Source organism: Papio anubis, chromosome 7 (assembly GCF_008728515.1).
Source record: "Papio anubis isolate 15944 chromosome 7, Panubis1.0, whole genome shotgun sequence".
Taxonomy (NCBI): domain Eukaryota; kingdom Metazoa; phylum Chordata; class Mammalia; order Primates; family Cercopithecidae; genus Papio; species Papio anubis.
This window is the reverse complement of record NC_044982.1, coordinates 29,768,050-29,910,137: the sequence shown is the minus strand read 5'-3', so window position 1 is coordinate 29,910,137 and position 142,088 is coordinate 29,768,050. Positions and strand designations below refer to the sequence as shown.

General features: G+C 48.1%; 3 protein-coding genes and 1 pseudogene across 21 annotated transcripts in view; 2 read left to right on the top strand and 2 right to left on the bottom strand.

The window, feature by feature from the left end:
- VASH1 (vasohibin 1) overlaps positions 1-19,109 on the top strand; it is a 22,403-nt gene extending 3,294 nt beyond the window's left edge. Inside the window, exons 2-7 of one of the 3 annotated variants that reach the window (XM_003902092.5) lie at positions 5,754-5,842; positions 6,994-7,050; positions 9,256-9,330; positions 12,026-12,407; positions 14,050-14,162; positions 15,037-19,109. In XM_003902092.5, coding sequence (XP_003902141.1) covers positions 5,754-5,842; positions 6,994-7,050; positions 9,256-9,330; positions 12,026-12,407; positions 14,050-14,162; positions 15,037-15,109 — 789 coding nt within the window. In that variant the 3' untranslated portion in view covers positions 15,110-19,109. Of the gene's footprint in view, positions 1-5,753; positions 5,916-6,993; positions 7,051-9,255; positions 9,331-12,025; positions 12,408-14,049; positions 14,163-15,036 lie in introns of those variants that run through there. The other 2 variants (XM_009211997.4, XM_009211998.4) reach the window with 2 other exon arrangements.
- Positions 19,110-23,337: 4,228 nt separating this feature from the next.
- LOC103886374 lies at positions 23,338-24,498 on the bottom strand (annotated as a pseudogene). The gene has a single exon (XR_004184851.1). The product of XR_004184851.1 is annotated as an uncharacterized LOC103886374 (transcript).
- ANGEL1 (angel homolog 1) lies at positions 23,338-73,527 on the bottom strand. 9 transcript variants are annotated; one of them, XM_021941420.2, is made up of 12 exons: positions 73,509-73,527; positions 64,079-64,198; positions 50,725-50,839; positions 45,473-46,048; positions 44,320-44,546; positions 43,833-43,902; positions 42,811-43,244; positions 40,209-40,335; positions 39,798-39,908; positions 27,716-27,785; positions 27,028-27,191; positions 23,338-25,481 (listed from the first exon to the last, which is right to left on the bottom strand). In XM_021941420.2, exons 2-12 carry the CDS (start codon positions 64,103-64,105, stop codon positions 25,321-25,323), a joined length of 2,082 nt encoding a protein of 693 aa, XP_021797112.2. In that variant the 5' UTR covers positions 64,106-64,198; positions 73,509-73,527; the 3' UTR covers positions 23,338-25,320. The 9 variants fall into 9 exon arrangements, with proteins under 9 accessions (XP_021797112.2, XP_009210272.2, XP_031523801.1 ...); XM_009212008.4 differs by lacking the exon at positions 73,509-73,527 and adding an exon at positions 64,631-65,323; XM_031667941.1 differs by lacking the exons at positions 64,079-64,198; positions 73,509-73,527 and adding an exon at positions 61,238-61,759.
- LRRC74A (leucine rich repeat containing 74A) lies at positions 61,872-105,228 on the top strand. 8 transcript variants are annotated; one of them, XM_003902093.5, is made up of 14 exons: positions 61,872-62,219; positions 63,963-64,091; positions 66,860-67,032; positions 71,843-71,950; positions 73,491-73,587; positions 79,602-79,651; positions 79,992-80,073; positions 86,967-87,052; positions 87,827-88,021; positions 92,492-92,587; positions 95,803-95,949; positions 100,886-100,993; positions 101,971-102,053; positions 104,628-105,228. In XM_003902093.5, exons 1-14 carry the CDS (start codon positions 62,183-62,185, stop codon positions 104,650-104,652), a joined length of 1,416 nt encoding a protein of 471 aa, XP_003902142.1. In that variant the 5' UTR covers positions 61,872-62,182; the 3' UTR covers positions 104,653-105,228. The 8 variants fall into 8 exon arrangements, with proteins under 8 accessions (XP_003902142.1, XP_017816883.1, XP_017816882.1 ...); XM_017961394.3 differs by lacking the exon at positions 104,628-105,228 and adding an exon at positions 103,373-104,095 and having other exon boundaries at positions 87,848-88,021; XM_017961393.3 differs by lacking the exon at positions 104,628-105,228 and adding an exon at positions 103,373-104,094.
- The last annotated feature ends 36,860 nt before the right edge of the window (positions 105,229-142,088 follow it).

Below are 142,088 nucleotides of genomic sequence, written 5' to 3'. Positions count from 1 at the left end.
TTTCACCTAATTGAGATGCAATTTTCTTATCAATAAAATGAAGTTGATTGTGGGGAAGATGAAATGAGAGACTGTGTGTTAAAGTATTTGACAAACCGTAAAGCCCCAACCATTACCTGGTTACTGGATATCCGTTACTTTTTTTTTTTTTTTTTTTGAGGCGGAGTCTCACTCTCTCCACCAGGCTGGAGTGCAGTGGCACGATCTTGCTCACTGCAACCTCAACTCCACCTCCCGGGTTCAAGTGATTCTCCTGCCTCAGCCTCCTAAGTAGCTGGGATTACAGGCACCCACCACCATGCCCGGCTAATTTTTGTATTTTTGGTAGAGACGGGGTTTCACCATGTTGGCCGGGCTGGTCTCAAACTCCTGATCTCAGATGATCCACCCACCTCAGCCTCCCAAAGTGCTGGGATTACAGGCATGAAGCACCACGCTCGAGATTACAGGTGTGAGTCACCACGCCCAGCAAGATGTCCATCACCTTTACTCATGTCCTTTATCAAGCAGGAAGACTAGGTTTTGCTCAGATCGGTTGTCCCGATGAGGCCAGAGTCACACCCTGCTCCTACCTGAAAACGCTGGGCAGCTCTCCAGATGGCTTATATCTAAATCATACCATAAAAGAGTGTGAATAGTCCCCTGCTGAATAGAACTGTCACCACTCCTGGGAACTAAAAAAAAAGTTCAGTGAGCTCACTAGTAACTGGTTTATAATGTCATCTTGTCATCTTCAGTCCTCATGTACAGGAAGGACATGGATGAAGGAAGTCTAGGGGTGGGGGCTGTGTTGTGACGGACCCCTAGACTTCCACCCTTAGAGTGGAAGGAATTTTGTGAGAGGTTTGGGAAAATTTGAATTTCCCCCTCTTCAAACCACAGATCTCAGATAAACCGCATGAGTCTGCATGAGGTCCCTCCTCTACCTGGGCCCTGAGTAGAAAGGTGCCCTTAGAGGCCAGGCGCGGTGGCTCACGCCTGTAATCCCAGCACTTTGGGAGGCCAAGGTGGGCGGATCACGAGGTCGGGAGATCGAGACCATCCTGGCTAACATGGTGAAACCCCGGTTCTACTAAAAACTTCAAAAAATTAGCCGGGTGCGGTGGTGGGCGCCTGTAGTCCCAGCTACTCGGGAGGCTGAGGCAGGAGAATGGCGTGAACCTGGTAGGCGGAGCTTGCAGTGAGCTGAGATCGCGCCACTGCATTCCAGCCTGGGCGACAGAGCGAGACTCCGCCTCAAAAAAAAATAAAAAAGAAAGGTGCCCTTCGAGTCTGAGAGTGCAGTGGAGTCCAGCAGGCCTTGGAGAGAAGCAGCATGGGTTGGGCGCCTGGGTGCCAGGGTGCCAGTGGCAGGGTGGGCTGACCCCGTCCTTACCATCCCTAGGGGCCATGCCACTGGAGCTGGCACAGGGGCATTCCCTAGAGCGGCTACACAGTTTGGGGCTCAAGAAGTGTTTTGTTGGGACTGTACAATGCTTTAAAAGGCCACTTCAGCCGAAATTTAAAATTGGGAGATTTCTCACATGAAGATCCAGATTTTTGGCATCTTTTCAGAAAGTAAGATGACTTGGGAACACATGGGAATCTGCAGTCCCACGAAGCAGCTGTCAGCTGGGGCTGGGGAGTGGGTCCTACTCCCCCATCTTGCCACCATCTCCACCACTCACCTACCAGGCCCGCCTTCCCTGTGTATGTTACCTGCCTGGCCCCTGCACATGGTTGAGTCTGGGACCCTTGCAGGGTGGTGTCATAAAAGGAGAGCACTCTGGAGTCAAAGCCACCTTGTTCAAATCCTTGATCTCCCATAACTGTTTATGTGAGGGAGACAGGCAACCTTCTTGTGCCTCAGTTTCCTCCTGTGAAATGGAGCTAATAGCAATGCCCATCAAGAGGATGTTAGAGGAGTTAACGATGCAAAGCATGTGATGCTTCATTAGGTGCCTCTAATAGATACCCAGTAATAGAGCAAGGAGTGAGTGTTCATCAACACCCCACTAGCGCGTTGGAGAAGCAGCCTGTAATTACAGGGATGATACCAGTATGTTATAGGGCAACAATTTCTAGAAAGATCCCACATCCAGCAACAGCTTAGGCTCCTTGATAAGAGTCTCTCCTTCAGGTTTCAGGCTTCCACCACCTTTAAAAGCTTAGTGACCACTGACCCCAGACCCAGCTGCTGAAGGTCTTTTATGGCTCAGACCACAGAGCTCCTGCAGAATGGGAATTTGGACATCTCCTCTAGCTATTTATGATGACTCCAGAGTGCTTTCCTTTTGTTTATTTATGAGACAGGGTCTTGCTTGGTCACCAGGATGGAATGCAGTGGCACAGTCATGGCTTACAGCAGCCTCTACCTTCTGGGCTCAAGTGATAGTCCCACCTCAGCCTCCAGAGTAGCTGGGGCTACAGGTGTGCCCTACTATGCCTGGCTAATTTTTTTATCTTTTTGTTGAGGTGGGGTCTCACTATATTGCCCAGACTGGTCTCAAACTCCTAGGCTCAAGTGATCCTCCCGCCTCAGCCTCCCAAAGTGCTGGGATGACAGGCATGAGCTACTACACCCAGCCTGGACATCTCCTCTAAAAGGGAAACTGCCGCGATCAGCATGTGCGGACTGATATCTTCAGGACACACTGATAATGATGACAGCGAACAGGAATTAAGTCTGTGCTATGTGCCAGACCCCGCTCTAAGACCTCTACCTGCAGCATCTCATTTGCACTGTAAGGCTGATTCTGTGTTGGTGCCTGCTTTATAAATGAAGTGCCTGAGGCACTAAAGTCACAACTGGGCCGGGCGCGGTGGCTCACGCCTGTCATCCCAGCACTTTGGGAGGCTGAGACGGGCAGACCACTTGAGGTCAGGAGTTTGAGACCAGTCTGGCCAACATGGTGAAACCCCGTCTCTACTAAAAATACAAAAATTAGCTGAGTGTGGTCGCGCATGCCTGTGATCCCAGCTACTCGGGAGGCTGAGGCAGGAGAATCACTTGAACCTGGGAGATGAAGGTTGCAGTGAGCCAAGGTCACGCCACTGTGCTCTAGCCTGGGTGACAGAGCAAGACTCTGTCTCAAAAAATATATAATAAATAAATAAAGTCATGACTGTAAATGGCAGAGCTGAATATCCACAGTGACGATCTAGTTGGAGACTCAGCCCTATTGCCCTCTAGGACACACTTTTTCGGCACACACATCCAGTCGCAAGCTCTCCCCACCTCCCCTAGGCCTCATCGTGCTAGACTGAAATAGACCCCTCCAGTGAGACTGTCTCAGTAGAACTCAGGACTGTAGGGGTTCCTGGGGCCAGGGGAGTCCTTGACCTTGGCTGTGGAGAAGGAGTGCTCCCTGGGGAGATCTGGTGGCTTTACCACTCCCCCACCATGCCCCACTTGTAGGTTCCCTCCCCACCCCTCAACAGTGAGGAAGTATTTCCCGACTTCTGTTTCCTGTTTTGGAGGTTGGGGTGAGGGGCAAGTCCTAAAGTGGGCCCAATCGTTTGCATATACAGAATCTTTCTTATTTGTGTTTGAGTGAACGAGTCTATGTGGGTAATGAACATTTAGAAAAAAAGGTGTCGGTGCTGCCTGCAGTGGGGTGACTTGAGTCAAAGAGCTAGCCTCGGGGAGGGTGGCCTTAAGGTCCTGCCTCTGAACCCCCAGGTATTTTCTTGACTTTTCCTTCTCCCAGAGCAGCCAGCTCCTGGGTCCTTTGTCTGAACAGCCGGTGCCAGTGCTCTCGTGGGTACTGCCTGGCCCCGGCCCAGGCCTGGCTCTGGGTGAATGATCCAGTCCTGGGACTGCAGCTCCCTGTTTGCAGCTTCTTGTGGGAGGGTGTATTACAGTCTTTATCCCAAGCTCCTCAAGGTCACTGGATCCTCACTTGTGCGCGGGGATGATCTGCCTGCTTCCCTGCCTGGCAGGGGCTGCCGCCTGCAGAGACCAGGTGACTGGGTGGATGTGCCATGCTATTTAAAGTAAATTGCTAAGTAATTCCTCTAATTCCTCTTCCACCTCCCCACCCCTGTATGCTTGACATGGGGAGGTCAGGCCCTGGGGCCCATTTGGCACAGGGTGGCCAGACAGGAAGAGGGGGAGCCCCCCACCCTGGGCTTTTATCCTGCTGGTGACTGTAAGTGGTGGTGCCAATTTGGGGAGGGGGAGCAATGGGAAAGGGAAATGGCTCCCTCCAGACAGAGATGTCAGTGGCTCAGGAGCCAGGGCAGCCAGTGCGGTTGCTAGGGACTGCCCAGACAGGAAGGAGAAGACAGACGGGAGGGAGGGCTAGGAAGTGCAGGCGACACTGTGGCTCTGGACCAGGGTCCCTTCCCTCCTGCATCTCCACCCCTTACAGTGAGGAGGTGTCTGTCAGACACTGTCCCGTGTGCCTGTGCCATCAGCAGCACCCCAGACATGAGTGTGCAGTGATAACTGGAGTGTCACTTCCCTCCTTGTCAGAGCTCCAGCCCCTGCAGTCACATTATTTAAAAAGCTGGGCTGGCATCTCCACCACTCGAGAGCCTCCCAAGGAAAGGAGGAGAAGAGCTTCATCCTTCCCTCCCTACACAGCCCTACCCCCTTCCCTTGTGGGGAGGTTCAGTCTGGCCTTGGAGGGCCAGGTGGAGGCTTGGGGGCAGGGGGTGGGACCTCTCTATGTGGGGAGCCTTATAGCTACTGTGCTGGTGGCCAAGGGGGAGCTCTGAGGGGTGGGCCTTGTCCTTGGAAGTCTGGTTCTTCTACCCAAGGAAGTCTGTTCTGAAACCTCAGAGGACTCTAGCTGAGGTATCTCTTGGCCTCCTTGGCCTCACCGACTTCTTGTAGCCAAACCTCCGGATTCAGGCTCCCCTGGCTGGAGAGGGGCCCACACTGGCATAATGGTCTCTTTTCTGGAGACTGGAGGCTGAAGGAAGCCTGGGGGTCAGCTGTTCCTGACCTTACCCCAGCAGCCTCCGGGCTCCCGGGCATTGGGAAGCTCTGCCTGTTCTCTCCTCCGCCATTTCTGGGCTGGGTGCTGGAAAGTGCATTCTGGGGAGGAAGACTGGCTGGGTACCTGGAAACCTGTACTGCTTAGATGTGGAGCTGGCAGGAAAGGGAAGACTTGAAGGAGGACCCAGGCCCCCTGTGCAGGCCCCAGCAACAGAGCTACATCTAGACCTGTTCCAAAATATGTCCTTCTGGCCTGCTACCGCTGACTGACTCCTTGACGGTTCAGGGTGGTGCTCTGGAAGGCCTGGCACATATGCCCATAATACTGGGTGGGTCATACCCCCTACCAAGGATGCTCACCCCCCTCGGGACCACTCCCCAAGCCTAGGGCACCACCTGAGAGGATGGGACCCCGGATACACCAGCTTTGATCCGGCACTTGAACCAGAGCAAACTTCAAACCTAAAAGAACTTAACCCCAATATTATATTCTTAAGTCTTGAAACTAATGAATATTTAAAATTTAAAACAGTCAGTGAATTTACCTAAGTTTTTCTAAAATTATTAAAGAAGCATAAAATTGGAATATCAACATATGCTCCAAATGAGAAATGCTGTTAAGTCCCAGGAGGGAAGGAACAGCTGGGCTGGGGCCCTGGCAAGAGTCTTCCAACGAGGGGGTGCCAAGAAAGGAAGCTCAAGTGGGAGGGAGGGGAAGCTGCGCCTCCCCAGGGTGGGGTGCCTCTGAGGCCAGTCGTAGGTGGTTTGGTGGACTGGAAGCTCCAGGGTGAGCCTCTTCTTGTGACCGGAGCTTTTTCTCTGTCCCCAGATCCCCATACCGAGTGTGCCTACGTTCCAGCCGTCTACACCTGTCCCTGAGCGCCTGGAAGCTGTGCAGCGCTACATCAGGGAGCTGCAGTATCCTCTCTGGTCAAGGGTCATGGCCACCTTCTGGCCGTTGTGGTGGGCATTTCCAGACAGAGCTGAAGAGGTATCAGCAGAGCCACTCATTCCACAATGCCAGGGCTGCCATTCACATGGCATCTCTGTGGTCCCTGCTGCTGTGGGACATGTCCCATGTCCCTCCTGGATGTCGGAGGAATTTTGTCTGATGAGTGCAGGGCCCACTCTGCACTCTCTTGCCACTCACCTCCCGCTCCTGCCATATGACGGGGTAAAGAGAGGGAAATGGGTCCCGAGCGACTTGCTGGTGGGGTGGCCAAGTCTAGATAGATCTCCTGCTCTGTTGTCCACCCAGCCCTAGCAGAGAGGGAAAGAGGGAGCTGCCTTGGGGCTTTTGAAAGTCTGGTTTTGAATAAAGAGGAAAATGGCGGAGAAAAAGGATTTTAGGCTCCAGGAGGTAACTTCGGAATCCTAGAATTTTCTCCTGGTTCTTCTCCTTTTTCTTCCCTGGCAGGAGGCCAGCAGGGGAAGAGCTGGGCTCCCCTGGGTCCAGATTCCGCTGTGTCCCTGCTCTGGGCCCTCCAGCCCCTGCACCCTGCCCCCGAGCTGTGTGTTCTGGGTCCTGTCTCCCAGGCTTCTGGCTGCAGAGATCAGAGATGGGAGAGCTAGGCATGGATCCTGGGTTGGGGGAAGCCAGGCCAATGACTGCAAATCGGGTCCAGCTCCTCACTATGCCAGTGGGGAAACTGGTCCAGTGAGGCAGGTGGCTGGCTCAGGAGCAATTAAAGGCGGAGTTAGATCCCCTACCCTAGCCTCCTCTCAGTTCCTGTGACTTCTCAGCTGGTTGGAAGATGAAGTGCTGCAGGGAGCTGTTCCCAGCCACAGCCTCTTTCTGGCCCTCACCAGACCAGCCGCCTGCTCCGTGTCTCTTGTCCTAAGAAGGGAAGCCAGGGGAGAACAAGGGAGAAAGCCAGGGGAAAACAAGGGAGAAAGCCAAGGAGGGTGAGGGAGAGGGAAAGAGAAGGGGGCGTGAGGTGGGGAGAAGCATTCATGCTGTGCCCCCATGTCTCCTCCAGAAGACTTGGCTCTTGAGCTTGGGGATAGGCAGGGAGAGAGGGTCAACCTCCTTCAGGCCAAGCTAGGAAGCCCTTAACCCACGCCCGCAGGTACAATCACACAGGGACACAGTTCTTTGAAATTAAGAAGAGCAGACCTCTGACAGGGTAAGTGTGGGGAGGCCAGTCCTCTGCCCCAGGGCTGGCTTGGAGCCTCTTGAAAGCCCTGTAGTGAGCCTTGGAGTGGAAGTTTATGGGGCAGTCAGGGACTCTCTGGAAGGAAGCCAGCCTTTGGGGGCAGGTGCCACCGTGGGGCCTTAAGGATGTCATAAAGAGGAAATGAACAGCCAGGGCTGCCTTGATGAAAAGGAAATCCCAGGTCCATGCTGAGCTAGAGAGTGGGAGAGAGCCCGCCCCCAGCTCTTGCCTTGGCCAGGAGAGAGGGTGGTCCTAGGTGGACTGTAGGTGAGCCTCAGATCTTTTGTTTTTTAGTGAGGTGGACCTTGCAGGAGAGAGCCCTCCCCCTTCTCTGTTCTGCAGCTGCTGCACTCCCCATTGCTGGTCCCCCTTGCTGGTCCCCACTGCACGGTACTTGCATGGTCACCCCATTTGCCTTACTCCCTGGACTCTTTTCTGGGCATTGAGTAGAAGGCCCAGGGTCTGAGAACAGGGAGCTCCCTGGAGAGAATGTTGCATCTGTCACTTCCCATCCTGCCATCCTGTGCGTAGCCCCCTGCCTGAATTCACTTCTCCACGAAAGTTTCTGCCCATGAAGCCCCAAGGGCAGAGGAGAGTGAAGAGTGAATGCCACAGCTGAGTCTAGGGGCTCAGCCCAAAGATGCCCACAGGCTTAAGACCCCTGGGCTTTAAAAATTCATGTGACTTGGCCAGGCACGGTGGCTCACACTTGTAATCCCAGCACTTTGGGAGTCCAAGGCAGGCAGATCACGAGGTCAGGAGTTTGAGACCAGCCTGGCCAACGTGGTGAAACCCCTTCTCTACTGAAAATACAAAAATTAGCTGGGCATGGTGGCGGGCACCTGTAATCCCAGCTACTTGGGAGGCTGAGGCAGGAGAATCGTTTGAACCCAAGAGGCAGAGGTTGCCATGAGCCGAGATCATGCCACCGCACTCCAGCCTGGGTGACAGGGGAGACTCTGTCTCAAAAAAAAAAAAAAAAAAATTTAATGTGAATTTTACATCTTGCCCCACATATAATCTGTGTTTGCTTCTTTGTGAAAATGTATTCAAATGGCTTATTAGCAAAATTACTTAATTACGCCTTCTCCAAGGCCCTGGGTGGAGTCCACCCTCCCTATCCCCAAAGCTTTGCTCTTGTTGGCCAGTGGCTGCTGTGTGCTGGGGGCCCACTCCAGCCTTACTTAGCATAGAGGAGTCCAGGTGCCCTCACGAGCAAAGCCAGTGGCCAGGCTGAATCCCCAGGCTGGGGACAGAGGGAGGAACCAGGCCTCAGGGAAAGGCTGTCTTAAAATGGCCTGAATTCCAAGTTCAGGAGCAGATCCGGAAGTCAGCACGCAACTATCTGCCTAAGATCCCACATCCAGGCCCAGGCAGCTGCGGGGAGGCAGTTACAGTCAATTAACAAGCTCTTGGGGCTGGGCGCGGTGGCTCAAGCCTGTAATCCCAGCACTTTGGGAGGCCGAGACAGGCGGATCACGAGGTCAGGAGATCGAGACCATCCTGGCTAACACGGTGAAACCCCGTCTCTACTAAAAAATACAAAAAACTAGCCAGGCGAGGTGGCAGACGCCTGTAGTCCCAGCTACTCTGGAGGCTGAGGCAGGAGAATGGCGTAAACCTGGGAGGCGGAGCTTGCAGTGAGCTGAGATCCAGCCACTGCACTCCAGCCTGGGCGACAGAGCAAGACTCCGTCTCAAAAAAAAAAAAAAAAAAAAAAAAAAAAAAAACAAGCTCTTGGGAGAAGCCATGGTTAGGTCAGGAGTGTCCACTGTGCTTCAGAAGGGAGGAGATCAATGCTGACGTCCCTCCTCCCCACACTACCTCGCAGAAGGCCCCAGCCTGGTAGCGGTCAAGGTCCTGCCCCCAACTTCTGCTGCCCTCCCCCGAAGCTCTTTGGAGCAAGAGCCAGGCGTGGGAAGTGGAAGTGAAAGGAGGGAAGAGGAGGGAGAGTGGACCTCCTTCCTGTCAGCAGTGGCCGCCTCTTTCCCACCCCCTCAGGCTCCAGACTTCTGTTGGGAGTGTGGAGGGAGGTGCTGGGCCTGAGCTGAGAGCAGCTTAGGGGGCAGCCTCTGTCCTTCTAGCATTTCTAGTCCACCCTGCCCCCTCCTTCTCACACTCCCCTGGAAGGGGCTGGAGGCGCTATCCTTACTGCCCTGCCTCCCTTTCCCACAGGCTGATGGACCTGGCCAAGGAAATGACCAAAGAGGCCCTGCCAATCAAATGCCTGGAAGCCGTGATCCTGGGAATGTATCCTTCCTCACCTGGAGGGGAGGGGTCCGGGCTTCTCTGGGCCTCAGCTTCCTGCCCCGAAAGTGAGGGTGGGGGAGGTTGAATGGGCTCCAGGGCTCGCCCATATGCAGTCATCTGGTTGGCCCCAAGATGGAGAAGCCCCCCCTAAAGTGGAAGAGCCCCCCACAAAATGGAGGAGTCCCGGGGGCCCAGTACCCCACCTCTCAGTTGCTATCTTCCCAGGCTTACTGGGCAGCTCTCTTTTGAGTCACGTGGACACAGGGACCCTGTTTTCTGAACCCCAAATCAGGGCACAGTGTCTCACAAAGGCTGTTGTACCATTTCCGAGAACCATACAGTCTGGGAGGCACAGTTGGAATGCCCAGATGTTGGCATTTCCAGAACATGTTGATTTCTGGACGAGATATTAAAGCAAAACTGCCTTTAAAAAACCCCACAAGGTTTTCCAGTCACACCCCCGCCTCCAATCCAAAGGGCAGAAGTGGGGCCTGTAGCTGAGTCACCAGGGTAGCCGTGGAGACAGAGCAGCCACCAGGAGAGGCTGCCCTCCCCAGCCCCACAGTAAGCAGCGGGAGAGGAGGAAGTGTTGATGGCTGGCTCTGCATCCTGACTGGTCAGTGCCTGAGCCCTACCTTTTCTTCTGTCATTTGATTATTAAAAATGTCATAAATACACGTGAAACATAGAACATCATGAACTCCTGTGCACCTGTTAGTCAGCTTCACCAACTCAAGGTCAATTCTGTTTCATCTCTTCCCACCCTGCCCATATTCTTTACCAGCTTTTTCAACATTTTGCCTGCACCCCTGGGGTAGGCAGCCCACTGGGCTCAGCACTGCAGAGGCGCACAGATTAGGTGGGAGCCAAGAGGGTGAGAGGGAGGGGGCCTGATGGAACAGGAGTTCCTTCTGAGGACAGGTCCTGGGAAGACTGTGATCCAGGGGTCCATCCCCACGCCCTACAGACATGCCTGCCTGAAGTTCACACAAAGAGGCTGCGGGTGCCCTTTCCGCAGAGGTCCCGGAGGGAACTCCACTACGGCAGGCATTTGCTAACAGGGCAGGCCCATTTCAGGAGCCCGACAGCCTTGCCCTGTTTATAGGGTTCTTTGCTAGGATGAGCCTGTGGCCACCCAAGAACTTCAGGCTGCGGCCAGTGTCTCCTTCATGTCTTCACGTTCACTTCTTCCTCAGGGACCACACACCAAAGTGGAGGCTCCCACCCTCATAGGAGAGAGACTGGTCCCCTTCCCCAGGAGCACACACAGAAGTCACTCCAGGCAGGGTCCTATGGTCTCGAAGCCTTTCAGGGGTCACCTGGTGGCTTGTGGGCAGGAAGAAAATGGGAACAGCCCCCATCTGGGTGAGGAGTTCCTTCTCAGTGTCCCCACAGCTCCCTCGGGCACATCGTGCTCAATGGTTCTCACGTCTTGTCCTCACTGCACTCTGAGCCTCTGCAGGGCAGGGCTGTGTTTCTCATCGCTGTATCCTTGGTCACTTACAAGGAGTCAGGCTCAGTAAGCATTGGTGGAATGACGGTAGCGCTGGAGGGACGGTGGCATAATGTCTCAGCACAGACTTTGAGGTCAGGCTGACCTGGACTTCAGTCGTGGCTGGGCCACTTACTCACCGTGTGACCCCCAAGCAAGTTCCTTAACATCTCTGAGCCTGGGAGGCCTCTTCTGCAAAGAGGGATAGTGGCAGTGTGTAGAGTTGTTAGGACAATGGGCTGAGCCGGTGCCGTGAGACACAGCACAGCGCTGGACATGGTGTCTGCTGCATGCTTCTATCCATTCATCTCCTTCTACCCATTTGTTCAAGAACTTTCATTGAGTAACTGTTGTGTGCCCAGCTTGATGCTGGGCCCTGAAGAACATGACAGACAAGGGCCCTGTGCTCTAGTGGAGGAGACAGAATAAGTAAGGAAAAAGAAGTGGTAACGCTGGTCGTGGTGAGTGCCGAGGAGGATGGTGGCGCAGGCTCAGTTTCAGGCCTGAGGGGGAGCCAGCTTTGGCGGGCAGGGGAAAGGCGGGTGTGAGAAACTCAGGTGGGAGGCCCCGGGGACTGGAGAGGTGAGCAGGTGGGGCAGAGGTGTAGGAGGCGGGAGTGGGCTGGGGGTGGCTTGGAGGCACCTCCCGGGCCTCGGGAGTGCACGTGATTGTATTTGAAGGGCCAGAGGCAGGGGTGCATGTGGATATGGGGAGAGGACAGGGCGGGGGTAAGAGAAGGGTGACTGAACAGAACTGCCTGCATCTGTGAGGAAATCCACGTGTGAAGGAGAAACAAAACCCAGAGGCCGTGTCTGCGGCCTGTGTGTGTGCGGAGGTGGGGGATGGAGGACGAGGGAGTGGGGCAGGAGAGGCAAGGCCTCTCCTCCGACCTTGGGCCACCAGGCTCTGAAAAGCCCTGCAGTGTGGCACCAGCCCTGCTTGACTTTAGAGCGGTGGCCACAAATCCCTGGAAGTCCGGTGCCTATTCGAGGTTCCCTTTATTTTGAACTCCTGCTGGATACCAGGCTCAATGCTAGATGGCAGGAATACCAGGAGGAGACGTCAGATGTGTGGAGATAAGCAGGGCGGGTGTCTGCACCCCAAGGCAGGCGGCGCCTGGACCCCGTGGCTCTCGGTCCCAGTCCCTCCCACTGTGCTGGCCCGTGCTTCTCCCGGCTCTTTCCTTAGCGGGGCACCGGCCAGTTACCTCACCAACAGCATGCCCACCCTGGAGCGCTTCCCCATCAGCTTCAAGACCTACTTCTCAGGGAACTACTTCCGCCACATCGTGCTGGGGGTGAACTTCGCGGGGCGCTACGGCGCGCTGGGCATGAGCCGGCGCGAGGACCTGATGTACAAGCCGCCCGCCTTCCGCACGCTCAGCGAGCTCGTGCTGGACTTCGAGGCCGCCTATGGTCGCTGCTGGCACGTGCTCAAGAAGGTGAAGCTGGGCCAGAGCGTGTCGCACGACCCGCACAGCGTGGAGCAGATCGAGTGGAAGCACTCCGTGCTGGACGTGGAGCGCCTGGGCCGCGATGACTTCCGCAAGGAGCTGGAGCGCCACGCCCGCGACATGCGGCTCAAGGTCGGCCCGCCTTCCACGCCCTCGCCCCCTCCCCTGCCCCAGCAGAGGCGATGTAGGATTGAGAGGACTGGGGAACTTCTCGGAGGACTGGGGTGCTGGGGCCTTGCTTAGTGGTCGATATCGTTCAGGTGGTCCCCTGGGGAGGGCAGACCCGGACGGCTGCGGAGGGAGGAGGTGGGTGGGCTGGGTTTGGATGGTGGTAGGTGTTGGGCACATGGAGAAGGGGACTTTGCAGTCAAGGTCATTGGTGGGGAATCACCGCCTGTCTGGAGGGTGTGGTCGGGTGCTGTGATGGGCAGCCTCCCGGCTCCTCCTGTAAGGCATCCTGACTCTGCCCCCCAACCCTAGCAACCATTAAAGGACTAGGGGGAGGTCAGAAGAAAGGGAAGTCAGACCATGTGGAAGACAATGAGGGCGGTGTTCCTTCTTCCTTTTCCCATCCACACTTGAGCAGGAGGCGATGGGGAGTGGGCTGGGGGCTGTTGTATCCAAATCAGCTGGGCTGAGCTGTTGAGCCCTAGAGCCTTTCAGCAGGCAGAATTCTGACCTCTGCCTCGGTTCTCCTGGAGCTGCCAGGGCCCCCTGCTGGGTATCCCCATAGCTCAGTCACTGCTGCACTGTGACTGCGCCTCCAGGCAGCCTGGAGCCTCCTCCTCAACCACCGACCTCTGCACTGCCAAGTGCACTGCTTCTCTTGACAGCGGGTGGTAGGTGGTAGCTCCATTTTCAGGGTTGGAAGCTCAGAGTCTTGCTCACAGGCAGTGAGAGGCAGATCGGACTGGAGCTCAGCCTCCTGATGGGGAAGCCAGATGTGTTGCAGGTGCCTGCAGGTGTCCTGGCAGGGATTTGTAAGAGCTACAGCTGCCCTAGCCATTGCCAGCCCTAGGCCGAGATCTCCTGGGGTGACAGGGCCTTCCCCTAGGGCAGAGGCAGGCTACAGCCAACCCTGCGTTAGAGAGCTGCTGCTCCCCACCTACCTCTGGGTCCCCCAGCACCCTGGCTCTTGCTGCTCAGTTTGCTCTGGTGTCTTCAAGGCATCAGATTGGATCTAGAGATGAGAGCCAATAGTTACCTAGTGTTTAGAGCTGCGATGGATTCCCAGTCTATTCAGTGCTAAACACTCCCCTGTTTCTTGCCCCTCTCCAGCGCTCCTGTGTTTTGAAAACTCAAGTCAAGCTGATGGTGCCACATAAAGGATGACTCCTTTGTTTTTCTCATTTTTTTCTTAAGCAGAGCTAGACCTACCAGTCTGACTTCTCAATGGCGGGAAATAACCAGCATCACCCTTGGGGTGAGTGGGATCTCAGCCCTAAGTTCAGCATGGGCTGCTCCCACAACTGGCACATTTACCTGGCCTTTGTTGGGGACTTTTTGCAATATTATGGTATCTCAGTGACTTCCCCCACTTCCACTCTGCCTTCAAGGGCCCACAGGGATTGGACAGCCCCATGGAGAAACTCCTGCCCTGGCAGCTTTAGTGCCTGGGAAATAGGTTGGGAAAGATCCAGACAGGGCAGAGCCATGATTGAGGTTCCCTGGGCCTTCCCCAAGGCAGCCTCCAGGGACCTGTGGCTCCTGGAAGGGGAGGTTGGGCTCCAGGGCAGCCCTGGAGTGATGCTGTTGCTTCCTCCTGTGCACCTAGATTGGCAAAGGGACGGGCCCTCCCTCTCCTACCAAGGACCGGAAGAAGGATGTTTCTTCCCCGCAGCGGGCCCAGTCCAGCCCCCACCGCAGGAACAGCCGCAGCGAAAGACGGTGAGAGAGGGATCATGCCTGGGTGGGTCCAAAGAGGGTTTTTTCCCTTTCTTCTCATCATGTGTATCCCTCTTTTTTTGTACCTCTTTCCCACCCTTCTCTCTTTTTTGCTCCCACCCAAGGGAGGTGACTTGGGATGGTGGGTTTAGGGGTTTGTGTATTGACATTTCCCACAGCAAGGCAGTTTCACTTCTCTGGAGAAACCAAACTCTGCTAGCCCACTAGTCTGAGCATGGGTTATGTGAGAGAAGAGGTGGAAAGGATGGGGCCCTGCCAGGCAGTGAGCCTCCCAGGAATGCCATGGGAGAAGGCCTGGATATTAGATGGCTTTGAACATAACTTTGCCCCCCACCCAAGAGTGTGGTTTTTGTCTGTATCTAGGTAGCAAGAACAAGCCATTGAAATACCAGCTCTCCTCCTCTGATTTCAGCTCCTACACATCACTCTGACTCCTGCTTTAAATACAATTGTCATTCAGGAGTCACCTCTCTGGTATGAATTCAGGGGTGGGGTACTAAGCAGACCTCTGGCACCAAAATGTCCATCATCTGTGACTTTTATCTAAGAGGCTTTTGTAGATGACAGATTCCCCTCAGAGAGATTTATACTTTAAGCTGTTACCTACCAACTGTAGCCAGATTAGCCAGCCTCCAGCAGAGAGCAAGCCTGTGAGAGCGAGCCAGGGCCACATTCAGACAGCACAGGCAGGCCAGGGCGTCCAAAAACACACTTCCACGTGCACTGTGCTGTGCGCTGGAGGGCTGCTTGGAGAATGTGGCTGGGAAGCCACCAGGCAGCCGCTGCTGGCTCCCCAACTCCGTCTCCCTAACAGACCACTCACTCTCCTCCCGCTCTGCTCTCTTCCTCCCCACAGGCCCTCTGGTGACAAGAAGCCTTCCGAGCCCAAAGCCATGCCAGACCTCAATGGGTACCAGATCCGGGTCTGAGGCAGATGCCGGCACCCCAGGCCCCACCCACTCCTAGGGGTCAGGATCCACCTGCTGGAACCAGCCTCATGCATGGGGGAAGGCAGGGCTGTGACAAGGCAGGGCAAGAGGCTGCAGCAAGAGTGTGTTCCAGCTCAGCCCCCCAAGCTGCTCCCGCTCCCACTGAGCCAAGCTCCCTAACTTTGGGCCTAGAGGCCGTTAGTATTTTATTTGGAGTTTTTAACTCTACAACTGAAGTTTAAGGTATTTGGGGAAAGCAGTCCAGATGGATCTGCTGATGGTGGGAAGGCCAGTGCTTAGGAGATCCATGTGCCATGGAGCCAGGTGAGGGAGATTGCTGGTTCTGCTGGTGCCTCTGCCCCTGGCTTCTCTCTGGGAGTTCAGGGCATCCTATCAGTGGGAAATTTCCCAGCCTTACCAGGCCTATGGTGGGGGGTGGGGGTGGGGTGGAGATGTTTCTCCAGTTCTGCCTGCCCTGGCAGAATCTTGACCCAGGGAAAGGGAAGTAGGGTAGGAGTCCTCCTGAGAAAGGTTTGTTCCATTAACCAGGAGCTTGGCACAGGCCACATCTGCCCCAAGAGCATGAGCTTGTGGCCTAGGAGAGCCTTCAGGCCCTGGAGGTCCCCATGGGCAGTGCTGTGTGGGCAGAGGAGGGGTGATAGGAGAGCCCAGGGAAGGACCTCTGAGCAGAAAGTTCCCAGGGCCTAACCGAGTCTACTTGCTCAGTCCCAGCTCTGCCTGTTACTGTAGCCCACGGGCTCCCTGCAGAGGGTCTGGGCTTGGTGGAGGACCCAGAATGGCACTGAGGCCAGCATGGCTATGGGAGTTGAGCAGACCCTGGGCACCAGTCCAGGAGCTGTGGCTGGGCATGGGTTGATGGGATGGGATGCTTGGGCCTGGGTCTTTTCCCCTGGCAGTGCCAGGAGCCCCTGCTGGGGAAATCAAGACCAGACTAGGATGCTTGTGTCCCAGGCCTGCCTTGCATCCTTTAACAGCCCATCTTGGCTTGGGGTTGCAATGATGGCTAGGCCAGTCACTTGTGGCAGGGCATCAGGGCCCTGGAAGGGAAGAACCTAGGCACCTGGGGTTGTCCCCAGCCTGCCCGTCAGCATGAGATACCTGGTGGGAAAGTGAGAGGATGCAGAGAGGTTGGCAGAGCCGGGGGTAGGTACTGGTGGCTTAAGCAACAAGGAGGTGCAGGGAAAGGGTGCAGTGCAGCCACTGAGGAGGGACAGCTGGGAACTGGGGGATGCAAGTGAGAAAGGGATGTGGGGGAGAGTTTAGGATCAGGCTGCTTGAGGAGTAATGGGTTGCCTACAGCAAGGACTAGATGGCTGTCAGGAGGCGTAGAAAGGTAGAAAGGATTCGGGTTATGGAAGGGTAAATGGATGAGATGACCATTAAGGTTTTGTTGTTTTACTGAGAGGCTGTAAGTCTGCTAGGGGCAGCTGCCAGTAAGGCTGCAGAAGGGCTGGGGGGCTACATAAGGAAGATCAGAACTAGGATTGTAAACTCCAACGACAACAGGGCCAGCAAATGGTGAGAAGGAGAGCTGCAGGGCTGCATGGGGACTATGGCTACCTGAAGAGGGCACACCCCGTTAAAGGGGACACAGCTGCTCAGCTGTTCTTACAGTGCCAGCCCCGTGTTGCCAGATTGTCTGCTTTGTCAGAGGCCAGAATTCTGACTTTTTATGTGAAATAGAATTTTTAAATGCTGGTGATCACTTCCAAAAAAACTTAAAAACCCAATACTGGCAAAAGAGGATGCCAGTTTGCAATCCCTGAAGTAGAGAGAGCTCGTGCTGGGGAGAAGTCCACCAAGATGCTTTGAGGTGGGGTGTAGGAAAGTCCTGTTCCCCAGAGCTGGGCTGGGCCAGGGGAGGATCCTTGCAGCTGAGGAGAAGGAAAAGCCACTGAGTCCCCTCCCAGAGCGGGACAAACCAGAGGCCCTTTGGAGTTGCTGGGTCAGCAGCGGGGGTGGTGTGGAGTACAGACAGTGTAGCTCTCGGCCTGCCAGGGAGACGGCTGGTGCCTTCGAAGCAAAGAAAGAGGAAGGGAAGGCAGAGCCAGGGATGCCTTTGCTGATGAGAGTGCCTGTCAGGGAAGGCGCCACAGGCTGGCAGCTCTTCAAACCAGCAGTGCTTGACCCAGAGCCAGATCCAGCATGGCCCGGCCAGAGGCACCCTGGGAGGCCAGCTGGTCAGTCCCTTGCCTCCCCAAGTTCCTCCTGGGGTCAGTGAGCCCTGGGAGGTGCCTAACTCCAGCCAGACTAATAATAGGCACATGGTGACCCCTGACTCACCATCCCATCCCAGCTTTCAGGGAGTGGGGGGTGGTGTGGTCTCCATGTTCCCACTATGCCTAAGAAGAGATGGCTCACCTTGGGAGGTGCCAGGCTGAAACTAGGTCCTTTCCGGGTCTGGATGCTGCCGTTCATGAGCAGGGGCGTGGCCTCAGCCACCTCTGGGAGCTTCCCGGGAACAACAGGGTTTGAGGGGAGTAGATATGAGAGGGAGCCACTCGTAGTTCTGGAGTCTTCGGAGGTTCCAACTTACAGGATCCTTTCCCAGAGCCCTCCATGGAGAAAACAGCAAAATGAAGCTCTTACCTGCTTGCTGTCTGCAGGGGAGGGAGCCGAGCCCCAGCTGATAATCCCCCAGCACTCACCCTTCCTGAGCTGAGACTTGGGGCTGTGGAGACCAGCACAGGACATAGTGGTGCTTTTTTAATTTATTTTTAACTGTTTCTCATATGTAGCAACCCCTCCTCCCCTCCTGGGCGTGTTTACACAGGCTCTGCTCCGGGGGCTGGCCTGGCTGTGAGGTTTCTGGGGAGGCAGAGAGGCAGGGACTTTGGGGCCTTAGTCACCATCCATGGTATCACCTCATCTCACTTCCTGTGAGGGACGGGGCCTAGCTGATGGGACCCCAGCTCCCACCAGTTCAGGACTGCCTTCCAGCTCCTTTGCCCCTGGAGGTGGGGGCTGCTGGCTGAGGAGGGGTCAAGGTGAGTTCTAAGAAAGCAACCTGGGGAAAATGGACCAGGATTGGGGGGGTGATTGCAAAGTCTCCCCAAAGCCTGGCTCCTTGTGCTGAGTGCCAGGGGCAGAACACTGGGGAGCCAGGTATAGAGAGCCTTCCTGTCGTAACTGCCAGTCCTCTCCCTCCAAGGCCTCCGCACATTCTCATGCTCCCCTCACCCATCATGCCAGCCACCCCTATCCCTCTTCTGGCAGGGCCAAGTTGGGGACAGCAGCAGCCCTCTGGCCTTGGGATGTGATGACAAAGCAAGCCTAGGGCCAGGGTTTGGGGAGCAGAGAGAGCTGAGAAGTTGACCACGTGTGATTTCCAGCCCTTCCCGCTGGGACTTGACTTCCCAGGTCAAGGAGTCGGTCTCATTCTGGCTGGTGGAGTGCCCAGAGGCCTGTGTGAATGTGTGCGCCTGCTTTTCCTGCCTGGAATGTTTTCTGGCTCAGCTGCAGCAACATCTGCAGGCCCAGTGTCTGCCCTGTGTCCCTGGGCTCACTCCAAGTGCAGGGACATGAGTGCCGGGCCCAACGTGATGATGGCGCGAAGGGCAGGAAACAGTCCTCTGAAGGAGTGGGAGGTGGACAGTCTGCCCCCACCAGGTACCATCGCCTCCTGCCAGCTTCCCCAGACCAGGCAGGCTGCCATGGTGCTAGCTGCAAGTCCATCAGTATTGACCGTCTCGCTCCATCTTGGTGCTCCAGAGTCCCAAGTTTCCCATTTTCATCACATCTGACAAGAGAGAAGAAACGTGGGTGTGCTTGGCCCACAAGGCCTGGTGGTGATGGACCTCCCCGCTCCCTCAAGCTCTGGATGGCTGCAGTGTTGTACTAGACTTTGTTCAGGCTGTTCTCATCTTAGTATTGCCCCTTCCTTTCACTTTCACACTTCTCTCATTCCTGTTGTCACTTTCCCCTGAAATGAATAAAGTCTCCCCAGCTCCTGCTGTGTGGACTGGGCAGAAACCACAACCAGTAGGCCTTGTCTCCTTTCCTTTGGGGCTGGGGCCGGAGCCCTCCCCCAGCCCAGCGGCATTAGCCCCATTGGCTCTGGGAAGAGCCTGACCTGAGGTGAGCCTGAAGCCAGGCAACAGGAAACCTCCCAGCCCCTGCAGTTGTGATTAAACTTCTGGGTCCCAGACTTTTTCAGCCTGCTGAAACCACTCGGGCCTTGTTAACCCTGATCTGTGAGCAGCGCCTTCTCCTTCTCTTCACACAGTGGGCCTGGCCTCCAGAGGCTCAAGTCAGCTCCCGGGATGTATTCCGGGACCCTGCTCTTCTGGTCTCAGTCCACAGCAGTCCATCAGGAGCAAAGGAGAAATGGGGCGTGTTCTCCTGGGAGATGAGTGTAGCTCAGGAAACCATAGCAACCTTCTCATCACTATTGACATCCAGACCCATGGTGTGGAAAACACTTACGGGTCCCATCCACCAACCCCTGTTCTTCCTCTCTGTTGTCCCTCCAGCTCTGGACCTCTTCCCACACTTTCAGACAAGCCCTAACAGTTGAAACCAGACGCGCACAGAAAATATCTTTTAGATTTCACAGCATATTTCACCCATAACCCTTCCTGCCCTTGTGTCTGCTCTCCTTTCATTCAGCTTAAGGGTAAAACCCAGACCTGTGAGAGAGGAAAGTGTATTTCTTACTTTTCATCCCAGCCAGTCCCCACAAAATCGTGGCTAGAAGTGTAGCTTCGCACCACAAGACCTCCTTATTTTCAGTGGTGTGGTCGTGACCAGGGGGAGAAGGAGGCATGGCAGTAGAAAAAGGAGAGGTGACCTGCTGGAATCCATAGACATCTGGGACTGTACACCAGTAAATACAGGCAGTTGTGTTACAGGCTCCTTTAAATCCAGCTAAAACATTACCCAAAAAAAGCACTTCAAAGTAACCAGAATTTGTGAATACCTTGCATTGCACACCCTTTCACAGAGGCAGTGTTGTAATTTTCATATTTAAGTCCAGCTAATATGATACCAAGTAAAGGCCTCAGAGGCTTCAACAAGACAGGTTCATACACAGTGGGGCCCCTGGCCTGCTCTTATACAAATGAGGGGCTGGGTAAGTAAGTGCTGGGGTGAGAATCTACGTAATGAGTCAGGTAGGCTCTTTGTGGACGCTGGCCATTTTCTTAGAAAGCAGAAGGAAATGTCATTGCAGACTCCTGGAGGATCAGAACCCAACCTGCTTGGGGGTGGAAGGGGTTACCTCATTTCCTGCTGTCCCATTCCTCAGGCTCACAGCACACACCTGCCTAATTTAGGCACATGACTAACTGGGTTAGACCTTTGGGTTCAGCTGGCCCTTCTCAGAGGCCTGACAATGAAGGGGTTGAAGCTCTACTGCCCCATTTGCCAGGAGCTAGCATTTAGACCACTACCGTGGAGGTAGTGACAGGAAGTGGTCATACCAAGAACCAAGCAGAATGGCCCAGAAGCAGGCTGCCTGTAACCCTTAGTGTCTGCCAGCGGGGTGAGGGGACCAGCTGTGGAGGCCTGGCAGAAGATGAGGAGAGGCCACGTCAGGTCAGCTGGCAGGTCACCTGAGCCCAGCCCAAATGACAATGTGCACACAGATACACAAACTGTTTCCAACCCTGAGCCTGAAAGGACTTGGTTGTTGGAAGCACAAAACCTCCAAGAATTTTAAGTGTAGGCTCTGCTGTCCTCTCCACAGCAAGCTGAGGCTTCAGGCCTTAAAGTCATAGGAACTGACTGGGGATGGGACAAAGTGCAAAGTTGCCTCCACAACCCATGAAGTCCACATTCTCTTGCTTCCAGCAGATCTGCACCCTCACCACCATGCCGCTGTCTGGCTGGCCCATACCTGGAACAGTCTTGTCTAGCACATCTGCTCAGGAGAGAGAGGAGAGGGGATGGACCGTGGACCGGAGTGATGGAAGCCCAGGGCTGCAGGGCAGCTCCCCCTGGTGGAACCCAGAGGTGGCTCCTCCCACTTCTGGGAGACGAGAAGCCACACTGTGCATTATGCAGCCAATCAAAACACAGCCCTCCAACAGAGAGCAGAATGGGGTTACCAGAGGCTGGGAAAGGCAGGGGAGGAGAATGAAGAGCAGGTGGGTGGTACAAAAATACGGTGAGAAGGACTAAGTTCTAGTATTTGATAGTATAGTAGGGAGACTACAGTTAACAATTTATTGTATATTTCAAAATAGCTAGAAGAATTGGAATGTTCCCAGCACAAGGAAAAGATAAATGCTTGAGGTGATAAACGTCCTTAAATATCCTGACTGGTCATTACAGTTTGTATGCATATATCAAAGTATCACATGCAGCCCCAGAATATGTACAACTATCACACGTCAATTTTAAAAAGGAAAAACAAAACAACCAGAACATTCCTCTAGTTAGTAGCTACAGCAGGGCAGGAACTGGAGAGAAAAACAAAACAAAAAAAGCAGCAGCCTCCTCACTGGCCATTTCCCGTCTTGGTCTCCAGTAGAAAACTGCCTCTGAGCTCCCCAAGCCCAGGCCCCCACCACCAGCGTCTGCCTTCCAAGAAAACCTGCCTCGCCTGATCCTGGAAAGGCTTGTGAGAAATTTGGGGTGGTAAGAAATAAACCAAAGGAGAGTCTCCAATTCTATCTCTGGGATTTCTGTTTCCTCAGATGTAAAGGTCGAATCTGAACACCACCTAAACCGCCACCACACAGTGCTACTGTCTTTGCTAGCTGAGGTGGAAGTACTGTGTAAACTTAACAGAAGTGCCGTGCAGATGCTGACTGACTGAGGCAACTAGGAGGAACCCTCCCTGCCAGGAAGGGGTTTTTGGGGATATACCTCAAAGCTTAGGGCTTTCAAATACTTCCCAGTCAATGGGCCCAACTGTCCAGCCTGGCTGGGGTAACTATCTGCTCCCAACTCCTACCAGTAATTCTCTGGAATTCTTAGCACCCTTTTCTTGCCAAAGCCCAAACAAAGCAATTTCAGATCTGAAAATTCTTCACAAGTAGAAGTGATTATTAACTTTAATTTCTATTTCACCAAGGAATGTGAACTGAAATACAGAGCGGTTAAGTAACTTACCTATAGTCACCAACCGAACAGGCCAAGAGGACAAATGATGTTCCTAATCCCTAGCTGAGTTTTCTTTTTTCTCCTTTTTTTTTTTTTTGAGATGGAGTTTCGCTCTTGTTGCCCAGGCTGGAGTGCAATGGCGCGATCTCGGCTCACCGCAACTTCCACCTCCCAGGTTTAAGTGATTTTCCTGCCTCAGGTTCCAAGTCGCTGGGATTACAGGCATGCACCATCATGCCCAGCTAATTTTGTGTTTTTAGTAGAGACGGGGTTTCTTCATGTCGGTCAGGCTGGTCTGGAACTCCTGAGCTCAGGTGATCCGCCCGCCTCAGCCTCCCAAAGTGCTGGGATTACAGGTGTGAGCCACCGTGCCCAGCTGCTGAATTTTCTTTTTACTAAATCAGTGAGTGGATTGCAACCCAGGTAGTGCAATGGAAGCAACCAAGTGGCTTTAAATCAATCAGATTCTCAGAGACTGATTCAGAGGCCTGGTGTGGGTTCTGGGAACCTGTTCAGGTAAGACAGAAAACCAGACCTGGTTTCAGGGCTCCCAGTGGACATGTGGGCTTGGCTGGTCTTACTGCATAGGGAGGCTGGAGGACAAAAGCACCAGTAGAGTTAGGCCTAGGAAGGAAGAGACATTTTTCCAGCGACAGATGGCCCACTGCTCAGCCCTGGCTCCAGAATGCAAAAGAGATCAGAAATAGATGCTCAGCAAGAGGCATGTGCCACCCGCATCATGTCTCATGCAGCTGCCATAGCTTTAACCAAGAAAACACACATCTTATCCCACTTTGCACAGACCCTCCTGAAGCGCAGTAGACACTAGAGGGAGGCATTGGGGGGAGCAGATGGAGGAAGAATGAAAAGCAGTCCAAAGAGTCATTCTCTCACTTGGCAAGGACAGAAGAAAGCTATACCCCAACAGTGTCAAGGCAGGCGGTTTCACTCAAGCCCTGTTCCTCCCAGGCCTCAGAGCAGTGGGAATTTACCTCAGCTAATAGAGGGAAACCTTACAACACATTTCTCAATCTAGATTTATGTCTTGAGACCCCACCCCAAAATCAAAAGCTCCTCAGTCTCTTCCTCTGCCCACCTCATTCTTCAGGCCCTCTCTCAAGGACCTAATCCCTTCAGGATCCTAAAAAAATGACCAACAATGGGGGGAAAAAAAGGTAAACCTTTATTTGGAAAAAGAGTTTAATAACCATTTAAAACCCCATTTCATATTCAAAACAGAAACAAGTAAGAAAGCAAGGAAAAGATAAACTATCAAGCACCTGCCCTCTGCCCTCGCTAGCCATTTTAAAGCTGCATTTCCCAGCAGAAGAGAACAGTAACGGGCCCTAGTCCTAGGAACCCATAGGGCACTGGCTTGAGACCCTTTTAGGCAGTGTCCAGGGGATGGACAGACAGAATGAATGGTGGGGTGTAGACAGACCTGGGGCTCAGACAGGCACATGCCCAGTACCCAGGAAACAAAGTTTAAAAATATACACACATAGAAAAATAAATTCCCTAGAACATAGGCATGGAAAGCTTCTAACCATGAATGCAGCAGCACAATTCAAACTGGGTCTTTGGCTTTCAAAAAAAGGAAAGAACCTTAACCCCTGGCTCACTGTCCCAAACTCAAGTCTCTTGGCCACTGTCTTCAGTCCCACTCTGAAGGTCGAGTGAGGCAAAAGCACTCAAATCTACCAGGGCCAGCAGCCACTCTGACTTAGGGAGATGTGTGGAGGGGCTGGCCCAGGATCTCCCAAGGCCACACCCCAGCAATGAAAGATTAAGGCATGCAGGTGACACAGTGTGGACTAAGGAGTCCCCTGAATAAGCCAGGGCACCTCTGTGTGAGGGGAGGGAAAGCAGAGGCAACAAGCAGCTAAAGCCTTGCTGGACAGAGCCAATCTGCAAACACTGCCACTTCAAATTCTTGGACCAGTTTTGTCCAAGGCCACCTTTCTGCTGAGGCAGTTTGGACTACCAGGGTTTTCTAGAAAGGAAATGGAAGGGAAGCGGGAGACGGGAGGTAGCAGAAAGTAAAAAGTGGTGGGAGGAGAGGAACAGAAAACTGCTTCTTAGAAGTGGAGAGGAAAAGAGAATCAGTTTAGGTCTTGAGTCCCACCTGAGGCAGCTGCAGAGTCTACCTGCTCCTTCCCCTACTGGAACTCCTACCCTTGCCCCAGTTCTGCAGACTGCAGAGTCCAGTGAAACAAGAGTTTCCTGAAGACTCTTTCTCCTCCTCATCCTTAAATAGTTTTAAACCTCATACCACTACCCTAGCCCAATGAACTCCACATAAGGGTTCAAACTTCCACCTCCCTCAGGGAAGCCTGGGGAAAGGGATGGGCCCTTGAGAAATTACAACAGGTCTGTAGGGAGCTCTGGGTTGGAGGCACAGGGCCCGCTGGGATAAGTAGCGCATCCCCCAAAATTTGCCACTCCAGGATGTGGGCCCCATTTGTTCCCAGAGCCCAGATGCCGGGCCTGCCCTGGTTGGCAGGATGAATGCCTAATGAAACACAGAGGCTAAAAGGAGAGATGGGGCCATGCCCTGCTGCTGCCTAGTCATACACAGGTACTTGGGAAGACTCTGAACCTGCTCCTAGGCCTACAGCCCCAATGTGAAAAGTGGACTGGTCAGAGGCAGGCATGGCTGTGCAGAACAGTCTCACCCCAAGAGGACACATACATGATATGCATATCTCACATGTGCATGCCTGGCAAGAGGGCTGGGCCCAGAGGTCCTGAAGGCAGGGAAAAGGTCAGGTCAGAAGGTACACCAAGAAACAGCCTGAAAGCAAATAACCAATGAAATCAATAACTCCCACAACCCTGGTAATTAAAAATCAAGGGGGAGCTCTGGATACATGGAAGGAAGGGGGAGCCCCCCTTCTGCCTCTCCCAAGGCCACTGAGTGTGTGGCACAGGATTAGGAAGAGGTTGGGGTGAGGCAAGGACCACAGGCAGAGAACGCGGCCAGGCCTGGAGAAAATCTAACCATGGGAAAAAGGGAACAAGGAGGGGGAAGGGAGGGGATGTAAGTTTCTTGGATCTAAGTTTCCAGAAGCATGGGATTTTTCCACAGTCTCTGATCCAGTGAGCTCTTCTGAAAGAGAAGCTCTCTTCCCCTGGGAGCCCCGTCATGGAGCGGTGACTTCCATCCCGAAGCTGGCTAGCAGGCAGAGGTGGTCTGAAGAGCAGAAGGGGTTGGGTAAGCCATTGGCAGCCCAGAGAATCTCTTCAGAGAGAAGGGAGAGACGACCCAGGAGCTTGAGAGTTCCATCTCGATACAGCCTGTGATCTGGAGCACAAAGCAAAAGCCAATGGGTAAAAGCAGCCACAGCCACGCTGCATGGGCAGGCAGTGGCAGAGCCCTCTGGGAACTATGCCTTCTGCAGGCTGCATCCCCTTGGCTGCCCACCGCCCCTCACCTCCTCTTGCAGCATCTGGCTGAGGAGGCCTCATTTTCTCAGAGATACTCCATAATATCATCAACGAATATAGACAGGTGAGTTCTGGGGGACTGGGGCAAGCTGGAGAGCCCACCATTACAAGATCTTTTGATTTTCCAAGAGAAGCTAGAGATCCAGGTTTTCTATATAAAATCTGATTTTTTTTTTTTTTTTTTAAGATGGAGTCTCACTCCGTTGCCCAGGCTGAAGTGCAGTGGCGGAATCTCAGCTCACTGCAACCTCCGACCCCCGGGTTCAAGCGATTCTCCTGCCTCAGCTTCCTGAGTAGCTGGGATTACAGGTGCCTGCCGCCATGCCTAGCTAATTTTTGTATTTTTAGTAGAGATGGGGTTTCACCATCTTGGCCAGGCTGGTCTTGAACTCCTGACCTCGTGATCTACCCACCTCGGCCTCCCAAAGTGCTGGGATTACAGGTGTGAGCCACTGCGCCCAGCCCATAAAATCTGAATTTTAAACATAAGCCATCAATTCAAATACTTTAAAAAAAATTTTTTTTTTTCTTTTTTTGGTGACAGAGTCTTGCTCTGTCGCCCAGGCTGGAGTACAGTGGTACAATCTCCCGTGTTCAAGTGATTCTCCTGCCTCAACCTCCTGAGTAGCTGGAATTATAGGCACCTGCCACCATGCCTGGCTAATTTTTTTTTTTTGAGACAGAGTTTTATGCTTGTTGCCCAGGCTGGAGTGCAGTGGCGCGATCTTGGCTGACTGTAACCTCCGCCTCCCGATTTCAAGCGATTCTCCTGCCTCGCCTCCCAAGTAGCTGGGATTACAGGCACCACCACCACATCTGGCTAATTTTTTGTATTTTTAGTAGAGACAGGGTTTCATCATGTGGCTAGGCTGGTCTCACTCCTAACCTCAAGTGATCCACCCACCTTGGCCTCCCAAAGTGCTGGGATTACTGGTGTGAACCAATAATACACGTGCCTGGCCATAACAGTAATACACATGCCTGGCGAAAAAGAAACATTCTTTACACAATATAGGCATGGGGCTGGGAGACTGCTATACTGTGCCTACTGGTATGGGGAGAGGAGACAGAAAATAAGGTCTCTAACCTAACCAAGTCCCCCACTCAGTGGCTGCCATTAAACAAATTCAACTACTTCCTAGATCTCTATTTTTACCTCTAAAATGGGGATTGGAGTGATTGTCCTACCCTCCTCTCTTTAATGCTGCAAGAGTAAAAAGAGACAAGGCAGGCAAGTGGCCTATGAGGAGAATGATAAGGATGACCTGCGCAAGGGAGGTATGAAATCTGCTCCTTTACTGGTTAAATCCCAGCAGCCCAAGACATGCTACCAAATGCCTGACCTACCATTAGCTGTTCCCAGGGACCTAGGGGTGGAGGAACGCAGGGTACATCAGGCTTACCAGTTCTGTTCCCATTTTCGCAGGACTCAGCTGAGAAGAAGATGTAATCTACTGTCATTCCAAGACCCAATGGCATTGTAGTGACCTCTGGGCGGCCACGCTGGGGCAGGAAGTGGGTATATACTGAGGTCAGGTGGAGGCAGTGCTGGATGGTACCTACAGTCCTACAGGGATGAAGGGGGAAATATTAGTCAACAAAAATTACTAAATTTTCCCTAGGTCACTTTTTCTGTGGGTTTTATGAAGATTTTTTTTAAAAGGATGATCTCAAATGACTCAATCTCAGCCAATTCCTTCCCATGCTAACAAGGGGCTGGCAGTCTTAGCTAAAATTAGCCTAGAAACACACATTTGTACTGAAACTCCCTGACACTCCTTATCCCCCACTATCTGCTTGTTACCTGGTAAAGTATACCCAATGTACCCCTGTCTGGGGCCCAGGCCTCTTTTGTGAGGCTTTACCCTCTGAGGAAAGAGTACACAGCCTTTTTACCTGCAGGAACATGGGTGGGTCACCTCTGGCTTCTGCATACCTACATAACCCTCTATAAGCTTAGCAGATATTAGGGGAAAAAGAGCTTATCAAAAAGTGCTCCCCCAAGTCAGCCTCAGGACAACCAGTGGGAATCTCTCTCTTACACCTAGGCTAGGGCTGGATTGAAAACAGAAGAGAACTGGAGAGGGTTACCTGGAGGAGGCAGGCTCAAGCTCCGATGTGTCTTCCTCAAAGACAGACTCAGCCCAACCTGCAGGTCGCTCTGCAGAGGACCAGAGAGAAAAAGGTTTTCTCATCCACAGACAGTGAAACAGGGTCAGAACCTTTCACCCTAAAATCCCTCTGATACTTGACTGGACTGCTTCAGAAGGATCCAGGAGGAGAAAGGGAAGAGAAACAGTGAGGAGGAGAAGATGACTATAAACCAAAGTCAAAAACCTCAAAAAGCAGATGTAGGGCGTCTAACACAGCATTATCTTCTGTGGCTCCTCACCTTTGTTTTTCTTTGATTTAAAAAAAAAATAAGCCATATAGTCACATGGTACAAAATCAAAATGTAGCAAAAAATATCAGTGAAGTTTCCCTCTCATTTGCCCTCCTCTGCCACTCAATTCTCTTTTCCAGAAGCCACCAATGTTACCAAATTCCTGGTATATTCCTTCAAAGACTTTCTATTACATACCATCCATTGTGTGTGTCTATGTATGTATGCATACATGTATATATACATACACATTACATATATGTATACATCTATAAGCACACACATACATATTATACATACGAATGTTAAAAAAGGAAGATACAAATTACCAATATCAGGAAAGAAAGAAGGGACATTAGTACAGATCCTACTAACATTAGCAGGATAACAAGGATCAGCAACAACACTGACAAGCCCTCAGCTAGACCAAGAAAACAGAATACTCAAATTACTAAAATCAGAAATGAAAGAGGGGCCATCACCAGCCATTTAGAAATAAAAAATAACTATAAGTGAATGCTATAAATAACTAGATACCAACAAATTGGATAACTCATATAAAATTGAAAAATTCCTAGAAAGACACAAACTATGCAAAATAACTCAAGAAAAAACAGAAAATCTGAATACGCCTATAACAAATAAAGAGACTGAATTTGTAATTTTAAAACATCCCACAAAGAAAACACCAGGCTCAATGGCTTCACTGTAGAATTCCAGCACACATTTCAAGAGGAATTCATACAAATCCTTCACAAACACTTCCAAAAAAAAAAGAGGAGACACTTAACTCATGAGGCATTACTCTGACACCAAAACTAGATAAAATGTCACAACAAAAACTATAGACCAATATCCCTTATGAATACAGATGTAAAATTCCTCAATAAAATATCAGCAAACCAAATCCAGCAAAATATAATGATTAGAGACTATGACCAAATAAGATTTATCCTAGGAATGTCAGCATGGTTTAACATCTGAAAATCATAGAATGTGATACGTCACAATAGAACACTTAAGTTTGAAGAAAAAAAAAAAAAGCCACATGATTATCTGGACAGAGGAAAAACATTTGACAAAATCCAACACCCTTTCATGAGTTAAAAACACTCAAAACACTAGGAATAGAAGAAAACTTTCTCAATCTGATAAAGACAATCTATAAAAAACTCACAGCTAATATCATACTTAATGATGAAAGACTGAAAGCTTTACCCTTAAGATCAGAAACAAAAGGGTGTCTGTTCTCACCAGTTCTATTTGACACTGTACCAAAAGTTTTAGTCAGAGTATTTACGACAGAAAAAGAAATAAAAGGTATCCAGATTGGAGTAGAAGGAATACTATTTCTATTTGCAAGATGACATGATCTTATATAGAGAAAATCCTAAGAAATCCACTAAGAAACTATTAGAACTAATAAATGAGTTCAGCAAGATTGCAGGTACAAGATCAATACACAAAATACTTCTATACAGTAGCAATCAACAATCCAAATATGAAAGAAAACAATTCCATCTACAATAGCATCAAAAAATGAAATAATTAGGAAAAATTTAATAAAAATAGTGTAGGCACACTAAAAATTACAAAACTTGGAAAGCAATTAAAGATCTAAATAAGGAAAACCAGCCCATGTTCATTGGCCATAAGACAATATTATTAAAATGGCAATAGTTCCCTAGGCAACAGACTGAGTCCCTGTCACAGAAAGGAAAGAAAGGAAAGGGGAGAGAAGAAAAAGGAGAGGAGGGGAGAGGGGAAAAAAGTAAAGAGGAGAGGGGAGGAGAAGGAAGAGGGGAGGGGAAGGAAGAAGAGGGAGGAAAGGGGAGAGGAGGAGAAAAAGGAGGAATAAAAAGGAAAGGAAAGGAAAGATCTGTAGATGCCTATCAAAATCCCAACTGGTTGGTTTTTGGTTTTTTTTTTTTTTTTTTTTTGAGACGGAGTCTCGCTCTGTCGCCCGGGCTGGAGTGCAGTGGCCGGATCTCAGCTCACTGCAAGCTCCGCCTCCCGGGTTCACGCCATTCTCCTGCCTCGGCCTCCCGAGTAGCTGGGACTACAGGCGCCCGCCACCTCGCCCGGCTAGTTTTTTGTATTTTTTAGTAGAGATGGGGTTTCACGGTGTTCGCCAGGATGGTCTCGATCTCCTGACCTCGTGATCCGCCCATCTCGGCCTCCCAAAGTGCTGGGATTACAGGCTTGAGCCACCGCGCCCGGCCATGTTTTTTTTTTTTTTTTTTGCAGAAATGGATATGATGATCCTAAATTTCATGTGGAAATGCAAGAGACCCGGAAGAGACAAAAATCATCTTAAAAACAACAAAGTCAGAGAACTTACTCATCCTTATTTCAAAAGTACAGTAATCCACCTTATCCATGGGGGATACATACCCAGACCCCCAGCAGATGCCTGAAACAATGGACAGTACCAAACCCTAAATATACTGTTTTTTCCTAAACATACCTATAATAAAGCTGACTTTATAAATTATGTACAGTAAAAGATTAACAATAACTAATAATAAAATAGAACAATTATAACAATATATTGTAATAAGGTATGTGAATGTGGTCTCTCTCTCCCTCAGAGTATCTTAATGTTTTTGAACCTCAGTTGACCATGAGTAACTGAAACCAAGGAAGGCAAAATCACTGAGAAGGTGGACTACTATATACAAAACTATTGTAACCAAGACAGTGTGGTTCTGGCATAAGGACAGACACAGGAAGGGAACAGAACTGAGAGTCCAGAAATACATACATCTATGGTCAACTGATTTTTGACAAGGGGAGAAGTGAATGGAAAGTGACTCATGGGTGTAAGGTTTCCTTTGTGGGTGATGAAAATGTTCTAAAATTAGATCATGGTGATGGTCACACAACCCTGAATATACTAAAAGCCAATTAATTACACACTTAAAATGGGAGGATTTTATGACATGTGAATTTCATGTCAATAAAACTGTTCAAAAAAAGGATATGGGAATGTTATGAACAACTTCATGCCAATATATTTGATAGTTTAGATGAAATGAAATACCCACTTAGGCCAGGCGCGGTGGCTCACGCCTGTAATCCCAGAACTTTGGGAGGCTGGGGCAGGCAGATCACGAGGTCAGGAGATTGAGACCATCCTGGCTAAAACAGTGAAACCCTGTCTCTACTAAAAATACAAACAATTAGCCGGGCGTGGTGGTGGGTGCCTGTAACCCCAGCTACTCGGGAGTTGAGGCAGAAGAATCACTTGAACATCGGAGGCAGAGATTGCAGTGAGCCGAGATCGTGCCACTGCACTCCAGCGTGAGCAACAGAGCGAGACTCCATCTCAAAAAAAAAAAAAAAAGAAAAAAGAAATTCCCCTTTATATGCCTTATATTCTTCCTGTTAGATTTCTATATTTTTTTGTTGTTGTTCTTACACAGTGTATTTTTTTCATTATATCTTTTAATAAACATGTATCTTTATAAAGGAACACTACTAAGTTCTGCACATTAATTTTGTACCCAGTTTACCTTCCAGAATTATCTCAATGCTTAATGCTGTTTTAGTTTATTCTCTTGGATTACCAGTTTTAAAACAATATCATCAGCAAGTAATAATTTACCCCCTCCTTTCCACTTTTATGCTTCTATTTTGCTATATTTCTATTTTCTACTTCTAATTCTGTTGGCTGGTATCTCCAAACACAGTTAAATCATGATAGTCTTGTCCTTGTCTTGTTCCTAACTTTAACAGGAATGCTATTAGAGTTTTTTTCTTTAATCAAGATGCTGTTTGGAGTTGAAATAAATATATTTCAATGGTGTAAGAAATTATCCATTTTTTTCTTAAGAGGGTTCATTTTAAAAGAATCTAGAATAGATGTTGAAGGTTAACAGATGTCTCTTCAACATCTATACAGAGAATGGCACAGGTTTCATATATTTTAGGTTTCACACATATATAAAATTATGTTAATAGATATCTCAATATTGAACTATCCCTATATTTCTAATAAACTGCAGTTGGTCATGGTATATTACTCTTTCAATGTGCTGCTAGATTTTGTTTCCTGATCTTCCATTTAAATTTTTTTGCATCAATATTCATAGGTGGAGAACATTAGAGTCTGTAGTTTTCTCTTTCTGCGTATTTGTCAGGTGTCGGTGTCAATATTATTTCATAAAAATAACCTGGCCCCTTTCTCTGTCTGTACTTTGTAACAATTTAAATAATGGAAATATATGTTTTGAAAGGTTTGAGGACATTCCCTATCAATCTGAGCCTGGTGTTTCTGAGGGACTGTATCTCTGAGAACTTTTCCTATTATTTTTCACCCCATGGTCATTAATCTATTTAGACAATCTCCATGGGAATCAGTTTTAGTAAATTACATTTATATGTCAACCAAATTTTCCATTTCTTTTGCACTTAGTTGAGCAAAAACAACAACAAAAACCCTTGTGATTCTTGATTCCTCTGCATCTGGATGCTTGTTACTGCTCCTCTTTTCCCCCTTACATAGGTTAGCTAATGAGCTTTTTTAATTGACAGCTGTTTTTCATCCAAGCAACCAACTCTTAAGGGTTTATGAGTTCTTCCATTTTTCTGTTTTTAAAATTATTTCCATTTGAATCTTCTTTCCTTCTGCTTTCAGTTTCTTTCTTTTTTCTAATTTCTTGAACTGGGTGCCTTAATTCACTTTCATCCCTTCATATCTATTAATATCATTCTGATTCTAAATATTCTACGTAATTCTATGAATTTTTCCCTGAACACCATTTTGGCTATATCCAACAAATATAATGGTATTTTCATTATTGTTATTTTCCAGATATTCTGCAATTTCAGTTTAAATTTTCCTCTTTGATCAAAAAGTTTTTTAAATGTCCAGTTCACAGTATTTTTTTCTTTTTCTTTTTTTTTTTTTTTTTTCTTTTTTGAGCTAGGGTCTCGCTCTGTCACTCAGGCAGAGGTGTGATCACAGCTCACTGCAGCCTTGACCTTCCGGGCTCAAGCCATCCTTTCACCTTAGCCTCTGGGTGGCTGGGAGTATAGGCACATGCCACCATGCCTGGCTAATTTTTCTATTTTTTGCAGAGACAGGGTTTTGCCACATTGCACAGGCTTATTTCGAACTCCAGGACTCAAGAGAATCTATTGCTTCAGCCAGCCTCCCAAAGTTCTGGATTACAGGCGTCAGCCACTGTGCCCAGCCTGTTTTTCAATTTTAACTTACATGTTTATTGCATGTGCTTTATGATCTAATATATGATCAATTCCTAAGAATTTCCTATGAATTCTTAGAAAGAAAATGTCCTCTCTGCTGTCAATGTTCGGTGTTTGATATATATGAATCAGATTTATCATCCGACATGTTACTTAGTTATTCTATATTCTTAGTCATCTTTTATCTACCTGATCTACTGCAGACTCAGAAAGATCAATTAAAGCCTTCTACCTTTAGTTATTGTCCATTACTCCATGTTACAGCCTATGGTTTCACTTTGTGATTGTTGATGCAATGTTATTTGGAGCATAAACATTCTTAACACTAGTATCTTTGAGTTACATCCTTTATCATTACAATATGCCACACACACACACACACACACATACAAAGTCACAGTGACCTGCAGGATCTTAAACATGATTTCCCTAGACACCATGTTTACCACGCAGCACCGTGAACAAACAGTACTGCTCTGGCAGTTATACAGGACTTAAGGCTTTCATCTACTCTGCTCCAGGTCACATGAGCTGCGCTACCTCTACATGAGCTCCAGCCTCTTCCTGGGCCCATTCAGCAATAGTAGCAGCCAAACACATGCAAGTTCCTCTACAAGTACTTGGGAAGAGGATCCTCAGTTGTATCACACAACAGCCAGTAGAGAAGCTGGATTTAGGACTTTCCCGCTCTTTTATGTTAGCTGTAGGCTTGTTAAAAAACAAACAAGCTAAAATTAACTTTTCTGCTTAGAAAACTGACCAGACAGGCCAGACACAGTGGCTCACACCTGTAATCCTAGCACTTTGGGAGGCTGAGGCAGGGGGATCACTTGAGGCCAGGATTCAAGACCAGCTTGGCCAACATGGTGAAACCCTATCTCTACTAAGACTACAAAAAGTTAGCTGGGCATGGTGGCACGCACCTGCAATCCCAGCTACTTGGGAGGCTGAGGCAGGAGAATCATTTGAGCCCAGGAGACAGAGGTTGCAGTGAGCAACAGAGTGAGACTCTGGGCACCCCAGCCTGGGCAACAGAGTGAGACCCTATCTCAAAAAAGAAAAGAAAAGAAAAAGAAAACTGACCAGATAGCCTTAGCCTTTGCTGTGTGACTATGTGACCTTCTGGTCAGTTTGTTAACTAGGAGTTTATAAAAATCACCCATTAGCGATTGCCTTTTCTGTAATGTGCTAAATTGTGCACATGGTTTGCTCTTACTTGTTAAAAGACTTAAAGCTCCAAGATTCAGTGTAATGGGCCAGTGCCTAAGAGAAAGAAAACACAGTAATTCCTTTTAATGTCTGCTATGGTCTAAATGTTTGTGTCCCCACAACCAAATTCATATGTTGAAATCCTAACCCCCACAGTGATGACAGAAGGAGGTGGCACTTGGCACCTTGGGAGGTGATTAGGTCATGAGTGTGGGGTCCTCACGGATAGGATTAGTGATCTTATAAAAGATGCCCAAAAGAGACCCCTTTCCTCTTCCTCTTCCACCATTGAGAAGATGATGCTCATGAATCAGGAAGCAGGCCCTCACCAGACACCAAATTTGCCAGTGCCCTTTTTTTTTTTTTAAAGACAGGGTCTCTGTTGCCGAGGCGGGAGTGCAGTGGGGCAATCATAGCTCACTGTAACTTCAAACTTCTGGGCTCAAGTGATCCTCCCACCTCAGCCTCCTGAGTAGCTAAGGCTACAGTTGCATGCCATCATGCCCAACTCATCTTTTTGAATTTTCTGTAGAGACAGGGTCTTGCTATGTTGCTCAGACTGGTCTCAAACTCCTGGCCTCAAGTAATCCTTCCATCTCAGCCTCCCAAAGTGCTGGGATTACAGGTGTGAACCATTGTACTCAGCCTCTGCCAGTGCCTTGATCTTCAACTTCCCGGCCTCTAGAACCATGAGAAATAAATTTCTATTGTTTAAAAGCTACCCAGTTTATGGTATCTTGTTACAACAGCCCAAATGGACTAAGACAGTATCTTTAAGAACCATACTGGAAAAAAGAAATCATTCATAATAGAAATGTTAACAATGAGGGAGAACTTAAAAATTAAATACCCTTTTAACAAATTATTCCATTACAAAGGGAGTTGGGGGCTGGGCCTGGTGGCTCACACCTGTAATCCCAGCCCTTTGGGAGGCCAAGGTGGGTGGATCATTTGAGGCCAGGACTTTAAGACCAGCCTGGCCAACGTGGTGAAACCCTGTTTCTACTAAAAATACAAAAACCATCTGGGCGTGGTGTCACATGCCTGTATATCCCAGTTACTCGGGAGGCTGAGGCACAAGAATTGCTTGAACCCAGGAGGCAAAGGTTGCGGTGAGCCAAGATTGTGTCATGGCACTCTAACCTGAGTGACAGAGTGAGATTCCGTCTCAAAAAAAAAAAAACCAAAACAAACAAACAAAAAAAAAAAACAAAGGGAGTTGGAAATAGTAAAAATCACAATGTATTTTATTATACACATTGATGGCGCAGAATGCTCCACTACAATGCAATGTCAGCTTATGGGAAAATCAAACCATCACTACCTAGCACTGAATCTTTCTTTGTACTCCAAGGCTCCCCATTCAAGCTAGTGTCACAGTTAAGTTGTCATGTTTTGAAATGCACAGTTGGGTTGGATGATTCTGGTATTGAACTGGAAATATTGTTAGCATATCTAAACAGAGCCTCTAGAAAAAATGAACTCACACACTAAGATCTCCTTGTACTCCATTCATGGCCCTTTTAAAATAAGGATAGTTGGCTGGGCATGGTGGCTCACTCCTATAATCCTAGCACTTTGAGAGGTCGAGTCGGGAGGAAGGCTCAAGAGTTCGGGACCAGACTTGGCAACATGGTGAAACCCCATGTCTACAAAAATTACAAAAATTAGCTCGGCATGGTATCATGTGCCTATAGTCCCAGCTACTCGGAAGGCTGAGGTGGGAGGATCACTCGAGCCTAGGAGATCAAGGCTACACAGTGAGCCGCGACTGTACCACTGCACTCCAGCCTGGGTGAAACAGTGAGACTCTGTCATGAAAAAAAAAAATTTAGATTTAGAGTCTTTAAAAGAGATTCATCAAGAGCCTGTTCAGCCCTGGGTAGGAGCATTGAACAAACAGAAGGGTACATTCAGAGTATGTGGAGAATGAGTGTGTTTACCCAAATCTAATCTCAATTTTCAAAATACTACTGTTATTTTGCACCTTTGGGGAACTGGCTATTTTGCCCCTATAGAATGAGTCTTTTCTACCTACAAAGTGGTTGTCAGTATATATTTTAAAGGTTCTTGGTTTAATTTTGTTACTATTTATTTTATGTTTCATTCAAGTATATCACTGATTTAAATAACCTATTCTTAATATGAAATTATCTAAGTGAGATCCTGTTACTGTTTTTGTAATCCTAAACCACTGAGCTCCTCTGCCTGAACCTGACTGACACAGAATTTACTTATCCCAGTTCCTGTACCTGCTGGTTCACTCAATACAGGGTGGCCATCATTGTTATTACTATTGCTATTGACAGAGCTATAATAATACTTTCACTTTGCAATTAAAAATAAACTGGGCCACAGACATGTTTGTTGCTCTGTGAAAAACGCCAATTCAAATTAAACTCTTACAAGAAAAAAATAAATTCAGTGTTAATCAGCAGTCCTTTTACTATAGTTTTCCCAGCCATTGCTTGGTTGCCTTCAGTTACTCCTCTAGTAGTTTCTTGAAGAAAGGTTGTTAGTTGAGTATAATATTCTTGAACTATATCTTCTTTCCTAGAAACCTTAATCCACTGTCTTCTGGAGTTGGATGTCAATATTAAGAAGTCTGAAGTCTTCCGGGTGCGCTGGCTCACATCTGTAATCCTAGCACTTTGGGAGGCTGAGGTGGGCAGATCACCTGAGGTCAGGTGTTTGAGACCAGCCTGGCCAACATGGTGAAACCCCATCTCTACTAAAAATACAAAACAATTAGCCATGCATGGTGGTGCATGCCCAGAGTCCCAGCTATTGGGGAGGCTGAGGCAGGAGAATTACTCGAACCCAGGAGGCGGAGGTTGCAGCGAGCCAAGATAGCACCAATGCACTCCAGTCTGGATGACAAAGCAAGACTCTGTCTCAAAAAAAAAAAAAAGAAAAAAAAAAAAAGAAAAAAAAATGGTCTGAGGTCAACCTCATTACTGCTAGACTTCAAAGTAGCTCAATCTTTTAACTGCCCAAAAGACTCTTTCATCTTTGACTTCTAGGAATCTCACTAGAATGTCTTAGTATTAATTCTCCTACATCTTTTTTTTTTTTGCCCAAAAGACTCTTTCATCTTTGACTTCCAAGAACCTCACTAGAATGTCTTAGTATTAATTCTCCTACATCTTTAGTCTCACTGTCACCCAAGCTGGAGTGCAGTGATACGGACATGGCTCACTGCAGCCTTGACCTCCTGGGCTCAAGCAATCCTCTTGCCTCAGCTTCCTGTGTAGCCAGGACCACAGGCACGCGTCACCATGCCTGGCTAATTTTTTGATTTTTTGTAGAGACGGTATCTCACTTTGTTGCCCCGGCTGGTCTCAAACTCCTGGGCTCAAGCAATCTTTCTGTCTTGGTCTCCCAAAATGCTGAGATTATAGGTGTGTGCCAGGGTGCCTGGCTCCTGTACCATTTTTTACTGGGACACATGTCTTCTCAATCTGAAAATTCACATCTTTTCACTTTGGGAAAATCTTTCTTGAATAATTATCTTTAAATATTTTTTCTGTGTTATTATATTATAAGCTTTCTTCTTTGGGAACTCTAATTATGTATAAGTTAAATCTCCTTTATCTTTCACTACTGTCATTTTGTCTCTAATCCTTTCTAACCTTTTACTTCTCATTTTGTTTGTTTTGTTTGGATTTCCGGGCCTGTCTCTTACCTTGTTTTCAACAGTATCTATTCCTACTTGTGCTGCATACAATTTTGTCTTTATTTTTTGTAATATTTTTATGTTTTATTCCACTTCTTTTCTGAGCTCTGCAGCTTACATTTCATCTTCTGATGTTTTGCCACATGCCTGAACTTACTTTATAGGCAGTTATTTTTGTGCTCTTTCTTTCATAAAGACAATTTCTTGACCGGGCACAGTGGCTCACGCCTGTAATCCTAGCACTTTGGGAGGCCAAGGCAGGCAGACTGCCTGAGGTCAGGAGTTCGAGACCAGCCTGGGCAACATGGTGAAACCCCCATCTCTACTACAATCAAAAAAAAAAAAAAATAGGCATGGCAGCGTGCGCCTGTAATCCCAGCTACTCCGGAGGCTGAAGCAAGAGAATTACTTGAACCCAGGAGGCGGAGGTTGCAGTGAGTCAAGATGGTGCCACTGCACTCCAGCCTGGTGACAGAGTGAGACTCCGTCATAAAAAAATAAAATAAAATAAAATAAAATAAAAATAAAGACAATTTCTTTATTCATGAGAAAGTCATCATAATTTCTATAAGCTCCATGGCAATTATTTTTATCTTTGAAGTTAAACATTCTTTATCCGCCTTTTGTTTTTCTGTTCCTTTTTTCTTGTAGTATTTTAGTACAGATTCCATGCTCTTCCTTTTTGACAACCCAGCTTTGAATTAGTTGAGGTTTTTCTCCACCAGTTATTTGTGCAAAGTTTATATAAGGGAAGGACTGGGTATTTCAAGTAACAGGAATTTTCTTTTTGACACAGGGTTATGTAGGCATCCTTTTAATCTTTCTCTCCCAAGCCAAAAGAGATACGCAGCTCTACAAGTATCTTATCTACCCTCTCTACCACTTGACCAGATTGCTTAACAGAAATAAGGCTTGATCCTTGATCAGTCCTTCCTCCACTGCCTCATATGATCAAAATTGGTCCAGAGACTCTCCTATCGTGACCTGTGCTTTCTATTCTTGTTGGAGAAAAAAAAAGGGATTTCGGTTTTATGCTCCAGATGGAAAAAAGTACTCAGCTAGTTCTTTCTGAGATCCACATATCCCCCAGATAAGTCTCTCTATACTTCCTCTAGCACCCCTGCACGATCTCCAGTGCTTCTTGCAGGCATTCCTTCTGTGTTGTGGTTCTTGGTGTCAGGTATCTTCAAATCTCCCAGTTTTGTCTACAATGGAGTTTACATTTCTTTTTTCCATTCTCCTTGTTGCTTTGAAGTGGTTTCAGAGACAAGAAGGGGAGAATGTCAAGTATACGCTGCTACATTCAATCTGAAATTTCTCAGTAGGATCAACTTTTATTAAAACCAGAACCACTGTCACCTTATGATTTTCAAAGCCCCATCGTGTATAACTTCTCCCCTATATATGCTGTACACATGCTAGTCATTAACAACTTAAGTCTAAAAAGGTTAAGTGGCTTACCCAAGCTCTCAAAGCTAGTTAGAACTCAGGTGTCTTGATTCCTGGTCTGGTGCTCTTATCACACTGCACATCCATGCAATGGCCACTGAACTCAACTGAGCTTCCAAGTATACGTATTACCAGAAGCTAATCTCTAAGAACTATACTTAGAAAAGAGCAGGAAACCACATAACTGACAAACATCAGGAGTGAAGAAGAAAGAAGACCAAGAAACTGGGATTAGTTTCCATTACCTGGCTTAGTATCTGTCACCCCTTCCATGAGGACCAATCCTACTGGTCGCTGACAAGCGATGCCGCAGAAGCGGAAACGTAGCAGGAAGTCTCGACCATACTTGCGTCTCTCTGTAAACCAGGAAAAGCCATATAGTGAAAGAAGATGAAGCAACATGCTGAGACCTCCTTAGTACCAAGCAACTTCCAGCATAGATCCACAGAGGAAGGATTCAGAAGACAAGGAGATTTTCCAATGGCTGTGATTTAAAGTTGTCCGTTTTATTGGACGGCCATTGGGAGGACAGTGAGAAAACAGAAGAATATGCTAAGAGAAATGAGGGATTACACTTTTTCTTGTCATTGAGACACCAGCTTTCTCCCAAAATGGACACGAAGACACAGCCAACCAAGAATGTGACGTGTGCTCACCTGATCTGTTGGGGTGACAGGAGGAGACATACTGACAGCAATCAGTGATGCCCAGGGAGCTGGGCCACAGGGGGGCCTGCAGCTTCCTCTGGTAAAGCTGATGAGAGAAGTCTTCCTGTCCAGATACCTGCAAGGAAAGAGCAGGGTGGGAATAAGGAAACCAAGATAGAAAAAGGAAATAACAGCCCATGTTTTGGGACATGTGGACAAATACAAACACACACAATCACACACTACATACATGGTATAAGCAAGCATGTAAGTCTCAGGGGCAGGTTAAAAATAAGGACCAAATTAAAACCATTACTTTTTCACTGGCAACACTGAAATGTCCATGAAACAGGAGGAGGATAAGAGACTGAATCAAGGGGAATCGAATAGTATGAACATGTGGTTCTCTAAATTTTACCTCCAAAAAATCAATACAATTCTCCTCCACAGGGAATATCAACTCTCAGGGGCTTTAAGTTGCAATGGTTAAAGGTTTATCCTCATCTTTGGATCTTCTGGATCAAGGTCTAATATCCTGAACCTATTACTGGGAAACCACAGGGTCAAACCAAATGGGAAAGCACCAAAGCACTTTACCGTATCTACGTCACCATCCTCGGTCAAAGCCAATGAGCAGCCTGGGAACGGACAAAACGTAGTAGGGGAAACATTCGGCAACATCAGTCATCTGCACATCTCCAACGTGTGTAGCAAGTCCCTTTATGCCATTTAACAACAACAAATATTTGAAAGCCAAAAGACACTAGCTAGGTGCTGGGGATAGAGTAGCGATAGACAGAATCCCCCTGCCCTATAACGGCATAAATTTTCAATATGTCATCTGAAGTAAAACAGATCTGCAATTCAATGGCCACTTAATAGCTGTGTGACTTTGGGCAAGTTAGCTAACTCTCTTGGGTTCAATATCTCCTACTATAAAACGGGATAGGCCAGAAGCAGTGGCTCATGCCTGTAATCCCAGCACTTCAGGAGGCCAAGGTAGGTGGATCATCTGAGTTCAGGAGTTCGAGACCAGCCTGGCCAACATGGTAAAACCCCGTCTCTACTAAAAATACAAAAATTAGCCGAGCATGGTGGCACACTCCTGTAATCCCAGCTACTCAGGAGGCTGAGGCAGGAGAATCACATGAACCCAGGAGGCGGAGGTTGCAGTGAGCCAAGATCATGCCATTGCACTCCAACCTGGGCAACAGAGCGAGACTCTGTCTCAAAATATAAATAAATAAAAAAATAAAATGGGATAATAATACCATGTACAGTTAAGAATCTTAATATCACTACCAGTTACTGACTTTGAACCAGATACTGGAAAACACTTTACACGCATTATTTTATTTAATTCACCCAAAAAAACACCTCTGAGGCAGGTCCCATTATATCCCCCATTGTATGGATGAGGCAAATTGGGTTTAAGAAAGTTAAGTAATTTGCTCAAGGTGGCAGAGCAGGGATCTGAATTCAGGACTGTCTGGCTTCAAAGCAAGTGCTCTCATTCACTATGCCTAACAGTGCCTGTCATGTGGCAGGCAGTCAGTTCTTTTCCTCCTTCCCTGAGCTCCTTGATTACAGCTCCTTTAGGGCAAGATCATGCCTTTCTCTGCACACATCTGGCTCATTTACATAAAATCCCATGTGCGCAACAGTAATTCAATCGTCTTGTGTCCTTCCACCATTGTGCCTTGCCAAAAGTTAGTCAATAAATTGAAACAGCAGGGGCAAAATAGAGGAACAAGGAGATTAAGTGACATAAAGAAATCAGCACAAGCTGATAAAACTATGAGGTGTCTGTCATCAACACTCAACAGTTAGAAGGAATGAGATCCATATGCAAATTGCTGAGTGGAAAAAAACAAGCTATAAATGAAACATATAGTAGTGTATCATGTTTATAAAACACACATGGCAGATTACATATTGGCTGTTATAAGCAATCACAGCACAGTATTTGAGGGTAAGAGCTCTGCAGCCAGACCACCTGGTTACAAATCCTGGCTCCACCACTAACTACCCACATAACCTACGGCAAATTACTTCACTTTTCTGGGCTTTAGTTTCCTCATTTATAAAATGAAAGCCATGATGGAAATTGTGAAAACTAATGAGTTAATGAGTATAAAGTGCTCAAAATAGCACATGGCAGAGAGTTAAGTGCTTAACAAATGTAAACACCGATTACAGTATCATAGGAACATAGATATCACTGTAAATGCAAAGAAAACAAGCTAAAAGACTACCACCAAACTTAGAACGGTCATTATGTGACTCTAAGAGAATAGAAAGGGAATGTGGGTAATAAAACAGGCCTGTGCCTTACTGTATAATGTTTAAGTTCCTCCAAGTACATACTCACGTACTACTTGTGAATTAAAAATATTAATGATAAAAACTGAAAAAAATCCCAACATGCCAAAGTACTCAAGAATTCTTAACTTCCAGGCTTGGGTACAAGCTATTCAACATAACAAGAAAAAGGAGGAACAGGCCAGAGCAGGTGTACTGAGGTCCCTGCCACAGAAGAAGCACTGATGCTAACAGCTGAATCTCTCTCTAGACCATGTTCCCACCCCCACTGTGGCCTCTCCCATTTCACCTTCCAGGCTGGCATCCCATGGTACTGGAGCTCTCCATCCCTGATGAAGTTGTAGAGAGGTGAATCAGGGACAGAATTTAGGTCCCCGCACAAGATGATGGGGCAGTGGCTGCCATCTGACAATCTGGCCACCTTGTCCACTTCTGCCAGGAGAATGGCCATCTGGGCCAGCTTGACATCACCCCGGCGTGGGTTGTAAAGGATATGGGTATTTGCCACACACAGCGGGGCCACCGAGACTTGCCCCAGGCCTTCTGGGACGAGTGGTTGCAGTAGCAACACTAAGCCCACATTATCTCGATTAAGTAGCTCCAAGCCAGGCCGGAAGTACTCCACAGGGCTGGCACAAAGCAGGCGGAATCTGGTGGGCTTGTAGCAAACAGCACAGCCATCAGTTTTACACCCGGTCCTCCTCTTGTAGAAACAGGTAAAGCCTGCAAGGAAAACCCCACCAAGGAGATGGGTCAGAGTCCTTAAAGCCTGAATCCCTTCCAACCAGCACCAGTAGTCCCAGTGTGTGCCCCTGAGGCATTGTTCCTACTACTCAGTAAAGAAGTCTTTGCCACTTCCTTGGTTCAGCAGGTTCCCCCTTAACAGTTGTAACTAGGTGACTGAGGGGCTGGAAGGGCAAGGAGGGAAGGGTATGAAGCAATGTAACATGATAGAAAAGAGCCCAGAATCTAGAGTCAGACAAGCTGGATTCCTAGCTCCACATCTACTAGCTTTGTAGCTTTGTGATTCTGAGGAAGTCACAAGAATTTTCAGAAATTCAGTTTTCTCATCTGTAAAATGGGAATAATAACAGTCTCACCACATTGGTTACTTCAAGGATCAAATAGCAATGTATGTCAGAATTGCTTTAAAACTGCAGAATTCTACTTTCTCAGGCACACATGGAAGGAGCTAGCTCACAGGTGTAACTGAGGGTTTACCAAGACAAAAGGGAAGGATGGGGTCTTCAGGAGAGAGTAGGCAAGGCTATAGAAAGAAAAGCTGGCAAGCATCCCAGGGAGCTGCATTACCCATCATTCGCAGAGAGGGTTCCAGCTGCTCCCAGTAATGATCTTCCTGGACTTCCTGGAGACACAGGATCTGGGAAATTGACAAGAAATCCAATCACTCTGGAGTGCTGGAATGTGACCCCCACCCTCTAGGAGCAGGTCCTGAGGCCAGGTAGGAAGCTGCTGGGTCACAGTGAAACTTCCCAGTCACCAACAGCAAGAACAGGCCCAGACCTAAGCTGAAGAGATTAGACATGTGCACTGGATTTTCCTGCTCCTTGAATCCCTCAAGCCTCCCTTCCTGCATAAAGGTGCTGGAAAGTGCACACCTAGGGAGATTCTTCTCAGCATCTGCCAACAACTCACTGACACCAGGCAGGCAAACTCTAACCCTAGATAGGACTCCAATCATTTGAACAACTATGGGGTTGAACTCATCTTCTAAGAGCACTGGGAAACAGCCCAGGTCCAGCAACAATGCAAGATGGCAACTCCCCCCGTCACTCACATCGGGGTCCCAGTGCTGGAATTCCTGCATGAGGTTCATGAAGCGATAGTTCCAATTGAGGATGTCCGGATGGCAATGTAGATAGAGCTCTGAGCTCTGCTGCATCAGGTCCTGAGCCAGGATGTTATAAGACATCAGAGTGAACTGGAACTGAGGGCCATCTCCTGGCTTCAGGCTCTGAGCATCTGGCTGGGTGGAGAAATCCTCCCATTCTCGCCACAAAATTTCTGAAAAGGGATTGGGAGAAGCATTCCATGGCAAGTACAAGTAATGCAGAGGCACCACCATCTCCTCAGGCACCATTACTCCTGACTCAGTAATATTATGCCTGAAGTTCCTTTTACCATCTGCCCTGTCACCCATCCCTCTCTGTGGGGAATTGAGCAGCACTCTACGAACATTCTTCAGATGACATGGTTAGCTCCACAAAACCAGAGATCTTGGCCTGCTTACCACTACATCACCAGTACCTAGCATCTAATAGATGCTCCATATATGCAAGCTGACAATCTCTCATTTTTGATAAATCCATATATCTCTGGAGAATTACTCAGATGAGTGTGCTTAACAGTCACCTGAGGTTAAAGACATTTCTAGAGTTAACTGCAGCCCTGGGTGTTTTCTGATCCCTAAACCTGGAAGAGTCTGTAGGACTAGAAACCACAGTGTGTCCCCATCTCCCCTATGGCATGTGGCAGCATAGTGGATTTCAAATCTATTGATGCCTTTCTTCAAATTTTAATGGACTCTGAATATACAACACAAATAAAACTGAGGTGATTGTGACTGAGACAGAGAATAGATGCCCTGAGACCTCTCCATCCCTACCCTCAGAAAGCCCTAGGGTTACCACCAGAGAAATGATATTGTGGAGAATCAGAACTAGAGTATGCTTTCAGTTCTTCCCCTACCTGGCTTTATGACTTTAGGCATGTTCTGCTACCTCTTTGCACTGTGATTATTTCACCTTTAAAACCATGGGGCTGGATGAGATGATCTGTAAGGCCCCTCTAGATCTTACACGCCAAGATTCTTAGAAAAATAGAATGCAGTGGCAGAGCTCCCTACCATAGAATCTTCTCTTTAGCAATGGCTCTGCCCACACCTGAGACACCCTGCTCCCTTGGCTCACTCAGTCAGTTGTCAGACTCACCATGATATGGTATTTCCATTGGGGGAGGCTGCAACTGCCCCATGCCCTCAAAGGGCCAGATGGGAGCCTCTTCCTGGGGCACAGGCTCAGGTGCTATGCTCCAGGCCAACACCGCCGGGTCCTCTTCCCACTGCTCTGTGGCCAGGGCACCCACTGGGAGGACAGCACAGTCTGCATACTGGGGGTCCGTCTGCATGGGGATAGCTGCCCACATAGGGCCCTCCACCTCCGGCAGTGGTTCCTCTCCTAGCATCTCAGGGAAAGGCTCGTCCAGGTTCTCTGCTGCCCGAAGGTCACTCAGCTGCCTGCTGGACCACTTGTCCTCTGAAGCAGCATTCTCTTCTCCAGGATTATCCATCAGAAGTGCCAGGCTGCTCTGGGCTAGTCCTTTATCTACAAGGGGCCCCTCACTTGCAGTTGAGAGTACCTGGCTTGACCCTTCTTCTCGCCACTGCTGCAGCAGGCCCTCACATTCCTCCTGCTCAGGGCCCCGAGGGGCCATGGCAAAGTCGCCTTCTACCTGGGAGGATGAGCTCTTCGCCAGAAGGACATTTTTTCGACATGTAAAGAAAGCATCTAGGAGGAAAGCCAAAATACCAGGTTATAAGACTGTCATCCAATCCACACTCTTCTCCCAGCTAAAACATAAGCCCAATAAAAGCAAGACCCATATCCACCTTGCTGATCGTACCATCACCGAGCCTGCCCACCTTAATGCCCGAACATCATCATCATAATCAGGGCAAAGTATTCACTATGTGCCAGGCACTGTTCTTTACAAGTGGTGACTAATTTATAAGGCAGGGATCTGATAAATATTCAGTGCATGAAAGAACAGCTCTCTCACATAATCTAGAACACAGATGGGCACATATAACCACACTCCTTTTACATGACTTAGTTAAAACTATTAACAAACTCTTTGGTTCTAAGAACCACATTACATTAGAACCAGCACTTGACTGTGAATCAGAACTGTGGGTTATGATCTAGCAGCAAAATTAATAAAACTGACCTTGCACAATGCCCCTAGTCAGATGGAGTTACTCTTGACTGTAAAATGGGAACAAGAGGCCAGGCGTGGTGGCTCCCAGCACTTTGGGAGGCAGAGGCTGAGGCAGAGGCAGCAGGATCGCTTGAGGCCAGGAGTTACAGACCAGCCTGGGCAACATAACGAAACTTCATCTCTACAAAAAATTAAAAATTAGCCAAGTATGGTGGCATATGCACGTGGTCCTAGCTACTTGGGAGGCTGAAATGAGAGGACTGCTTGATCCCAGGTTGAGGCTGCAGTGAACTATGACTGCCCTTCTGCACTCCAGCCTGGGAGACAAAGTGAGACCTCATTTCAAAAAAAAAAAAAAAAAATTGAAAAAAAATTGGAAAAAAAAATTTAATTTAAAAAAATAGAGACAAGCAAAGTTTGAACTAGATAATCTCTAGGAGCTTTTCTAGTTGTATAAATTCCCTGATCTATGAATGTACTCCAAAAGAAAAAGTCCTAAAGTAGAGTCTCAAAAATCTATACAATTTACATCTCAGCAAAGGCCCTTAAGCCTCTTCTTAAAGCTACTTATTGTAATAAAATCTTCACAAACTTCATTATCTGCTTTCCCATTCCACAACACATCAGAGGCTATAAATTACAAGGTGCCAACAATTGACAGTAAGAGACAGCTGACATCTCTTTGCTACTGCAGCCACAAATCACAACCAACAGGCAAGAAAGAACGTGGGAAAAACTCTAAAAAAACTCTGAGCATAGCATTTTGGTGAGAGCAAACAACTCCCACACTCACACACTCAGCCATTTATTTACAGCACAGGACAAGTGACATGCACAATGCCGGCCCTCAATCACTAGACTCATTTTACTGGCAATTTTTTTTTTAAGGCAAGAAAACTTAAAAGTGGCTCAAATATTGAAAGACTGTTCAAATATGTTGTTTGGAGCCTATGTATATTTATGTCCTTCTAAACAATGGTTTTTAACCACGGTGATTTTGCCGTCAGAAGACATTTAGCAATGTTCAAAGACACCGTGGTTGTCACAACTGCAGCAGTGCCACTGGCATCTAGTGGTTAGAGGACAGAGACGCTGCTGAACTTCCAACAATTCACAGGACAGACCCACAACACATGATCCGGCCCAAAACATCAACAGTGCTGAGATTGAGAAACCCTGCTCTAAACCTATGGACTGGGTCATTGAGCTTTAGTCTCAAGGACTTGCTAATTATCTGCCCCTTGGAACATCCTCTGCGTGTACCAGATGGCAGAGGTTCTTTGGTTCATATGCACGAAGTTAGAGGCTTTCGATTTTGGCAGATGTCTTTTGGCAGTGGTGGTGGTGGATTTTCAGCAGCAGAATGCTTCTGTTTTTTAAAAATCTTATTTGGAAACCAAATATGCCAAGTAAATATAAGTGGGACTACTGTAATGTGTAGGTGGGGAGGAGCCCTCCTCTGAGATCCCTACGACTCTACTGGTCTGGAAACCTCTGGACTAGCATACTATATCACTAAGGCTGCCATAGAGGGCATTAGAAGAGCTCCAGGAGTAACAGCAACATAGTTAAAAGAATATCCTTAGTTCTCTGAAAACAATTACTTCTGTGGAGTTTCCCATTCCTCAGAAGTATGGACACACAAGACATTCCTGAATTCACTGAGTGCCTACTATATACCAAGCAATGTGTTAACACCAGAGATACAGCCAACAAAATGGGCGTGGCCCTGCCCTCCTGAAGTTTGCATTCTAATGGCAGATAAATAAATTTAAAATATTTCTATATGAAATATATATTATCAATGACACACACATTGTGTATCAATTGCGTAAAGTTCCACAAAGGAAAACCACAAAACACACAGTTGGAGCCCTCATTTCTAAGTACTTCTTGGTCCTGTCCCATAAATTAAAGGCAAAAAGTCTGCGAGTTCCATGGGATCTCAGAAACTGATGGTCGCATAAAACCCTCCGTAATTTCAAAGCCCAGGAATTGAGAATGCAGACAAATTATGAAAAAGTAACGAAATAACCACTCCCCCTGAGGTATGGACTGAGCATTGCCCCCACCCCAGCACATCTCCCTCTAAACCGCCGGGACTGGGGGCGGGAATGCTCCAAAGCTGAGATCTAAATGTGTCTCTGACTGAGCGTCCGTTTTTCAACCAGACACCGGCGAGAGAGGAGCAAGAGCTGCCAGCTGGCAGTGAAAGGTGAGTGTGAAGTTAACCTGGCGAAAACCGGTGCGTCTAGTACTTCGGCCAGAAACCTCCCAGAGCCGACCCGCCTCACCCGCCGAGAATTTGGGCACTCGCCTCGGTTCGAGCTGCTACCCCTTCCCGACCCCCCGGGGTGCTCACTTGGCCGACCCCACGATCTCTCTGCACCCCCAGGGCCAGGAAAGGGCCCTGCCAGTCCACAGCTCCTCTCCACCTTAACCGTGGCCGGACGCCATCTGACAACAGGCGGGAGGCGGGGCCGCCCACGAGGGTCGTCGGCCAGGTCCAGGCCTCGTGGGGTCAGGAGGGGCCCGCGGGACAGGGGCTCAGGAACGCCTCCCTACACGTCGGCACTGCCCGGGGCACCGTAGTCGTGAGGCCCGGACAACCGCACGCCGCCCCAGGCCCGCGGAGCCCCGCAGAGGCGGGCCCAGGCCGGGCTCCTGTCTATCGGTACGCCTGGCCGGTACCTGAGAGGGCGCGGAAGAGGCGCGTGGCCGGCAGCAGCAGGTAACACAGGCACGAAGCGATCATGGCCGGCCGCCCGCGCCCGCCTCCGCTCCTCACTGCCGCCTGCAGGGCCTCCCTCAGCTCGGCCCCGCCCCCGGCCCGGTCCGGCCCACGTGGTGCAGCCGGCGCTCCCGCCGCCGCGCTTCAACAACAACTTTATTGGGAGCATAGGTCTATGGGTGCACACGCAGGAAGTGGGAGGAACCGGTTCCCATGGCAACTAGCCTCGCCTAGCTCCCGTCTGCCACCCAAGCGTGCCGGATTAAAATTGAGTGCCTCACTGGAGGCCCCGTAGTGTTATTCAAAGGCCACAGTTTATTCCCACTTCTGCCGCTAACTAGGTGTCCACCTTGTGACCACACTATAACCTCTTCGCCCCTCAGTTTCCTCACCTGTAAAATGAAGAGCTGGACTTGCTCTAAGGCTCCACTTAACCTTGACTTCTAGCCCTTCTCAGCCCAGAAAGGAAGCGAGTTCTTCCCCCATTTTCCCTCTTTTCCTGCCTCTACTTCCCTGTCTCAGATTCTAGGTCACAAATTGAGTCCCACCTCAATTTGTGGGAAGTAAGATTTTGTCTCCTTCCCTACTTTCTAAATGGGTCTTCTTTTCCCTAATCCAGGAAAACAGGGTGTCCCATTGGTAAGAGAGTCAAGAAAGAAAGGAGAGAGGACAAAGAGAGGAGAGAGAGAGAGAGAAGAGAGAAACGTCCACAAGGCCAGGAACCAGTTCTGGTTGGTTGTTGCTTACCTTGAGGTATCTCTAATACGGTCCAAGCACCTACTGTAACCAAGTACCCAGCTTGAAGGTTATATTCTTGTTATATTCTTTTATTTCTTTGTTTCTTTTTGTTCAGTTAACCACTAGGCACCCCCCGCCCCCGACACCCCATCCCCCCGCCACACACATACTGTTAGCATATCTAATTGTGTTGGCTTAAAAGTTCCAGAGACTAAATCTTGAAACAGTATAGGCATCTGTGGAAATCTCCCCCACCAGGAGATTGCTTCAAGGCTACAGTTAATTTACAACTCAGCCCAGCCCAAGATGATGCCAGCCTGTTCACCAGATGGGCAGTAACTCAAGGTAAGTCATCAGAACTCGTCATGAAGACCTGCACTGCCTCACCCGTTGCATACCCTCCATACCAAAACTTCTTAAAGCCTTGCATTTTCCTTGGAAATGTGAAGCAGTTCCATTAAAGCAAAAGCCTGGATCGTTTTTCCCCACTGCTAGCTTTGGTTTATGATAAAGTCGGTCTACTTCTACCATACCACGACCTTGCTCATTGGTTTTGCAAGCGGCCAAATCTGCATTCGCTAGCACTACTAGCCACCACATAAGCCTTTGTTGACTGGTTGAACAAAGCATGTGTCACTAAATGAAGGCCAGTTCTGCCATCACTTCTGTGCCACCCAGCAACCTCTTTGAGTCTCTCTTCCCCAGTCTCCCTCCCCCAGTCTTCTGCCCCAAACAGGCTCTGAAGGAGGGACTGGATGATGCACCCAGTTTCAGTACCCAGTGTCTGAGTTGTGCGAGTTCCAATTTGTGGCTGGAGACTTGGTTGTTCAGGGAAGCCTTCTGGGGAGTCACCAGATCCTGGACCAGCTGGGTACATCATAACACTGAAAGGCTAAAAGGAGGAAGAAGGAGAGAGTTATTGTGGCCTTCCCACTACTTACCCTTAGTTCTAGAGGTGGCAATGTCTGCCTGCCTTCAGGCAACAGCACTCATCCCTTTGAGAGGAAACAGAGGCCCCAGCAATCTGAAGGTTGGGAAGCTGCTTAGAAATTAGTGCACAAGGCCGGGCGCGGTGGCTCAAGCCTGTAATCCCAGCACTTTGGGAGGCCGAGACGGGCGGATCACGAGATCAGGAGATCGAGACCATCGTGGCTAACACGGTGAAACCCCGTCTCTACTAAAAAAATACAAAAAACTAGCCGGGCAAGGTGGCGGGCGCCTGTAGTCCCAGCTACTCGGGAGGCTGAGGCAGGAGAATGGCGTAAACCCGGGAGGCAGAGCTTGCAGTGAGCTGAGATCTGGCCACTGCACTCCAGCCTGGGTGACAGAGTCAGACTCCGTCTCAAAAAAAAAAAAAAAAAAAAAAAAAAAGAAATTAGTGCACAAATGGTGGATCTACCAAAGGCGCTCCTGAGGTCAGGCCCCCTCCTTTGATGTGGCTTGAGTAAAACCCTCCTTGTACCCTCCTTCCATTTTGTACCATGAGTTATCCAGAAGTCCAAGTTCCAAATCAGATCCTAATCAAGGGTAATGGTTCCCTTATCTCCACGGGGAAAATGCTTTCAAAATACAAATTTCTAGGCCCTACTCCCAGAGTTCTGATTTAGCAGCCCTGGAATGAGGCCCTTAAACACTTATTCCAATGCATGGTTTGGGAACCTCTGCTGAAGGATCTAGTCTCAAGTGGGCTGTTCAATGCACATGCGTGGGCACAATATGTCAGCCCAACTGATCCATGTTCTTTCAGAGGCTTTTTCTGAGACCAATTAAGTGAGGCTTCCCTCTTTTTGTTTCCTGGTCCATAATCAGTTGTGTTGGAAGGTGTAGGATGATATGAGGATCACACACTTTGGAGTTAGTGTGGTGGATCTCAACACCACCTACGCTGAGATCCTAGCTCTGCCACTTTTTACCTGTGGAACCTCTCAGGTTGCTAAGGTCTTGGGGCCTCAGTTTCCTCACTGTGCCTGACCCAGCGTCAACTCTCAATGTTTACTATTACATTTTTGGATTTGGGTGGAAAAAACAGCTCCGGACGCTGCTGACATAGGATCTTCTTCCACAGTTTCTGGCTAAAATAGGGTTCCTGCCCTTCCGACTGTAATGAGTATTACTAAGCAAGCCAGTAACTACAGGTTCCAAGGAGATTGGGCCTGAAGGAGTGGAGCCTTAGGCTTCCCCAGTCAGAGGAAAATTACAAGTGCAATCTGCACAGTCTCCAACCTCATTGTGTCAGAAATATCCCAAGAAGAGAGACAATCCCCTCAATTCATTCCAACTGTGCTAACAATGAAGACAAGTGTGAGCACCTGCATCCATCACCGCCATGGTTTCCAGGGTGCAGAACCTATCTAATGGAGCAAGTGGGAGGTTTTGCAATACTTTGAGAGACTTAAGATGCTCTCTTAAAGGGACATTTCCAGTGTACAAGAAATTTAAGCCCTTGAGGGCTAAAATTTTACTTATGACAACAAATATATGTGGAATTCCAACAGAGTGGCTACATTTATTAACTTATTGATTGAACATGTGCAAATATTGGGGCGGCATAGTGCTTTCTTCAGGATCACAGAGGCTACTGACCAACGCCTGGAACAGGGCTGCCCAAAAGAAATATACTGTGAACCACACATGTAATTTAGAATTTTCTAGTAGCCTCGTGTAAAAAGTAAAAATAAATCAATTGATAAAGCAAGTGAAATTAATTTAACAATATTTTATTTTACCCCATAGATCCAAAAATTTTGTATTTTAACTTGTAATCAATAGTTCAAGATGAGATATTTTATGTTCTTTTTTTGTACTAAGTCTTCAAAATCCAGTGTGTGTTTTACTTGGACATCACATCTGAATTTGGTCTAGCCTTATTTCAGGTCCTGAATACTGCAAGGACCTTATGGCTACTGTATTGAACATGGGCTGGTCTAGAGAGCACAAACAGCTTCTCAGATAGGATAGGCTGAAAAGATTTGCTCATCTTCAACTCTTATGATAACCCAAGGCCTCTATACTCCTAGTGATCTGCCTTCTCTGAGCCTAGTGTTTTCTTTGGGAATCTCAAGATTTATGGCTAGATATTCCCAGAATGTACGCCAGATTAGTCTGAATTACTGGATTCATTTGCTCACTTATTCACTGATTCATGCATCCATGTGTTCATTAGAGATTTATCAGGCACTCATCAATGTTTACCCCAACCTCAACCTTGACTTTCCTTGACCTCCTGCCCACTCCCCGATTCCTTGAAACTTCAGCCCTGGACTCACTGTCTTCTTCCCTACCTCTAGTCCTCCTGTCACCAGTGTGGATGAGTCATCCTAACCCCTGGAAGCTCATTGCCATGATCTCCTCAATGACCTTCATTTCCATGTACTTCAGACACTCCCTTCCCTGGCTGCACCTTGGATATGTCATCACCGGGCACTGTTTCCCCTCTGAAATCATAAATTCACACACCCACTCTGAGGGCATGGCTTTCTCATGGCTTTCTGCCTCTCCCACTTCTACTTCATCTTTTAACTCCATCAAACCCTTGATTTCTCTATTCTGTCCTTCTCAAGCTTTCTCTCAGTCATCATTTCTTTCTCTATCCAACATGGAATTCCCATGACCCCTCTTTTAAATCACTGTCCCCAATATCATCAACTCTCCTGACCATTGTTCTTGGATTATATCTGCGTAGGTCAGTAAAACTATTCTTCTTGGCTCTTACATCTGGGCTGCTGAGCACCGATGAATAAAATTACCAACTCCATAGACTGAGGCCATTAATGTGCTAGTCTCCAACCTCTCTTCTGCCCTCAACCCTCCCCAGCAATTCTATGCTCTTTAATTAGCTTTCTCTCCCATTCTTACAATGATCATTCTTTTCAAACTTGCTGCCCTATTGCCTCCCTTCTTGCTCTCAGGAGATTATCTCCCCATCAACTTTAGAGAAAAAATAGAGCCACCAAGTGTAAATTCTCTAATCCCTGTTGCTACAACAATGCATTGACCAGCATCTCTAACTACCTTTTCCACTTCTCCCAACACAGCAGTTGGAACTTCCACCATGCTCCGGACCCCCTCCTGCCTGCCTCCTCTGAGATGACGCTCCTTCTACTACCCCTCTCCTTTCCTTCACTGACCCCTTCTCATCAACATTTAAGACATGCTCAAATCACTCCTGTCAAGAAGCCCTTCTTCAGTGCCAGGTCCCCTCCAGCTAGCCCCTGCGTTCCCACCTCTCACAGCCAATCTTCTTGCAAGAGTTGTCTGCAGCTGCTGTCTACAATTCCTCACTCTTATTCATGCTCATTCCACTATGATATAGCTTCCACCACCATCACGCCACCAAAACTCCCTCCTCACTGTTCCTGATGCTTTCCTTGTTGAGGATAGTAGGGTCCTGCAGAAAGAACACGCCCTAGGCATTATTATTTCTTGAATATTCTGTAATTTTGCATAACTTCCCCCTTCTTGTAAGATTCTCTTCCCTCGGTTTCTGTGACATTCTTGTTTTCCGCTTGTCTTGGTGGAAGTCCTATCCTTGTGTCCTTCACTTCTGTTCCTCTAACCACCATCCTTTTCCTGATGATGTTCCTAGGATTTCTCCTTTGGCCTCTTCCCTCCTCTTACTCCACTGTCCCTTCTTGAGAAAGTCTCACCACTCCAATGGCTTCAAATACCATCCATATGCTGAAAACTCACACATCTACATTTTTAACCCAAATCCTTTTTCTGGGCCACAGACCCATAAATCTTTTTGCCTGTGGACCTCTCCCAAAGGACACCCCAGCGGCAACTCAAAGACTCAACCCAGGCAAAGCTGTACTCATCACCTGCCCACCACCATCCTCCAAAAGACTCCTGCCCCAGCTCCTTTGTTCTCTCCTTTAGGAGTGGCACAACCATGTACTGAGCTATCCTGGCCCCCGCTTTTTTCTTCTCCTCTTTCTCTTTTATATCTGATTGATTCCCAAATCCAAGTGGTTTGACCTTTGTATTTATTCAGTGGATCCACTTCCTCCAGCCATTCCTGACTAGTGTTGATTCTCCTCTGCCTGGATCCATTTTCCACACTGCAGCCAGAGCAATCTTTCACTGTGTGAATCATATCAGATCACTGCTGCCTAAAACCTTTTACTGCAAACTCCCACTGTCCTCAAAATGTAAGCCAAGCTCCTTGGATTAACTGTACAGTCAATTCACCTCCCACCCCTAAGTGCTTTCAGACCCACTTCTCAGTACCATGAAGGCTTACCTCACAAACCAGTAGTTCAAAAGCACAACAGTTTAATCAGAGGGTACAGCACATGCTGGTTATGTGGTTTCTGAAATACTAGCCCCACAACAAAATTGAAAAGTTACAAATTCAGCTGATTTTCAACAATGGTGAAAAGACAATTAAATGGCAAAAGAATAGTCTTTCAACAAATGGCGATGGAACAATTGAACGTCCACATGTGAAACAAATGAATCTCAACCTATAACTTCACAACTTATACAAAAACTAACTCAAAATGGGTCACAGCAAAAGTTCTGGAAATAAATGGTGGCGATGGTTGCACAACATTGTGCATATACTTAATCTCACTGAATTGTACACTTTAAAATGTTAAATTTAATGGTTAAATGGCAAATTTTATCATGCATATTTCATTGCAATAAAAAAAATTAAATGGATCATAAACCTAAATGCAAAAGTCAAAACTATAAAACTTCTAGAACAAAACAGGAGAAAATCCGCATGACCGTGGGTTAGGCAAATAATTTTTAGATATGACACCAAAAATGTGATCCATAATAGAAAAAAAACTATTTGTATAATTTTGACAAAATTTGGCTTTATTAAAATTAGAACTTTTGCTCTGTGAAAGACATTGTTAAGAGAATGAGAAGACAAGCCACAGACTGAGAGAAAATATTTGCAAATCACATTTCTGACAAAAGACTTATTTCCAGAATATATCAAGAATTTGCCAAACTCAGCAATAAGAAAATAAATAACTCAACTTAAAATGAACAAAAGGGCCGGGCGCAGTGGCTCACGCCAGTAATCCCAGCACTTTAGGACGCCGAGGCGGGCAGATCACCTGAGGTCGGGAGTTCGAGATCAGCCTGATCAACATGGAGAAACCCCCATCTCTACTAAAAATACAAAATTAGCCAGGCGTGGTGGTGCATGCCTGTAATCCCAGCTACTCAGGAGGCTGAGGCAGGAGAATCACTTGAACCCGGGAGGCGGAGGTTACGGTGAGCCAAGATCATGCCATTGCACTCCAGCCTGGGCAACAAGAGCGAAACTCCATCTCAAAATAAATAAATAAATAAATAAAAATTAAAATAAAATAAGCAAAAGATCTGGACAAAGGAGAAATATAAATGGCAAATAAGCATACAAAAGGATGTTCAACATCATTAATCATTGAGGAAATGCAAATTAAAACAACCATGAAATACCACTACACACTTACTAGAATGGAAGAACAAAACCAAAAACTGGAAATGGTAAATATTTGCAAGGATGTGGAGCAACTGATGCTGTCATACATTCTTGGTGGGAATTCAAAATGGGCATACATATTCGGGCGCGGTGGTTCACTCCTGTAATCCCAGCACTTTGGGAGGTTGAGGCAGGTGGATCACCTGAGGTCGGGGGTTCAAGACCAGCCTGGCCAAAATGGTGAAACCCTGTCTCTAATAAAAATACAAAAATTAGCCAGGCGTGGTGGCACACGCCTGTAATCCCAGCTACTCAGAGGCTGAGGCAGGAGAACTCAAGACAGAAAAAAGCTCATGTTCACACAAACACCTACACATGAATGTTTATAGCCATTTTATTCATAATCACCAAAAAAGAGGAAAATAAGAAGGTGTCTTTCAGCAGGTGAATGTATAAGCAAAATGTGGTACATCTCTGTAACAGACTATTACTCTACCATAAAAAGGAACTCTGCAGCAACGTGGATGACTCTTAAATGCATTTTGTTAAATGAAAGAAGCTAGTTCAAAAAACAACACATTGTATGGTTTCATTAATGTAACTTAGAAAAGGCAAAACTATTAGGATAGAAAAGAGAAGAGTGGTTGCCAGGAGATAGGAAGGGATGAGGGGTAAAAGAGGCAGCATGAGGGGCTGTTGAGGGTGATGGAACTCTTTTGAATGGGACTATGGTGGTGGATATATGACTTCATGGATTTGTCAAAACATATAGAACTGTATACCACAAAGAATGAATTCTGCCATATATCAGCCATAATAAAATCAACCAGGATGTGTGAGGAAAGATGAAATGCAGACTCTGAGAAATGAATCTAACTGTATTATACGTGAATTAAATAATCCACTGAAGAGGGTGAGAAGAAAGAGTTGACCTAAGTAACTGGGGAAAAATGTATTTTGACTGGATACCATAAGGGTAAACAACCACAACCTTATATACTAACAGACACCATGCTGTAGTTAGTAAATTTGTTTCTAGGACTATGGCTTAGCAATTCTGAAACTAATTATGTATATATATTAGAAATGAACACATAAGCAGATATATGGTAGAAAACAAGAGGCAGGTTTATGGCCAGGAGAAAGAAATGACAAATACGAAAAAGGGGACGGCATGAATGAGTCACATAGTGATGGACTGGGGACTGAGGTATAAGTATAGACTCATGGTTTTTGTTCAGTGTACATATATAGATGGACTGGTATGGAAATAAATATAAATGTGTGTTATGGGTAGGTTAGTTTACATGCACACACATATATTTCCTAGCTCTGTTCACCAAAAAGTCCAGAAGTAGTGATACCCACATAGTGATGAGTGCACAACCTCCCAGATCTAGGTTTCCAAATACAATTCTCCTTGGAAAAATAATTTCTTCTGTTGTTTTTTTTTTTTTTTTTTTTTTTGAGACAGAGTCTCACTCTCGCCCAGGCTGGAGTGCAGTGGAGAGATCTCTGCTCATTACAACCTTCGCCTCCCGGATTCAAGTGATTCTTGTGTCTCAGCCTCCTGAGTAGCTGGGACTACAGGCACATGCCACCACACCTAGCTAAGATACGGTTTCACCATGTTGGCCACGCTGGTCTCGAACTCCTGACTTCAGGTGATCCTCCCGCCTCAGCCTCCCAAAGTGCTGGGATTACAGGCATGCACCACTGTGCTTGCCCAGAAAAGTAATTTCTGTGACTCCAGAGAGTAAGGAAGTGCTAAAAAAAAAAGGGGGGGGAGGAGGATGTCAAAAAAAGGAGGAGGAGTAAGGAAGTGCTCAAAAAAAGGAGGGCACAGGAACCCACCTGAATGAACTCCCAATGGCCAAAGTTGGAAATTGAACAGTAAAATAAATGATAGTATTGTATTGTAACCCAAGGAATAAAATAAACCTGAGTCCCTATAGATACAAACAACTGAATAAACAAGTGGTAGAGAGGGGCAACTCCTGTAGAAAAACTCCAGTCGATAAATGTAGAAGGATTGCGAATACAGAAAATCACCAAGAGAACACCATAGTTATTACTGAGGCATGATCCATTGATAGATGCTAATATTAGTGGGCAAAAATTTGAGCAGAAAGAGGACATTTGCAGAGTCTTAAAGTATGTAAGTCTGTATTCTGTATAAAAGGAAAAATAGCAACTTTACTGTAGCAAAAGCTGGCAGATACCTCCTTGACCAAGTGATCAATATAATACATCTTGACATCATGTACTGCTGACACACACCAAGAAGGGTACATCAACTATGTGGCACCCTTCCCAATAACCATGACAAAAACATCAGCCAGACCAAAACTGGGGACATTCTAAATATCTGACCAGTACTCCTTGAAAGTGTCAAGGTCATGAAAGACAAAAGAAAGACTAAGGAAATGTTACAGTTTGGAGGAGATCAACAGAGCCACAATAACGAATGTAATATGGCGTCCTGGCACCAAAAGAGGACATTAATGAGAAAACTAGTAAAATACAAATATAGTCTATAGTTTAATTAATAGCATTGTACTGATATTAACTTAGTTTTGATCATTTTTTATGGTTATATAGATGTTAACATAAAGTGAAGCTGAGTGAAGAATAAATGGGACCTCTCTGTTATGTTTGTAATTCTGTTATCTAAAATTATTTCAAAATAAAAAGATTAATTTAAAAAATGTGACTGGGGCCGGGCATGGTGGCTCACACCTATAACCCCAGCATTTTGGGAGGCCGAGGCGGGCATATCACCTGAGGTCGGGAATTGAAGACCAGCCTGACCAACATGGAGAAACTCCAACTCTGCTAAAAATACAAAATTAGCCGGATATGGTGGCACATGCCTGTAATCCCAGCTACTCAGGAGGCTGAGGCAGGAGAATCATTTGAACCCGGGAGGCGGAGGTTGCAGTGAGCCAAGATGATGCCATTGCACTCCTGCATGGGCAACAAAGCAAAAGTCCGTCTCAAAAAAAAAATTTTTTTTTTTTTAGTGTGGCTGGGCATGGTGGCTCATGCCTGTAATCCTAGCACTTTGGAAGATCGAGGCTGGCGGATCACTTGAGGTTAAGAGTTTGAGACCAGCCTGGCCAATATGGTGAAACCCTGTCTCTACTAAAAATATGAAAAATTAGTCAGGCATGGTGGTGCACACCTATAAATCCAGCTACTTGGGAGGCTGAGGCAGGAGAATTGCTTGAACCCAGGAGGCGGAGGTTGCAGTGAGCCGAGATCGTGCCACTGCACTCCAGCACGGGCAATAGACAGAGCACGACTCCATCTCAAAAAAAAAAAAAAAAAGATACCCTTGGTCGGCGCAGTGGCTCATGCCTATAATCCCAACATTTTGGGTGGCCGAGGTGGGTGGATCATTTGTGGTCAGGAGTTTGAGACCAGCCTGGCCAACATGGTGAAACTCCCATCTCTACTAAAAATACAAAATTAACTGGATGTGGTGGCTCATGCCTGTAGTCCCAGCTACTGGGGAGGCTGAGGCAGGAGAATCGCTTGAACCAGGGGGTGGAGGTTGCAGTGAGCTGAGATCGCTCCACTGCACTCCAGCCTGGGCGACAGAGCAAGATACCATCTAAAAAAAAAAGAAACCCCTTTAATAATACAGAAATTTTGAGAAAAAATAACAATAATCACAGAAATTTTGAAAAATAATAAGTTATAAAAAGAAGTTACAGGTATTACATTTCAGGGTTTTTAAAAGATACACATTTTTTAAAATTATGGTCCTTAAATGTTTTTATTTTTTCCAGAAATAACTATTATGCAAAGAATATTGCTGTCCACCATTCTAAAGAAAATCTCTGATGATGCCACTCTCCTGTTCAAAACTCTTCAATGTCTCCCTATTGCCTTTTAATTGCATTCGGATCTCTCCCTGAAGCTGCTCTGGCCCTGGTGGCCTCCTGTTCCGCTACTCCTCTTCACAGCCTACACTCCTACCTGGAGATCTGCTGCCTTCCTTCATCCTGACCTCCTGGAAATGCCTTTTCCCCAGACTCTACTTGTCCAGAGCCCAAGAAAGTTCCCCAATGTGAAGAAGCCTCACCCTCCCTGAACTCCCAGCACATTTCCCCAAAGACCCTTCTCAGTTTCCCTGCTGCTGTTAGACCCAGGCTGATGGCGCCTCTGTCCAGTGGCTTAGTTGGAGCACCTACCTCTAGATTTTCTCACTCACCCTTCAGTACCTGAGACGAGATGGTGCCCTCCAAGTAGAGCACCGAGAACCCTAGACCAGGACACACATGCCCTCTGATCCCTCTTTCTCCCAGTTAATGCTTCCTTATCCTCTGCAATAGTGTGGATCAGCCAGATGCCCTGAGGATCACTGGTGGACTCATGTCTACCTGATCATCCTAGGAACTGATCATCCCCCTGGCCTGTTTGGTATTTCTTTAGAAGGACCACATGAGATTGGGCCACCAGAATGGTGCTGACATGCTGACTTAGGGTGACTCAAATTGTTTATATGAGCAAGAACTCTGCTAAAAGTATTTGCCCAGGACCCTTACCCTAGTGTGGCCTTGTCAATTTCTATCATGCATTGCACATGCCTTAAAAGGGTCCTGTCTTCATCATGTCTGCATCCCTTCCCCACAGTGGTACCTATTTTAGCGCCCGTGCATAATAGAGACTCAATAAGTATTTCTCAGCGTGAATGCTCGAAGGAATAAGTAACATCTCAGGCATACGTATTTATTTTGATCCACGGTTCTAATGTTTTCCTTGCACAAATTTCTAGATCTTCCTCATTCTGAGTAGCAAAAAAAAAAAAAAAGGAAAGAAAAAGGAATTTTCACATCCTCAAGCCCTCCAGTCACTGACCTGACCGTTGATGTCCTGAAAACTTATCAAGAAAGAACAAATGCGCCTCCAGATTCTCCTGACACCAAACTGCAACTGGACTTCAACTCCAACACACGTGAGAATGGCCGAGTGTGGGAATGCTGGTTGAACAGTCTCAAGGTAGGCAGCCCCGTAGTTTGGATTTAACAATGCTTTGGCTGCAACAAACTATAGTGATAGGACATATGTTCATTGTGCTTTGCTTTTGATCTTCAGCTCCGAGGTTGAGATGCTCTCCCATGGGAAAAAGAAAAAAGGAAGAAGAGCTGGGCAGAAGGAAACCGACTTCACCCACCACTGAAATACTTCCTACCTGAAGCACAGCTCTCTTGCGAGAAGAACATGATGGCAGCTCTTCACAGTCCCCTAATTAAGGGGCTTGGGTTGGGTCCTGACTCAGAGGGAAATACAACACCACTGAGAGGCCCCCCGCACAGCACCTGAGCACTCACAGCCAAGCCTGGGCTTGGCCCCAGTGGACATATGAGAACAGGTGCCTGCCAGAAGGCGGGAGGCCTGCTGTTGCCAGGTCCACCATGTGAATCACAATGACTGCATGAGGTCACGGAATGTTGAAGATGAAATGAAAGTGGCTCCTGAGTCACAAAGTCACAGGGGGGTGGGCATCCTTTTGACAGGACTCCCAGCAATACAGCAGTCCCACTCTCCCGGATGAGCTGGAGAAGTAGCTACCTCTCCCAGACAGAGTTGGGGTCAAATTCATGCACATCCAATTTCCATCAAAGCCCACTCTTCCCAGGGCTTGCTGGGAGGGAAGGATAACTGCAGGCTCCCCTGGGATGCCCCCTCATGAGAGAAGTTCACAAAGTTTGAGACAGAGGCGAATGGACAGGTGTGCTTCTTAGGGAAGCAGTCAAGAGGTGGCAAGAAGTTGGCAGCTGCCCTCAAGAGGGTCCTGGCACCATGGACAATGACAAGCCTCTTCAGCCTGAGACAGAAGGTGAAAGGGCATCCCATCTCTCACCACTCAGGCCCATCCCCGCTGCCTCAGTACAACACCTAGTGATCACAGGACCCTGAAGCCCACTTCTTTCCTCACCTGGGACCCTCTAGAAGTGGGATGATGTGTTATACTGACTTGGGTTCAGGGCTTGGCAAACAGGAAGAGTTGGCTACAGTGCTATGCTAGAACTATGTCATACTGGCTCCAGCCAGCTTTAATTTGTATTGTGTGGGCTGGTTGATACCATATTTATAGTTTGAAATCAGCCACATTGGGAATATTTACACCACATGAATTGGCTAACACTATAAATCAGGATATTTTTGGTGTTTTTTTTTTTTTTTTTTTTCCTGGAGAATCAATTGTTAAATATTTACCAGCATCCTACTGGTTGTATGGAATTCTAAATTGTTTGACAAGGAAATTAAGACTTAGAAATTCATCACTTTTCTAAGGCACTCAGCAGTTTGGCAGCCAAGCTGCTGTCTGTCTTCTAACTACCAGGCTACTGCTACCTGCACTGTGTATCCCAGACAGGCTGGGAGATAAATGTTGGAACCTGGGTCTATGGACAAGGATTAAGAAAGAACATGGACTCATTAGGAACCCCACCATCCTAGAATCTGGGTGGTCAAAACTTGCGACCCCTGCCACAAACGCTCAGCCCACCCAATGAGTGGGTTGGCTAAATTCTGACACGTCATTCAGAGGCATAGTGTGGCTTCTTGAAACTACTGAGTCCTGCTGATGCCTGAGAATTGAGCTCTGGATTTTATGTGTGGCTTCCACAAGCCTATGGCTGATCCCAGGTCAATGGCCCCGAGGTGGTAAAACCACATCTAGCAAGTGTAGAGGACTGGTGTGAGGGAAGCTCTGTTCCCAGTAATATGATTAATTCATCACTATGAATTAATTAATCATAGTAATTAATCATAGTAATTCATTTCAACCCAAGGGAAATTTTCAAGCCCCTCCTTTCCTGATCACAAATCAATGTTAGATTGGAAGGAAGAGAAGGTAAGTCAAATTCTTACCCATGCCTGGGTATCGGGACTGGCTGAGTTGAAACAAAGACTCTGTTAATGCAAACAACACCTTCACCCTCTCTCCTCCCAGTTTCCCCAAGAAGGGAAGTATCAAAAGGAACACTTGTGAAGCAAGGGGAGAATGACACTGGTTCCATCTGACAAGGCCAGCCTCAAACTTCCCAGGCCAAGGCTAACCCAGTCACCCTTCCTTCTCTTGCTCTCTGGAACTGCTCCTGGTCCATTTTATTTTCTATTTGACCTAAGTTGCCACCTGCCCTGGCCCGCCCTGCCCCTTATACTCCCTGGCACCATTTGTGCCTGACAATAAGGAAGCCTATGTATCGGGACCCAACCTTTCACCTGAAAGAGTGCCAGCACACCTCAAAACCCACCCAAACACATAAGAAGGGGAAAGTGTGAGCAAGGAGCTGATCTCCAAGGCAGGCCTCAGACAGGGAAGCGGGCAGGAGCAGCCAGTCTCCAGGGAGCAGAAGGGAGTTGGTTTCACAAGCCCCCATGGACCCAGCAGTCAGAGGCAGCGCTAATGGGGAAGGCAGGTTTGTAGAGCGGACTTGCCCTGGCAGGGCTTGGCACCTTGAGGACCTGGGACTCAGAGGAAGGGAGCAGAGACAGGGGCGGTAGCGGCAGGCTTTACTGGAGAGGCCAGCAGGTTTTATTCCTGGCATCAAGGAGATGAGTTTTTTTCTTCCAGATGAGACTGAAACTGAGCTAGTACCACAGAGCAGTGATAAAACGCTCTACTGTGAGGCCGAACCCCCGCCAACTGTAGAAAAAGTGAAACCAGCCCGGGAGAATTCGGAAACAGACCTGGAGATTGAAGGTGAGCATGGGCATTTGGGGGCGGTCAGGGCAGCTTCTCCTCAGAAGCTGGAGAAATCTGGTTTCCAGGAGCTGTCATCTCACTCCAGAGTCTGCCCTGCGGACGACCTGTGGAGGAAATGTGGCAGAAAGGCCTGTGCTCGATTTTGCCTGGAGTCCTCCTCCAGGCTGCCCGGGGACAGCAGCTTCAGCTTCCCACGCTTGTCACCTGCCTCAGGAGCAGTACCCTCATATCAGGTTGTTAAAAGCTGAATCAATACACAAACAGGGTTTTCTGATCTAAATATTTCCACATGGGCATCCTGTGCAATCTTTGCAATAGTCCTAGAAGGTAGACATCATTGCCCACTTTTAACAGAAGAAGAACTGGGCCTTAAAGAGATCATAGGCATTGCCCAGGGACAATGGGAGTTTGCCCAGCATATTGGCTGATCCCGTGTTTGACTCACTCTGATGGTCCTGCCTTCTGTATTCCATATCCCAGGCCCCTGGAGTGTCTCTGTGGCCTATCTTGCATCCCAGTGACTTTTCCATACTCACCTTAGAGCTCTGGTTTCCCCTACTTTTCTTGATAAATCTAAGCATGCCTGGGTATGGGGACCGGCTGAGCTGAAACAAAGACTCTGTTAATGCAAACAACACCTCCACCCTCTCTCCTCCCAGTTTCCCCAAGAAGGGAAGTATCAAAAGAGAACACTTGTGAAGCAAGGGGAGAATGACACTGGTTCCATCTGACAGGGCCAGCCTCAAACTTCCCAGGCCAAGGCTAGTCCAGTCACCCTTCCTCTCCTGTGGCCTTGCAGCTGGCTGCTGGGCAGTGATTCACAGGCAGCAGAGATGGAGGAAGGCCAATTCTGCCAAATTAAACTGTGAAGTTCATCTGCATCAAGTCAGTTTATAATCCTCTCCACCATGGTCAACATACATCTTCACCCTTCCACGCAGACCTCCTCCCCACTGTCCCCCAGGCAGCTTGTTGCTCTTTTTCTGGCTTCTTGTCCACTTCAAGTCTGTTGCTAACGTTGCTTCCAACACCCAACTTCATTCACCTGGTTGGAGAAGGTAGCAAGGGACAACACTGGATGTTTGGCCAAAGGGTCCTGTTTCTGTTTCATTCCCCCTACCTCTTCCCCTGACTGCAGCAAGTGCTAACACTGCCTCTAGCTGCCCATAAAACATAACAATAGGGAACACAGCTAGAAAGGGTCAGCATCAAACCCAGCAGAATTAGTCCCAGGGACAAAACTGGGGGTTACCTTCCCTGCTTTGGCCAACAGGAACCTCTAATGGCTGAATTTGGCACCAAAAACTCTGTCCTGAAGGGAAACTCGGGGCTCAGCAGCCCTGGCTCCTGGTGCCCCTGCTGTGGTTGCTGAGACACTGGGAATGAGCAGGGAGGGCACGGGAAATGGGCCAGCTGGGAGCAGTGCTGGCTGTGAGTCTAGAGAAGAGGGGGAGATGAGCCTGGTTTGCTCACATGCCATGAGCTGTTTTTCTCCACAACAGTGGTTCCCACCTGGAAGCAATTTTGCACCAAGGGGACATTGGGCAAACTAGGGGGTAGGCGGTTGCTACTGGCATCTTGTGGTTCCATGCCAGGGATCCTACTAAACACCCTACTATGTACAGGACAGCCCTCAGAACAGAATTATCCACCCCAGAATACCTGCAGTGCTGAGGTTGAGAAGTGCTGCTGTACAAGCATCCCAAAAAGAAGTCTGCTTTGTAGTTGTGCTTGCAAAATCAGCTTCCCTGTAAAGCACTTGTCCTTTTACCAACAAAGTTCCCATTGTCAGCCTTAGATTGTTTGGGCGGGAGGGGGTTGGCCAAAGGCCCTGGGATCCAAAGGAAAAACAGATGCAGACGTAGAGGCCAGCTGGCTCCAGGAAGCCCTGCCATAGGCTGGACTTGCCTAATGAGGACACAGCTGTGGGGCACCCAGAATCCAGGGAGGCCTGATGCCCAGTGACCACAGGCCAGGCTGGCCTAAAGCTTAAGGAATAAACGCCCCCAGGGGTTAGAATGGAAAGGTGCAGTCCCTACTTCTGCTAGCTGGTTTTAGCACTGACCAACTGTGTGTTATTTGAGGCTAGGTTTGTCGTCGATAAAGCAAGGATGACAGTCCTTTTTATAAGGAAAATGACATGCAAACTTTTGAAAGAAGAAAGACCATTCACATGCAAGCGTGCTTATTTCTCGCTGATGTGGAGGTCTTTCCATATTCACTGGTTTGCCATTTTGAGAGGTCCACCCTGTCCTAGTTGGGCTTTTTAAATGTCGGTGCCTCTATTAGTCTTTGGTGAAGCTTTTTTCATGACTCACAACCTTGTGATAGTGGTGGTGAAATTAAAAGTGAAATGGAGACTCCATCAGCCATCAAAAGTCATCTGCTTTTAACCTTTCAGAGTTGTCCAAAGGTGGGCAAGAGGGCTTGGGCCTTCTATGTCCTTGACCAGTCACTGGATGTGGCCAACCTGGGCAGGTGGGGTGAAGCACACTGCTCACTTCTAGGAAAGCTTCTGGCCTAAAACCATGGGCCTCATCTCCTACCCAAAGGAAAACATTCATCTGGGACTTTCTGGAGTTAGAGTCTCCCTCTCCCACCATGGACTGATGTCCCAGACAGGAGCTGGCTTCTTAGCACATACCCACAGGGAGAGATCCTCTGGCAGAGGACAGTCTAGGCATGAGTGAATGTGACCTGGGGCTAGAGGGGAGAGAAGGCAAAGGTGGAAGAGAAATCCTACTTCAGCCCATCTTTCTCTGCAGATAATGAGAAATTTTTCACCACTGGACAAAAGGAGCTGTACCTGGAGGCCTGCAAACTGGTGGGTGTAGTGCCTGTCTCCTACTTCATTCGGAACATGGAGGAGTCCTACGTGAACCTCAACCACCACGGCCTGGGCCCCAGGGGTACCAAGGCTATTGCTATAGCCCTGGTGGTGAGCATGCTAGCGGGGGCTCATGAAACCTCGTGGAGGTGGAGGGTTGGCAGAGTGGTAGGCCCCAGATTCAGAGGGCCCCTCCTATGGAGCCTAAATAGGGACCTTTATGCCCACACTGCCCTGGGTTCTGCTTGGCTGCCAAATGATTTATTTAGCTCCTGGTAGGAGGCTGCTAGCAACCTGGGCCTTAGAAGTCTATGCTCCTTGCAGAGACTTTGGGGAGAAAAAAATAGACGTCTATATACTCTTTACTGTTCAGGAAGCAAAGGCACCAGCCCCTGGGGCCAGAAAAGTGACCAGGCCCAATGATCAATGTAAGAGCACCAACAAAATGCCAGCCTGGGTCTCCATTCCAAAGCTCACCTGTGCTATAAATGGGTTTACTACTGACCCATTCCATTCAACGTCTGCCTTGTGCAACATTATAATTCATAAATACCGTGCTGTAGAATAGATCAAGTTTTCCCACAGAAACAGTGTTATCTCTCAGCTTGGTATAACCAAACAAGGACTTGACCTTGAGTTCAGCATGACTTTATATAATTATAACTGACTTACACACAAAACTGACTCCCATCACAGAAAAACAGAAAACCTAACAACTGCATGTCAGCACAACACTGTTTGTTCACTTAGAAAAGTAAACAGAAAATTCCATTCTACAACAGCTCAGTAACATAGAGAGGTAGATGTGTCTTTAGAGGTGACATTTAAAATTGGTAATAGTTAAATTATCCATGGAAAGAATTAACAGAGAAAAATAAAGAGTACTTACAGGACCACCAGGTTCATATGCTCACTGTGCAATAAGGACCAATGCATTGAAACAGCAGAGTTTGCAACACAGAGTTTAATGATCACAGGGTGGCCAAGCAAGGAAATGAAAGGAACGCTTCCGTCCATTTCCCTAAGGAGTTCTGGTCTAGAGTTGTTTGTTTGAGACAGGTTTTCTCTATTACCCAGTCTGGAATGCAGTGGCATGATCATGGCTCACTGCAGCTTTGAGCTCCTGAGCTTAAGTGATCCTCCTGCCTCAGCCTCTTGATTATCTAGGACCACAGGTGTTCACTACTGCACCCAGCTAATTTTTGTATTTTTAGTAGAGAAGGAGGCTTGCTGTGTTGCCCAGGCTGGTCTCAAACCCCTGGGTTCAGGCGATCCACCCACCTCAGCATCCTAAACTGCTGGGATTACAGGCATAAGCCACTGGACCTGGCCTGGCCAACAGTTTTTAAGGGGATCTTGGAGGACAAGGGACTGAAAAATTAGGGTCATTGATTGGTTGGGACAAGGGGGATGAAATCATCAGGAGGTAGCAGCTGCATGCTTTGGTGAGTCAGCTTCTCTTGGGGTCCTTCAGACCAGCTGATGTCAGTATAGTTTCACCAGCATCTCAGATGGAAAACTTAACATTTCACAATGCTTGCGATGTTATCTGTAGAGCAGTGAAAAGGAACTATGATCCTGTGACAGAGTCTATGTGATTCTAGGGCAACAGGCAGCAAACAACTCTGAGGAAGGGGTCAGAGAGCAGCTGACCTCATGACCAATGCTGTGTGTGCTGCAAGCTGGGCTGATTTCTGTTTCTCCCCTCCCTTCTTCCCTGATCAATTTTTTAAAGTTTATAGGGACAGTTTCAGGACTGAGAAAGAATTCTTTAAAAATATTATTTATAAAGGAGCTGAAAGAAGAAAAGGAGTCAGTAAATTCAATAGAGGATGAGTGACTGAGAGACAGGAGAAGCTACAGAATGGTAGAGACAGCCAAAGACAAGCTGCAGGAAGACTGAGTAGGCCAAGTTCAATGATGCAGACATCTGAGAGACTGATGAATGAGGAAGGCAATTCTGTGGGTCCATATCTATTCAGTTATGAAATACATGGTGAGCTCCAAAAAGCCTGGAAATACACTGTCATTGTTGGTTGCTAGAAGGTACAGTAGTCCACCCTTATCCACAGTTTCACTGTCTACAGTTTCAGTTGTTCTTACAGTACAATAAGGTATTTTGAGAGAGAACAAGAGAGAGATATGCCACATACACATCACTTTTATTTTTTTTTGAGAGACAGTATCGCTCTGTCTCCCAGGCTGGAGTGCAGGGTCATGATCTGAGCTCACTGCAACTTCTACCTCCCAGGTTCAAGTGATTCTCTTGCCTCAGCCTCCCGAGTAGGTGGGATTACAGGTGCGCGCCACCACGCCTGGCTAATTTTTTGTATTTTTAGTAGAGACAGGGTTTCACTATGTTGGCCAGGCTGGTCTTGAAATTTTGGCCTCAAGTGATCCTCCCCACTTGGCCTCCCAAAGTGCTGGGATTACAGGCATGAGCCACGGTGCCCTGGCAATATTACTTTTATGATAGTATATTATAATAATTGTTCTATTTTATTATTAGTTATTGTTAACATCTTATTGTGCCTAATTTGTGAATTAAACTTTATCATGGGTAAGTATGTATAGGAAAAAAGCATAGTATATTTAGGATTTGGTACTATCTTTGGTTTCAGGCATTTACCAGCAGTCTTGATGTTTTCCCCCAAGGATGGGGTGGACTACTGTAATCATTGTTAGAATGTAAGTTCCTTGTACGATAAGAGGGATAAGCTTGTGTGCTGCTGTTCGTTTTGAGTGCCTAGCCCCCAGTTGGCATTGAACGGTGTATTCCTAGAATACATGGTCTTATTTTTCTTCACTTTCCCCAACACACTCATTCTTTCTGAAAGATATAACGGCATTTGCATTTAGCATATGCACTTTAAGAAGTGACAGGAAATGTGAGATTGCACTGTTTTCCGGGGATGGGAAGAAAGGGGCGGAGAAAGAACAAAGCCGTCTTGAGATTTGTCAGTGGTGGAAAGGCTGATTAATGAAGCGTTAGGAATGCACCATTACCTCAGGAGCTTCGGGGGAAAAACATGGACCATAATGACATCCTCTTGGGACTTGGACCACTTGTTTCTTAGTAACGGCAGTTTCTGTTTGGGAGGAGTTTCTTCTTCCCCCATTCTCTGTATCATTCATTTGACAAGTAATCATCGTGACATTCTGGTGGACTGAACTTCTATTTGCTCTTTGTACTGATTAACTTTTCACGTATTTGTGTTTCCCTGGCTTAGATTAGGAGCAGCCTAGTAGCAGGGATAGTATTTCATCCTTGCATGTATCCCTTGACGGCCCATTACCGTGCCCTTGTATGTGGGGGCAGCAGGTGGGGTGAGAATGGGAATGTTCTCTGTTAATCCTTGTTTCACCAGCAGTGAACACAGAGAGTGACAAATAGACACTGGCCTGTGTGGAATAAACGTGGATGGATTTGGGAACTGGGCCTCCTGCTTCCCCCTAGAATGTGCTGGTCGCCAGTATGAATCTGGCAGTGGTGATTCAACTGATGTTTCTAGACACTGCTAAATAGCACCTAGACTGGGAGGCCCCCTGAGCCATCTCCCTCACCTTTGAGCACAACTCAAGGCAATTGAATTTTGCCCAGCCCAGAGAGCTGAGACCAGAAGACATTTCAGGAAGCCCGGGGGTGAACCATCCCGCATTGCAGTAGCTTGTACTATCACATTTTCCTTTTCCAGGGGAGAGGGTTGGGGAGGACCAGCATTAACACGCCTTCCACTTGCTACTTCTCTTGCTCCTTAGTGGGACTTGAAAATGCTCAAATCCAAACCTCTGTCTGTTCTCTGTACCTGTGTGTATTGGGAACAAGGTGGGGAAGGGAAGATCGAATTTCTGATTAGAGCTAACCCCAGTCCTTCATGCTGCAATGCGAGTCCTTTCCTCTCTCTCCTCTTGCCCCTCATTGAAATGCAGACTAGTGGCCGGTGGCGGTGGCTCATGCCTGTAATCCCACCTCTTTGGGAGGCCAAGGTGGGTGGATCACCTGAGGTCAGGAGTTCAAGACAAGCCTGGCGAACATGGTGAAACCTCGTCTCTACTAAAAAAATACAAAAATTAGCCAAGTGTGGTGGTGGGCACCTGTAATCCCAGCTACTCAGGAGGCTGAGGCAGGGAGGATTGCTTGAACCCGGGAAGCAGAGGTTGCAGTGAGCTGAGATCGTGCCACTGCACTCCATCCTGGGCGACAGAGAAATCACTCCATTTCAAAAAAAAAAAAAAAAGAAATGCGACTAGCTTGGATCTAGATATTCACCGAAGATTTATATGTCCAATTCCTTCCAAACAGACTTGAGGTCACCTCCTATTAAAAAGAGTACCAGAGCCAGGTGTGGTGGCTCACGTCTGTAATTCCAGCTACTTGGGAGGCTAAGGCAGGAGGCTCACTTGAGCCCATGGGTTTGAGATCAGCCTGGGCAACATAGACCGCATCTCAAAAAATAATAATAAATAAATAAATAAATATGAATTTAAAAGAGTGTACCAGATAAGACTTAAGCCTAAATTAGAAGAAAGGCCTCTGAAGAAAGCAAAATCAATGCTTTAAAGGACCTCCTTGCAAGAATCTTTATGTTTAAATATCCTTATTCAATGTATCAAGTTTTCCTTAATCTTGGAGTAGGTCACAGTTCTTTCTCCTTAGGGCTCAATAGTTAAAATCTGTTTAGCTCATCCTTGTGCCTCCGACTTGTCAGGGTTTTAATTGCTTTCAGGATTCTTTTCTAAATTCTCCCAGAATCAGCGTATTGTCCTAGCAAAACTCTACGGGTTGGTTCGGCCCCTGTTCTGGTCTCTTCGCCCTTGCCAGGCCTTCAGAATTCCTAGCCTGCATCTCAGGGCAAGCAGAGAACTGACTGGGTCACCAACCGCTTCTGTGTCTCTCTCCCTCCCCTTGTGCTGGCTGAAGTCCAACACGGCTGTTACCAAACTGGAGCTGGAAGACAACTGCATCATGGAGGAGGGCGTCTTGAGCCTGGTGGAGATGCTACAAGAGAACTACTACCTCCAGGAGATGGTACTGTGCCCCGCTGTGCTGGCTCCTACCATCATCCCTGGGGATTCACAACCCACTGGACACAAGCCAGAGGCCCTGCCGGCCCCTGCCCTTCCCACGTGACTTCTCGGAGGAGGGTCACACGTGAGAGGCTGTGTTTCCTATGGCTGTAGAAAATCCTAAGAAACAATTTATGGCCAGGCATGGTGGCTCACACCTGCAATCCCAGCACTTTGGGAGGCCAAGGCAGGTGGATCACCTGAGGTCAGGAGTTCGAGCCCAGCCTGGCCAACATGGTGAAACCCCGTCTCTACTAAAAATACAAAAATTAGCCGCGCATGGTGGTGGGCACCTGTAATCCCAGCTACTCAGGAGGCTGAATCAGGAGAATCGCTTGAACCCAGCAGGTGGAGGTTGCAGTGAGCCGAGATCGCGCCACTGCACTCCAGCCTGGGCGACAAGAGTGAGACTCCATCTCAAAAAAAAAAAAAAGAAAAAAAGAACCCATTTCTGTCTGGAACTTAGAAGACCTTAAAAATGATAAATGTGGCCAGGCATGGTGGCTCACGCTTGTAATCCCAACACTTTGGGAAGGCAAGGTGGGCAGATCACCTGAGGTCAGGAGTTCGAGACCAGCCTGGCCAACATGGTGGAACCCCGCCTCTACTAAAAATATAAAAAGTTAACTGTGCATGGTGGTGTGCACCTGTAATCCCAGCTACTCGGGAGGCTGAGGCAGGAGAATTGCTTGAACCCCGGAGGCAGAGGTTGCAGTTAGCTGAGATGACGCCACTGCACTCCAGCCTAGGTGACAGAGTGAGACTCTGTTTCAAAAAAAAAAAAAAAAATTGATAAATGTAGCTCTGCATAGTTGCCTTAAAGTGAACTTTCTTAAAGAAAGTAAAGACATGAAATAATTTCATGAAAGACAATGTGCCTAGAGATGGCTGGTGGTGATGGTTACACAATGGGAATATGCTTAATACCACGGCACTGGACACTGAAAAACGGCAAAGATGGTAAATCATGTTATGCTTATTTTACCATCTTAAAAAGAAATTCAAAGAAAAGGGGGAAACAACCAATTAAGACCATAATGGCCACTTTATATAAAGTCCCACCCACTAGCTTAAAAGGACAATTCATACTTCCCGAATCAATGAGTGGAATTTACAATAATTCTGCACTCTGAACTCAATTTTCACTGTTTCACTCCACATGAAGCTGTTCTGGGTTTTAACACAAAGAAACAAAATAGCGTGCTTATCTGAAGCACCAAGGCTAAATTGGGAAAATAGGGAGTCCTTGAAGCCAACTTCAAAACACTGAGACCAGCCAGCCCACGGGTCCCACAGGCAGGCCCTGGAAAAGCCGGCTCTAGAGCCTGGTTTCCTATTGCTCTTCTCTTCGTCCTTGGCACCACCCTATTCCTCCTAATCCTTCCCCATCCCAACCCTACACCCTCAGCACAGGACTCAAGTAAACCACAAAAGACATCATTTGTTCATGAGGGCCCTTTGGTGAGCTTTTTTACATACCGAAGTATTTTCTTGCCTTTTAGAATATTTCCAACAATCACCTTGGTTTGGAGGGGGCCAGAATCATCTCAGATTTCTTCGAGAGAAATAGTTCTTCCATCTGGAACCTTGAGCTTTCAGGTGAGCACATGGAAAGGAGGGAAGAGGGGAAAAACAGATAATTCAACGTCTCTTTGAACCAGACCATGTTCTTCTAGTCTTGGAGACCAGAATACTGCATCTATGCCTGTTAAACCCTCCCAGTCACACTCCCCTAGCCCCCGCCATTTATCATCCATATCTGACATTACAGATGATATATAAACAATAATTTATCTTATACTTTACCACCCAAACTGAATAGGGCACTATTAATTAACTGGAACCATAAGCAAACTGAGATATCTTGCACCCAATCGTAAACTATGTTTAATATGATTAAGAACATAAAATAAAATCATAAAAGAACAAATCACTTAAAAAAATACCTCTCCTCCTCTCCACACCAAGATTTTCTTACAATGAAAAATTTATAGTCACTGATATTAAAGGCTCAACAAATAAATTCAATGGCACATTAGTTACGAGTGAGTAGAATTAGTGGAAAACATTTTATCTTTGCAGCATAGAAAGACAAAGACATAGAGAATATAAAAGATAAAAGAATTAAAAGAATGAGTAGTTTCCAGAAGGAGAAAAAATGAATGAGCAGCAATATTTGAACAAATAACAGCTAACATGTTCCCTAAATTGATAAATTTGCAGATACAGGAATTCAAGTAACTCCTAAGAAAGGTATATAAAAAGGAATCTACACTGGAATATATCTCTGAAAAACCCTTAAGATACAGAGAAGATCTGAAGAGTGTCTAGGGAGAAAATACAGAAATAAAGTTTGTGTATTTTTCTTTATAAAGATGGAGTCTCGCTATGTTGTCCAGGCTAGTCTTAAACTCCTGGGCTTGAGCAATCCTCCTGCCTCAGCCTCCCAAAGTGGTGGGATTACAGGCAAAAGCCACCGTGCCCAGCCTTAGTTCATGTATTTTTAACATAAATGTTATTACAGGTCAGTTATTATTCTCCAATTTCTCTTGTTTTATACTAAATATATCCTGGATTTCTTTCTATGGCAAAACAAATAGATTTATCTAATTCTCTTGAACTGCTGGCTAGTATTCTGAGTTATGGACATAGTACAGTTTATTTAACACCCCCCTATTTGGGAGAAAGGAGATTAAAGTCATTTCTAATTTTGCCTTCAAGTAATGTTTTAAAGGACTTTCTTGTTCATGCATCTTTTAGGCACATGTTCTTGTATTTCTAGATAGACACCCAGGAGCACAATTACTGAATATGAAGATGTATCCATTTTTGTGAACTTAACAATTGATTTCCAAATTTCCCTTTAAAAAGACTGCCAGGTTATAATTCTACCAATGAACTGTTGCCTATACTATCCCCAGAAGGGAAATAGCAAGCTATTTGTGAATCAAAATGGTTAAGCGTGTGGGTGTAGAAGTCACAGTGCTTGGGTTCAAATCCCAGCTTTGACACTGGGCAAGTTTTTTAACCATTTTGTGCCTCATTTTCTCATTCATAAACTAAAGATAATTATATTACCTGATGGTTGTTATGAATATTAAGTGAATTAAAATCTAAAACTCCCAGAACTATACCTAGTACATAAGTATTCAATGTGTTCCTCGCTATTATTTTCTTTGTTACTGTTACACATTCTATTACTATTGAAATCGAACACCTTTTGAGATGCTCACTTCCACTTCTATTTTCTCTTCTATGAAATGTCAGTTGTTGCATGGGGTTGTTAGTATGACTTAGTTTTAGCCATTCTTCATAAACTATAGGTATTCATACTTGAATGTTAGAATGTTAGATACAGGTTTATTTATGGTACTTTCTTTTTTTGTTTTGTTTTGTTTTGTTTTTGAGACAGAGTTTTGCTCTGTCACCAGGCTGGAGTGCAGTGGCTCGATCCGGACTCACTGCAACCCCCGCCTCCTGGGTTCAAGCAATTCTCCTGCCTCAACCTCCTGAGTAGCTGGGACTAGCGTGCCACCATGCCCGGCTAGTTTTTGTATTTTTAGTAGAGACGGGGTTTCACCATGTTGGACAGGATGGTCTCGATCTCTTGACCTCATGATCTGCCCGCCTCAGCCTCCCAAAGTGCTGGAATTACAGGCATGAGACACCATGCCCAGCCTGTTTATGGTACTTTCTTGTAGCAAAGTTTGTGTCTTTTATTGATGTCAAGTTTTATAGTCTTTTTCCTTTATGGATTTAATTTTTGTAGTCTTGCTTTAAAACTCTTTCCCAAAGTTTATAAAAATATTTTCCTGAACCAGCAGTGGTGGCACGCACTGATAGTCCCATTTACTCAGGAGGCTGAGGTGGGAGAATTGCTTGAGCCCAGGACTGGCTCCCCTGGGCAACATAGCAAGACCCATCTGTAAAAAATAAAAAGAAAACAAAATTAGGTAACAATATTTTCCTTCATTTTTTTCAATTTTTGTTGTTGTTGTTTCTACTCTCAGCTTTCTAATATATCCAATACTTGTTTGTGCATGGCATGAGGTAGAAATCAGATGTTTTATTTCCAAAACTGATAGCCAGGTACTCCAGCATCTCAATGTCATAATTCATCCTTTTATGATTAATTTAAAATATCATCTTTATCATGTATTAAACTCCCATTATAAATGTAGGTTTCCTTCTAGATTCTCTGTTTCATTTCATTAATCTATTTATGTATTTCCATGTCAACATTGCGTTGTCTTAATATTTGTTTAGAATATTAAAATTATAATTACCACATATTATAACATAAGATGTTGTGACTAATACAAAAAAAGATGATGTACTGTTTAATATGTGTTATAAAATCTTATAATAAATTTTTTTTTGTTTGTTTGTTTTTGAGATGGAGTCTCCCTCTGTCACCCAGGCTGGAGCGCAGTGGCGCCATCTCAGCTCGTTACAACCTCTGCCTCCTGGGTTCAAGTGATTCTCCTGTCTCAGCATTCCGGGTAGCTGGGATTACAGGTGGCTGCTGCCATGCCCAGCTAATTTTTGTATTTTTAGTAGAGACAGAGTTTTGCCATGTTGGCCAGGCTGGTCTCAAACTCCTGACCTCAAGTGATCCACCCGCCTCGGCCTCCCAAAGTGCTGGGATTACAGGCATGAGCCACTGTGCCCAGCCAATAAATATGTTTTGTATGTGAGTGGGCATTACTTTTTTTCAAAGTAACCTTGAATCTTTTTTTCAAAGTAATCTTGAATCTTTTCTTCAAAATAATTCTGCAATATTGGCTGTTAGTATTGTAAGTAATAGTAATCTTGGCTATTCTTGTACAGTTTCTCCTCCAGGTGAATTTGAGAATCATTTTGTCAAGTTCTATTTAAGAAAAAAAAAAGAAGAAGAAAAAAACACCTGTTGGGGTTTTGGTTGGGGTTCCATTTAATATTCTAGATTAATTTATGAAAGAACTGACATATTTGCAATATTGAGTCTCTTCATTTATGAACATGGTTTATCTCTACTCCTGCAGGTCTATATATATATATATATATTTTTTTTTTTTTTTTGAGAAGGAGTTTCACTCTTGTTTCCCAGGCTGGCGTGCAATGGTGCGATCTTGGCTCACCACAATCTCTGCTTCCTGGTTTCAAGTGATTCTCCTGCCTCAGCCTCCCAAGTAACTGGGATTACAGGTGTGAGCCACCGTGGCCAGCCCCAGGTCTTTTTATATTCTTGAGTAAAGTTTTAGTTTCTTCTGTTATAAGCCTTGCATTATTTATATTAGGTTTATTTCTAGGTCTTCTATTATTTTATCTTATGTGAACAGAATGGTTTTTTCTATCACATTTTCTAATTGGTCATTACTGGTGTGTCTGAAAGCTATTTATTTTTATACATTGATTCTATATCCAGTCACTTTATTAAATTATCTTATGAGTTCTAACATTTTGTTAGTTAATTTTACAGAATTATTTAGATAGGTGACTATATCTGCAAATAATGATAGTTTTTTCTTTTCTAATATTTATATCTCCTAATTATTTTTCTGGTTGCATTGGCTAAGACCCCTAACATAATGTGTTAACATAGTACAGAAAGCTCTTTGTAAAAATACAAATCGCCCAGTCCTATCCCAGTCTGGTGAAATCAGAATCTTTAGCAGGAGAAATCTTAGAATCTGTGTTTTTTCAAATTTCACAAATAAATCTCTTACAACCAGCTCTGTACCATCTGTAACTACTGATTTAAACACAAGAATTTGAATAATTAATCACCTAGTTTTATGCATTGACTAGCTGCTTATCTCACTTTATTGGACTGCTAACAGACACAGCCAAACAAGTATTTGTGTTCCAGTGAATGCATTCATTCATTCATTCGTTCACTCACTTTATTAAGGACCTGTTATGTGCCAAGCACTATGTAGGTGGTAGAGATACAAAGCTTATTGAGGGTTCAAAGGAGGAAATTTGGGAATAAGGTTCTATGTCATGTACTTCCCAGAAATCACCAGTGTCTTACATTGCTTAGCAGGGCCACAACTCGGGTAAGGCGAGTGAGCCACTTGCATTGGTCACAAATGTAAGGAGTGCCAAAATATCATGATGAGCAAAATATCAAGACATTAAATAAAAACAGCATCCAACAGGGATAGAATGGACTGAGGTGAATAAGGTCTAGTCATGTGTGTGCAGGGTCAAATCCTGTCTCTATTTAAAATTACAAACACACCAGGCATGAATCCCAGCACTTTAGGAGGCTGAGATGGGCAGATCACGAGGTCAGGAGTTTGAGACCAGCCTGACCAACATGATGAAACCATGTTGCTACTAAAAATACAAAAATTAGCCGGGCGTGGTGGCGCACACCTGTAATCCCAGCTACTCAGGAGACTAAGGCAGGAGAATTGCTTGAACCCAGGAGACGGAGGTTGCAGTGAGCCGAGATCATGCCACTGCACTCCAGCCTGGGTGACAGAGCAAGACTCCATAAAAAAATTAAAATTAAAATTAAAAAATTAAAATTAAAAAAAACACTTGTTATATATAGATGATTTTGGACTAATTTTGATTTTTCTAGTGTATTAGGATATTCTTCTTCTTGATTACTGAGTTTTTAGGCACCCCTTAAATTTTGCACCCATGGCAAGTGTCTCACTCACAAGTGTCCCAGTCCTGCTGCTTGAACTTGGATGAGCATTTTTAGGATGTTACAGACTCTAGGCACTATACTGGGGGTTGATGTTGCTAATGAATGCACAGGGTATGCTACCAACTCCTGGAATTTCACGACAGAGAGAAAAGGCAATGTTAAAGGAGAGGGTAAACAGTTGCCTTGTTCTCTTTTGTCCACGTAATACTTGCTTTAAGTCCCCTTCCCTCCTCTCCACTCCCCTCCTCTCCCCCCCTTCCCTTCCCTTCCTTTCCTTTCCTTTCTTATTTGATTTTATTATTTTATTTTATTTTTGAGATGAAGTCTTGCTCTGTCACCCAGCCTGGAGTGCAGTGGCGTGATCTCGGCTCACTGCGACCTCCACCTCCCAGGTTCAAGCATTTCTCATGCCTCAGCCTCATGAGTAGCTGGGACCACAGGCGTGCACCATCTTGCCTAATTTTTGTATTCTTAGTAGAGACGGGGTTTTGCCATGTTGGCCAGGCTGGTCTCGAACTCCTGAACTCAGGTGATCCACCCACTTTGGCCTGTAAATGTTCTGGGATTACAGGCATGAGCCACCATGCCCAGGCTCCTTTTTTTTTTTTTTTTAAACAGGATGTTGGTCTGTCACATAGGCTGGAGCGCTGTGGCACCAACATGGCTCACTGCAGCCTCGACGTCCTGGGTTCAAGTGATCCTCCCACCTCAGCCTCCAAAGTATCTGGGACCACAGGTTCATGCCACCATGCCTGGCTAATTTTTCAAAAAATTCTTTGTAGAGGCAAGGACTCACTATGTTGCCCAGGCTGGTCTCAAACTCCTGGGCTCAGGCGATCCTCCCACCTCCGCCTCCCAAAGTTTCTCTGTCTGATTGTTCTAAAGGGAAATGGACTGGGAGGGCTAGAGGGTGGGAGAGGCCATGATGAACTAGCAGTGCATTGCTGACACACCACCCTCACTACAGGAAATGACTTCAAGGAAGAATCCGCAGCACCGCTCTGCCAAGCCCTGTCGGTAAGAGGCAGGGAGTACAGCCAAGCCACGTGGGTGATGTCCCTGGGAGATCTGGGCAACCTGGGGCTGCTATGGGCACAGTGACCTGAGGCTACTTTCACATGTTAGGGACTGGGGAGTGTTTAGACCTTGCCAACTCCAGCAAAAGCCGCAGCAAGTGGTAGAGCTGTTTATATGGCACTAAGTTCTCCCAGCACAGTCCAACAAAAAATGCCTAAGACAATGTCTTCACCTAATTTTTGGTACATCAGAGCCCTGCCATCATACTGCCCTGAGATAAGTAAGATATTTGCAATCAGAAGACAAAAAATCCTTCTCTTTCCCCTGTTTGTTTCTGTAGACCAATTACCGAATTAAGAAGCTGGATCTCAGTCACAACCAATTCTCTGATATAGGAGGGGAGCAACTGGGCCAGATGCTGGGTGAGTCTCCCTGGAGGAAGGGACAGCAAAGGGGAGGGATGGGGAGGATTACTTGGCAGAGCTGAATCTCCCTTTTTAACATTATTTTTAAATGTTGTGATTATAAAAGTGATGTAAACCATGCCCAAAATATATTCAGAATTGGCTGGGTGCAGTGGCTTATGCCTGTAATCCGAGAACTTTGGGAGCCTGAGGCAGAAGGATTGCTTGAGCCCAGGAGTTCAAGACCAGCCTGGGCAACATAGGGAGACCCCTGTCTCTTTAAAATATCAAAAAATTAGCCAGGTATGGTGGTGCACACCTGTAGTCCCAGCTACTTGGAAGGCTGAGGTGGGAGGATCCTTTGAGCCCAGTTAGTCGAGGCTGCAGTGAGCTATAATCATGCCACTCCACTCCAGCCTGGGCAACAGAGACCCTGTCTCAAAAGAAGAAGAAGGAGAGGGAGAGGGAGTCAAAGAAGGAGAGGGAGAGGAAGTGGGAGAGGGAGAGGGAAGGGACAGGGAGAGGAAGTGGCCCAGTAAGCATAAACGGTCCAAAAGCAATTGAAAAGTACCTTTTGGGTACTATGCTTATTACCTGGGTGATGAAATGATCAGTACACCAAACCCCTGAGACATGCAATTTACCTATATAACAAACCAGCACATGTACACCTGAACCTAAAAGTTTTTAAAATCCCCATATTTGACAACAATACATTTGAAACATGCATATCATAAAAAGACACATAACCATGAACAAACTTAAAAGACAAGCAACAGGCTGGACATGGTGGCTCATGCCTGTAATCCCAGCACTTTGGGAGGCCGAGGTGGGTGGATCACAAGGTCAAGATATCGAGACCATCCTGGCCAACATGGTGAAACCCCATCTCCACTAAAAACACAAAATTAGCCGAACATGGTGGTGTGCGCCTGTCGTCCCAGCTACTCGGGAGGCTAGGTAGGAGAATTGCCTGAACCCAACAGGTGGAGGTTGCGGTGAGCTGAGATCGCGCCACTGCACTCCAGCCTGGGCAACAGAAGGAGACTCCGTCTCAAAAACAAAAACAAAAGACAAGCAACAGACAGGGGGTAGACATTTGCAGCATTTGTAGAGTACAAAAATTAGTATTCAGAATGTTGATAAAAGATCCTTAGCTCAATTAGACAATGATAAATAGCCTCAATAGAGCAATGGTCAAGGCATATGCATAGCAAAAGAAGAAAGGTGAGTGCCCAAATCTCTTTACTAATTAGAGAAATGAAAGGTTCTCCTTGTCATCTATTAAAGCTGTGAAAGTTTAAAGCCAGTGAATGTCAAAGGCTGCGGACAACCGAGCAAAATAAGAATACTTCCAAGCTGCCGGGCACTTTTGAGAACAACTTGACAATCCTTGGTAAACTTGAAAATGTGTCTATTCTCTGATGCAGAAATTCGCTCCCATCAAGGGGAATTGTCTCAGAGAAGCTCTCACACGTACACAGAGAAATGTGTGAGGAGGTTATTACAGCATCGTCATAAAAGAGAAAAAAAAATAGTAACAACCTAAATAGTCATCCCCAGGCAAATGAGTAGAAAAAAGGAAGTTGTCACAGGAGTCTAAGCAAGACAGGAAAATAGCTTGAGCTCAGGGAGGAGGCGGGGATAGAGAAGAGTGAATGAATTCAGAATATATTTTGGGGGTAAAGCCAAAAGGACTTGCTGATGTGAAGAATGGGGGAAAGAGAGAGAGAGATAGACTCATGGTCATTTTGCTTCAGCTATTGGTTGGATGACGGTGTTGTTTACGTGGATGGAGACAACTCAGGGAGCAACAGAGACAGGAGGGACAGGAGATAGGAGCCCCGTTTTCCATTTTGGCTACGTGATGTTTGCAATGGCCATTTGACACCTACATAGAGAAGTCAGGTAGATGGTGTGCTGTATGAGTTTAGAGCTTGGTGAAGAGATCAGGGCTGAAGATACACATTTGTGGGTCATAGGTATATAGATGTATTTAAAACCATGAGGCAAGATGAGGTCATCTAGGCAGGGAGTATAGACAGAGAGTTGAGTAGGTGGCCATCGAACTGACCTTTGGGTCACTCCAACATTTTTAGGTTTCACAGAGGAGGAAGAGGAGCCTGAGGAGTGGTCAGTCAAATAGGAGGGATACCAGAAAAGTGAGGTGGCAGGAGCCAAGGAAGGGAGCAGTTCAGGAAGAAGGTCAGCAGTTGCGTCAAATGCTGTTGAGAGGTCAAATAAGACAAGGATAAAATAGTGACCATGGCACTTGGCAGCATGGAGAGTTAGTGGCTTTGAAAGTACTATTTTAACTATTCACAGTAACAAAGACATGGAATCAACCTAAATGCCCATCAATGGTAGACTGGATAACAAAAAAAAAAAAAAATGTGGTGCATATACACCATGGAATACAATACAGTCACACACACACACAAAAAACGAAACAGTGAAATCATGTTCTTGGCAGGAACAGGGATGGAGCTGGAGGCCATTATCCTTAGCAAACTAATGTAGGAACAGAAAACCAAATACCACCTGTTCTCAATTATAAGTGGGAGCTAAATGATGAGAACACACGAACACAGAGAGGGGAACAGACACTGGGGACTAACTGAGGGAGGAGGGAGAGGAACGGGAAAAATAATGACTACTAGGCCTAATACTTGGGTGATGAAATAATCTGTGCAACAAACTCTGTGACAAAAGTTTACCTATATAACAAACCTGCACATGTACCCCTGAACTTAAAATTTAAAAAAAAAGAAGTGCTGTTTTAGCGGAGTGGGTGAGTATGGAAACCCAACTGGAGGAGGTTGAGTTGAAAATGGAGGCCTGGCACAGTGGCTCATGCCTGTAATCCCAGTGCTTTGGGAGGCTAAGATGGGAAGCCAGGAGCTCAATACCAGCTTGGGCAACATAGTGAGACCCTCTCTCTACAAAAAATTCAAAACTTAGGCCGGGCACAGTGTCACACCTGTAATCCCAGCAGTTTGGGAGTCTGAGACAGGTGGATCACCTGAGGTCAGGAGTTCAAGACCAGCCTGGCCTTGAGGCAGATGTTGCAGTGAGATGAGATCCTGCTGAAGCCTGGGTGACAGAGTGAGACTTCATCTCAAAAAAAAAAAAATCAAAAATTAGCTGGGCATGGTGGCACATGCCTATAGTCCCAGCTACTCGGGAGGCTGAGGTGGGAGAGTTGCTTGAGCCCAGGAGTTAGAGGTTATAGAAAGCTGTGATCATGCCACTGCACTCCAGCCTGAGCAACAGAGTGAGACCCTGTCCTCTAAAAATAAAAAGAAAATAGGATGCAAAGCAAAAAGAACACTATAGGCAACTGCAGAAGTTCTGCTGGGAAAGTTGGAACAGAAAGAGGGGGCAGGAGCCAAGGGAGACACAGAGTCCAAGGAGGGTTCTTAAGGATGGAAAATGCTGAGAGGAAGAAAGAAGAAACTGATGCTACAGAAGAAGAAGGAGGTAATTACAGGAGCAAAGTCCATGAGAAGGCTGCAGGCAATGGAGTCCAGAACAGAAGTGCAGAGCTCGCCGGCCTGAGAGAGCTGGAGGGACAGTTCATTCATGGAAAAACAGACGAGGAAAGGGTGGTGCAGGTGCAGGTAAGTGGATAGATTTCATGGTGGCATTTGAAGCCTGTCATTGCTGCTATTTTCTCAGTGAAGTAGGAGGCAAGATCTTCAGCTGAAAGTTCAGTTTATACCACTAGGGTTGATGGGAGGGCAGGCGGTATAAAATACCATGTAGGAGGGAGAAGCAACATGTAATGGAAGCACCTTTCCATGTGGGGCAGTTTGAGTCTCTGTCTGAAAGCTGAGGTCATAAATTTAACGTGAGACAGACTGTGCTCTCTTTTTTGTTTTGTTTTTGACACAGAGTCTCACTCTGTCGCCCAGGCTGGGTGGAATGCAGTGCACGATCTTGGCTCATTGCAGCCTCTGCCTCCCGGGTTCAAGCAATTCTCATGCCTCAACCTCCTGAGTAGCTGGGATTATATGTCCAAGCCATCACGCCCAGCTAATTTTTTTTTTTTTTTTTTAATTTTTAGTAGAGACGGGGTTTCATCATGTTGGTCAGGCTGGTCTGGAACTCCTGACCTTGTGATCTGCCCCCGTTGGCCTCCTGAAGTGCTGGGACTACAGGCATGAGCCATCACGCCCAGCTAATTTTTTTGTATTTTTGGTAGAGATGGGTTTTCACCATGTTGGCCAGGCTGGTCTCCAACTCCTGACCTTAAGTGATCCACCCTCCTTGGCCTCCCAAAGTGCTGGGATTATAGATGTGAGCCACTGTGCCCGGCCTGTGCCCTCTTTTAAAATTGTTAAATCGTACTGCAAATGCAGCTTTTAAAAACACTTACTATTGCTGGGCGCAGTAGCTCATGCCTGTAATCCCAACACTTTTGGAGACTGAGGCGGGTGGACCACCTGAGGTCAGGAGTTCAAGACCAGCCTGGCCAATATGGTGAAATCCCATCTCTACTAAAAATATAAAAAAATTAGCTGGACGTGGTGACTTGGGCATATAATCCCAGCTACTCGGGAGGGTGAGGAAGGAGAATCACTTGAACCTGAGAGGCGGAGGTTGCAGTGAGCAGAGATCGTGCCATTGCACTCCAGCCTGGGCAACAAGAGCGAAATTCTGTCTCAAAAAAAAAAAAAACACTTATTATTTGAAGTGATTGCTATGTGACAGGCATCATGTTGGGCATTTTACATCGATCCTCATAAAAACTCTATATAGGTTGATATCTCTATTGTACAGATAAGGAAACAGAGGTAAAGGAAGGATAAGTAACCTGCCTGAAATCACACGTGTAGTAAGTGGTGAGATCAGAATTACAATCTAACTTGTGTGGCCATTTGAGTGATGCGGGTGTGCAAGGTGTAGCTTAAATGAGGGAACTGGCAGAGAAGAGGAAATAAGGGTAAGAAGAGAGTGAGGGAGAGAGGGGAGGGGTTAATGAAGGCAGGAGAAAGTTTATTCCCAAAATTATATAAGGTATTGTGCGCTTTTTACTAAAAACTCACACCGAGGGTTGACACAAAGAGAAGCATGATCAGAACATAGTGCACTGTTCATAAAAAATAAGAAATAGGCCAGCTGCAGTGGCTCATGCCTATAATCCCAGCACTTTGGGAGGCCGAGGTGGGTGGATCATCTGAGGTGAGGAGTTCCAGACCAGCCTGGCGAACATGATGAAACCCTGTCTCTACTAAAAATACAAAAAATTAGCTGGGCGTGGTGGCAGGTGCCTATAATCCCAGCTACCCGGGAGGCCGAAGCAGGATAATCACTTGAACCCAGGAGGCGGAGGTTGCAGCGAGCCGAGATTGAGCCATTGCACTCCAGCCTGGCAACAAGAGCAAAACTCTGTCTCAAAAAAAAAAAAGAAAGAAAAAGAAAAGAAATAAGACATTATTCCTGGGCCAGAGGCCTAAAGGCAATTCCTCCCGTTCAGTAGTGGTTCAAGAGGACTTTAGACTTTCTGTCAATGGCCTCCTTAGCATAACTGTCCTACCCAAATAAAAACAACAATAATAGTGTGTTTAAATAGGATCTTCCAACCCTGTGGAACATGTAAGCAAAATCATCTTCAGGTCAAAACAAAAGTATGATTTCTGTGCAAACCCAGCTTCTCACCAAGCCTGATGCCTCCCCACTTCCAACTCATTGTGCCCCTGAGCCTCTCCTGGAGAGAAATTCTGGAGTCACCACTGCAGCCATGGCCTGCCATGATAAAGACATCACACGACGTAATACGCCAGGTCCATCACAGCCTTCCTGTGTAAATACAGCCACTGAAGATGTTTTCCAGCTGCTTCTGTCTATTTTAATTCTTAGTATTCCACCAGATAAATAATTCTTGCTTTTATTTATTTATTTATTTTTGAGATGCAGTCTTGCTCTGTCACCCAGGCTGGAGTGCAATGGCGCCATCTTGGCTCTGCAACCTCCGCCTCCCAGGTTTGATCAATTCTCCTGCCTCAGCCTCCTGAGCAGCTGGGACTACATGTGTGAGTCACCACGCCCAGTGAATTTTTGTATTTTTAGTAGAGACAGAGACAGGGTTTCACCATGTTGGCCAGGCTGGTCTCAAACTCCTGACCTCTGGTGATCTACCTGCCTCGGCCTCCCAAAGTGCTGAGATTACAGGTAAGCCACCACGCCCGGCCAAATAATTCTTACTTTTTTTTTCTTTTTTTTTTGAGACAGAGTCTCGCTCCGTCGCCAGGCTGGAATACAGTGGCGCAATCTCGGCTCACTGCAACCTCTGCCTCCCAGGTTCAAGCGATTCTCCTGCCTCGGCCTCTCAAGTAGCTGGGACTAAAGGCACACGCCACCACACCCAGCTAATTTTAGTATTTTTAATAAAGACGCAATTTCACCATGTTGGCCAGGATGGTCTCGATCTCTTGACCTCGTGATCGGCCCACCTTGGCCTCCCAAAGTGCTGGGATTACAGGCGTGATCCACTGTGCCCAGCTAATTCTTACTTTTATAAATGATGCCATGGTAAACAGCTACAAGCACCTTGCTCTTCCCATATTCTGTGTTGTCGTCTTAGGTAGAGACTCAGAGGTGAGTGACAGAGTATGCACATTTTAATGGGAAAATATTTGTGATCAGATAATATCTGCCAAATAGACTATACCAATTTCCTTCCCACCTAAACTGTGTAAGGAGGATTATTTCACCACATCTTTGCCAGCTTTGGGGATCATCTTACAATTTTGTGTTTAAATGAATAACTGAAAAAATTATTATCTGAGAATTTTACTTTGCATGACCACTGAGTGGTCTTTATCCCCAATGTCGTGGGCATCTGTTAACTCTTAGAATGGGTTCTCTGGGCTGTGGGAGATGCTAAGCCAATTCCCTCCCTGTTTCAGCCATCAATGTGGGGCTTACATCACTGGATCTGAGCTGGAATAACTTCCATACAAGGGGAGCTGTGGCCTTGTGCAACGGTCTCCGGGTAAGGCACTCTCCACGAGTGGTAGGTGGAGTCCAGTTGAAGATAGCCAGGGCCTCCCATTCTGCCATCCTAAGCCTCTTCCTCATGGTCACCGTCAATGAGGGTGTACTGAGCTCTCATCAAATACTTTTCAAGTTATTGGTCTCCCTCCCACAATTCCTGGATGCACGTTATTCTTTATTTATTTATTTTTTTTTTTTGAGATGGAGTCTCACTGTGTGGCCCAGGCTGGAGTGCAGTGGTGCATTCTCCGCTCACTGCAACCACCACCTCCTGGGTTCAAGCGATTCTCCTGCCTCAGCCCCCTGAGTAGCTGAGACTACAGGTGTCCGCCACCATGCCCAGCTAATTTTTGTATTTTTAGTAGAAACGTGGTTTCACCATATTGGCCAGGCCGGCCTCCAACTCCTGACCTTGTGATCCGCCCGCCTCCCAAAGTGCCGGGATTACAGGTGTGAGCCACCGCGCCTGGACTGCACATTATTCTTTAGTATAAATCATATCTGCTGAGGCCAGAGTGGCATCTTTGGATACACTTCAAGAGGGCAGTTTAATTAGTGAGTAGGGAATGACCAGAAGCCAAAGGGAGGGAGTCTCATGAGCACTTGAGACTGAGCCCAGCTGGGAGCTCTGAATGATCTGGCAAATCCATCGGTCCTGGGGACCACTGAGCGCCCAGTCTGGATGCCAACAGCGGGTAGAAGTCAGGGCCCTTGTGGTTGGATGAGTCACACGCAACCTTGATGCTGGTGCTGTTCTCCCCTCTTCCTGGAGGGTAATGTGACCCTGACAAAGCTGGATCTCTCCATGAATGGCCTTGGGAATGAGGGGGCTGTGGCCCTAGGGGAGGTCCTCCGACTCAACAGCTGCCTGGTCTACCTGGATGTCGGCGGCAATGACATCGGCAATGAAGGGGCCTCCAAAATCAGCAAAGGACTGGAATCCAATGAAAGCCTCAGAGTTCTGAAGGTAGTCTTCAGCTGGAAAGGGGCTATTTTGTGTGTGTGTGTGTGTGTGTGTGTGTGTGTGTGTGTGTGTGTGTTGGGGTGAGTTGGGGGCTGCATAATACTGGAGAGAATAATTGGGAACATCTGTACTTCATATATGCATGTATTTTTTTTTACCACCTCTTGGCTGTAAATGCAGTGACCATGCTCTACTATAAAGCCAGTGTCACCCTCAGTACTCCCTGGTGCACTACAGATCTTCCTAACAGGGCTTCCTTCCTCCCATCTGGGTCTCCTTCAGGATCTCCACACTGCCACCAGAGTGTGCTTTTTTCTTCTTTTGAGACAGGGTCTGGCTCTGTCCCCCAGGCTGGAGTGCAGTGGTGCAATCTCAACTCACCGCAACCTCCGCCTCCCAGGTTCAAACCGTCCTCCCACCTCAGTCTCCTAAAGTGCTGGGATTACAGGCATGAGCCACTGTGCCTAGCCCTCAGAATGTGCTTTTTAAACACAAATCTGACGTCCATTCCCCTTCCTCCAGCCCCTCAGTCTCCTGTCTTTCAGCTTAGACCCCCGCATGGCTTCCTGTTGCTCAGATCCCATTCGCTGAGCCCCAAGTGCCCCTCCAGCCTCAGTCCACCCAGTGCTCTCCCTTGCTCTGCACCCAAGACCCCCTGGTCTTCTCTCCGCTCCTTTCCTCCTACCACAGAGGCTTGGCCGCTCCCCCTCCACTTGCTTGCTGCTGGGATCCTCCATCTAGGGGACCTGCTCCCAGAGTCCTGCTCCCTACTTCCCATAGAACTTGCTGCCCTTTCTAATTCCATGTACATAAGGGCTCTTTGCTCACCTGTCATCCCCTCAAACGTGAAAGCTTCATCAAAACGAAGACTGTGTTTGGGCCAGGTACGGTGGCTCATGCCTGTAATCCCAGCCCTTTGGGAGGCCAAAGTGGGTGGATCACTTGAGGTCAGGAGTTCAAGACCAGTGTGGCCAACATGGTGAAACCTTGTCTCTAATAAAAATACAAGGCCGGGCGCAGTGGCTCAAGCCTGTAATCCCAGCACTTTGGGAGGCCAAGATGGGCAGATCAGGAAGTCAGGAGATCCAGACCATCCTGGCTAACACGGTGAAACCCCGTCTCTACTAAAACACAAAAAATTAGCCGGGCGCGGTGGCGGGCGCCTGTAGTCCCAGCTACTTGGGAGGCTGAGGCAGGAGAATGGCGCGGACCCGGGAGGCGGAGCTTGCAGTGAGCCGAGATCGCGCCACTGCACTCCAGCCTGGGCGACAGAGTGAAGACTCCGCCTCAAAAAAACAAACAAACAAAAAAAAAAACACAAAAAAAACTAGCCAGGTGAGGTGGCGGGCGCCTATAGTCCTAGCTATTCGGGAGGCTGAGGCAGGAGAATGGTGTGAACCTGGGAGGCGGAGCTTGCAGTGAGTTGAGATCCAGCCACTGCACTCCAGCCTGGGTGACAGAGTGAGACTCCGTTTCAAAAAAAAAAAAAAAAAAAAAATACAAAATTAGCCAGGCGTGGTTGTGCATGCTTGTAATCCCAGCTACTTGGGAGGCTGAGGCAAGAGAATCACTGAACCCAGGAGACGGAGGTTGCGGTGAGCCGAGACCATGCCACTGCACTCCAGCCTGGGTGACAGAGCGAGACTGTCTCAAAAATGATCGAAGACTGTTTGGTTTTCCCATCATTAAACTCCTTATACCTAGTCCCTCATACCTAGCATAGTGTTGGGCACATAGTAGAAGCCCAGTGAATATTCATCAAATGAATGAATTAATGAATACATATTTCATTTTAAATTAATTTACTTGTAGATGCTAATTTATAATATAGATGCTATTGAGTGGTTGGAAAATAAATGAAAGGTGAGGACTTCTATTAATCATCTCCCTTTCTGGGGCTCCTGCCAAGAGCCAGCTCTCATTACTCATAGCCTCACCTGGTAATGTGGGCTCTGTTAGCCCCACTTGTCAGATGAGAAAACTGAGGTTGTGTGACTTGCTTACGCCACACAAGTAGCAGGAGGCAGAGGGAAGCCTGCTCTACCTGGTTTTCGATGGCAACTCCAACTCCTCAATATATGAGGGTGACTGGGGAGACCACAGATGTGAGGGTCGTAAAGAAAAAAAAACAGTAAGGAAACAGTGAGGAAGGGGATGCCATCTGAGAGGACAACCATGAGGAGCTGCTAAGAGGACAGGAGGAAGCCAGATTCTGACAGGCAGGGGCACAGTGACTACAGACCAAACAGATTGGCCATCTAGTGACCAGGAGATCTGGGAGTCCCAGCTGGGGTGGAGCGGGGCCAGGTATAACTCAGACAGAGACTGACCCAGGCTGTGGGTGGCTCAGCCCCATTGGCTGAGGAAGCCAGAGACAGTCTGAGAAACTGAATTTTAAAAGACTAAGCAGTTGCCTCAGCAAAATGGCAATAGGGGTCTTTGCTGTTTTGTGGGTATACATGGTTTAAACCATTTTTTGCCGCTTTTCTCATTTTTCCACAATGACCATACGTAATGAATATATTTCAATTTTCTAAAATGTTTTAGAAGTAAAACAGAAAAGTTTAAGACAAAACTCTTAGTTTGGCCACCATGGAAACCACATCAACTTTGCCACAGGAATTATCTCTGGGTCTCCACATCCAGCCCTGGTGCCCATTTCCCCTAAACTTGGAAAAATAAGGAATTCCCATTAGGAAGTGAGTCCAGCAAAGGATTCTAGATGCTGAGCTCCACGAGGCCTGGGCCCCAGTCTGCATTTTCTTACGGGAGTATATCAGAGCCTGGGACACAGCTGACATATACTAGGTGCTCAGTAAGAGTTTTGGCTGCCTCATCATGAAGCCACTTAGCTGAAAGCCTTCAATAATAAGAACTATTGTTCATTGATGGCATACTGCTTACCAGGCACTCATTTTAATGCTTTGCCTGAATTGGTATGGTAAGTCCTCAGAGCAGCCGTAGGTGATAAGTACAAAGCAATCAGGGAATTAATGAAATGCCAGGCAGCTGGTAAGCAAAGCCACCAAGCTCCAGAGTCCCTTCCGTTAACTTCTATCGATGCTTCAGCAGCTCCTAGCACCACTGGGATAATGTCCTTGTTCCTTCTCCAAGCCTATAAGGTTCTCCATGATGTGGTCCATCCCAGCTCTGTGGCCTCATTCTCTCTGCTTCTGCTCACAAACATTTCGTGCTGTTTCACACCCCTATGCCTTTGCACTTGCCTACTCCTTTTTCTTTTTTGGTGAATCTTGTTTCCTCCTCTGGTTTTGCCCCCCTTCCTCAGACCTCACTAATCCTCATTAGTCCTGCAAGGCTTAGCTCCATGGTTCCCTCCCCTATGCTGCATGCTCCTTTCCTTGCTTCTGCAGTACCCAGGTGTACCTCTGTCACTGCTGTCATAACACTTCTGATGCTATTGGCTTGTTTGCCTTTCTCCCCCAGTTACAGTGTTAAGCTACCCAAGGGCAGAAACCTTGCCATGTCTGCCTATGTGTCCCTCAGTGCTTAGTCCAATAGCTGGCATATGGCAAGCCTCTAATTAATATGTGCTGGGTGGGTGGATGGATGGATGGATGGATGAGCAGTGAGATGAACAGATGACTGGCTGGATAGATGGATGGATGGATGACAGGTGGATGGATGAGTAGATGCACAGGGAGATGAATGGATGGATGGATAAATAGATGGTTGGATAGATAGATGGTTGGATAATGAGCAGTTGGATGGATAGATCTGTGGGTGGATGGATGGATAAGCAGTGAGTTGGATAAGTGAGTGGATGGATGGATGGATGGATGGATGGATGGATGGATGGGCAGTGAGATGAACAGATGGCTGGCTGGATGGATGGATGGCTAGATGGATGGATGGATGACAGGTGGATGGATGAGTAGATGCACAGGTAGATGAATGGATGGATGGATCGATAGATGGTTGGATAAATGAGCAGTTGGATGGATAGATCTGTGGGTGGGTGGATGGATGGATGAGCAGTGAGTTGGATAAGTGAGTGGATGGATGGATGGATGGATGGATGGATGGATGAGAGGTGGATGGATGAGAAGATGAACAGGTGAATGAATAGATAGATAGTTGGGTGGATAAGCAGTGAGATGGACAGATGAGTGGGTGGGTGGATGGAAGGATGGATGGATGGACGGATGGATGAGCAGTGAGATGGATGAGTAAATAAGTGGATGAATGGATGGATAGATAGATGGTTGGATGGATGAGCAGTAAGATGGACAGATGGTGGGTGGGTGGGTGGATGGATGGATGGATGGATGGATGGATCAGCAGTGAGATAGGCAGACAGATGGATAAACAAACAGACGGACAAGTAGATAATTACTTACAGAGAAGTCTGGGTATGAGACAGATGTTGTGATTTGATGAGATGTAGCAACTGTGCTCTGGGCCAGCCTCATCCACCCATCTCAGCCTCCTCTTGTCTTGATTCTCCCTCTATAGCTTTTCCTGAATCCCATAAGTATGGATGGGGCTATTTTACTTATCCTGGCTATCAAGAGGAACCCCAAATCCAGGATGGAAGAGCTTGATATTTCCGTAAGTGATCAAATGGTAGTTGCTTGTGTCTGGGCACAAGCTAGTGACCCCGTCCACTCTATACTCTGTGTTGGCCGGAGCCAACAGCTCTATCCCTCACAGGCCCTCACACAAGTGCTCCATGAAAGGGTCACTTCTTTTGTTACAACTCTACCCTCTCCAGGGATCCTTTTAGGAAGCGTAGCTATTTAGTCAGTAACATCATAGTGAGAAATAATTTACCAGATGCTAGAAACTAGGGCTATGAAAACCTGAGAGTAGAGATAAGGCAATGCCAAAAAGAAAGGCAGGAGGACTCCAAAACAGAATTCTTTAACATCAGCTTTTCTGATGGAGTGGCCCTGGGTCCCAGAATGTTTCCAGAATCACAAAATTTGTAGAATCTGGGTATTAAAACACATACTTTATTTTCATTTCGTGAGTTGGCCTGTTAGACTCAGAGCAGTATTTTTGGGTGAAAATCTCTTGATAAAGGAGGAAAGCCCCAGGAGGTGACTTCAGATCCTGCTGGGAACTCTTGCCTGAATCAGCATACGGGTGGCATGTGATAATAGCCTATACTTGTCTACCATTTTATACTCTTTGTTTCCCTAAGTGATTTTGTATATGCCAGCTCATTTTTATCCTACTCTAGAAGGTAGATAGAATACTGTATTAATTTCCTAAGGCTGCTGTGAAGTACCACACACTGGGTGGCTTAAACAGCAGACATGTATTGTCTCACAGTTCTAGAGGCTGGAAGTCCAAGAGAAAGGTGTCAGCAGGCCTGATTCCTTCTTAGGGCTGTGAGGGAGAATCTGTTCCCGACCTCTCCCCTGGCTTCTGGTGGTTCCTGTCATGCTTTGGTGTTCCTCAGCTTGTAGAAGCATCACTCCCATCTCTACCTTCTGCTTCACATGGCATTCTCCCTGTCTCTGTATCCAAATGTCCCCTTTATGTAAGGACAGAGTCATATTAGATTAGCATCCACTCTAATTACCTCATTTTAACTTGACCATCTGCAAAGACCCTATTTCCAAACAAATTCACATCCATGGGTCCTGGGGGTTAGAACTCCAACATCTTTTTCTGGGAGGGGGCAAAATTCAACCCACAACAAGTACTTTTCCTCATTTTCCCGTTCTACATATAAGGAAACTGAAACAGAGAGTCTCACTCTGTTGCCCAGGCTGGAGTGTAATGACGCAATCTTGTCTCACCTCTGCCTCCTGGGTTCAAGCAATTCTGTGCCTCAGCCTCCAGAGTATCTGGGACTACAGGCGTGTGCCAACATGCCAGGCTAACTTTTTGTATTTTTAGTAGAGATGGGGTTTCACCATGTTGGCCAGGCTGGTCTCAAACTCCCGACCTCAAGTGATCCACCCACCGCAGCCTCCCAAAGTGCTGGGATTAGAGGTGTGAGCCACTGCACTCAGCCTCCAGTGATGGCATTTTGAATATTTAAACCCAAGCTCCTTAGAACTGAATAATTAATACAATGTGGGTTTTTACTTGCCACAGATTTTGAGACATTGTCAAACATAGTCGCTTTTCTTTCCCTTTGTTCTCTCACCCGTCCTCCCTGCCCCAGGCCATTCTTGTGCTTCCTGGGTCTTCCTCCCTTTCCCCATCCTCATGCTCTGGTTCTGAATCTGCAGGCCAGGATGCTGCCTTCGCCCCCAAGTCTCCACTGCAGATTCAGATTTTGTTGGGATCTGTATTTTCCTCTCCCAGGCAGTACAGGTTGGAAGGTGTGAACCCAGGCACTGCCTTAGTGTGTTTGAGAGAACATTAGAAATGGTGCTGTTAGGCCAGGTGTGGTGGCTCACGCCTGTAATCCCAGCACTTTGGGAGGCCGAGGTGGGTGGATCACCTGAGGTCAGGAGTTCGAGACCAGCCTGACCAACATGAAGAAACCCCATCTCTACTAAAAATACAAAATTAGCCGGGCGTGGTGGCGCATATACCTGTAATCACAGCTACTCGGGAGGCTGAAGCAGGAGAATCACTTGAACCTGGGAGGCGGAGGTTGTGATAAGCCAAGATCGCGCCATTGCACTCTAGCCTGGCAACAAGAGTGAAACTCTGTCTCAAAAAAAAGAAAAAAAGAAATGGTGCTGTTTAGGCCCTAGATGGCCCATAAACCTGTATGCTGTGACCACATTGGCACTTAACAAACCTACCAGAACAAATAGGTCTGAAATAGCCTTCTTTTTTTTTTTTTTTTTTTTTTTTTTGAGATAGAGTCTCACTCTGTCATCCAGGTTGGAGTGCAGTGGCACAATCTCAGCCCACTGCTACCTCTGCCTCCTGTGTTCAAGCGATTCTCCTGCCTCAGCCTCCTGAGTAGCTGGGATTATAGGCACCCACCACCACACCTGGCTAATTTTGTTGTATTTTTAGTAGAGACGGCGTTTCACCATGTTGGCCAGGCTGCTCTTGAATTTCTGACTCAAGTGATCCACCCACCTCAGCCTCCCAAAGTGCTGGGATTATAGACTTGAGACATCATGCCCAGCCTGAATTAGCCTTCTCCTTCCCCTTTGTCAACAATGCCGCCATAACTTTGAACAGTATGGAAATTCCTCTTTTGTAGATGCTCCTAGAACTTTCTCTAGAATCTCTACAAAGCCTACTGCCCTTAAGCAGGGGCTTAATTCTTTGGAAGGGCGAAATGTACTCCAAGCCACATCTGAGGAATGAAGCAGGTTGACCAAACTGGTGGAGCCCAGGTTTGATCAAACACTATTTCACAGGACGCATTTTCTCCCGTGTCCTACAAACCAGCTCTGAGGGCAGTTCCAGAAGGGGAGGTTTCTAGTTCGTCCCTGGTCACTTATTGGAATCAGGGATCCTCTTCCAGGGCACTTTCTCTGACGAACAACACTCACGCAGACATGGACATTTCAGGGCTTTAAGAACCGTCTTGCCACTCCATAGCCGTATCTCATCTGTCAGATGCAGAAGCCATCTGAGAGCAGAGCTGAGCTGGCAGCAGGTGACAAGCCACCAGCACTCAACAAAAACATCCCATCAAAATTACACAGGAAACTTACAAGTCAATTTACAAGCTCTAAAATACCCGTACTATCCCAGTCCGGGAGCAGCACTGAGAAAAAACTAGAAGAGACAAAACTTCCTGACTTTGGCTCGGGTGGAAGGGGTGGGGTGCACTGGTTGGGCAGTCATGATGGCAGTGCCCTCATCATCATGGGTCCCTTCTCTCCCTGCCACAGAACGTGCTGGTGTCCGAGCAGTTCATGAAAACGTTGGACGGAGTGTATGCTGTTCACCCGCAGCTGGATGTGGTGTTCAAGGCAGTACAAGGCCTCTCTGCCAAGAAAACCATCTTTTTGTTGACAAACCCCATGAAACTGATCCAGGTGAGCTCCTGCCTTCCTCTCAGGGCCTCCAGGGAGCCCTGGGGAAAGCTGGCTAATGGCTCCACATCAGTTTCCAGACTTTCCCTCCCCCACAGTGTCTGTACAGCCCTCTCTGATAAGGAATATCTCAGTCCCTTGGACTGCAGATATGGAATGAATATTCTCTGTGGCTACTGGATCCCTCAGCAGTGCTTCCTGATCCCCAGAGGAAAGGAAGAGCTGAGATCTAGCTGAAGGGGATGGGTGGACAGGATGGATTCTCCCACCCGGGCTCCTCCACCTGCTAGCGTATGACCAAGGGCAAGTTACTAAAGCTCTCTGGGTCACAGTCTCTTCACCTGCAGAATGGACACAACAGTAGCCACCCAGTAGGATTGCTTGGAAAATCAAATTATGTAAAATGCATGAAGTGCTTAGAAGGTTGCCTGGTATAGAACAAGCACCTGTTTATTATAGACACAGTTTCTTTCCAACTGCTGGTAAGGAGGTCAAGTCATCCCTGTGGTCAGGATGGCTATCTGGCAGCTTCAGCCAAAGAGAGACGCTTCAGTCCTTTGTTTCTAATGGTAACTTGCCCCCGACTCATCTTTTCTTAGATTAGCTCTGGCAATCACAGGAGGCAGATGTAACAGTGGAAATACAAAATCAGAGAATATTAGCACCTAAAGGGATGTTATTGCTCCTCCAGTCCCATCGTCTCGCAGACCAGTGCCCAGACTCTGCTCTGGTGTTTCCACGGCAGGCCTCTTACCCTGCGGTGGGGGCGAGGAGCCTGCTGCTGGCCGCAGAGCGGTTACTATCTGGGGAGCAGGCATGGGCATGGCGCTCTGCCAATGCACATTCTGCAGGGTGTGTCCCTGGGCTGCTTCCTGCCCCTGATGGGTCTGCTCTGTGCCTCAGTTTCCAGAACTAAATAAAAGAGCTCCCACATGAAAATTGCTATGTGAAAAATTCTAGAAGGCAAAGTGGTGTCAAGTATTTGTACAAGTAAGATGACTTCAGATGGAACCAAGGGCAAACCTGTTTTGCAAGGGGAGCAGGGTGGTCCAGTGAACAGGAATGGAGCTGTCTGATGCAAAGTGGAGGCCCCGCCTCCTGTTTTAAAGATGCACACAAAAAGAATCTTGGAGACCAAACAAGACATGCAGAGTCAAACATAGCCCTTCCCCTCAGGGGACTGACAATCTGGTTGGAAAGATGGGATGGATACAGTGATGACCCACAGATCATAGAAAGTTTCATATGGCCAGGCATGGTGGCTCCTGCCTGTCATCCCAGCACTTTGGGAGGCAGAAGCACGTGGATCACTTGAGGTCAGGAGTTTGAGACCAGCCTGGCCAACATGGCGAAACCCCATCTCTACTAAAAATACAAAAATTAGCCAGGCGTGGTGGCAGGTGCCTATAATCCCAGCTACTTGGGAAGCTGAGGCACAAGAATCGCTTGAACCTGGGAGGTGGAGGCTGCAGTGAGCTGAGATTATGCCACTGCACTCCAGCCTGGGAGGCAGAGCGAGACTCTGTCTCAAAAAAAAAAAAAAAAAAAAAGATGTCATATGATAAACAACATAAAAGTGACAGAAGCAGAAAATGTAGTCGAAATCCAAATAAGAGATCAATGTAGGATTGGGCAACCAGAAAAGGATGATTTCCTGGAAGAGATGGGATCGGGTAAGGGCCCTGAAGAATGTCAAAGACTGAGGTGAGCCACAGAGGGTGGGAGGGTGTTCCGGCCAGAGGCTCCCGCCAGCAAAGGTGCCGAGGTGGAACCGCACGCAGCATGTTCAGGGGACACTAACACATGACTACAGGTTCATAGAGGAGCCCAAGAGGCAAAGTTGGCAAGGGAGGCTGGGCTGCAAGTGGCAGCCCTCAGATTTTAGGCTCCGAGTTTGGCTTTGATTCCATCGGGAACAGGGAGCCGGTGAGAGCTGTTGGGCAGTGGATGTGATGCAAATCCAGCAGGACTGAGGGGTTCTGGCAATGGGGAGTGAATTGAAGAGGGTTAAAAAAAAAAAAAAAGTAGGAAACCATATGAGCACACTATTGTAGCATTCTAGATGTGGAATGATGGCTTGGCTGAGAATAACAATGGAATTGAAGGGCAGATGTAAGAGCTATCATTATGGAAACATCTCCAGGACTTGGCGAATGGTTGGGTATGTGGGGTTATGTATTGCGTGCATGTGAGTGTGTGTGTGTGTGTGTGTGTGTGTGTGTGTTGGGATAGGAAGGCCTGTGATGATAAGAGAAACCCAAAGGTAACCCAAGATTTCAAGCCCAAGGGACTGAAGGAAAGATTGCCAGAGGCAGGGAAGTGCAGATGGGGGAAGTGCCTGCCACCTGGCCCTTCCTGTCTCTCCACGTTCCAGCCCCACTGGAGTGCTTCCGGATCCTCTCTGCATCAGCCCTCCCTTCACTGCAGGCCTGTGTACGGGCAGGGCAGGTCCTTCCACCTGGAACACTTTTCTTCTTGCCCTCTGTGTCTCGCTGATTCCTACCCATTCTCAGGTGTCTGCACAATGTCACTTCCTAGGGAAACGCTTCTTGGATTCCCTGGTCAAGGGCGAACGCCCTTTGTGTTCCTGAAGCCCTCGGCTTCACCCTTTCATTGCAATCCTGTGAACTCCTCCAGGGCAGGGCTGTGTGGGGTCTTAGTAGTAGCACCTACCAAAGTAGCTGGGCAAGGTTCTTAGTTGCTGGCCACAGAATTTACTCCAACTAGGTTAAGCACACAGGGGTTTATTACAGGAGAGAGACCATAGAAATGTCGGGAGGGCTGAACAAACAGACCCTTGTTAGATTCCAGAAATGGCTCTCAAAGCACCCCAACTGGGTTGCCAAGAGGGTTGCTCCTTCTGCTATAATCAAGAAGCTGCACGACCGCAGAATGCCCTGCCCAGTCAGGAAGCAACCACAGCCGCTGCCCACCACCTGCCTCTCTCAAATCAGACACAAGCCTCACACTTACATCTCAGGCAGGTGCTTGGCACAGGCCATCCATTCTGACCCCCAGCTGCAAGGGGGCTTGGGCAATGTCGCTTTCAGCTTTCCAGCCTCTGCATGGATGAGAAGCCTGCTGTGAAGAAACAGCAGTGGGTGCCGCGGGCTCACCCACGGCCTCTGCCACAGCGCTCAGCAGCAGTGCGCAGATTCAGGGGATGAGGGGCACTTCGGATGTGTTGACTGAAGTGCCGGTGGGGTGTCCGCAGCCGTGGAGGATGGAAAACTGGAAATGTAGCTTCGGGAGGCACTCCGGAAGGGTGGGAGGCCATGCACTTGGGAAGGGGAAGTGTGGGGAACAAAGAGCAAGGGCCCCAGGGCTGAGCCCTGAGGAAATGCTTCGTGAGCCGGATGTTGCCAGAAATAGCTATCCATACAGCAGGACCCTGTCCGAGTTTCTGAGAGTGAGGGGAAGGGGGGAGTGGCCGGGGGGAAGCAGGGGTCACAGTGGGGAAGAGAAAAAAAATGCTTAAAAAGGATCTAAAAGAATATTGTAATATTGTAAGACTGGGTGCGGTAGCTCATGCCTGTAATCCCAGCACTTTGGGAGGCCGGGGTGGGAGGATCACTTGAGGTCAGAAGTTCAAGACCAGCCTGACCAACATGGTGAAACCCCATCTCTACTAAAAATATAAAAATAGGCTGTGCATGGTGGCGCATGCCTGTAATCCCAGCTACTCGGGAGGTTGAGGCAGGAGAATTGCTTGAATCTGGGAGGCTGGGAGGCGGAGGTTGCAGTGAGCCAAGATTGTGCCACTGCACTCCAGCCTGTGTGACAGAGTGAGACTCTGTTTCAAAAAAAAAAAAAAAAAAAGAAAAAGAATATGTCATTGAAAAGTGTTCACATGTGAACAGCGGGTTCTGTAAAACAGTAGGTTTAGTAGAAAGATGAGAGATTAGATAGATAGATCGATAGATAGATAGATAGATAGATATGATAATGATATACAGATAGATAGAAGTTAGACAGATTGATGTCAGATAGATAGCTAAAAAGATAAAAGGGTCCACACCAGGATATTACCTGCGTGTGGTGGTATTAGATTTGTGGGTGATATTTAAAATTTTCTTCTGCTAATCTAAAATTGCCTTGCAATGTGAGTAATAATACACTTGACCCTTGAACAACACGGGTTTAAACTGTGCCATTTCATCGACTTTTACATATTTGGATTTTTTTTCAATAAATACAGTCAGTCCTTCGTACCCGTGGGTTCTGCATATGCAAATATGGATCCAAAGTACAGCATCTGAGGAATGAGAAACCCACGGAGATGGAGGACTGCCTTTTCATATTGGTGGATTTTGGTATCTGAGGTGGTCCTGGAACCTATCCCTTGCAGATGTCAAGGGATGACTATATTTTTTAAATGAAAAAAATGAAATATCCTTTTAAAAATACTCTAACAAATTATGTTTCCATGTGAGCATTGACGTGAAACTGTGAGAATCCTAGGAATTCACAGAGCCAAACCATCACATTATACAGTTGTGGTTTAACCTTTTGATCTCTGAACATCCGCCCACCATCCACAGCACACCGTCCATACCAGTGTTAACAGATCACATATGTAGATAATGGTCATGCCCCATCCCGTTGGCACTGTGACGCCTGAACAGCCTTGACTTCAGTCCTTCCACCTTTGGAACAAAGGGAGCGTCTGTGCCATGCCAAGGGGTTCCTGGAAGGCTGGCGAGCACACAGGAACCATCCCAGCATGCACCCTTGCCAGGCCTGGTAGGTCTGCACTCGGCTCTTGGTCTTAGGGAACGGCCAACACCTGGGAGACTCAGGCTCCTCACCTTGGCCTTCTGCCCTTCTCAGCCGTGGTAGGCCTGGAAGCATGGGCCACCCTTCTGTGGGAGGTGAGGGGGGCCTGCGATCACTGTTAGAAGGCCAAGTGTTTGCTCCTGGTCTCTTCTGCTTCTCTCAGAACTATGCAGACCAGCACAAAATCACAGTCATGGACTTCTTCAAGAGCTTGAACCCCACCGGGACAATGAAGATGTCTGTGGACGAGTTCCAGAAAGTGATGATAGAGGTGTGCTGGGTCCTAGTGGCCACAGGCTGAGTGTGTGAGTGTGAGTGAGTTTGTGTGTGTATGTTTGTGTGTCAGAGAGAGGGGAGAGGAGGAGAAGGAGCAAAAGAGCTTGTAAGCACTTCCTAGAGCTTCCTGGGATGGGCTATGGGACACTCCCCTCATTTATCTAGACCCAGAGGGGAACCTAAGACCTCCCTCAACCCCTGCTGAAGTCATTCCTATGCTATGGCTTGATGCCACCAGGGACCCGAGATGCCACCCAGAGACACATCTTCTATCTTGAGGTTTTTCTCCCCATTGCATTTCACTACTGGGCAGATTACAAAGGGAGTGAGAGAGGAGACCACATCCCAAAGTCCCAACATTTCCACCTTGGGCCATATCATTTTTCTGAAATCCCACATTCCTCTCACTCCCCATGTAACAAAGGTGCTGAAAGCCCCCTGTAATGCATACTTGAAGGGGTCTATCATCAGAGTATCCCAGGAGAGACCTGGGCCCTGCAGGAATAGGACTCCAGAGGAGAAGTTCCCGGGGCCCAGGCAGGGACGGATAAGGCAGTCAGTGTCCAGTGCCCAGTACCCCAGCCAGGGGCGAAGAGCCTGGTCGGGACTCAGCGGCAGGAAGTAAGAATGAACTTCACAGGATGCAAAAGAGAGTCCTGTCCCCTTCCCCAGCCACTCGCTCCACCTGACTCTGATCTCCTCCCTTATTGCCCCCAGAAAGGGGAGGCCCTTTGGAGTCTGGACAATGACCCATGGGCAGGGAGCTTTCTCCAGCCCCTCCATGCTGTGGAATCAGTTTCCCCTGAGCTCTCAATCAGTTGCCCTCCACGGTCCCAGGAGGAGTGAGGCATTGTGTGTGTGGGGGGGGTGTGTGTGGAAGGTGTGTGTGTGTAGTAGTGGGGAAGGGGGGGCGTGCGTAGGGAGGGGTGAACAGAGTTCTATTAACTGCACATGTTCCATCCACCTCCTCAGCAAACCAAGGTCCCTCTGAACCAGTACCAGGTCAGGGAGGTGATAAGGAAGCTCGATGAGAAGACAGGCATGGTGAACTTCAGGTCAGCCCAGGCTCCACGCCGCTCCCCGTTCTCTGCAAGGGGCCCTGGCTGGGCTGATGCGAGCTCCCCCGGCTGCCCTGTCTATACTTTGTTACTTGGGGCTTCACCCACCTGCCTGTTCCCTGCATGCCAAGGCCGGGCCCCACTGTCTACCCTCCTTCTCATCCCCAATTCACTTGTTTAGCGAAACTTGAGCCCAATCAGTCGCTGCTGGCTGCTGGGCCAGATGCTGGGGACGCCAGCGGGAGGAGCCGGAGCTCACACTCACAGCCCAGGAAGAGGACAGGCAAGGGAGCAGATTTTTAGGGCCTGGTGAGGTGAGAGAAGCCATAGGGGTGTGTACCAGGCACCCCTGCAGCCCAAAGAGGAAGTGTTGCTCAGGCGGGAGGCGGCAATGTTTCGGGGGAGACAGAGCCCTAGACAGAGGGCGGAGGCACACAAGCACCAAATGCTAACGGTGTGTTAGGGACTATAGGTCCCTGCACTCTGCCGTGGCTTGGCGAGTGAGGGATGTTGTATCTTAGGCCGAAGTCCTTGAAGAGAGAGGACAGGTCCATGATGCTGGTGATGCCTGTAAGCAACCCACAATGAGTCCCTACCACATGCCTGTCCTCTCCACTTGCCCAACAGGCACGCTGTCAGCCTCACAGTGCCCCATGGCAATGCTGCCATCAACCCACTTAGCAAGTGATGAAACAGAGCTCTAGAGACGTGCAGCAAAGAAGCCAAGTTCACCGGGTGCAGTAGCCCATGCCTATAATCCCAGCACTTTGGGAGGCTGAAACAGGAGGATCGCTTGAGCCCAGGAGGTCGAGATAGCGAGACCCCCATCTCCACTAAAAACCAAAAAAAACACATTAGCTGAACGTGGCAGTGCATGCCTGAAGTCCCAGCTACTTGGGAGGCTGAAGTGGGGGGATTACTTGAGCTCAGGAGGCAGAGGGTACAGCGAGCTGAGACTGCATCACTGTACTTCAGTCTGGACCACAAAGTGAGCCCGTCTCAAAAAAAAAAAAAAAAAAGAAAGAAAGAAAAGAAAAGAAAAGCAGCCAAGTTCTCGCAGCTGGGAAGGATAACTCTGGCCGAGACTCCAGGCCTGAGGGGTCCACACCTGTTCTGTCTCTCACTGCACTAGACCTCCCAGCCCAGGCGCAGGACACAGTTACCCCTGGCAAGCCTGGGTCTGCAGCTGGGCTCCCATCTGTCTCGGTGGCCCTGTGGCTGGACTGTGTTCTTAAGAGCTTCTGTGGGACAAGGCCTCCCATCCAGCCCTGCCCCACGAGCCTTCTCCCAGTACCTCTTTCCTTTGGTCCACTCAGAGTCGTCGTGCGGAGAAACCACAACGCAGACAAGAAAGGCAGACTGACCCAGCTGCAAGCCCTGCTCTGCAGAACAAAGCTGCAGCTGTGCGCGGATCGCCTCTCCCTTTAAAACAGGGAGATAACCGCGGCACCTGGGAGGGGTCTGTGAGGAGTGAGTGGGGGAAATGCACACAGCGACCAGCACAGGGGACGTCACTCGGTAGTGACACTGGCATCCAGCAAGAGGGCCCCAAAGGTGGCTCAGGCCCGCCCTGCTACCACCGGGCCTCCCACTCCTGTGCTGCTCAGCAGCCTGCCCTGTGCCTCCTCACCTGCCCCCTACCTAAAGTGGCACCTCTTGTTCCTGGGGAAGCTGATGGCAAATGCCCATTTCAGAGGCTCCAGACCAGGTTCCACGTCCAGCAAAGTCTCCAGGTTTGCAGGCAAGGTCACATGGCCTTCGAGAGACAGAACTGGGGTCTGGGTCCCTGAGTCTCCGCACCCGAGCAGGGAGCCCTTGGGGGTCGCTTCAAATTGCCCTTCAGATCACACACTGCCACTTTATCAGCTGTGATTGAGGAGCAGAGTTTTAATTTTCATTGTTGCATGATCCTTTTCATTGTTGTTTTACATTACAAATAATGTCTCATTGTAAAAATTCTAAACCCGGCTGGGCGCGGTGGCTCACGCCTATAATCCTAGCACTTTGGGAGGCCAAGGCAGGCTGATCACCTGAGGTCAGGAGTTCAAGACCAGCCTGGCCAAGATGGTGAAACCCCACCTCTACTAAACATACGAAAATTAGCCAGGTGTGGTGGCGAACACCTGTAATCCCAGCTACTTGGGAGGCTGAGGCAGGAGAATTGCTTGAACCTGGAAGGCGGAGGTTGCAGTAAGCTGTCACGCCATTGCACTACAGCCTGGGTGACAGAGTGAGACTCTATCTCAAAAAAAAAAAAAAAACAAAAACTAAACCCACAGAAGTGTAGCAAGGGAAAAAAATGAAGGTCCATTTTTATCTCCCTCCATAGTTCACTCTGCCTCCCCAAAGGGCTCTTGCAAATGGTCTTAAGTGCACATTTGCATGCCTTTCCCGTGTACTTATCATAAGTGTGTGTAGTGGGGGAGATATAATGGTTAATAGCATGACCTCTAAGGACAGAGATGGGTTTACAAATGGTCTCCTTTGGATTTGAGCCTATCTTAACATTCTTGCCCATCAGCCATGAGGCTGTATGGGCGCTCAGCATCTTTCCCTTACCTTTCGTACCAGTTTCTTGAACACAATGAAGCCATAGCAATAAGTCTGGTCTGGAAAGAAGTCTCGGCGAGAGGAGTCCTGGCAAGTCGGATGGTGGCAGGAAGGAGAGCAAGAGGTGGCAGAAATCTCGATGGACAGATGCTGTGGCCAGGGCTGGGCACAAGCAAATAAAGTCTGGCTTGGTTCTGGGCGTCCTGGGCTGCTGGTGGTGTGCCCGTCACCACGGGGGCCACCTTCTGCTTTTAGTGACCACCAGGGGACATGTCAGTGCAGCCTCGTTAAGAGCTGCACAGACAAATTTGGAACGTGATGGGGTTGCTAGGCAGCAGGGAAAGAGCCTCAGAGAACAGGTCAGAGCACAAGGGTAATCATCATAGTGATTAAAAATGGAGTCCAGGGGAGACCTCCATGGTGGGAGGCAGTGGCAGGGGGAACAGATGCTGAGGGAATGAGGGCAGGGGCCTTTAAGAAGCAAACAAATGCTGTGAGGTCACAAGGAGGGAGCCAGGACAGGAGACCAAGAGAGCGGGCATCCCATCCTGGCCACATGACCTTGGAGTCCCAGTGGCTCCCCTTGAAAATGGAGCAGCTGAAATAAAGCCTTCCCAGTCTGTTCTAGGAGTCTATCATTCTGCATTTCGCCTTTAAATTCCTTGAGAAACTGGGGAGACAGGAAGAGCTTAGTGAAGGAAGAAAAGGAATAGCCAAGAACAGCATTCACTGATTAAGTGGGTAGAACAGGCACCTCTGGGAGTTTTGATTGATCTTACCAGACACCATTGTAGATTAGCAAGGCAGGAACTTTCCTGTGCCCCTCTGCAGCCCCATGTAGTGCTTGGCACATAGTAGATACTCAATAAACACCTGTGAAATGAACAAGCACATTCACCTGGTGATTGTTTGGGGTAAGTGGTGAAATGTAGGGAAAGTGTAGGGGGTGAGGAAGGCTGATATTTGGTAACCCACACTTTGGCGCACCAGCGAAGGGTCTAGAAACCAAGTCACTATCCTTTGTGTTTCACTTGGCTTCACCAAGGGTGGAGGTGAACACCAAGACCCCTCCGCACATGCAGCAGAATCATTATTGGAAATAATTTATGTCCCACTCATGTGCTGTATTTCTGCCCTTTCTCTTCCTTATTAAAGTCTTAGCCGTTGTGAGGTTTAGGGCCAGGATAGAAGTTTCTAGCAAGACTCATCCCTCCCTAGTGCACATTTTTGCCAGCCTAAGCTCACTGGGGAGAACAGAACTGAGGAGAAGAGTGAGAAGGGTGGGCCACAGCAGCCCTCAGAGGAGCTTCCCCAGCACTGCTGGGAGGAGAGGGAGGCCTTCAAGTCTGGCAGGACCTCAGAACAAGTAGCTGAGCTATGCCCTGGAGGCTGACTCTTGGTCTGGGCTCCCAACCTGGCGGAGCTCCCCTGCCCCAAACATAGCATGAGGGCAGCAGAGCAGCAGCTCTGCAGGGACCCCCTGAGCTGGGACCAAAGACCCCCAGCAATAATCAGTGTGGACTGGTGACCAATAGGTAGAGGGCCTCTCCTGACAAGTGAGCACCATGGAGGCTCAGTGGCACCACCTTGACCATGTTCCTGAAATGGAATTGCCATCAACTGGGTGGATTAGGAGCTCAGAGTCCAAATGAGGACAATGAAGGGAATATAAAGAAATGTAAAGGCCGGGTTCAGTGACTCACACCTGTAATCCAGCACTTTGGGAGGCCAAGGCAGGCTGATCACCTGAGGTCAGGAGTTCGAGACCAGCCTGGCCAACATGGTGAAACCCCATCGCTACTAAAAATACAAAAATTAGCTGGGCATGGTGGCGGGCGCCTGTAATCTCATCTACTCAAGAGGCTGAGGCAGGAGAATCGCTTGAACCTGGGAGGCAGAGGTTGCAGTGAGCTGAGATCATGCCATTACACTCCAGCCTGGGTGACAAGAGCAAAACTCCTATCTCAAAAAAAAAAAGAAAGAAAAGAAAAAGAAACGCAATAAGGAGTCTATGGACTGAAACATCTACCATAACATCGGGTGCTCTGTAGACATCTGCTCTATCTCCCCAAATAAAGTGAAGTCCTTGACGTCTGGGATCAAGTCTTTTTTTTTTTTTTTTTTTTTTGAGAAAGAGTCTCGCTTTGTCACCCAGGCTGGAATGCAGTGGCGTGAACACAGCTAACTGCAACCTCTGCCTTCCAGATTCAAGCGATTCTCATGCCTCATCCTCCCGAGTAACTGGGATTACAGGTTTGCACGACCGTGAGCAGCTTTTTTTTTTTTTTTTTTTTTGTATTTTTAGTGGAGACAGGGTTTCCCTGTGTTGGCCAGGTTGGTCTTGAACTCCTGGCCTCAAGTGATCTGCCTGCCTTGGCCTCCCAAAGTGCTGAGATTACAGGCATGAGCTACCATGCCCAGATGGGATCATGTCTTTTAAATCTGTTACAATCGGTAAAATTCTCCAGGTTCCCTGCCTGTAACTGAGTGTCCAATCAATGTTGGTGCCCAGGTGGAACCCTGAGGGTTATGTGTGGGCAAGAAGGAGAGGCTATGAAGTATCAAAATGTGTAATGGACAAGTTATACATTTGTAATGGTTATGGATCAATGAAAACAAATTTTTTCAAGATAATTTTGTTCTCATCTTTTGCATAAAATGGAAAAGATGTTCTTATCAAATCTTATTTTTGTTTGGGTGGCTTTGGCGAAATGATGGAGATTACAGGGAAGTTAAAATCTCCCCCACCCCCCCACCTCAACCCTCCAGGCCACCCCTTGACGCTCAAGTAAGCAAGGGATGGGTGGCCAAGCCCAGCTGCCTCAGCGGCCCTGGGAGCCTCCAAAGGTGGAGTAATTCCCACTTGTGGCCGCTAGGTGTCAGGTCAGCTCCAAAAGTCATCGGGAGACTTGGGCTTTGCCTTCTCCTAAATTGGGGTCTTTGTAAGTTTCTCTGATCTCCCTAAGTTCTGCCCCTGAGGAACGCCGACTTAGAATCTGAGCCTCGAAAGGCCCAGCAGCCCAAACCCTGGGCAGACCTCTCCAAGGCTCTGTGTCCTTATTGTGACCACCTTGCACCCTTGTTGTGAGGAAGAAAATCAGGCACCTGGGAAGAGCTCCATGAATATTCATTTCCCTCCTCCAGTCAGCCCCCCCTGGAGCTGGGCAGAGCGCAGAGAGGAGTCCTGCTCCTTGAGGGCAGGACTGCACAAGCGCTTTGTCAGCTTGGCAGGTCAGGAGGCTGGCAGGCAGGGGGACCGCAGCAGCGGACCCCAGTAGCGGCTGCAGCGCTCCCATGGAGGACGAGGCGGAGGTAGAGGGGCCTTGCAGGAGCAGGAGGTGCATCAAGGTCAAAGATGGCTCAGAGGCGCTGGCCCAACCTCCGAAGGCGGTCAGGCTGCAGTCCAGGGAGATGGCCCCCTGGGCTTGCTGTTCTTCCATACCCAACTCAATGCGGCTTCACGCACTCACTCCTCGCATCCTCACAATGATTCTGCATGGTGAGCACTGTAGAATCCCCGTTTTGCAGCCGGGGAAACGGGGGACGTGGAGAAGTTAAGCATCTTGCCCAAGGTCCCCCAGCCAGTAAGTAGCAACACTAAGATCCAGGCCCTGGCAATACAGCTGTGGCTCCCTGAGGGCTTAGCCACGATGCCTCCCCGCCCCTCTGCCAGGCTGGACTGGCTAATGGAGGGGGGCAAAGGCTGAGATGGTGCTCTGTTGTGGCCAAATTCTCAAGGGCAGGTTGATGCAGTCTCCTCACCAGCCCCATGGCTCAGAAATTGTGCTGGGGGCGGCCGGGTGGGAGAAGAGGAGTGTGGATATCTGTGTGCTAGAACTGGGAAGGGGTTAAAAATTAAGCCTATGAATTCTGGCATTTGACACTCCTGGGTTTGAATTCTGTTTGGCTTCACCAATTACCATCTCTGTGACTCTAAGCAATTCATTTATCCTCTCTGAATCTCAGTTTGCTCATCTGTAAACAGAAATGATAGTGGTACCACCTCGTCTATAGGGTGTGTCCTCTCTGTGGCTGGAGCAGATGGAGAGAAGGAAAGCGTGTGGGAGTGAGTTCAAAGGGAATGTGGCCAGGTCAGGTGGGGCCTTGAAGGCCATCGGAGAACGTGGCTGTGAAGATTTCATGAAATCACACACATGAAACATGAAGCCCAAGGCCTGGCATACAATAAGTACCTAATATAAGGATGTGCCTAACATATGTTACAGTGGTGTTCCATTCCTAAGAGGGAGAGGTATGGGGAGTTGTAGGAACAGCAGAGCACAAGAGGGGCCAACCTGAGCAGCTATCTTTGAAACTCCCAACTAATGGGTGTTGGAAATACCATGGGGGGTGTTCCAATCTCAGGCCATAAAAACAGAAGAATTTGTCCAGGGTCTTGGAGGGTGGGGTGGGAAGACCAGGGCCAGCAGCACTGGGGGTTGTGGTGTGGGCAGCGCAGGATCATAGGCCTGAAAGAACAGGAGACACAGAGACATCCGGCATTTTTTTTTTTTTTTTGGCTGCCCTCCCAGCTGGAACATAGGATCATGCCTACCCAGATAGCCACTCTAAACACAGGAGCAGGCACCGAAGAACCAGGGGCCACAGAGAATTCCCTGGGGTAGCTGCAGCGCTGAAGCTCAGTGGAGTTCCCAGGGCAGTGGTGGTAATGGTGCAGGGTGTCACTCATGGTCCCGGGCCTGCAGGTTCACGATACAAACTGTACCCTCTGCTGTCTGACTGTAGTGGCAGCTGTGGTGTCCTCGGGACCAGGCCTGCCTTGCCAAGTGGGGGCTTGGGATTTGTTTTGTTTTGTTTTAAACAAAATAGCACAATGATTGGCAAGGCCAGCCTGTGCCCTAAACATGAGCTCCTGCCCAATGGCCTTGAACTGTTCTTCAGGAAGCAGGTGTCGTGGAGGGGAGGGAACCCAAGGGCAGCTGGGGCGAGGCTGCCCCGGGCCCGGGGGCTGCTTTTATGGAAGGTCATCCAGGGAACCCTCAGAGGGCTTTGGCTTGCTTTGCCACCACCCCAGGGAGTCTGTGAATCAAACAGAGTGGCTGGCTAATGCTGTGGGGTCCAGGCTGCCTGAGACATGACTCTTGTGCTTGTGTGGATGTGTTATTTGATGATAAAGAATATAATTGGTCTTCTTCCCAGTTCTTGGCACAGAACTTCAAAAACCCTTGGAATTTCCTGAGAGATGGAAATCTTTGTTATGCTAAAGAGGTGGCTCAGGGTGGACCCCTAGATCACTTTAGGCAGGGGCTGGTCACCAGAAAGACCACAGGATTAGAGGTTGGGACTTTCGGCCAACAGACTTCCAGGAAGGAGAGAAGGGGCTGGAGATTGAGTTTAGTCATGTGGTCAGTGTTCACTCAATCAAGCCTAGGCAGTGAAACCCCAATAAACACTCTGCACACTGAGGCTCTGTGGAACTCCCTGGTTGGTGAACACATTGAGATGCCGGAGGCTGGCGATCCCTGATTCCTTGGGAAGCGAACGTGGAAGCACTGTGCTCCCTCTCAGACCTTGCCCTCTGTCACACTTCCTGTGCCTGTTCCTAAGCTGTATCTTTATAATAAAGCTGTGATTTTGTAAGCACAGTATCGTGCTTTCAGTGAGCTTTGAGTCATTCCAGCAAATTATCAAAACTGGGGAAGCAGTGGGGATGCTCAAATTTGTACCTGGCTGGTCAGAAGTGCAGGTGGTCTAGGTACCCAACTTGCAGCTGGTACTGAAACAGAGGCAGTTTTGTGGAGGACTGAGCCCTAAAACTAAAGTCTGCTGCCAACCCTAGGGGGATTAGTGTCAGAACTGACTTGCAGTTACTCCTGTTGGTGTTCCTTCAGGTGGGATGGAAATGGAGCACATGTACACAGCAGCATACTCGGGTTTGAATTTCAGAGATGGGGTGTGTGTGCTCCAATGTGCCCATGCCCCAAAAGAGGGGCTTGTCAATGAGCTAAGTCCAAACCCCTCCTGCTTTCTGACCTGCATCTAATAACCCTGGTTCAGTGCACCCACTCCCGGCTGTACCTCTGCTTTCCCAGCAGAGGGTGCTCCAACCTCACAAGTACCCCATCTCTGTAGCCTTTCCTAAGGCTCCCTAAGGCTCAGTGGAGATGCACAGAAGAAAACAGGACCCCACACTGACTCAGGGAAATCAAATTCTCGTTAGGTGCCCTCAGAAAAGCAGCAATGCAGCCAGCTTCAGTGACACAGATTGCACCTGGGGGAACCTGGGCCATAGCCTTCAACCTCCCTGCGACATCCAGGTTCTGTGGGAGCTGAGCTTATAAAATTTACGGGCCCTCTTTAAAAAAAAAAATATGGCCAGGTGCAGTGGCTCACGCCTGTAATCCCAGCACTTTGGGAGGCAGAGGCGGGTGGATCATCTGAGGTCAGGAGTTTGAGACCAGCCTGGCCAACATGGTGAAACCCTGTCTCTACTAAAAATACAAAAATTAGCCAGGCATAGTGGCAGGCGCCTGTAATCCCAGCTAGTCGGGGGTTGGGGGGCCGAGGCAGGAGAATCGCTTGAACCCGGGAGGTGGAGGTTGCAGTGAGCTGAGATCACGCCATCGCACTCCAGCCTGGGGCACAAGAGTGAGACTTTGTCTCAAAAAAAAAAAAAAACACAAACTCACAAATACAATGTTAGGGATAAAAAGTGGATGTTTAGAATAAGGGGGAAGAATCACTACAAATAACACATTTTCTTAAAGCTGACAAGACCATAAGCATCAAATCCCCCCAGTGCCTCGGAAGGGGCCTCATTGCAGTGTGGGTCCCTGCAGCTTGAGTTTTCTTAGCTTCTCAGCAACTCTGGCCCACCTGCCATATATAGAAGCTGCAGGAAGGGAAATCCGGGCAGCAACCAGACACCTTGTGAATACAACTACAACCTTGTGAGTAGCTTGTCTATTTCTCCATGCCTCTCTCGTCTTCCCTGTCCTTGGAGCAGCCAGCTGTGGTCACATAATAAACACGGGTGAGATGCTATCCCTTCCTTCCCTCTCTGTCAAACCCAGGAGGCTGCCACCCACCCCCTCTGATTTTGAGGAGCATGCAGCAGTTCTTTGGGCTTCTCTCTCCTTGAGTCCTTGCACCCCAGTGGGTCTTCAGTCTATTAAGTGTTATTTCAAGACTGTAAAACCCACAGCCCCAAAATGCCTTTCCCAAGTGCACTGTGATGTGAGAAATAATCCCTTCTAGAAATTAATAGGGAAAAAACAGAAGGCAAATTATCTGGGGTAAAGGGGTAGAATGCATGTTTATTTATACTAAAGTGTAAATGACTTCACTGACATTCAGTAAATACTTATTAAGGGCTCACTATGTGTCCTGTGCTGTGTGAGTGTTTGGGATACATCAGTGAATAAAAAAAGACAAAACCTGTTTCTCGTGTGAAGTTTGCATTTTAGCAAGAGAAGACTGGCAAATAAGGTAAGAAATAAGTGAATCATACAGTATGTTAGAAGTACTATGGGGAAAAATAGAACCAGGAGGCTAGCAGGCTTGCAGGCCACGTGGGAAGCCACGTGATGTCTGGGGGAAGCGCTTTCCAGGTAGAGGGCACAGCTTAAGCAAAGGCCCCCTGCAGGAGCCCTCTGGTGTGTCCCTTGTGGCCGGAGCAGATGAAGGGAAGAAGAGCAAGCATGGTACAAGCAAGTTCAGAGGGAACATGGCCAGGTCAGGTGGGGTCTTGAGCCATCAGGGAACGTGGGTGTCTAAATGAGACAGCTCTGCAGGGTGAGGGCACAGACCTTTTGAAATGATAATGTGGGTCAGGCACAGTGGCTCACACCTGTAATCCCAGCACTTTGGGAGGCCAAGGTGGGCGGGTCACTTGAGGTCAGGAGTTCGAGGCCAGCCTCGAAAACCCGTCTCTACAAAAATACAAAAATTAGCTGGGTGTGGTGGCGGGCAGCTGAATCCCAGCTACTTGGGAGGCTGAGGCAGGAGAATTGTTTGAACCCGGGAGGTGGAGGTTGCAGTGAGCTGAGATCATGCCACTGCACTCTAGCCTGGGTGACAGAGCAAAACTCTGTCTTTTTTTTTTTTTTTTTTTTAAAGGCTACTGTGGGCTAGACACAGTGGTTCATGCCTGTAATTCTAGCACTTTGGGAGGCCAAAGTGAGAAGACGACTTGGGCCAAGACCAACCTAGCCAACATAGCAAGACCCCATCTCTATTTTCTTTTTAAGAGAATACTGTGGCTGGTGTGTTGACAACCAACTTTAGGGATCCCAGGGAGAATCAGGAAAATCAACTGAGAGGCCATAGCAATAATGCAGGCAAGAGAAGAAGGTGGAGGCAGTGGAGGTGCTCCTGTGGCTCCCCTGTCCCTCACAGTTGGGCCAGGGTCAGGCAGTGCCGGGACACAAGCTGGCAGGAGGGGAGCCGGCCCCGGGTCCCAGACCAGGGCTGGAGAGGATATGGGCTCCACAGAAGAGGGTGGGAAGGGAACCCCACCCTGCGTAGGAGGCAGGGAGAGTGGAGATGCAGCCCAGGGGATCTGCCTGAGGCCCGGCCCAGACACTGGCCTGACTTTCGGAAGCCAGGCCACCCCATCTGCCCTCCCTGACAGAGTCTGGCCAGGCTGGAGCCAGAGTCCCCCGGCAGGGTACACTCAACACTCGCACCCTGGTTCCCTGAGGCTGAGGACTGGACCAGCGGGACTCCTTCCTTTGCACCTCCCAGGATCCAGGCTGCGAATCCCTTCCATTCAAATGCACATGTTCCCAGGAGGCCGGGAGAGGGTGGGCTCAGGTCAGAATTTCATTCCTCACTCGTCAGAGGTTTATGAACAGCCTGCCCAGAGGAAAGCCCAGAGGGCAAGGCAGGGCAGGGGAGGAGACCGAAGGGACCAGCTGCAGGAGACAGGAAGGGTGGATGAAGCCCGCACTTCCACACTGCGCCTGGGCAGGCCTCACCCCCAGCCCCGCCTCTGCCTTCTCCTTCCCACTCCCAGCTCAGGCTCCTGGGCCCCTGGCACGTCCACAGCCCTCCTGGTTTCCAGAGGTTTGCCGAGGCTGCTGCTCTGTCGTTGCCATCCTTCCACGTATCCTCCCATTTTCACAGACAGGAAAACTGAGACCTGAAATGTCAGTAGAGGCCAACAGTTAAGTGACGGGACAACAACCCAAATGCCCAAGGCTTCTGCTGCCAGCCTCCCAGAGCCCTCTGGGCTGGGTGGCAGCGGCGCAGAGCGGTGTGGAGCTCGCTCCCTGGCCTCAGGACCCCGGGCAACACGGGGCAGCTTTCTCACCTGTAAAGGAGGAACTCACAGCCTCCTCCAGGGTGACTGAGAACACAGGCTTCCGTAAGGATGAGGAGGGGGCGGGCACCCCTGGTTCATAGGAACTGCTCAGCCAATGGATACCACCCCTTCCACGGCAGAAACTCTGCCCATGCCTAACACATTTTCACTGCCATTGGCAATCCCAGGCTCGTTTCTCAGACTCGGGTATTTTCAGGCTAGAAGGGACCTGGAAACGTGTCCTCAGAAGAGCGCTGGGCCCGTGTTTTTCCCTAAGCAGCTGGTCCAGCCACCGCAGACACAGATGACAGGTGCGCTGACTCAGTAGGGCCCCATTCCAATTGCCTTCCTTTGTTGAAAGAATCTAAAAGAACCTTGACTTCCCTCCAGGTCTACCCAACCTACAAACACTGCAGAGCACAAACCTTCATTCATTGTCTCCTTTAAGAACAAGAGAGGTCCCCCTTCCCATGCAGCAGGAAAAGCTCACACAGAATGAAAGCTATTAGGTCGGCAAATTTCTCCTTCCTCCTGGGGGTGAATTCAATTTCAGACGTGCCTAGGGATGGGGGACGGTGTCTTTCTTGTTCACCCACTCCACCTCCGCACCCATCCCGGGGAGAGAGGACATGCCACTACTGAGCCCAGGCGTGATGTGTGGACTCTCCAGGATGACAGGGATTTTTTTTTAAAGAGAAAATGCTCTTTTTGTCTTTCCATTGAGAAGGCACCTTCCATGCTAGTGTTTCCAGAGGGTAGAGACCATAACCCTTCAACAGAAACAAGAAACTTCAGTGAACATCATGTTTACATGTGTTTTATGCAAAGCACCATGGTTGGTAGTACCATGGGAAACAAAGAGATAGCTAAGATAAAGTCCCTGCCCTTAAAGGGGTTCTTAATATATTTTAGGTCACAGACACTTTTGAGAATCTGATGAAAGCTATGAACTTACCCCAGAAAAATGCAACACACACACACGCACGCGCGCGCACATATACACATACACATACACACACTCAGTTCCGTATCCATTTCAGAAGGTTTGCTGGCCCTCTCCAGCCAATCTACAGACCTTCATAGACCCAGGATTAGGAAACCTTCCTTAAAGACACGCACAGTTATCTGTGGAAGAACAACCGATAGGCAATTTCAACAGAACACGGAAATGAAGCCAGGCTATGACAATGAGCCACCAAGTGCTCTGGGATTGCAGCGGACGACATCATGCATCGACATTGTGAATCTCCATCTCGATCAGGGAGCCACAGTCAGCTGGCCCTGGAGGACCGGCACCATGAAGGGAAAGGGCCCAGAGCCTGAAGGCAGCACTGTCGAGCATCTGGGATCCACTCCAAGCCGAGAGAAGCAGGAAGTAACAGATCCTGAAGGCTCTAACAGAATTCTAAAGAATTCCAAATTATAGCTGCAAAGAAAGATACTTCTATCTGGATGTCCCTAGGAAGAAGATTGGAAAGCTCATTAGAACACAGGTTGATGTGTTAACTTTAACACAACCTCCTTTCCCTGAAATTCCTATGCACACTAAAACTTATGTGCATAAACTGAGACCCATAGAGGACAATGTATCCAAGCTTACACCACCTGTTGGTGATAGGACTCAAACCCAGAACCCCTAATTTCCCCCAAAATGGTCTTTCCTCAACACTGAGGCAGTGGGTCTCCTAGAGGTGATATTCACAAATTTATGCACACTAAAGTTTAGGGTGCATGTTAAAAGTGCAGACATATGCCCTTCCCCTCTCATTCTAGGGGCACAGGAATCTGCCTTTTATAGCATCCCAGGTAACGTGGCTAATCCACAGACCACATGTGTGTGGCCTTTGAGTGAGGGGGAGCTCTCATGTTCAAGAAAATTCATCTTTGGGGGTTCCCTTTCTGGGTGCAAGTCACAGAGCTACTACCCCGTTAGAGCACGGATACGATCATGCCACCTGTCCCTGGAAGACAGCACATCACCTCTGAGCCCGCAGGATTGGGACTCCTGACGGGAAGGTGACGGCAGGAGGACTGAGCTTGCCCTGCACTCAGGCAACAGGGGAGGAGCCAGGAGTTTCCTCTCTGCCAGCACCCTAGAAGATCCTACCCAATCTCCAGTGCTGGGGGAGGAGCTGCCTCCTTCCCCTCAGACCTCTCCCCCGCTAGCTGTGACAGATGCCAGCTCCACCATGTTGCTCATGCCCACTCCGGCCCCATCCTCATCTACGCTTGGACTTTGGGAACATCTAGTACCTGTGCTCACTGGGAGTCTCCCAAGCTGGGGTCTGCCAGGGCTGAACATGGGACTGGGGTTGGGAAGAGGAAGGTAGACAAGGAGGAGCGAGGAGCAGTTCAGAGTTAGAAGCAGTTCTGCACAGCTCTGCACAGCTCAGCGGGAAGAGCTGGCTCGAAAAGGGCTCTGGCTAGGTAGACAGAGGGTCTGAGTCTATGCAGTTGTGAACAGTCCAGGGTTGAAGGGGGAAGGGACACAGAAGGGATGGGAGCACAGGCTCCAGGCCCCATGGCTCAGAGACTATCAGGCATTTGCCCTGGGCCAGCCTGAAGGTGTAGGAGGTAGCAGGTTTTGTTGCACTTGGAAACAAAGCTCAGTAGCAAGGAAACATGGGAATATACACATGTACACTCATGTACACACATAGATGTACACATCTGTTTTGAGGATGAGGATGGAATCACAGGATTCTGTCAAAACCTTCAGAGCTCACCTGGCCCAGCACCCTCATTCTATGGGTAAAGAAACTGAGACCCACAGAGGACAATGTATCCAGGGGTACACCGCCTGTTGGTGATAGGACTCAAACCCAGAACCCCTAATTGCCCCCAAAATGGTCTTTCCTCAACACTGAAGCAATGGGTCCGGCCAGAGGTGATATTCACAAATTTTAACAACCTGCACAGCAACCCAGCCCCAGCAATCAGAATGGACATTGCAACTGCATTAGGATCCCAGAGACTCGCTGAGATGCTCTTTTGCTTGCTGGATTCAGAAGAAGTCTTGGGGTCCCAAGGAAAGCAGGCTAGGACGATGAAGGAGTATTCAGGGGGCTTAGGGATGGCTATTTGCCGACTAGAATGAAAGTATTTCAATACATTAACAGTGCTGTATTGGTTGGCTGTCAGACCTAGAGCCAGGAATCTCCTCGCCAGGGGAGCCAAAGGATACAGACCCATCGTTCTCTTTTATTATTATTATTATTATTATTCTTTTTTTTTTTTTTGAGACTGAGTCTTGCTCTGTCGCCCAGGCTGCAGTGGCGCCATCTCGGCTCACTGCAAGCTCCGCCTCCCGAGTTCACGCCATCCTCCTGCCTCAGCCTCCTGAGTAGTTGGGATTACAGGCGCCCACCACCACGCCTGGCGAATTTCTTTTTTTTTTTTTTTTTGGATTTTTAGTAGAGACAGGGTTTCACCGTGTTAGCCAGGATGGTCTCGTTCTCCTGACCTCGTGATCTGCCCACCTTGGCCTCCCAAAGTGCTGGGATTACAGGCGTGAGTCACCATGCCCAGCCATTATTTTATTATTATTATTATTATTTTAGATGGAGTCTCACTCTGTCACCCAGGCTGCAGTGCAGTGGCATGATCTCAGCTCACTGCAAGCTCTGCCTCCCGGGTTCAAGCGATTCTCCCACCTCAACCTCCCAAGTAGCTGGGATTACATGCATGTGCCACCATGTCTGGCTGATTTTTGTATTTTTAGTAGAGACGGGGTTTCACTATGTTGACCAGCCTGGTCTCAAACTCCTGACCTCAAGTGATCTGCCCATCTCAGCCTCCCAAAGTGCTGGGATTACAAGCGTGAGCAACTGTGCCTGGCCCATCCCTCCCCCGTAGAACAGGTTTCTCAGGAGGGCAAGAACTGGTCCTTCCTCCCTCTCTATAAACTGCTAAGTCCTGAATTGCCAGGTACCACAGGCACCTGCGTGTGTGAAGTGTGGGGGTGGGAGAGAAGGCAGTGAAAACCAAATGGCAGGTACCAGCCTTTAGGGTCTAAACACCTGGCCATGTCACCAAATAATAAAAGACCCCCAGCCTCAGCCTGCCCTTTCACGTGGCCAGCAGTAGCAACTTTTTTTTTTTTAAGCTTAAAGTGGGGCTGCCCAAGCACTGCCCAGGACCCCATGAGGCACAGCCTGCAGCAGCACAGGGAAATGCTCTAAGATTGACTGCCCTCCCAGAGCTGCAGCCAGAAAGCAGGGTGCAGGGCTCTCTACTCAGTTATCTAAATGTAACTGGAGGCCGGGCGCGGTGGCTCACGCCTGTAATCCCAGCACTTTGGGATACCGAGGTGGGTGGATCACCTGAGGTCAGGAGTTTGAGACCAGCCTGGCCAACAAGGCAAAACCTCGTCTCTACTAAAAATACAAAAATTAGCTGGGCTTGGTGGTGGGCACCTGTAATCCCAGTTACTCGGGAGGCTGAGGCGGGGAGAATTGCTTGAACCCAAGAGGTGGAGGTTGCAGTGAGCCGAGATGTTGCCTGAGCAACAGAGTGAGACCCCATCTCAAAAAGTAAATAAATGTAACTGGAGCTTCCAGTGTCCCTCTTTGCAAGCATTAAGCCTGGCTTGAGAAGGTGAGGGTGGGGTGCAGGAGAAGTTCCAGGCAGAGTTGGCCACCCCATGCCAGCCCAGAAGTGAGTTTCCTGCTTCAGATGGCTGCTTCCTCCCTGATCCGTGGATTTGGTGAGAAAAGGGGCAACGGGTGGGGGTAGTCTTGCCAGATATTATCTCCCACTTCAGTCCATCTTTCACCTCAAAAAATAATGTAAAAGCCCCAATTTAACATCTGTATTCATTACCTTGCTGCTCGATGGCTGAAGAGTGTCCTAGAGCTAAATCATCAGCTAGTACTTAACCTGTCCTGTCACAACCCCAGTGGGAAGGACTGGTTGTAAAACCGCCTGGTGGGAGCCAGTACCAAGCACTCAGAACCTACAGGGGTCCGAAGCTGCCAGCTGGAGCCTAGAGCTGAACTGCAAACTGCAGAGGGGAGAGGCTGCCTCCTTCCTCTTCCAAGGAAATGAGGAAGACATGACCTCTCTCAGTTCCACCCTCTTCCCAAAATAGACCAGAAGGAGCTGCACCAGCTGCCCTGCAGCCTGGCTTCTCCTCCCCTCCCGTGGGCCCCAGCTCCTTTCAGAGAAACTCACTGAAATCCTGCTCTGAGCTGTCCTCCCTCCTCACTCACTTGAGGCCTCCATGCCCTAAATCAGAACGTGAGCTTTGAGTCAGATAGAATTGGGTTTCACTACCTCCGCCACCAATGACCTGTGTGACCTGGGCGGGTTGCTTAAAACTTTGAGCCACAGTTTGCTTATCTGTGAAATGGGAGCAATACTCACACTTTCCCCGCCGCATCATGATCATCATTGTGAAAATCGGATGAGACAGTGCATGGAAAGTGCTGAGCACAGTGCCTGGCTCAGTCAGCAGAGGGCGGTCATCATTGCCATCATCGTCATCCTCATCATCCCCACCACAGCAGCAAAGGAAGCTAATAAACTGCTCCCTAACGGAGCCCATTTCGGGAGGCCTGAGGTGCAGCTGACTAGAGCACTAACCCAGAAGGAGGTTCAGCATCATTGGTGCCGCAATAGGACTGGAAAGTTGTGTCCTCCAGCGCTTGCCCAGGAGGACACCCATTTTGATAAGCTACGTGGGGGTGGAGAGAGACCTCACCAAAGTACACGCTTGATACAAGAGCTCACTGAAGCCCTTCTAAGGAGGGCTTAGATTCATCATCTTGCAGCTCAATGGCTGAGGAGTGTCTAGTCCTTAGCAGGGTGTTTGCTTATGAGGAGGCGTCAGCAAGTAAGGGCACAGCCAAATTGCTGAGGTGAGTAGTGAAGAAACTGAGGCTGCTGCCAGCCTTCCTTCGTTTACCCTGTGCTCCTCCTGCAGGGCTCAGCTTCTCCTCCAAACAAGTGTTAAGCAAATACTTAAATAACACCAGTGTGAAGGCATTCTGAATTATTAATATGCCAAGGCACCTCGTATCCCAGCTTGGCCTGCCTGCCCCCCGGAACCCTCTCCTAGCAGTGCAGTCATATATCCATGGGCATTTTAGAAGTGCAGTCATCAGCCGGGCATGGTGGTTCACACTTGCAATCCCAGCACTTTGGGAGGCCGAGGCAGGGAGCGCACCTGAGGTCAGGAGTTCGAGACCAGCCTGGCCAACATGGTAAAACCCCGTCTCTACTAAAAATACAAAAATTAGTCGGGCATGGTGGCGTGTGCCTGTAATCCCAGCTACTTGGGAGGCTGAGGCAGGAGAATCGCTTGAACCGAGGAGGTGGAGATTGCAGTGAGCCGAGATCACACCATTGCACTCCAGCCTGGGTGACAAGAGCAAGACTTCATCTCAAAAAAAAAAAAGAAGCCGCAGTCATACATCCAGGGGCACAGGTCAGGGGAGAGATGGGGCTGGGAAGCAATGTTTTCAAAGCCCACCCTTTGGCCACCTCCTCTGAATGTTTCATCATCTTGATCTCCAAGGTTCTCTCCCATGCGGGGCTACTCAAAGTGTAGTCCACCACCCTTCAGCAAACTGCTTGCTCCAGGTCCAGGATAAGTTCAGGAATTGACAGGAAGTATTTAGATGCTGTACTTTTCTAGCAATTTGACAAAGCAGTTTTATGTCAGTTTCATCTCGTATTTAACAACTTGAGTTTATATTTTGTGGGTCTCTTTTTCCTTTCATTTTTCCAGCAATTCTTTCATATTCTGTTTTATAAAAGAAGCAGTCCGTAATTGATTAGACATTAAAAAGAAAGCAATTTGCCCTTGACCACACAGAGCTGAAGAAGCTCTTCTCCAGATGTCTTTTCCTTTGGGTCTCAGCAACCTTCATGTCAACATATTACATGACAATGTGCAGGGATTCAGATGATGCAAAAGGCCCCATTGCCGCGACCCCAGCAGTACCCTCTGGCCCTGGGCAGCTCTCCATCTTTGCAGTCAGCTCGGAACTGTCTTTCTCCACAAGTCCTTCCTTCCACTCAGTTCCCAGCCCCATCTCCTCCCCTGGAACCCATGGGACTTTCTGTCTGCACCACTTATTTGGCGATTTACCTAATTTTTAAAAATAATAACAATTGAGTACAAGGCTTTGTGCTATTAAATTAAGCATAAACCTCCTCAAGCTCATCCCTGCTTTGTTCCTCTTGCGGTTATTTTTCAGCCCCTTGTCTTTGTGTGTGGAATCCTCCCCTGCTGGGTTTTTTTTTTTTTTGACAGAGTCTCACTCTGTCGCCCAGGCTGGAGTGCAGTGGTGTGATCTCGGTTCACTGCAATCTCCGCCTCCCGGGTTCAAACGATTCTCCTGCCTCAGCCTCCTGAGCAGCTGGGATTACAGGTGCGCACCGCCACGCCCGGCTAATTTTTGTATTTTTAGTAGAGACAGGATTTCACCATGTTGGTCAAGCTGGTCTCGAACCCCTGACCTCGTGATCTGCCCGCCTTGGCCTCCCGAAGTGCTGGGATTACAGGTGTGAGCCACCGTGCCCGGCCCCCTGCTGGTTTTGAGGCTTCTTGGGCTCTGTGCCCTGTCCACACTTCTCAGCAGCCCATGCCCTGCTGGGCGCAGGACACTGCAGTGGTAGAGGTGGAACAAATAGATCCAGCACCAGGGCTGACGGGGGCGTGAACAGCAGATAGGGAAAGGGAGGAGTAAATAAACTCCTCTTTCCTTTTTCCATTTTTTTTTTTTTTTTTCTTTTTTCTTCTTTTTTTTCTTTAATTTTTTTTTGAGATCGAGTCTCATTGTCGCCTGTGGCTGGAGTGCAGTGGCACAATCTCGGCTCACTGCAGCTTTGCCTCCCTCGGATCTGGCCACACCATTCTCCTGCCTCAGCTCTCAAGTAGCTGGGACTACAGGCCACCACGCCCAGCTAATTTTTTTTTTATTTTTAGTAGAGGGATGAGTTTCACCTGCAGTTAGCCAGGGATGGTCTCGATCTCCTGACTGCGGATTCAATCTCGTCTCAGCCTCCCAAAGTGCTGGGATTACAGGCGTGAGCCACTGTGCCCGGCCTCCATTTTTATTTCTAAGCACAAGGGCTTTTTGCTTTTTGTTTTAAAATATATTGTTGGGGTTTTTTTTTTAAGTCATGCATACAAAAAGTTAAAAAAAAAAATTCAAAACCTAAAGGAACAGGCCGGCTCACACCTGTAATCCCAGCACTTTGGCAGGCCGAAGGTGGGCGTGTCCCGAGGTCAGGAGTTCGAGACCAGCCTGGCCAATAGGGTGAAACCCCATCTCTACTAAAAACACAAAACAAAATTAGCCAGGCATGGTGGCACAAGCCTGTAATCACAGCTTCTCAGGAGGCTGAGGCAGGAGAATCGCTTGAACCCAGGAGGTGGAGGTTTCAGTAAGCCAAGATCATGCCACTCCACTCCAGCCTGGACAACAGAGCAAGACTCCGTCTGGGTCGGTGGGGTGGGGGAGGTGGGGGAACCTACACGAACAGACAATAGGAAGGAAGCATGCAGCCCACCCAGCCCAGGATCCTTCCGCAGAAACAGCCACTCCTGCCCTCCCTGCAAAGCTGTTCCTGCAGACACAGGCACTTTGCGGATCTACCCCATCCTCATGCAGGTGCGAACACACCACATGAGCATCTGCACTAGCTTCCTTTGTTTTAACAGTAGATCTTGCAGCCAGCTACCCTTTCTCATGTGTACTGCTACTCATGAGATCCTTTCTTTCTCAGAGATCTAGAGCTAGAGGGATCCTCAGAAACTGGTTCTTCTAGGGATGCCCAAATGGGGCCTCAGGTGGGGATGCCTGCCTGGCTGTGTCCAAGTCACCTGGGACCACAAGACTAAGCATCAGGATCTAGGGCCACGCCCCTGGTGCAGAGATTTGTGGAGGGCGCCTGGAAATCATTCCTATGTTTCTTTAAAGCTTCCCAGCCTGGGAATTCAGCGAGTCTCCAGCCCTGCCACATTTTGTCTTCTCCCCTGTTGTTACAAATAAGAAAACTGAGGCTCAGAGAGGGGAAATGACTTGACCCAGGTCACACAGGAAGTTAGTGGCAGGGCAAGGCCCAGAAGAGCCCCCAGTGCCTGATGTGGCGCATCTTCCACTGTGTCAGGTCTTGGGGCCTGTATTCATTTCCTGAGGATACTATAACCAACTACCACAAACGGGGTGGCTTAAAACAACAGATGTTGACCAGGCGCGGTGGCCCAAGCCTGTAATCCCAGCACTTTGGGAGGCCGAGGCAGGCGGATCACGAGGTCCGGAGATCAAGACCATCCTGGCTAACACGGTGAAACCCCATCTCTACTAAAAAATACAAAAAACTAGCCGGGCGAGGTAGCGGGCGCCTGTAGTCCCAGCAATTCGGGAGGCTGAGGCAGGAGAATGGCATAAACCTGGGAGGCGGAGCTTGCAGTGAGCTGAGATCCGGCCACTGCACTCCAGCCTGGGCGACAGAGTAAGACTCCTTCTCAAAAAAAAAACAAAAAAAAAAAAACAGATGTTTCTTCTCTCACAGTTCAGGAGTCCGGAAGTCTGAAATCTAGGTGCTGGCAGGGCCATGCCGCTCTGAGGGTCCCAGGAAAATCCTTCCTTGCCTCTCCCGGCGTCTGGTGGTTGCAGGAGTTCTGGCCCTGCCCACCTGTCTCTACCTCTGGCGTCACATGGCCTTCTTCCCTGTCTCTCTCCTGTTCTTCTAAAGACCTTCTTCATTGGATTTAGAGCCGTCCCGAAGTCTAAGATGCCTTTTCCTTGAGATTCTTAACTAATTACATCTGCAAAGACCCTGTTTCCAAAGGTCACATTCTGAGGTTTCAGGTAGATATCAATTTGGGGGGGACCAAAATTATTTGACCCTTCCTTCATAAACAGTTCCTGTGGGCAGACTGGAGTCTTGTTTCCAGGCTCCCAACCTCCAGTCTCTGAGATTCTTGGCAGCCTTAAACTTTGGAGGCCAGTAGACCCAGAAGGACAGCTTCAGGCTAGGTGTTACACATCCACGTTGCTGGACATAGTGATCCAGGCCCACTTTGCAGGCTGGTGCACCCCTCTGCAGCTGCTGTGAGTGGGGACTGCTCACAGCTGAGTGCTTCTGCTGAGAACTGCCAGGGCCCCCGGCTACCTGGCCAGGAATTCTGGGTGTTTCTAGACAAAGGCAATGATTGAATGATACTAGGGTACAAAATGCCTGTCTTGTTGTCTCAAGGTGTGACAAATCAAGCTTCATTTCCAACAATCCTCCTGTACTCCTCTACGTAGAATGACTGGTGCTTTTATAACCAGGCCATGCTCTCTTTGGGTGCTCGTCCATATTGTTCTCTCTGCCTGGATTGCCCAGTGTTTTCCTCTTGCTTTAACTAACTAACCAACCAAACAATTAACTAACAAGAACAGCAAACAGCCCTGCCAACTCTTGGGTCTGTGGCAGGTGGACTCTGGTGGTCTATGGATCTACTCTGCTCCAGAGCTCCCCATGGGATTGGGCTGAGGCTGCGAACCCACACATTTGCCAAACATCCTCTCTACCTTTTCTTCTCACCTGAGAGCCCACCCTTGAAAAGTCAGCCCCAATTCAAATTCTGCTTCTAGGCGACCTGACCTAAAAGAATGGGGGAGCCAGACCCCATGTGACAGGTAGAGGAACCAGAGATGAGGGCTCTCCTTCCTGAGTCAGCAAACCTCCCAGCCCTCCTCCTCATTCAGCCCTCAATCTGCAAGTCTAGAAAGCAAGTGTTGATTGGGTGAGCACAACTTGGGCATGGGGCACTGCTGAGGAAGAGAGGACGGGACGCACCTGGCAAAGGGGGACGGAATAAAATAAATAGATATCAGCTGGGCACGGTGGCTCATGCCTGTAATACCAGTGCTTTGGGAGTCCAAGGCAGGAGATCACTTGAGCCCAGATGTTTGAGACCAGCCTGGGAAACATAGTGAGACTCATCTCTACAAAAAATACCAAAATTAGCCTGGTGGCATGCACCTGCAGTCCCAGCTACTCTACCTGGGAGGCTGAGGGTGGGAGGATGGCTTGAGCTCAGGAGGTCAAAGCGGCAGTGAGCTATGATCACGCTACTTGCACTCCAGCCTGGGTGACAGAATGAGACCCTGTCTCAAAAAAAAAAAAATTAAATTAATAGATATTGCTATGGAGCTTGGATTGTGGAAATAAGATGCACAGACAGGAACCAACCAGCTTGATCACCATTACAGGGTGAAGTGTCAGCATGCCAATGCATCAGCCTCTTTCAGCTGCCCATGGCACAAGTCACAAAGGGTTTCTGAGCAGGAATTCATTTCTGGGTGCCCTTACCACCCCCTACCTCCTTTGCCCTATTGTCTTGTTTAGAAGCAAGTCACTGGTCCTACCCACACTGCACTAGATTTGAGCACCAGGAGATGTGGATCAACAGGGACCACCAGAGTCCACCTGCCACAGACCCAAGAGTTGGCAGGGCTGTTTGCTGTTCTTGTTAGTTAATTGTTTGGTTGGTTAGTTAGTTAAAGCAAGAGGAAAACATTGGGCAATCCAGGCAGAGAGAACAATATGGACAAGCACCCAAAGAGCACATGGCCTGGTCATAAAAGCACCAGTCATTCTACGTGAAGGAGTACAGGAGGATTGTTGGAAATGAAGCTTGAATGTTGGGCAAAGAGACCACTAGAATAGGGAGGGCCCCGTGTGCTAAGCAAAGGGGTCAGGACTTAATCTTGAAAGTCATGGGTAGCCACAGAAGGATTCTAGAAGGCAAATTATTTGATCAGGTTCTCTTTTTTTTCTTTCTCTCTCTCTCTCTCTTTCTAGCTCACTGTAACCCAGAATTCCTGGGCTCAGTTGATCCTCCCACCTCAGCCTCCCAAGTAGCTGGGACCACAGGCACCTTGCTAACAGATTTTTATTTTAGAAAGATTACTTTGGCAGGGCGTGGTGGCTCACGCCTGTAATCCCAGCACTTTGGGAGGCCAAGGCAGGCGGATCACCTAAGGTCATGAGTTCGAGACCAGCCTGACCAACATGGAGAAACCCTGTCTCTACTAAAAATACAAAAAATTATTGAGGCATGGTGGTGCATGCCTGTAATCCCAGCTACTTAGGAGGCTGAGACAGGAGAAGCTCTTGAACCCGGGAGGCTGAGGTTGCAGTGAGCCGAGATGGCGCCACTGCACTCCAGCTTGGGTGACAGAGTGAGACTCCGTCTCAAAAAAAAAGGAAAGAAATATTACTTTGGCAGTGGTATGAAGGGTAATTTGGAAAGTGCTGTATTAGTTGTCTATTGCTACATAGCGTATTATCTCAAAATGTAGCAGCTTAAAACAATGAATATTTACTATTTCACACGGTTTCTGAGAGTTTGGAATCTGGCAGCAGCTTGGTTGTCATTCAGGGCTTCCTACGAGGTTGCAGACACGCTGTCTAAAGGCTTGATTGGGCTAGAGGACGTGCTTGCAAAATGACCCACTTCGATCTGGCTGTGATATCTGTCACCCATTGATTGCCAGGGTTGATTCAGCTGATCCGGACGGGGCAGCAGGTGTCCCTTCCTCTCTCACTCCTCCACATATGTCCTTCCCTAAGCTGTGCACTAGGTCGAAGAGGACGACCTTCCCCAATAGAGGGCTGTTCTTTGGTCAAAGGTATATGAGTGGCTGTGCTCCCCTGCTAGAACCTCCAAACAACTTCCCAAAATGGCCCACTCATCTGCCATTCACAGAAGGCCTCAGTTCCTCACCCCCTGGGCCTCTCCATGGGGCTGCTTGCAACATGGCAGCCAACACTGGAGCCAGTGATCCAAGAGGGAACACGGGGGAAGTCACAGTGCTATATGACCTAATCACATAGAGTCACTTCTGCCATATTCGATCTGTTAGAAGTGAGTCGGTAAGTCCAGCCTCCACTCAAGGAAAGAGGAATGAACCTCCACCTTTTGGAGAGAGACCTGTTGAAGTTCTGCAGATATATTTTAAAACTGCAGGCCAGGCGCGGGGCTCACGCCTGTAATCCTAGCACTTTGGGAGGCTGAGGTCAGGAGTTCGAGACCAGTCTAACTAACATGGTGAAACCCCATCTCTACTAAAAATACAAAAATTAGCCAGGCGTGGTGGCACGCACCTGTAATCCCAGCTACTTGGGAGGCTGAGGCAGGAGAATTGCTTGAACCCAGGAGGTGGAGTTTGCAGTGAGCCGAGATCGTGCCATTGCACTCCAGCCTGGGCAACAAGAGCAAAACTCTGTCTCAAAAAAAAACAAAAAACCTGCAAGGTGGTTAACTAGCCTATAGGCAGAGAGACCAGTTAGATTACGGGAGTGTACCAGGAGAGAAACGCAGTAGTCTGAACCAAGACAGGGGCACTGGAATGGAGAGGAGGAGCATCTTGAAAAGTTAATACTAGAACGATGGCTTATGGGCTGCAGGGAACTGTGATAGACCAGGGTCAAATGGCAGGAGCAGCCTTTGGAGCACACGCCCTTGGAGGCAACACCCCAGACATCCAAGGTCAGTCTGAACTGCCTCCATCTGCATACGGAAGGGTGGTGAGCAACGCTTGACCAACAGGCCCCCAAAAGTCTTGGATTATGGTAGATTTCTGCAGCAGCTTGGGGGTGGAGCCATCACTAATCAGACTGGAACTTCCTGGACCCCAGTGGTGAGAGCTTCCAGAATAAGATTAGGATGAAAACAGCTCCCCACAAACCACACAGAAGACAGGAACTGCTGGTAGACAATCATAATGGCAAAGCAATACATTCTGAGTCAATATGTCAATGACAATAGCTTCACCAAACATTCTGGATGTGGCAAGTATCTATGTATTCACTCACTCAATAAACATTTGCTGGATGTCCCAGGCATTCTGCCAAGCCCTGAAGAGAAAACCTAAGAATTTTTTCTAATTTTATTTATTTATTTTTTAGTTATTTTTATTTTTATTTTCATAGAGACAGAGATCTTTGAGACCAGAGTTGACCACTCCTAAGGTGCTAAAATTATAGGCATCACAGTGCCAGGCAAAACTAGGATTTTTTTTTTTTTTTTTTTGGAGACAGAGTCTTGCTCTGTCCCCAGGCTGGAGTGCAATGGTGGGATCTCAGCTCACTGTAACCTCCACCTCCTGGGTTCAAGCGATTCTCCTGCCTCAGCCTCCCAAGTAGCTGGGATTACAGGAAAGCACCACCACGCCCAGCTAATTTGGGGGGGCTTTTTTTGTTTGTTTTTTGTTTTTTGGGTTTTTTTGAAACAGAGTTTTGCTCTTTTTGCCCAGGCTGGAGTGCAATGGTGCGATTTCAGCTCACTGCAACCTCCACCTCCTAGGTTCAAGCATTTCTCCTGCCTCAGCCTCCCGAGTAGCTGGGATTACAGGTGTATGCCACCACACCCAACTACTGTCGTATTTTTAGTAGAGATGGGGTTTCACCACGTTGGTCAGGCTGGTCTTGAACTCCTGACATTGTGATTTGCCTGCCTGGGCCTCCCAAAGTGCTGGGATTATAGGTGAAATTTTTATATTTTTAGTAGAGATGGGGGTTTCACCATGCTGGCCAGGCTGGTCTTGAACTCATGACCTCAGGTGATCCACCCACCTCCGCCTCCCAAAGTGCTGGAATTACAGACATGAGCCACTGCACCCGACCCAAGACTAGGATGTAAAACAAACATCAGACTTCTCAACAGTGATGCTGGAAGATAGAAGGCAATGGAACGATACTTTCAAAGTTCTGAAAGAAAATTATGTCTAACCTGCAATTTTACATCCAGCCAAACTATCAATCAGTGTGTGAGGAGAGTAAAAACATGCAAGGCTTCAAAATTTTTACTTCTAATGAACCCTTCCCCAGAAAGATATGAAAGACTTGTTCCACCAAAGAGAGACAGAGAAAGAATTCTCAGGATAATGGGAAAGGAACAACTCCAAGATGCCAGCCAAGTCAACAAGTTCAATTTGAAGTAGGAAAGTCTTCAGGAGGGAGGTCTCTAAAAAACAAAACAAAACAAAACAAAACTCTTATGCCAGGTGCAATGGCTCACACCCATAATCCCAGCACTTTGGGATTTTTTGTAAAAATACAAAAAAAAAAAAAAAATTGAGGTCTCACTCAAAAAAAAAATACTGTTGCATTACGAGGTCAAAATTGTTTTTTCTTTTTTAGATGGAGCCTCACTCTGTCACACAGGTTGGAGTGCAGCGGTACAATCTTGCTCACTGCAGCCTCCACTTCCCGGGTTCAAACAATTCTCCTACCTCAGCCTCCCAAGTAGCTGAGACTACAGGGGCCTGCCACCACGCCTGGCTAATTTCTTTGTATTTTTAGTAGAGACAAGGTTTCACTATATTGGCTGGCTGGTCTCAAACTCCTGACCTCAGGTGATCCACCTGCCTCGGCCTCCCAAAGTGCTGGGATTACAGGCTTGAGCCACCGTTCCATAGAAATAAATTAGTAACTCCAAACTGTGTAAGAGAGGAGATACAATCACAGTACACAATAGGGCTCAGCTGTGAACAGTTTTACATATACACACAATGCAAACACTAAATAATGGTTTAACTAAAGCTGTCATAGGAGGATGGGTGTCAAGGAAGTGTGTTGAGCTTGGAAACAGGTTGTGTGGTCAGGTCTCCCAGCTTAGGAGAGCTGGATCCTAAGATTCCACTATAGAAAGTCTATTGATAATATCTAAATTTTATAAATAAAATAGAGGTAAAAGCATGTTATTCAGAAATCTGGAGGTAAATTGCATAAGAAAAAAAGATTAAACATGGTTACCTCTCAGGAGGAGAAATTGAGGTAGGGAAGTTTCATTATAAGTCATATCATATATTTAATTTTATAAAATACATATGCCTATTACTTTGATTAAAACAAATTTTTTAAAAATTTTAAAGAATGGCTAGAGTTAAAGGAGTAGGACTAACATATGTAGACAACACTGTCCTTTTCCACAAAGAGAAGAGAGAGGTTGTGGTCTCCATACCCAGTGAGCAGGTTTTAAGTGGAAAACAGAGTCAGAAGTCTTCTTTTCTGAGTCACAAAAGATCCAGGTGTCAAAAGGTCTAGCTCCTGTACTTGGCGGAAACTACATCACTGCTCTCCAGGTAGTGGCAGGCAAAGAACTAAGAGCCAAGGAAGTCAGCTAAGGTTTCTGCAAAGCAGTGTCTGAGCCCGAGTTGAATTGTCTATCCATGTCATGAGGTTTACTTGGTAAGTCAAACTGGGTTTATGTTTCCTAGAGTCTGTGATTGGTTCCCTTTTTCTCCTTTAGATTTAGAACAGTCTTGGAAAGACCCAGCTTGTCTTGATCATGTAAACGGCTACCAAGGTGAGGTGCTAAGCCTTCAGTCAGTGTGGGAAAAGGAGAGCAGTACCCCATAGTAGAATCCAGTCTGTTGTTTTAGCCTGTCCAGCATCTAATTCCTCTTTCTGATAGCTCTCCACCCCTCCCCCATTCTCAGCCCATGTGGGGCTGACTCCTCTGCCAGGCTTCATCAGGGAGCACCAAGGCCTAGCCAATGAAAGTGCTGTGCATCCTTGACCATCATGATGGGTCAGAAGTGGGCATGTGACCTGGGCTGGACCAATGACAGCCCTCTCCAGGGTTTTTACTGAACCTATTAGAGAAAAGGTGCTAGCTCACTGCTGGAGTTGCTATGAGACCCTGATGCAAGTATGAAGTTGCTGATATTCATCTAGCTGCCACCTAGTAAAAAAGTACCTGAGAATGAAGCCTACTCAGGGAAAAGCAGCCCAGAGAAATATAAGGAAAGAGGTTCCTGATGACATCATCTGCCAACCTGAATCCAGCCATGCCTGAAAATGGGAAACCTCTCAATGTTTTAGTTACTTTGTGTCAACAAATTCCCTTTTGGGGATTGTATGCCACTTATAACTGAGACTCTTGAGTGATACACCTTCCTGGAGACAGTACAGCTTCCTGGAGACAAAGTGATAAAAGTGGGAGATCCCAAGAAAAGGCAAAACACAAAGTCAGAATACCCAGGTTATCTAATCATCCATGATCTCCCGACGACTGTGTTCTTCCATGACTAACCGGATGCTGGGAACTTTTTTTTTTTTTTTTTTTTTTAAATCAAGATAGCTTATTCCCTCACAGGTACATACAGGAAAAGGTCTACTGCACAATCCTGCAAATACTCCTAATCAGGAGGGTCATGTGATGATATACCTGAGCGGCTTTCGTCCTCAGATGTGTAAATATCTTTGAGTTCAGTCCTTAACTGATGCAAACATAGTCTCTTCATCAGGCCCCACTTAGAGCCATCAAGTCTCTGCCCAAACTCTCCCATGGGTGAGGACAGCCCCTGACTCATTGTCAATTCTTCCACTGAGCCAAGAAACAAGAGCACAACTGGAAAGTTCTTCCTCTGTCTGACTGAGACAGTTTCTGTTTCTCTGCACCTTCCACACTGCCTAGATCTGCCCTCCAGGGCAACATAGGAAAAGTTCAAACCCACTTCCAAAGACAGTCCTTTAACTATTTAAAGAGTGCTGTCATGTTCCTTTTTACTAGTAAGGAGTGTGTTTGGCTGCATGAAGCAGAAACCGTACGACTATGGCTTAACCAAAGGCAGACATAGATATTTCTCACCTTACAATAAGGCCGGGGCTGGGCAGGCTGGAGCTGGTATGACAGCTCTGTGAGGTCCTGAGTGTCTTCATTTGTTTTTCTCTTTCTGCTCTACCATCCTTTTATTTTTAAGTCACTTTTTAATTTTTTACTTATTTATTTAATTTTGAGACTGAGTCTTGCTCTGTCACCCAGGCTGGAGTACAGTGGCATGATCTTGGCTCACTGCAACCTCTGCCTCTCGGGTTCAAGCGATTCTCCAGCCTCTGCCTCCCAAGTAGCTGGGGTTACAAGCACACGATACCGCATCCAGCTAATTTCTGTATTTTTAGCAGAGACTGGGTTTCACCATGTTGGTCATGCTGGTCTCAAACTCCTGACCTCAGTGATCTGCCTGCCTCGGCCTCCCAAAGTGCTGGGATTATAAGTGTGAACCACCGTGCCCAGCCTACCATCCTTAATAGGTAGCTTTCATCCTCATGGTTGGCTCGCAGTGATGGAGTGGGTGCTCCACCTTCAAACTCCAGTCCACACCCCAAGCAGGAAGGAAAAAAGGGAAAGCAACAGGAAATAAAAGATTCCCAGAAATATCCAGCAGACTTCTGCCCATCTCATATAGACCAGAAGTATCGCCCATGGTCTCCCCAAGTTGCAAAGGAGTATAGTATATCTTTTATTTGTTTAAATCTGGACACATCTCAAATAAAACGATGATGCTATTGATAAAGAAGAAAGGGAAAATGGGCATTGGGTAAGCAACTAACAGTTGCTTCAGAAGCTTTTTCCAGACAAAATTCATTTATGGAGAGACAGCATTGGAGGAAGGCTGAAGCCTTCACATGGGGAAGGGGCTTTCAGACCCCCAGCTTCAAGTCCAGGCTCACCACTTCCTTATCTGTGTGACTTTAGGAGATATTCTTGAGTTATTTGAGCTCCTGTCTGCTCATCTGTTTAATGAAGATAAATGCACTTTTCTCCAGGGCTTCTGGGGTGATTACAGCGCCTCTACGCAAAATGCCTTAACACTTCAGACAGGCAGCAAATGTTAATTCTTCTCTTACTTCCTGTAATTGCTCATCATGTAACATGTTTCTAGTCTTTTCCTCCTGGACATGCTCCCAGGTTCTGTTCTAATGTCTCTTTCTGGTTTTTTAAATTTAATTTTATTTATTTTTTTTTTTTGAGACAGAGTTTTGCTCTTGTTGCCCGGGCTGGAGTTCAATGGCACGATCTCGGCTCATTGCAACCTCCACCTCCCGGGTTCAAGCAATTCTCCTGCCTCAGCCTCCCAAGTAGCGGGAACTACAGGCATGTGCCACCACACCCGACTAAGTTTTGTATTTTTAGTAGAGACAGGGTTTCTCCATGTTGGTCATGCTTCTCTCAAACTCCTGACCTCAGGTGATCCACCCACCTCAGCCTCCCAAAGTGCTGGGATTACAGGCCTGAGCCACCTCTCCAAGCCTGTTTTGTTGTTGTTGTTGTTGTTGTTGTTTGTTTTGAGATGGAGTTTTGCTCTTGTTGCCCAGGCTGGAGTGCAGTGATGAGATGTTGGCTCACTGCAACCTCTGCCTCCCACGTTCAAGAAATTCTCCTCCTGCTTCAGCCTCCTGAATAGCTGGGATTACAGGGACGCGCCACCATGCCCAGCTAATTTTTTGTATTTTTAATAAAGACAGGATTTCATCAGGTTGGCCAGGCTGGTCTCGAACTTCTGATCTCAGGTGATCCACCTGCCTCAGCCTCCCCAAGTTCAGGGATTATAGGGTGAGCCACCGCGCCCTAATGTCACTTTCTATTCAGTGACTTTGTATTCTGTTTCAATGCAGCCCCAGGATGGAACCCAAAACTCCCTTGTGTTTTCCAGAGTGGAGGACAATGGGCCATTTACCGCTCTTATTCTGAGCATTGTACTTCCCACTCACACTGCCTAGAGAGCTGCCTTTGATGGCCTTGTGAGCCCAGATTGTGGCAGGTAAGGGGAACCCCACGCTCACTTCTCCTCCTCTCTGGGCTCTTGGCCTGTTGAAAACAGACAGAAGGAGCTAAGTAGGGACCTGCACACAAAGTCAGGCTTTATTACTGCAGAGCTGAATGCAGAATTGGCAGGGCCTCCGACTTCCTCCCTCAAATCTAGTCGTTGCACAACTCTGACAAATCTTCCAATAGCAGCTAAAGAAATTAGAACCCAGGGAGCAAGGACTCACCTGAACCTGCCAGCAGGAGAAGGCCTGCTCTGTCTGCTTAATCCAGGACAGCTGGAAGTAGAGCCCCAGCTGTACATCCTGCCTCCACCAGCACAGGTGAGCTGTGCCCCACACCCCCCCACCCCCACCATCCCCCGCAGGAGTGCTGTGTGCTCCCCAGGCTATCCCATAAGATAGGTGGCTTTGCCAGCAGCTGGAAGAAGAGTGAGGAGGGTGGTGAACGAGGTCATGGTAGGCCAAACAATGCCTGCCACCCAGAAGAAATCTACACCCTTATCCCCGGCACCTGTGAATTCGTTACCCTATGAGGCCAAAGGGACTTTGCTGTTGCGATTAAGTCAAGGACCTTGAGCTGGGGAGATTAGCCCCTATCATCCAGGTGAGCTCAATGTAATCACAAGGGCCCTTATAAGAGGAAGGCTGGGCGGTGGCTCACGCCTGCCATCCCAGCACTTTGGGAGGCCGAGATGGGCAGATCACCTGAGGTAGGGAGTTCAAGACCAGCGTCACCAGCATAGAGAAACCTCGTCTCTACTAAAAATACAAAATTAACAGGGCATGGTGGCATGTGCTTGTAATCCCAGCTACTCGGGAGGCTGAGGCAGGAGAACTGCTTGAACCCAGGAGACAGAGGTTGCGGTGAGCTGAGATCTAGCCTGGGCAACAAGAGTGAAACTCTAGGAGACTAGAAGGTCACAAGTAGAAGAAGGAGATGGGACAATGGGAGCAGAGGTGGAGTGAAGAACTTTGAAGATGGAAGCAGGGTCCACAAGCCAAGAAATGCAGGCGGCCTCTAGAAGCTGGAAAAGGCAAGGAAACGGATTATCCCCTGGCTAAACAGACTCTCCCCTTTCATTTTAGCCCCATAAGACTCATTCTGGACATCTAACCTTCAGAACAGTAAGATAATAAGTTTGTGTTGTTTTAGCCACTAAGTTTGTGGTGACGTGGTAGGAAACCAAAACGAGGTTGAAAAGAGAAAGGACCATGAGACAAGTGGAAAGAAGAAATCCTCCCAACAGTGTTGCATTTGCAGTCGCCAAAGACCCAGGAGGCTTCCCAGGAGGTCCAGGTATGTCCTTCCCACTCGCTCTGCCGCCCAGCTGTTTCTTCCATCCTCAGAGGCTCAGCTCAAATGTCACCCGCCTTGTGCTGCCCTTCCTGGGCTAACCTGACCTGGCAGAGTTCCCCACCCCTTCCCCTGGTGCACAGGGCACTGTCTGTGGCACTATTCTGGACAGCCCACCTTGGTACTGTAGTTTTCTGTCTGTCTTAGTCCCTTATTAGAGGGGGAGCTCCTTGGGGATTGGAGCTATAGTCATTTCTCCTAAAAGTGTGTTAGACTGAGCGGAATTAAGCCAAGCCCTCCACATCTTAGACTTGCACTACGGAGTGTCTCTGATTTCATTTCAACCCCACCTAGCCTTTCAAAGCTCATTACCCAAAACAGAAGCTTTCCCTCTCTTTGAGTGTCCTCTCTTGGCCATCAATGTAAACGTCACCATGGATACCTAGTATTTTATTTGCACACCTGCAATAGAAGTCTCTTCCCCCAGAAATTTTGAATCAGGACCAAGAGGTTCCAGCCCAGGCTGACGGCTCCCCTGAATGGAAGATATGTAAGCCCAGCCACTGTTATTTTCACTGGCCATTTTCTACCCCAAGTTCCGAGCATCCCAGAAAGCAGATTGGGGGCAGAAGCAGGAGGCAGAGGGCAGAGAGGAGAGGAAGGGCTTTCTGTGCTCCCACAGTGCCCTGTGCCTGGTTTTAGTCAATCCCTGAGGCCCCGTGGCAGCTCTGCCCTGGAATTCCTGATATGCCTCTGGGGTCTTTCCAAAAGATTCCTGTTTTGCTTAGCCCAGCCAGAGTTGATTTCCATCACTAGCAACCAAAGACGTCCTAAAAAATTTGGAATGAGCTAGCCCGAGCCAAGAACAGAGTGTTGGCACATTACATACATGGTGTGTTCCCAAATATGGTAAAGCCATACCCAGAGGTCACGAGTGTGGCCACCTTGTTTATGCAGAACACTGTAGAAAATCCAGAAGGAGGAAAGGGGGCCTATTGTTCCATCTGCCTGGCTGTAGGGCAGGGGCCAGGAGGAGGCAGGAGGGCAAGATGGAACATGGAAACCAAATCATGGGGTGGCACAAAGCATGGGGTATGGCCAGGAATTGAAACAGTGAGGGGCAGAAGCCAGAGACGCCAGGATTCAATGCCCTGATAGAAGCACAAACCACAGGAGTGGGCCATGGTCCAACCAAGGGAGGAAGCTGCCCTTTGAGTACCAGAGAGCTCTGATGAATGCCCTAGGGCAGGATCTATTCTTTGTGCATGAACACCTCTCTTGAAGGCCCAGAATCTCTGCCACTGGCACCACCCACCTCGGTAGACCCACTGAGTCATAAGTCCAGTTCCTAAGCCCTGGTCAAACCTCAGTCAGGATCACAAAGCTCGTGCATTTGACTCATGGGGTAGTCTATGGTGCTGGATTCTGTCTCTTTACTCTTCTTTTAGAAGCAGTCTTAGCAAGCTTGAGTAGTTTCCCAAGCCATGATGGATTGGATTCATGCATTAGAAATGGGGAGAAATGGCTGGGCAAGGTGGCTCACGCCTATAATCCCAGCACTTTGGGAGGCCAAGGCGGGCGGATCACCTGAGGTCAGGAGTTCGAGACCAGCCTGGCCAACTTAGCGAAACCCCATCTCTACTAAAAATACAAAAATTAGCCGGGTGTGGTGGTGGGTTCCGATAGTCCCAGCTACTCAGGAAGTTAAGGCAGAAGAATTGCTTGAACCCAGGAGGCGGAGGTTGCAGTGAGCTGAGATCACACCGCTGCACTCCAGCCTAGGCAACAGCGTGTGAGACTCCATCTCAAAAAAATAAAATAAAGAAATGGGGAGAGAAGGCTGGGCATAGTGGCTCACACCTATAATCCCAGCACTTTGGGAGGCTGAGGTGGGTGGATCACCTGAGGTCAGGAGTTCAAGACCAGCCTGGCTAACATGGCGAAACCCTGTCACTACTAAAAATACAAAATTTAGCCAGTATGGCGGCAGGTGCCTTTAATCCCAGCTACTCAGGAGGCTGAGGCAGGAGAGTTGCTTGAACCCAGGAGGCAGAGGTTGCCTTTTTGAAACTCTGTCAAAAAAAAAAAAAAAAAGGGAAGAAAGGAAAGAAAGAAAAATGGTGAGAGATGCTATTGAGGAATCACCATCACAGCAACCAGAACTGATATGCTGCAGTAGTGCTTCTTGGCCCCAGCTCTAATGACAGTTGGGGCCAGCTCCCTCTTCATTGAGGGGGCTGTCCTGTGCCTTGCAGGGGGCTTACAAGCATCCCTGACTTCTCCCCACTAGATGTCAGTAGCACCTCTATGTATGTCAACCAAAAATGTCTCAGATACTGCCACATGTCCTTGAAGGACAAAATCTCCCAGATCGTGAACCACTGTGCTGTAGGAAGAGAGTAAGAAGCAGTTACAAGTCCTCCAACTCCTGACAGCTCTCCTGCGCTTCTGCCACACAGACAAATAGTCCCCAAGAAGCTCTCAGATGGGCTGGTGCTGACCAGCCCATCTGAGAAGACCCTGTCTCAGAAAGCGCAGGAAGTGTATAACCAAAGGGTGACAGCGCTCCCCTGGGGAGGGTCAGAAGACGGGATGTTTGGTATCCTTTCTTTTGACAGTGCCTGGCACATGGTAGACCCTCAGTAAATATTTGACTATTAGGTTAAATTAGATTATAAAGGTTTCTAGGCTGATTCTGTACTGGTTTTGGACTTAGAGGGGGATGGATAGTTAAGCCTTTTTTTTTTTTTTTTTCCAGACAAAGTCTTATGCTGTCACCCAGGCTAAAGTGTCTTGGCACAATCACAGCTCAGTGCAGCCTCTACTTCCTGGGCTCAAGTGATTGTCCCCTCCCAACCTCCCAAGTAGCTGAGACCATAGGTGTGGGCCACCACGCCCACGTAATTTTTTTTATTTTTTGTAGAGAGGGAGTCTCACCATGTTGCCCAGGTTGGTCTCAAACTCCTGGCCTCAAGCAATCTTCCCACCTTGGCCTCCTAAAGTGTTAGGATAACAGGTGTGAGCTATCGCATCAGCCTTTTCTGATGAGATTTTCTCCATCCATCCAAGCCCATCTCCATTCCTGCTTCCTTCCCAAAGCCAGTCCTGAGTCTTCTCTCTCATGATCCCTTTCCACCTCCCTCCAGCACTCTGACCTGCTATATGCTTATGTAGGTCAAGAGGAGGTAAGATTTTCTGTATCCTACTCAAGAGTGTGCACCAGGGGCAATCAGATAACCAGGGTGTCACAGGGTGGAGGTGTCTGTCTCACAGGTTTTTTTTTTTTCCTTTTAGTTTTTTTAGAGACAACGTCTCACTATGCTGTCCAGGCTGGACTCAAACTCCTGGCCTCAAGCAATTCTTCAGCCTCAGCCTCCTGAGTATTCAGGACTGCAGGTGCATACCACTGCACCAGGCTTCTGTCTCATTTCTGGTTTGCAGTGTTGCCTCTTTCTCTTTCACTGCTCAAGGAGTAAAGAAAATTGAGATCTGACCTATGGGACCAAAATTAGAAAAAAAAAAAAAAAAAAAAAACACTGCTGTCTGGCAGCTGGGGTCTCTCCAAACACATTCTCTTTTTTCTCAGAACAGCATGACGAAAAACATAAGTCAGAGTTTAACTGCTGTCTGGCACAGCACAGGGTAGTTGCGTGCGTGCACACATGTGTGTGAATGTGTGAGCGGATAAGGATGGGCATGCTGGAGAGCGAGTGAGAGCGTGTGGGAGGGTACGTGAGGAAATGCGTGTGTGTGTACTTGCGCACACAAGCTCTATACACGCGTTTTCTACTTGGGGTTATTCAGGGTCTGCATCCCAGTTGTTGGAAGCAGATCCTCAGCTGAGTGGCCTCTTTTGTAACCAGGGGCGTGGGTCTGAGCATTTCTTCTTGCAGTAGAAATGGGCCCTGTGATGAGTCACATCAGTGGCTGGACAGAGGGGAGGCTTGGCTGAAGAAGCAAGGATTCCTGAGCTGGTCTAGGGCAGGCAAGGCCAGACCCTCACACAGAGACAGCCCCAGAAAGAGTGGCCTGTGGCAGGTGTGGGAGGCTCCTGGAGCACACCCACAGTCTGGGAGGGTCACATCTCTGGACATCAAGGTAGGAGCACACAGCTTGGCATGCACCAGGGGCCGGGGCAGACCTTCACACTCACCTTGGAAGTGGGGGACGAGCAGTCATTCCCGCTGGCCCAGGACATTCACACCATGGGAATTCCCAAGGGCTCTGTCCTAAGAGATCTGATCTGAAATCCAAACCTGGCCTGAAAAGAAATCGGCCCAAGCCTTCCTAGTCCAGTCCCCACTAGGTGCTAGTTCCCAGCCCAGAGTCCAGGACAAGCACTCATTCCTACGCTCCTGCTGGGAACCAGGAGAGAGAATGAGTTATGCGAAGACCCAGGGCGGCCTTTCAGGGTGGTCAGGATGAACCAGGAACTCGCAAACAAGCTGAAGAAGGCACAGCAGAGAAGCTGGTGAAGACTCACACTGAGAAAACACTTAGGGGGATGTGTCACCGGCATCATGCCAAGCGCTGCGTCATCCACCAACTCAGATCTTCGAGGCAATGCCTAAGGGCACTGGGGCATTAGGCTGCTCAGCGGGCAGATGAGCAAACCGAGGCTCAGAAAGCAGAAGTGACTTTCCTGTTAGCACACAGCTATTAAGTGCAGAGCCGAGATTCAAACAAAGTCAAGAATGAGGTACAAAATGTCTAGCAATCAGTAGGCTGGTTAAATAAACACTGATTTATTTATGGAATACTGGGCAGCCATCGACATACTCGGTAGAAGAATAGTTAATGGCCTGGAAAGATGTTCAAGATATGTAATTGAGCAGGAAAAAAAAAAAAAAGCAGGGTACAAAACAGCATGTGCAGAGGGATTATTAAAACATAAAATACAGGCCGAGCACAGTGGCTCATGCCTATAATCCCAGCACTTTGGGAGGCCGAGGCGAGTGGATCACCTGAGGTCAGGACTCTGAGACCAGCCTGGTCAACATGGTGAAACCCCATCTCTACTAAAAATACAAAAATTAGCAGAGTGTGGTGCGTGCGCCTGTAATCCCTGCTACTTGGGAGGCTGAGGACAGGAGAATCTCTTGAACCGGAGAAGTGGAGGTTGCAGTCAAGATCGCACCACTGCACTCCAGCCTGGGCAACAGAGCGAGACTTCATCTCAAAAAAACAATAAAAACAAAACAAAACATAAAGAGGTACGATTTCCGAGAAAAAACTCAATGTCAGCAGGGGCTTTCTCTGGATAATAGGAGTAGGTGTGAGTTCTACTCTATGGATTTGTTCCTTTTTCTTACAATGATCATTTTGTAACAAGGACAAACTTGACTTGGAAGAGACCAGGCTGTGTTTCAGTGGTGTGGGGAGTTGGGGGGGGGCGGGGAAGTGGTGTTTCGGTAGGGGATGTGAGGGGGTGATGGCTAGCACTGTGAGATGATGGCTCAGCAGGTAGGAGGGTGTGGTGAGAAGCAATGCCTTTCCTAGGAACACATCCATCTTTCTTTTTCTTTCTTTTTTCCTGAGACAGGGTTTTGTCCTGGTTGCCCAGGCTGGAGTGCAATAGCACATGATCTCAGCTCACTGCAACCTCTGCCTCCCGGGTTCAAGTGATTCTCCTGCCTCAGCCTCCCAAATAGCTGGGACTACAGCTACACCCAGCTACTTTTTTATATTTAGTAGAGACGAGGTTTCACCATGTTGCTCAGGCTGGTCTCAAACTCCTGAAATCAAGTGATCCACCTGCCTCAGCCTCCCAAAGTGCTGGGATTACAGGAGCGAGCCACTGCACCAGGCCTTTTTTTTTGAAACAGAGTATCAGTCTGTCACCCAAGCTAGAGTGCAGTGGTGCAATCACAGCTCACTGTAGTCTTGACCTCCTGGGCTCAAGCAATCCTCCTGCCTCAGCCTCCCAAAGTACTGGGATTACAGGCATGAGCCACACACTCAGTCATCTTTTTCCTAGACCTGACAGCAGGCAGGAGAGGCTGGGTACCCTGGCTGGCTCTCTGCGTGCACATGTGATTGAGTTCCACTGGTCTGGGCCTGTCCTTGCAGTGCTAGGCTCCACCCTGCTGGGGGCAGGAGAAGGTAGGGAGAGGACAGAATTGGACTAGATGTGTCCTGGATATGCACAGAGAAGGTGCAGGTAGCTGGCGACAGGGACTTAAGTGTGTGTGTGTGTGTGTGTGTGTGTGTCAAGTTCAGAGGAGGAGATGCCCTGCTCAAAAATAATAAGAGTGGGCTGGGTGCAGTGGCTCACACCTGTAATCCCAGCACTTTTAGAGGTCAAAGCAGGCGGATCGTGAGGTCAGGAGATCAAGACCATCCTGGCTAACACAGTGAAACCCTGTCTCTACTAAAAATACAAAAAAAAAAAAAAAATTAGCCGGGCGCGGTGGCAGGTGCCTGTAGTCCCAGCTACTCGGGAGGCTGAGGCAGTAGAATGGCATGAACCCGGGAGGCGGAGGTTGCAGCGAGCCGAGATTGTGCCATTGCACTCCAGCCTGGGTGACAGAGCCAGACTCCATCTCAAAAAACAAGCAAAAAGCACACAGGCAAGCTCCTGGGTGAGAGCAGTGCTGTCAGGAGTAGTGTGTGGAATCAGTTCGCCCAGGGTGTCCCCAGGGTTGAGGAGTGTGGGTGTAGTCCAGGCTCAAGGCCTGGTGCGGATTCTGATTTGGCCCTGAGGAGGGCAGCAGAATCTGCTTTGTGCCCACACATCCCCGGGTGCTGACCCAGGGCTCACCCCCAGGCCCAGTCCCTTCCAGATCTTGCTGGTAGCTTCATCCAACCCTAGTGGCCAAATACCCTGACTTTATGACCTGGACTGGCTTCCCAAAGTCCTTGTCTGATGGAACATTGACTCCTTCCAAGACTCAGCTCCTTGTTTCCAGCGGTTCCCAGTGTCTGGGACTCTGGGCTCAGAGGGAAATGGTGGGTTTTAGCCCCCTGGGGGGATGGACTGAGATTGAGTGAGACTCAGAGGTTAGAACCAAGGGCTCAGCCAGTGTGGGGCTTCTGGGGTCTCCCTGTGATGGCACCCGTGATCCACCAGGTGTCGCTGTGTAGCCAGTGGGATGAAGGGTGATGGCAGGAGGACCTTCTTCAGCACCCACCCTAGGACTGGGGAAGTAAAGGCAGGAGGCTGTGGTCGAGCAGAGCTGTGGCCCTATCGCCCTAGCCTCAAGGCCAGCAGAAGCACCCTCGAGAAGGCACATGTCCTGGTCTACAAGCCTAAGGACAGAGGCGGCTTCCATCAAAGGCCTGAAATGATTGGAGGGTGATGTGGAAGGACAGATCACACCTTATCCCAGCAAGCCATTGGGTGGGACAGGAGGCACCC

Excerpts from the sequence above, each read along its gene's own strand:
- LRRC74A (XM_017961393.3), top strand. The coding sequence starts at position 62,183 with ATGGACAATGACAAGCCTCTTCAGCCTGAGACAGAAG. Across the intron at positions 80,074-86,966 it reads GCAACTGGGCCAGATGCTGG|CCATCAATGTGGGGCTTACA; the intron begins GTGAGTCTCCCT and ends TCCCTGTTTCAG. Across the intron at positions 100,994-101,970 it reads TCCAGAAAGTGATGATAGAG|CAAACCAAGGTCCCTCTGAA; the intron begins GTGTGCTGGGTC and ends CCACCTCCTCAG.
- ANGEL1 (XM_021941420.2), bottom strand. The coding sequence starts at position 64,105 with ATGCCCATGCTCACCTTCAATCTCCAG. Across the intron at positions 44,547-45,472 it reads AATGGAAATACCATATCATG|AAATTTTGTGGCGAGAATGG; the intron begins GTGAGTCTGACA and ends ATCCCTTTTCAG. Across the intron at positions 39,909-40,208 it reads CTGTCACCCCAACAGATCAG|AGAGACGCAAGTATGGTCGA; the intron begins GTGAGCACACGT and ends CCTGGTTTACAG.